Source organism: Eleutherodactylus coqui, chromosome 13 (assembly GCF_035609145.1).
Source record: "Eleutherodactylus coqui strain aEleCoq1 chromosome 13, aEleCoq1.hap1, whole genome shotgun sequence".
In the NCBI taxonomy this organism is placed as follows: Eukaryota; Metazoa; Chordata; class Amphibia; order Anura; family Eleutherodactylidae; genus Eleutherodactylus; species Eleutherodactylus coqui.
In genome coordinates, this window is record NC_089849.1 from 99,031,057 (window position 1) to 99,175,235 (window position 144,179).

At 44.7% G+C, this 144,179-nt stretch overlaps 3 protein-coding genes across 3 annotated transcripts in view; 1 reads left to right on the plus strand and 2 right to left on the minus strand.

The window, feature by feature from the left end:
* The window catches only part of DHRS7C (dehydrogenase/reductase 7C), a 16,557-nt gene extending 14,387 nt beyond the window's left edge, over nucleotides 1-2,170 (plus strand). The window contains exon 7 of the mRNA XM_066587898.1: nucleotides 1,535-2,170. Within this exon, the coding sequence (XP_066443995.1) occupies nucleotides 1,535-1,740 (206 nt within the window). The 3' untranslated portion in view covers nucleotides 1,741-2,170. The remainder of the gene's footprint in view (nucleotides 1-1,534) is intronic.
* A 21,810-nt stretch (nucleotides 2,171-23,980) lies between these two features.
* Nucleotides 23,981-25,744, minus strand: CRTAP (cartilage associated protein). The gene has a single exon (XM_066586659.1). The coding sequence runs from the start codon at nucleotides 25,379-25,381 to the stop codon at nucleotides 24,104-24,106; it is 1,278 nt and encodes a 425-aa protein (XP_066442756.1). The 5' UTR covers nucleotides 25,382-25,744; the 3' UTR covers nucleotides 23,981-24,103.
* A 5,151-nt stretch (nucleotides 25,745-30,895) lies between these two features.
* Nucleotides 30,896-109,110, minus strand: GSG1L2 (GSG1 like 2). The gene is made up of 5 exons (XM_066585856.1): nucleotides 108,813-109,110; nucleotides 51,164-51,211; nucleotides 48,241-48,393; nucleotides 40,897-41,008; nucleotides 30,896-31,246 (listed from the first exon to the last, which is right to left on the minus strand). The coding sequence occupies exons 1-5, from the start codon at nucleotides 109,108-109,110 to the stop codon at nucleotides 30,961-30,963; spliced, it is 897 nt and encodes a 298-aa protein (XP_066441953.1). The 3' UTR covers nucleotides 30,896-30,960.
* Between the last annotated feature and the right edge of the window lie 35,069 nt (nucleotides 109,111-144,179).

Consider the following 144,179-nt stretch of genomic DNA (forward strand, 5'->3'; position numbering starts at 1 on the left):
TTTTATTGAGTTCTCCATCACCATGTCCTCAGGCAGAGTTCCAAAGTCCCACTGCTCTTACAGTAAAGACCCTCGTTCTATGTTGGTAATGAAACCTTCTTTCCTCTAGACGTAGAGAGCAGCCCCTTGTTACAGTCACAGTCCTGGGTATAAATAGATGATGGGAGAGATCTCTGTACTGACCCCTGATATATTTATACATAGTTATTAGAGCGCCCCCTTGTTACAGTCCTGGGTATAAATAGATGATGGGAGAGATCTCTGTACTGACCCCTGATATATGTATACATAGTTATTAGAGTGCTACCTTGTTACAGTCCTGGGTATAAATAGATGATGGGAGAGATCTCTGTACTGACCCCTGATATATGTATACATAGTTATTAGAGTGCCCCCTTGTTACAGTCCTGGGTATAAATAGATGATGGGAGAGATCTCTGTACTGACCCCTGATATATGTATACATGGTTATTAGAGCGCCCCCTTGTTACAGTCCTGGGTATAAATAGATGATGGGAGAGATCTCTGTACTGACCCCTGATATATGTATACATAGTTATTAGAGCGCTCCCTTGTTACAGTCCTGGGTATAAATAGATGATCGGAGAGATCTCTGTACTGACCCCTGATATATTTATACATAGTTATTAGAGCGCCCCCTTGTTACAGTCCTGGGTATAAATAGATGGTGGGAGATATCTGTACTGACCACTGATATATTTCTACATAGTTATTAGAGCACCCCCTTGTTACAGTCCTGGGTATAAATAGATGATGGGAGAGATCTCTGTACTGACCCCTGATATATGTATACATAGTTATTAGAGCTCCCCCTTGTTACAGTCCTGGGTATAAATAGATGATGGGAGAGATCTCTGTTGATCCCTGATATATTTATACATAGTTATTAGAGCACCCCCTTGTTACAGTCCTGGGTATAAATAGATGGTGGGAGATATCTGTACTGACCACTGATATATTTATACATAGTTATTAGAGCACCCCCTTGTTACAGTCCTGGGTATAAATAGATGATGGGAGAGATCTCTGTACTGACCCTTGATATATGTATACATAGTTATTAGAGCGCCCCCTTGTTACAGTCCTGGGTATAAATAGATGATGGGAAAGATCTCTGTATTGTCCCCTGATATATTTATACATAGTTATTAGAGCGCCCCCTTGTCACAGTCCTGGGTATAAATAGATGATGGGAGAGATCTCTGTTGATCCCTGATATATTTATACATCGTTATTAGATCGCCCCTCAGCCGGCTTTTTTTTTAACTAAATAACCCCAACTTTGATAGCCTCTCTGGGTATTGTAGTCCGCCCATTCCGTTTATCACTTTAGTTGCCGCCTTTGTACCCGCTGATGCCAGTAACTATGGGATCTTTTATTACTTTTCAATATTGCTTACAGATTACGAAAGAAAATGTAACTTGTACAACCCCTTTAAAATAGAGTCGGGTGGTCCCCAATGACAGACTGAGTCGGATGAATTAGGATATTATTAATGATGTTATTTTATAGTCTTTTTCAGGAAACTAGCGTACGGCGTTCACCCGGTGGAGGTGGCTGAAGAGGTTCTGCGCACAGTCAGCAGGAGGAAACAGGAAGTTTTCATGGCGAACCCGGTCCCCAAAGCTGCACTTTACGTCAGAGCCTTCCTCCCTGAACTATTCTTCGCTGTCGTGGCCACAGGAGTGAAGGAAAAACATTTTGTGGAAGAGGAATAATAAATGTCTCCCGAGGTTATGTTTACACCACTGAATCGCAGCTACATTTTCCCGAGTGAATTCTGCCTTAAAAAAACACTTCAAGTTCCGCATCTTTCTGCCGCGCTTTTTGGTGCGAATCCGTGCACAGATTTAGCCCTGGCAATCGGCAAAATCCACGTGTGGAATTCCGAAATACGTTCTGTGAATTTCCATTTCAAAAAGTGACAGATCCCTTCTTAACGTGGGAATCCGCATGCGAATTACTCCATTGGCAGGACAGAATCTGTGTGCAGATCGTGCAAAAAACGCGGATTAGAAGCTAAATGCACTGCGGAGAATTCCACCGTGTCATCATACCCTTATAATGGGGAACTGCTCCTCAATTCTCATCTTCACTAGTGGTGGCCAAATCTGATGATTCAAACCTATAAACCTTTGTGGCAATCTGCCTTGGAGCGCGTCTCGTCTTCCCTCGACCACAATTTATTTTCCTGTAGTAGTAGAAATGGGCATCATTTCTATGTCAAAAACCGTGTCAAAATCCACAACCAGGGTTTTATGGTGCGGATGTGTAGCTGATTTCACCTGAATCCGCACCAAACTGTGCCAAAATCTGCACCAATAGTGTGGATTGTGACAAGGTTTTTTTAAGATGAAATTACATGGATTTTGGTGCAAATTTTCAATAGCCAAACATCCACACCCTTCCCGCTACGTGTGACTGTACCCTGAATAGGTCCATGAGTCTGAGCTGATTAAGGCCTTGTTCACATCTGCATTCTTCTATCTGTTTTTTAGCTCTGCTTTTACACGAAAAGTGGGTTTTAACTGATCTGGAAGGGCCCTTTCACATGGGATGGAATTACACCTCAGGACGCAGCCAAATCTGCAGCTGCGGAATGCCACACCAAAGTCCGCAGGTCTAACTGCAGATGTTGATGCAGAATTACAGGTGGATTTTAAGCCATTTTCTATTCCACATCAAGATTCGCGCTTAGCCTGCAGATTTTGGTGCAAATCTTACTGCCGCCTGCAGTGCGCTGTGCGGCCTGTTATGTCTTGTGTGAAAGTTGTCTGAAACGGACGCCCAAACTGAATAGTTTCCAATTGACTCTGCAACTTCAGAGAATGTGAAAAACCCCAGGAAGCTCTATTCTGTCTGGTTTCCATTTTTTGGGATGGAAGAAAGTCCTGCATGGAAACCAGAAGGAATGAAGCAAAATGAAACAAATTGAGTCCCACAAATAGGAATCTTACTGCATCTGCTATTTTTTCAATTCTTCTGCTCTTAAGACGGAATGGAAAAGGTAGCCCTGACATGACCTGAGCCTGATAAGGGTCAGAGCTCAGCTTTCTGGCACAGAGCTCTAAATCACCTGCATAGACATGGAGTAAAAGTCTGACTACCTGCAGCTGCTGTTAGTACATTGCACTCAATAAGAAATCTGTATGCAGTAAGCTACCCCTAGTGGCTGCTACAGGTAATGCTCTCACTGAAGGGGTTTTGAAGCTCTGTGGTTGTCTACCCAGGTGACGGCTGCAGCCAGTAAGTGGCGGGAGGGACTGGGATGTCAGTGACATCCCATAAACCTGCCTTGGTGCTTCTACATTAGAAGCTCACGTGCAGGTTTACGGGACGTCACCTGTCAGATACCATTGGAGCGTCAGTCCGGTGCCATGGTGAGCATATTGATTTTAAATAGTTTTGGGTACATGGGGTGGAGGCAAGACTATGTAATAGAAATAACTCCTTTAAACTACACTTATTTTACTGGATACCATTGGCTGGATGGCATACTTCTTATTTTAGCAATACACTTACCTATACTGACCATATAGAAACCAAAAGGACACTCTTTCGGCCTCTGTCTATTAATGGAGCCCTATAGATGTGTTTAGCTTGTATATTGGGGGCTTTTCTGGTGTAAATGCTAAACTTATGGGAATGGGGCTTTACTTAGCTCATAAATGGCACAAGGGTCTAAAATGCCCCTCTTTTCTGATGAGTGAGCCCTGTGTGGAGCAAAGTGCTAAGGTCTCGCTCACGACCTGAAGGTTGCGGGTTCAGGTATCCGGGCTCAAGGTTGACTCAGCCTTCCATCCTTCCGAGGTCAGTAAAATGAGTACCTAACTACACCCTGCAAAAACAGTCTGCCAAAAAAATGTCACAATGTGACGTCAGCCGAGGAGTCGGTCATGACTCGGGGAATATATTCTGGTGAATACAATTAAGCATAGGGCATGTTTGGACCCAGAAAGTGAAACACATGGCAATGTGCTTCCAGTATGTCTGGATTTGATGGATGATTTGTAAATTCCTGGGTTAGACATTTCCTACATTGCGCTATATGGTCAATGGCTGCCAGCTGTTGGCGATGCTCTAGTATTGCCATATTAGTGGTGGTCTTAAGCGAAACGTGTTGCAATCTTTGTAGATGGCAGCTGTCAAGAATTGGCAGGTAGACACCTGATGTAGCTACGGGTCAGTTTACCTGTATACTTTAATAAAAGTTTTTGGATGTGAGACTAAAATCTACCTCAGAAGAATATTTAGGGGGAGGACCAGCCCAATCCATCCAGTAACCCCCAATATCAGCAGCTGCTTCAGACTATGATTTTTTTTTTTTACCTTAGCCAACCCATTCCCATATGTCTTATTGAGAGATGTGAAGCTGATAAAGGTTGGGGGTTGCAATTTGAACTCTTTGTCGCAAATTCTGGCCCAGGATTTGTCCAAGCCTGCCTCTCAGAGCATCGAACTGCTCTTGTTTCTGCACTTCTCCCCCTTGCCTTCATTATTTTATTAATGCTTGCACAATCTTCTCATATGTTCTGTTGCCTGAGTGAGGGGGAGCTAAAGCAAGTCTGTGCAGCGTTGGGAGGCAGTCAATTGTATAGCAGATGAGACAGTAATAATATAATAATAATCTTTATTTGTATAGCGCCAACTTATTCCGCAGCGCTTTCAGGCATGGATAAATGCAAAACAATACAACAATTACAATATAAGGTACATTGGGTTAGACACAAATGGGTTGAGGGTGGTACAGGAGGTGCAGGGGGTGGGGAACACAGGCAATAGGAAATTTTATGTACAGTTCATTTATCAGAAGGCAAACAGGGTGGAGCACCATAGGGAGGGGCGAGGGACTAGGTCAGGAGATTTGGTATGCTTCCCTGAAGAGGTGCGTTTTTAAGGCACGTCTGAAATTTTGTGCATCGGGAATTGTCCGGATGCCTTGGGGTAGAGCGTTCCAGAGGATGGGTGCTGCTCTAGTGAAGTCCTGTAGGCGAGCATGAGAGGTTCGTATTACAGGGGTGTTTAGTCTGAGTGTGTTAGCCGATCGGAGTGAGCGGGCTGGGTGGTGTACTGACAGGAGGGAGGCGATGTATGGTGGCGCAGCGCCATGCAGAGCTTTGTGAGTGAGGTAGAGGAGTTTAAATTTAGTTCTGCAGTGGATGGGCAGCCAATGCAGCGACTGGCATAATGCAGAGGCGTCTGAATAACGACTGGATAGACAAATGAGTCTAGCTGCTGCATTTAGTATGGATTGGAGCGGAGCGAGTCTAGTGCGGGTGAGGCCAATGAGTAGCGAGTTGCAGTAGTCGAGCCGGGAGTGGATGAGCGCAACCACGAGCGTCTTTAGCGTGTCCGTGGTTAGGAACGGACGTATTTTAGCAAATATTTCTGAGGTGCATGTGGCATGTTTGGGCCAGAGATTGGATATGGGGGGTAAAGGAGAGGTCAGAGTCCAGTGTGACCCCAAGGCATCGGGCATGCCGTCGGGGGGTTATGATGGTGCCAAACACTGGAATGGAGATGTTGAGGGGAGGTCGGTTAGAAGGTGGAAAGACAAGGAGGTCAATTTTAGAGAGCTTTAGTTTGAGAAAAAGGGAGGACATAGTATTAGAGACAGCGGACAGACAGTCAGTGATATTTTGGAGGAATGGTCCAGAGATCTCACGAGAGGAGGTGTATAGTTGGGTGTCGTCAGCATAGAGATGGTATTGGAGGCCGAATCTGTGGATTGTTTGTCCAATTGGGGCAGTATAGATAGAGAAAAGAAGGGGACCAAGGACCGAGTCCTGGGGTACCCCGACAGCGAGAGGAAGTGGAGCAGAGATAGAACCAGCAAAGGAAACACTGAAAGAGCGGTCAGAGAGGTAGGAAGAGAACCAGGAGAGAGCAGTATCCTTTAGACCAATAGAGTGGAGCATAGTGAGAAGGAGATTATGGTCGACAGTGTCAAATGCAGCAGACAGGTCAAGGAGGATTAGTAGAGAGTAATCACCTCTCGACTTTGCAGTCATCAGGTCATTTGTTACTTTTGTAAGGGCAGTTTCGGTCGAGTGTAGAGAGCGGAAACCAGACTGGAGGGGGTCGAGGAGCGAGTTGTCAGAGAGAAAGCGAGTAAGCCGGGAGTAGACCAGGCGTTCCAGTAATTTGGAGATAAAGGGGAGGTTTGAGACGGGTCGGTAGTTAGCAGCATTAGTCGGGTCGAGGGTTGGTTTTTTAAGCAGAGGGGATATAATGGAGTGTTTGAATGAGGAGGGAAAAGTGCCAGAGGTTAGGGAGAGGTTGCAGATTGTGGTAAGGTGAGTAATGAGAGCTGGGGAAAGGGAGCGGAGGAGGTGAGAGGGGAGAGGGTCGCTGGCGCAGGTGGTAGGGCGGGCAGCGGAAAGGAGCCTGGAGACTTCTTCCTCTGTCGTTGGTTCTAGCGTAGATAGTGAGTAGGTGCTGGGTGCAGTGCTGATGAAGCTGGGATCGCAGCAGTCTAGTGGACTGAAATACTGGTCATCCAAAAAGTACATGGCTGCTATGTAAACTAAGGAACCACTAATTGTTCTCTTAAAGGGAATGTGTCATCAGAAAATAATCTATTATATAAATCACATTTTTGTGTTAAATATATATTTTTAAGAACCTTTGGTGATTTTTAAAAAAAATTTCAGTCACAATCTATTTTTAAAAAAAACCCTAAAATTCTGCATTTTTCACAGAGCTTTATACTAGTCTGTCCCTTCCTGATCTGTACAGAAGGCTTTGCAGCAGTCATCTCACTGACCTCACAGGCAGGATTACACTGAGGGGTGACACCTATATGGAGAGAATAGGCTGTGACTATCTACTCCCCTCCGCAGATCACAGAGCATGTCTAGAACAGTCTCCATACAAGTCAATGGGCCTCTACTGTCCATTGTGTGACAGGCCCATGAAGCTGCTGTAAAGCATCTCTCTAAATGCTGTTAAATGCAGCTCAGGAAAAATGGCCGCCCCCATAGTCATGTACAAAGAACAGAATAAAAACAATTACAATCAGAGAATAAAAACAGATTAGAAAAATGGAAAATGTTTATCTGGCTTTAATTAATATAAAAACCTTTTGGTAATCTATTCCCTTTCAATCAGTAGTAACATACACTCTGCGAGAGATGTGGCATAGTAACATTATACAGAACCCGTCATGCCCTATGAGCAGCACAAACTACTGTAAGCTTATGGGCTCATGGGACAATGGCCAGACAACCTGGTGTGTGCCTCATATGTACTCGGCTCCCCATTCCATTGAGCAGACTCATCTCTGCATTGTTCTCTGTGTTCATGTGTACACTGGACCTAGCAGCGGCTTCCAGGGCAGCCAGCAAAGGACCTGTGGGCCAGGGAAGTATAAAAGGTAACCCCAAACTCTGTGGCCATTGTCCTGTGAGCCTATAAACTTTCTAGTGCTCAAAGGACATGAGAAGTTAACTTTATAGGAGTTTTACCAACAAACCCTTTTTTTCCCTATACACAGGATGCAGGAAAAATATCTGACTGTTGGGACCCCCAATGATCCCAAGAACTGCTCCCTGAATGCCCCCGTGAATGGATTGGTGATGAAAATGCATGACTACCGCTCCATTCACTTCTGTGGGAAGGATTCAGCTTGTCAAGTGCATCGATCTTCGCCTGTCCTACAGAAATGAATGGAATATTGGTCGAGCATCACTCTATTCACAGGGGCATTCGAGGGTGCAGTTCTTGGGATCGCTGGGGGTACCGGTGGTTGGACCCTCAGCGACCAGTTATTTCCTGTCCTGTTGATAGGAGATGAATGTCTTTGGTGATAAAACCCCTTTACCTCCAATTTCCTACCTCTAGCTCCTCTCATATCAGATATCATCACACATTGTGTCATACTTGGACAGTATTATGTTTTCTTCTGAGAAATTAAATATTTGCAAACCTCAGGATTGGCCAATTGTCTGGTTTTATTGAATGGGGAGAAGGAAATAATCCCCTCCCCCGAAACCCCTCTGGTGGGGGGTTTTCTCCCATGGTGCCAAAGAATTGGGCATGTTGAAATGTTTTGCTTACACTGAGGGCTTCTTCACATGGCGTGATTTCGTCCCGTTACTTGTGTTCGCCGCCTAATGGGACAAAACAAAACCCCTGATTTCAATGGTTTGATTTTCATTTGCGGTATTCGTGCCCATTAATACTACATGCGGTAATGATAGGGCAGGGTTTGAATAGACTGGTTTCTATTTTCTGAGTGTTGCATGCATACATTTTTTGTGCGCAAATGCACTCATGTTAATTTTGGCCTTCAAAGAGGCCCTGCCATAAGTTGAATCAGTATTGCTGGCTGCAGCCATGATACTCGGCCCAATATCGCGCTCGTGAACGTATGGGTTTTCTCGCGGATGTGAAGCATTTTTCAGGCAAAAATGCCTCACGTCGCATCTATAAAGTTCCGATCCTCTTGCGTGAGTTTCACGCACGATGGAGGATTGGAAGTGTTTCCCGTAGATTTCAATGGGAAACCTCGCATCATATTCGCATGCACATGGCTCAGCATGCCAGAGCCATGCGATGCATTAAAGGTCCCATTGAACTCAATGGCCGATGTGTTCTAAGGAACGCGAAGAGATAGGACATGCCACTCATGTATATGACTCCATTAAAAAGATGGGGTTCATGTCTGTGTGAGGTTTGTGCGTCTCACAATGCACAATTCTCAAACGAGTTTCCCGGCCGTGTTACAACAGCCTTAAAGGTGTTGTGCCAAGAAAGTTATGCGCTATTCACAGGATAGAGGATAACTTCGCGATCGGTGGGGGTCCAACTGCTAGGACCTCCACCGTTGCTGAAAACATTGGGTCCGGAAGGTCCTAGTGTGATGCGAGTTGTGGTCTCATTAATTTGATTGGTAACGCTGGAAATTGTCAAGCGCTTGAACTTGGCAATCTCCAGCGCTCCAATTGAAATTAATAAGAGCTGCAGCTTGCATACATGACCGCCACTCCATTCTGCGGGGACCTTCGGGATCCCTGTTCTTGAGATTGGTGGATGTCCCAGTGATTTGGTCCTCACTGTTCCAACAGTTAACCCCTATCCTGTGGATAAGGGATAACTTTTTTACCTTGGCAGAACACTTCAGGGTTGATGTAGGGTAGCTGTGTAGCTAGGGGAGGGTGGCATGGCATATCTGCCGAGTGCCCAAATAACCCATTCTGTTTACTCTAGTATTTAGGTACAAGGCTAGGATAGGAAATTTCACCAGATGAAGAAGAAAAAGCTTAGCTATGACTCGGATGAACAATCTCTTCTTCCTTGCAATTAGCAGTATAAATACTGGAAAATTACATGTAATCTATCACCGAGCCCCCTTCTTATGTTAGATTCTGTAATGATGATTTACCACAACTTTGTCATATTAGGAGGGGTATGAATCATGGACTATATCCAAAGTCCCTTAGAACCGAGAATCACCTGAGGGTTAAGAATACCAGATATCCACAATACATATTCTATACTTTGTGTTGTCTTATCACCCACCTGCAGGGTGTTGGGTGTGTATGTATGTATGTATGCGTGTATATATATGTATGTATGTATGTGTATGTGTGTGTGTATATGTGTGTATATATATATATATATATATATATATATATATATGTGTGTATATATGTGTATATGTAGCATGTGTTATGGCAGTTAGTGGTTGTGGTCCGATGTAATACTTTAGTTAGCAGTAATATGGTGGAGGAGAATAACTGTTCTGTGCACCTTGTTGCTGTTGGATATGTAAGTATAGTTAATTTGGGGGTAAAGACGGTGTAGGAGTTCCTGTGACACTACGTGGAGGCTTGTATATGGGAGGGGTTCTCGGAGTATGTATTGCATTAAGATCCCTTTCTTGCCAGTTACATAGTATGTAAGGCTAAAAAAAAGACATATGTCCATCTAGTTCAGACTATTACCCCCCAATGTTGATCCAGAGGAAGGCAAACACCCCAATGAGTAAGAAGCCAATTCCACATTTAGGGAAGAAAAGTTCCTTCCTGACTTCAATCTGGTAATCAGAATAATCCCCAGATCACCAACCCTTCTGAAATAATCAGTGATATAACATGTAATATTGTATCGCTCATGAAAGGCATCCAGGCCCCTCTTGTACTCTTTGATCAAATTCGCCATCACCACGTCCTCGGTCAGAGAGTTCCACAGTCTCACTGCTCTTACAGTAAATAACCTCCTTCTATGTTGTGTATAAACCTTCTTTTGTCTAGACGTAGAGGACGCCCCCTTGCTACAGTCACAGTCCTGTGTGTAAATAGATGATGGGAGAGATATCTGTATTGTCCCCTGATATATGTATACATAGTTATCGTGTCGGCCCTCGGCCGTCTTTGTGAATAACCCCAATATTTTTTTTAATCATTTATATTTTATTGGAGATTTGTCAAACATCTACATCACATTGTAGTAATCAAGTATGTGAACATCACGGATATTACAGAGTATCAAACATATATACAGTCTTGATATTATTACGTTATAAGCTCTATTATTAAATCAGAGATCTCTTCATAGTCTCTTCCAAAATTTTTTGATTTTATGGGCTTACACAACATCAGTTACACCATTTAACACAAACGACTTGGCGTCTTGTTTCTTTCTTGAATTGCATTTTTCATTGTAAGTCAACCACCTTCCCCAAGTAGTGGCCCAGTACCCTCCCAGCTCCCCATGTATGTCAAGTGTCTGGGGTCTCACTATGGGATGCTGCACCCACACGTCTAAATACTTCTGATATGAATTGGTATGAATGGCTAGCCATTTTTTTATATAGGCAATGCTCCCCCATATGGTTCTCGAACTCTTCTATTGTCGGGAAGGGGAGGGGAAGACCATCTTTTTGCTATGATTGTTTTTGCCATCATGAAAACATGTCCTATGAGATATCTAATATGTTTAGGAAAGCTATCTGTGTTTAGTAACTGGAGAGCCATATTTGGTGATTTTGGGATATAAACTTTTTGAATCTTAAGAGTGCAAATATTCCATCTCTGGGTATTGTAGTCCGCCCATTCCATTAATTACTTTAGTTGTCTGCCTTTGTCAAGCTCTGATATGTCCTTCTTGAGTACCGGTGCCCAAAACTGTCCACAGTATTCCATGTGTAGTCTGACCAGTGACTTGTAAAGAGGAAGAACAATGTTCTCATCATGCACCCCCATACTACTTTTGATGCCCACTATGATCCTATTTGCCTTGGCAGCAGCTGCCTGGCACTGGTTGCTCCAGTTAAGCTTACAGTTAACCTTTTCCTTTTCCATGTCAGTGTTCCCAGTGGTTTCTTATTTAGTATATAATGGTGACATGTATTTCCTGCCCGCGTGCAGAACCTTACATTTATCAGTGTTACACATCATTTGCCACTTTTCTGCCCCAACTTATTCAGATCCTCTTGCAATCTCCTTGTGTCCTCCCGTGTTAATGACTTTACATCGTTTTGTGTCATCTTAAAAATATTGCTATTTTACTGCACAATTCTTCTACCAGGTCAGTAATAAAAATAATAAAGAGAATAGAGCCTGATACTGCCCTCTGTGGTACCCCACTAGTAACGGTGACCCCTCCATTACTGCCCACTGTGGTACCCCTTTAGTACCGGTGACCCCTTCAATACTACCCCCTCTGCTACTCCACTAGTAACGGTGACCCAATCAGAGTATGTACCATTTAAACCCCCCCTCTGCTTTCTATCACTGGCCAGTTACTTACCCACTTACACACATTCTCGCCCAGGCCAAGCATTCTCATTATATATACACCAACCTTTTATGCGGCACAGTATCAAACGCTTTGGAAAAGTCCAAATAAACAAAATCCAGTGACTCTCCCCGATCCAGTCTAGAACTTACCTCCTTGTAGAAGCTGATCAGGTTGGTGTGATCAGAGCGATCTCTCATAAACCAATGCTGATAAGGAGTTATACAGCTATTTTCTTTGAAGTCCTCCTGGGTAGCCGTTGGAGCGGTTGGTGACAGTGGTGTATGTGGGTGGCCATGAACAACTGTCGGCCACAGTAGTTGCAAGAGGAGGTCTGTTCACTGGGAGTGTTCTGGTGAGTCGGCATTTGTTATTGCATGGTTGATTGTGGCTACTGTCCAGCCAGTAAGCTTTTCCCAAACTGAGCCCTCAGATGAGATCCTGAAAAGATGGGATGAGAGGAGCCAGAAAGAGCGCTTAGGAAAGACTCCAGACTAAGCAGAACTTCAAACAAGACAATGACTGCCTCCACTGAGTGCAATTCTTTACAATTCTGTCCTTGAAGACGTTAAAAATCACCTAGAAGATCTGAAGTCCTCCATGAGATTTAGGCCTCATTTACACGGCTATTTAACCACGTAAATACGTAGGCCAAAAATCGCGACCATGTGAAGCACTGGCTTCCAATGCATTAATTCACTTGAGCGATTTTCGGGCACGTGCTAAAAAATCGGGCCATCAAAAAGAGAACATCAGCGACAGTGTTCGGTTGCCAATTTTTCATGCTCCGTTACCAATTTTTTTACGGTCTTGACCTATCTTTTGACGAAAAACGCTGAAAACTCCCATAGACACAGAGTAACATAGTATGTTAGGCTGAATGAAGACAATGTCCATCTAGTTCAGCCTGTTTCAAACACCCCCTTGTTGGTCCAGAGGAAGGGCTTATTCACACAAGCTTATGTTGGCCGCCATTTTCACGGCCGGCCGATATATGCTACGATCTGATGCATTGGATTCCAATGCATCAGATCACACAGGCATATTCCCACTGCGTAAGAGCGCCCAGCCGGCCAATATAGCACCAGGCGCTTTTACGCTGGGCAGCAAAGATAGTCCTGGAACTATCTTTGTGCCCAGAATACATCGGCCGCTGCATAGACTCCTATGGGAACCAATGACAGCGGCTGGAGAAGGGAGGTCAGAGGGAGTTAAGCAGCGTGACTGCTAAACTCCCTCCCCCCTCTCTCCTCCTCTCTCTTCCCCACCGGCTGTTTGCAATGGTAGGGGGCAGAGCTAAGCTCTACCCCCTCCCATTGCCCCGTCCCGCCTACTCCCATTGCAAACAGCCAGGGGGAAGGAGAGAGAAGGTGAGGCGGTGAGTGGGAAGGAAGGAAGGGGAGGAACACTGCCTTGGCGTATATGTGCCGGGCCCATGCCGTCTGAATAGGCGCACAAACGTTAGATTTGTGTGCCCATTCACGCATTTTTATGGCATCGGTGGGCACACGTAAAACTGCCTATGCCGTGGGCAAGTGCCCGAAGGTAAAAAAAAAAACAACACGACGAGTTCATTTGGAGCAATAAAATTCCTTCCTGACTCCATAATGGCAGCCGGAGTAATCCCTGGATCAACATTTGAGATAATCAACCCCGCTGGTCACCTAATGTCTATATCCTGTAATATCATAGCGCTCCAGAAAGACATCAAGTCCCATTTTAAACCCCTCTATGGATTTTGCCATCACTACGTCCTCAGACAGAGAGTTCCACAGTCTCACTGCTCTTACAGTAAAGAATCCCCTTTCTATGTTTGGGATGAAACCTGCTTTCCTCTAGACGTAGCGGATGCCCTCTTGTTACCGTCGCAGTTATGGATATAAACAGATCATGGGAGAGATCCTTGTATTGTCCCCTCATGTATTTATACATAGTTATTTGATCGCCCCTTAGCCGTCTTTTTTCTAGAGTAAATAGTCCCAATTTTGATGCCTCTCTGGGTATTCCAGTCCCGTCTTTCCATGTATTAGTTTAGTTGCCCTTCTTTGAACCCCCTCCAGCACTGTAACATCTTTCCTGAGCATCGGTGACCAGAACTGTGCGCAGTATTCCATGTGGGGCCTGACAAGTGCCTTATATAGTGGGATGATAATGTTCTCGTCCCTCGCACCTATACATCTTTTAATGCACCCCAAGACTTTATTAGCTTTTGCAGCAGCTGACTGGCATTGGTTGCTCCAGTTTAATCTACAATCCACTAGTACCCCCAGGTCTTTCTCCATATCACTTTTCCCCAGCAGTACCTCATTTAGTGTATATTGGTGACATCCGTTTCTCCTGCCCATGTGCATAACCTTACATTTATCAACATTGAACTTCATTTGCCATTTTTGTACCCAAGCCCCCTCCTATGGGAGTTAAAAAAAAGGGGTGGGGGTGGAAGGAGTTTACCTGCATCCGGCGCTTGGAAAAGAAGACAGCTACCGCATTTAAGCTATTAGAAGTCAGTGTCAGGATTTCTGCTGACTGACAAGATTGTGCATGGGCGAGAAAATGCCAATTAAGCTCGGGACTGAATGAGGCCTTAAGGCCCATTTACACGGCATGAATGTCCGGCAAACGATGCTGCTGTACAGGAGCGAGTACCACTGGCTCACAGCGGGGCGACTGGAGATTTCTCTCCTCGCTCTCCCCCGCTGCTCGTCATCATCAGCTCATTCACACTCGTGCAGCCTGGTTAGACAGGCAGATCATTGTTGGGAATCATGAACTTCTCGTTTTCATCCATAGAAAAATATAACAGTTACAGGACTTCAATGATGTAAAAAAAAAGGGGGGGTTTTATTATGCAAAACTGGAAAAATGAAAAAAAAAATTTTGGTATTGCTGAACGACAGAAAAAATTGTGATGTCATTTATGCTGTATGATTTAGGGCTCTCTCACGAGCGTAGGCGTTTATTGGCATGAATTGACGTATTTCCGTGCTCACTGGCAGTGTTTCGCGTTTTCTCACCCATTCACACAACCGTGAGCATAGTTTTTAAGCGGAAAAAATACGTTGCACCCCAGAAAAACCTCACTCTGCAAAAATCCTCAGGATGCCTTCAATGCCTATATAGAGGTAATTTAGGGACAGCGCTCCGATTATTTATGTAAAGATATATATATATGTATTACCGTATATACAAAAAATGTGCTGAAAAAGCCCCCTCGGCTTATACTCGAGTGAGGTGTTTAAAAAAAAAAAATGCAGGCCATATATGTTTTCAGTACTGGAACACTGGAAATTTCCAGCTGAATTCCTCACATGGCTACGTATTTTATATTCTTCCCCCAAAGCCTTTGTTCGTTACAAGGGCTTTTGCTCAGATAACATCTCGATCCGGCGAGGCACAAGGCAGGGCTGCCCACTGTCCCCGCTCCTTTTTATTTTAGCCATTAGCGATTAAAATTCGAAACAACCCTGACATCAGGGGAATTGAAATGGCCTCTATTCACCATAAAATTAGCATGTTTGCTGACGATATATTGGCTATATTATCTTCTCCTAATACCACTATCCCTAACCTAATGGCGGAATTGTCCAGGTTTGGGTCTCTGTCTGGCCTTATCATCAACAGCGCAAAGTCCTCACATTTCAACCTCACATTACCCCCAGTTTTGGTCTCCCTACTCCAAATCAACTTCCCCTTTAAATGGATGACGGGGACATTGGGGTACCTGGGCATTAATTTAACAAGCTCCTACTCCTCGCTATATGCACAAAATTACAAGGCACTTCTCCATAAACTCAGACTACTTCTGGGAATCTGGGGCCGATACCACATCTCATAGATTGGAAGAGTAAATTCCTTAAAAATGACATTTTTGCCTAAACTACTTTACTTTTTCAGAGCTCTTCCGTTACATGTACCTGGGCACATCCTGAAGTTACTTCAGCAGATGACACTCCGCTTTATTTGGAATAACTCTATTCCTAGGGTGTCGCGTTCTACTTTGTACAGACATAGACTGCAGGGAGGATTGGAAGCCCCAAATATATTAAAATACTACCAAGCTGCTCAGGTGGCCCAACCAGCCCTCCTTCATTCCACAACCAACGCTCCTCTTTGGCTTGCTCTAGAGGCCATGGAGGTGTACTCTCTCACAGTGGATTCGATTTTGTGGACTCCTCCAACTCATAGACCCCCTATCTCTAACCCCATTATAAAACATTCCCTCAAAGTCTGGGATTCCATAAAGTGCTCTGGGAAACTAATCTCCCTCACTTACCCCTTCTACCATTTTTGCACAACTCCTTATTCCCACCAGGTCTTGACTCCCCACTGTCATTTGAGAATTGGACAAGCAAAGGCATATCTAAAATACACCACTTACTTTCGTTAAATGGTATAATTACATTCCCTGCCCTTATGGAGAAGTTTGGCCTACCATCTTCTGAAATATTCCGTTATTTACTGCTCAAGAATTTCATATCCTCTCTTCTCAAAAACACAAACACCCCCTTAAAAACAACCCCCTTCGAAACATTCTGTCTTAAATACCCACAAGCAAAAGGCCTTATCTCACAAATATATTCGGGCCTTGTACATACCTCGTACTGTTTGCAACTACCATATGTAGCAAAATGGGAGCGAGATATAGGCAACATTCTAGATGACGACGAATGGTCCCGGATTTGGAGATCAACCAATTGTGGTGCCCGCAATACACTGATGTTAGAAACCTCATATAAAATCCTATTACGCTGGTACTTAGTCCCTACAAGAATTGCTCACGCGGTTCCAGGTCTCTCTAAAGACTGTTTCCGGGGATGCTCCTCCCCAGGAGATATGTTCCACATATGGTGGTCCTGTCCTCGAGTCAAAAGACTCTGGATTAGGGTATACTTCTTATCTATACAGTAACTAATCATAACCTGCGTAAAAACCCATGGGAAGCCCTACTGAACAAACGGATTACAAATATATCTCCAAACTCTAGAAAGCTGATTTCGTTCCTTTTCCTAGCCACAAAACAAACTATCGCTCGATCTTGGCAAAAAACCTCACTGGACTTCTCTGAGGTTAAACGCCGAATGAATTGGTACCTGATTAATGAGAAATTAACATCAATATCAGAGGATAGGTATGACAGATTTCTAAATATTTGGACCCCAGGGATAGATTACGCCCTCCCTACAGTGGAGGCTGGCACCTCAACTGCACTATAAATACAAAGCCTGAAAGCTAACCTTGGGGATCCCTTCCCCTTTGGGTTGCTGCCCCATGAGAAAAGAACTCCCCACCCCACCCCAATACCTGCCTACCTCCCTCCTTTTCCCCTTCTGCAAGTTGGCCCTGGCCAGGCCACTGAGGTTTTTGAATCATTTCTATGACAAAAAGAACAATAAAAGGCGGAGAAGAATCTGGCTAGAACGGATTAGAATTATACTACTACCACTAACCCAGCCAGCCTTGTACGCCTACATACATCATCTCAATGTTATATTCCTTTGTAAAATGGAAAATTTTCAATAAAAATTATTGTTAAAAAAAAAACAAAAAACCCCCCCAAAACGCAATACTCACCTGTCAGCTGGCGTCGCTCTCCGCGAAGCGATGCTCTCCCCGGCGGTGCGGCAAGTGACTTCATTCTTCTCCCCGCTGTCATCTCCCTAGCTTGTTTGATTTCCCCGCCGTCAGCGCTGTGATTGGATCCATCGCCGGCCAATCACAGCTGGCGCTCGATAAACCAATCACAGCCATTCAGTGACATCACTGAATTACTGTGATTGGTTTATTGAGCGCCGGCTGTAATTGGCCGGCACTCGATCCAGTCACAGCGCTGGCTCCTTCTCCTGCGGCACAACCGCAGAGTAGTGGGTGGTCTTCTCCTCCTTCTGCTGCCGGGAGTCCCCATCCCCCGGTGAGCGCTGCTGCCGGTCCTCCTCTCCCCCCCGCCGGACAGTCTGCCGGGCCCGAGAAGATAATGGTGAGTGGCTCTGCATCCCCGGAGCTCCTACTGCGCCCGAAGGAGGGAAGATTCATCCTGCTGTATGTAAGTAGTCTGTCCATATGGGGGGAATATGGCTGTATATATGTCTGTATACTATGTATGTGTGTATTAATGTCTGTGTTTATGTGTATATATGTCTGTATACTACACTGTACAGTCTGTGTGTATATGGTATGTATCTGTATATGTGTGTGTATATATTATATATATATATATATATATATATATATATATATATATATATATATATATATATATACACACACATATATATATATAAATAATTATACACACACCGTATATAGTCGAGTATAGCTAGGCTTATACTCGAGTCAATAAGTTTTACCAGTTTTTTGCAGTAAAACTTATTGACTCAGCTTATACTCGAGTATATACAGTATATAGTTGGTATTATCCGGTACTGAAACGTGATTATTACCCAGATCCACCACCAGGGGGAGCGCACACACCTGATAAGAGGAACACCAGAAGGCATAGGAATAGGCAATCTGGAAAAGTGATTGGGTGCTCACAGGGTAAAAGTGCAAGTTGGTGTTAGGTAGAAAAGCACTTATTCTTATAGGAGGTCCGGCTCCTGGAGACCTCCCAAAGAAACAATTCTCCAGAAATGTTTGTTTTGGTTATTCAATACATTTTTTTTAAATAATCCACATAACAGGTACAGAAGTAGCAGGAGAAGAAGATGGGATCCGAAAGGTACGGTTTGCAACGCATTTCAGAGCTTCGGCCGCTGCTTTATCAAGCAAAAGCTGTTAGAATTCAAGCAGAAATGGATTATGATAAAAGGAAAAAAAAGAAAAAATAAGAAAAAATACATAAATACCTATATAGGTGAGCTAAAATCTCAGTGTTTTGATTGCATAAAATGAGTGACAATATATGTTAGGTGAACCGCACATATTTACAAATATAGTACATTCATAGTCTATATGGCGGCTGATCTGGGTACAAATACTTTAAGAGATTATATTTAATAGTTTTTAAATTTAGTTATAATTCTTTTTTGTATTTTGTATTTTTTAGATCACCAGCTGTTGAGAAACTACAACTCCCAGCATGCACTGCTGGGAACTGCGGTCTGCAACAGCTGGAGAGCTCTTCACACGGCTCACTTTCTATCGTACAGTATACTGTTTTTTGGCGCACACTATATTTAATTCTAAAAGGAGTTTCCAATGCACTGGTTTGCCTCAAGGGGGCAGTCATGGCACAGCTTTATAAACAAGATCCCAAACTAACCAAGTGAAATTATAGAATTCGATAACTTGAATGGTCCGCGCTATCACAATGTAATGTGGAATATTACAATAACTTCACACTGATCAATATCCATCCAACCATAAAGAATATCTGATAATCCAGCAACCATCAGGTGTCACATTGACGGATTAAAGGAATTTTACCTAAAAATGTAATTGCGTTTTGAAATGAGGAAATACTTTGTATATTTTATTACTAGAGTCCTTAAAGGGAGGCCCCCTTCTAAGGGAATGGTCGAATGTGGGTATAGTGAACAATACTGGCTCCACTGTGAACCTTCCCGCCAGTGTCCTGTCTACATATCAAGGGGGGATGAGGGGGTCTTCAGATCATTACGGAATCTACAGAACTCTGAAAAAAAATATTATTTCTGGAACTCATTAGGTTAAATACCCATTTAAATTTGGGGCGTGTTAATCTGTGCTGCAGGCTCAAAAAGTATAGTAAAGTATGACGCTACACGCAAAAACAAGCCTTGTACATAGCAAAGATACGTTGTGCTAAGGTGTGCGCAAAAACGCATACACCTGTGTGAACGAGCCCTTAGTCTGCTCTCACACATCTGTTTTTTTAAAACACTCCTATTGATTTCAGTGGGGGGTCACAGACATTGATTGCGGCGCTGGACGGTGCTTTCCAGCTACATTTTTTTTTGAGCGCTCTCTGCTCTATTTTCCCATGTTTAGCGCACCTTATCACGCATCAGAATGATGGGGTGCGCTAAAATCTGCTGCGGCCGAAAACAATAGTAAACTCGTGCAAGGCTCCTCGATCGAAATCGCAGCGTTTTGCCAATGGTATGTGTGAGAGTTGTTAGAGGCATCATGTTATGGAGCAGGAGGGGCAGAGCGGACTGATATATAGTTTTATGGGGAAAGATTTAGTAGAACTTGTATTTTATACATTTATATCTCTGCACATTCTGAGCTGAACAGTCCAGTGGGCGGAGCTATTAGTGACTGACAGCTGCCCCCCATGTACAGTCATACACAGCTGTCAGTCACTGATAGCTCCGCCCACTGGACTGTTCAGCTCAGAATGTGCAGAGATATAAATGAATAAAATACAAGTTAGGGCTCCCACACACTTGCATTTGCGTTTCTTGTTAACGCGATTGTCAATGGGATGTTAAAAACGCAACGCACTTGCGTTTTTGGTGCATTGCGTGGCGTTTTTAACATTAGAAAGTCCCATTGACAATCGTGTTAACAAAAAACGCAAACGCAAGTGTGTGGCAGCCCTTATACTGAATCTTTCCCCATAAAACTATATATCAGTCTGTTCGGCTCCTCCTATATTATAGCATGTTGCCCACAGAATGGACAGGGGGCTTGAGCTGACAGGATCCCTTTGAACACCAGAGCTGAAAGTATTGCTGGGTTGACATGCTGGGAGTGATAGTTTGGCAGCCCCTGTTGTGTGTATGAGATCCACAGATGGGTTGTGACAAGTCCAGGAAAATGCCATGAGTGCACATAAAGCTCCATGTAGAGTCAATAAACAAGCTGCTGCGTGATGATGAGCTCTACGCTGCTGTAGGGAGTTCAATTCCAGAAACAAATATAGCATTGATTGGAGTCTATGAGCCTGAACCTCTGTGGTCGAAGCTCTGACAAAAAGTTCCCTATGTACCGCCCCCGTTGTCACCACTTCATAGGACCTACAATTAAAGTTCCTCGGCGGTTGTCACCTGATCATTGGGTTGGGCCCTGAAAGCTAATGGTTGCTTGCCTGTGCAAAGAAGGGAACACTCCAATGACAAATGGGTACCGCAAAAGTTTACTTACAACCTCAATTATATCTGTTTTAGAAAAGTTGGGTAACAGTCAATATGGCCATCACTACAGCTCCAAATGAGATTATCACTCGGCTTTCCCAGACTTTTGAATAACAAATCTGCTTAATATAGGGCAGTCCTATGGCTCCTACCCACTGGCGATAGACTTTCCGGTGATGCAAGGGTGAATGAAAACGCATGATAATGAACCAATGATTTTCAATGGTTTCATTCCCATTTGCGATGCCTTCACTCCAGCCTCGCAACGCTAAGAAAAATCTGTGCTATCACCCATTGTCGTCAATGGGGCTGGCGGCAGCAGCGTTGGCCCCATTAAAAACATAAGGGAGTACATCACGCTCCCCTGACACAGCTGTGATACCTATGGCAGGGAAATCCTTAATTCCCGCAGGGACCACAGGGGTGAAGGAACCCTTTGCCACAGCCGTCACAGCTGTGTCAGTGGTCTGCGATGCTATCCCATTGCTTTCAATGGGGCCAGCGCTGCTGCCTCCCCATTGAAAGCAATGGGATGAATGCATTCCCTGCAGCGATGCTTTTTGGGGAGGGAGGGGAGCTTAAAATATAAGCCCTACCCCGAAAATCATCCCTAGCGGTTAAAAAAAAATAAATTACCTAACCTAGAAGATCAGTCCGGCTCTTCTCTCCATCCCCGTCAATCTTCATCTGTCTTCTGGTGGCCGGTGATTGAAAAATCCCTGCCTCCAGAAAGCGCTGCTTCTGATTGGTTGAGCGCTGTGACCAATCAGAAGCAGCGCTCAGCCGTCATTGAATGACAGCTGAGCACTGCCTGTGATTGGTCACAGCACTCAGCCAATCAGAGGAAGCGCTTTCTAAAGGCCGGGGATTTTTCAATCCCTGGCCTCCAGAAGACAGATGAAGACTGACTGGGACAGAGAGAAGAGCCGGATAGCTCTTCTAGATTATTATTATTTTTTTTACAGCTAGGAATGAATTTCAGGGTAGGGCTTATATTTCAAGCGCTCCCCTGAAAATCATTGCTGTAGGGTCCCCTTCCTCCTACTGTGATCAATGGCAGCATCAGCCCCATCGAAAGCAATGGGATAGCATCTCGGACCTCTGCCACAGCTGTGGCAGGGGATTTCCTCATCCCTGCGGTCCCCGCAGGGATAAAGGAATCCCCTGCTATAGCTATCACAGCTGTGGCAGGGGAGTGCAATATACTCCCTATGTTTTCAATGGGGCTGCCGCCGGACCCTTTGAAAACAATGGACGATATCGCAGATTTTTCTTAATGCCTCGAGGCTGGAGTGAAAACATCGCAAGTGAGAATTAAACCATTGAAAATCATTGGTTTCATTATCATGCGTTTTCACTCAGTATTGTATTGCAGGAAAGTCTATCGTCAGTGGGTAAGAGCACTTAAGGTGAGGACTTTATTGTTACATAATGAGTCTAGGAAAGCTGAACAGCCAAGACTGCTGCCAAATATCCTAGTTTACAATACAGAATAAATGCATCATTATTGTGGAAAATCTGGTGATAAACCCACAATTAACTGTAATAGCAGTCATATTGTTGTCTCCCGGCTTTCCCGGACTCCTTAATATGAAATGTGCCCAATCTAATAACCCTACTAGATTGTATTAGGACATTGCTTATATATAGCAATTCTACTATATATAGTGGAATCTACAAGGGATCCCCTATGATCAGATCCCACATGTGGAGTGGGTCCTCCAGTAACATTATATTAGGTAGTTATTATAGGAGCACTTTTGGGCTCCTCAACCCTGGCCTAACATTACTTGGCTTGTCTTCTATATCTCAGGATAAAGGCTTCATCACATGGATGTATGCGCAACTGCACTTGCCACTATGGAGCGCATTTGCACATAAACAAGGTACATTTGTTTTTACCTTTCAAACTCTGTGCTAGTTCGAAGAGAAAAAAAAAAGCAAAAAGATAGATTCTGCCCCATCTTCTCTCACATGCTATTAACGGGCGAGAAGCCTACTGAAAATGGTGAAACCAGCTAGTGAAAATGATAATATTGAAATCAGTGGTTTTGTTTCGTCCTATTATGCAGTTGTGATTATCACGGCCATATAACGGGACATGTAAATCCCACCCATCTGTTTACGCCCGCAGACTATCTGCTTTACCTGAAATGAAACATGAAGCAATTTACCAAATGTTCTTAATTTAAATTTTCTGTCTACAGTTCCCATGCAGATCTATGTGTCTCTATGGTAACAGACTGCAAACAAACCTGAGTAGTCGGATTCTGAAGTCATACTCCCTTCTATTCGTCCCCTACTTCTTACCAATATACATTTGTAAAATAATAAGTGACAATATGACCGCAGGATTAGACTACACAGGGTTTCTTTGTAGTCTGTTAAGGGCAAAAACACATGGGCGGGCTTTTCTCCCCTTATGCGGTTGTGATAGAAAAGATAGGACTTGCCCAGTAGTGAATACATTGTGCGGCACGGAGTTTGAATGACCGGTGAAGGGGAAAAAATTTCTCTCGTACATGCGCAACTACGCTCCGTAGCGGCAAGCGTAGTTGCGCGCACAGACGTTTTTTGGCCGAGACATATAGGTCTGCATAGAAGCTGTAGACACAAAATGGTAGGAGATATTTCAATCTAGGAAGACTATACTATTGATGCTTGGATTTCTGAAAGAAATATTTGAAATTGGGATGGACTGAGATGTCAGCCCCTGGCCAGGACTAGTGACGTCACTATACCTGGAGATGGTCAACCAAATGCCCAGCTAAGTAACAGTGGAGCAGAGAGTATTCTGCTCTGCTTGCAGCTTCAGTCAGGGACCTTTCACACGCGACGGAATATTCTGCAACAGCATTGTGGAATATACTGCCCCTGAATCCCGCACCAAATTCTGCACTGCACATTATGGATTTTGATGTGGAATTCCCATCAGGGTTCTTCTATTTTCAATTCCACAAGTTAGCAGTGCAAATTCTGGGCTGAATATTCTGCAACACTGATACAGAATATTTTGTCTTGTGTGAAAGGTCCCTTAGAACTTAACTGCGGCATGCTGCTGTCTGAATAGGGTAAAAAGGAAGGTTTCGGTGCCCTTGAGAACAAACCAACTTTGCTTGTAAGACCTACTCAGACACAATCAAACGTCTTCGCAGTGTACTACATTTTATGGACCTTTATTACCACAAAACACCATAAAAGCACCTGTAGGATGTTGTGAAGAAGTCCCCCAAATTGTTCAAACTTTTAAAAACCATTTTGATTTAGAAGAAAAAAAGTGCCCTCAAAAATGTTCCTGCAAAAGTTCATCCAAATATTCCACCACATCGCCTTCATCATCATCTGCGATATTCTGCAGGCCAAACTCATACAGTTCCTTTTGCTTTGTAGTGATGTTGAAGTAGAGAGCAGCCTCCGGCCTGGGTTTGAAGTTGTCTTCTGATAGTCCCCACTTCTCCATGTGGTATTGGTAATAGACCATGTTTTGCTTCATAACTTGGTCACCTGGGTCAAAGAGCAGGTAGCTGGCCACGCAAGGGGCAGCGTTCCGTACATCATTGAGTTTATAGTAAGCAAATTGCAGGTAGTGGTACATTGTGGCTACGAATTTGTCCACCACATAGCCTCCAATGATCGGAGTAAGCGTGCTTTCACAGTTAATTTTGCATTTGAGGACCATAATGTAGTGGTCAGCCACCGATTGATAAAAGTCTTTGAAATCATTGATCTCTCGAGAGCCTTCACAGGCTGCAATGCATTCTTGGAATGTCTTGAAGAAGTCAGGTAATGCCATCTCCATATCTGAGATGGAGGTCCTCCAGTTTTCTCCATTGTAGGCCCTCACGGCTCTAATGAACAAGTTCTCATAGGTCTTGGTCTCCAGATCCTGGATGTGCACGTCTGACTCCGGCAAACTCTTGTAGTATGCCATATTCCTCTTCATCATCTCGTCATCGGGATGGAGCAGGAGAAATGTGTGGGCTGCAGCAATGGCTTTCGGCAAATTGTTAGTCTTAAAATAGGCATACTGTAAAAACTTATATGGTTCACGGGTGTGAAACTCCTCCATGGTCTCACGGCTTGGCTGTGACTGTCGAAATGCAGGGAGACCTTGCTTACATCGTTTGAGGCACTGAGCCCTTATCAGAATATCTCCAAACACCTTCAATTCAGGAAAGTTATTAAAACGACCAGGTTGTTCTGTCTTGTTCTTGGCAGTCCCATCTTCCATCAGAGGTCTATTGTCGATTTGTGCTGTGCTGCAGTTAAGATTACAGAAAGCCTCGCTGTCCCTCAAGAGCCTGTACAACCTGAGACTTATCTCCAGGTAGTTGACTGTCTCGGGCCAGTTCTCATTGCTGTACTGGTCTAGTGCATACTTGTAGGCACTCTCTAGAGGCATCAGCTCGTCTCGGGGGTAACTCCTGAAGCTATAACGCTCATACTGAGCGTTTATAGAGACAATGAAGACAAGGAGCAGCGTGTAGCCAAGACTCTGGATCATGATGAAGACAACCCAAAACCCAATGAGTGTTGAAAACCACGTCTTAACTTTTTGCATGCAGAGAGTTGGTGAAGAGTCTTAGGATTTTCAAGATCCTTCAGTCATACCTGATTAGTCAGGATACGGAATTCACAATTGATCCTGAGAGTCCGGTTTGTTCTATAAGGTTCCTAAGTCATTCCTGGTCCTCCAAGAGTCCTGAACATTCGGATGCATGGAATACACAGCATATATTAGCTTCTTTCAAATGTAGCTGATGTTCTCCAGACCGAAGCTGATCCCCCCTTTGACAGTACTTCCTATGAGCACAGTACCACGTAGCACAGGGAGGAGGGGGCTGTAGGAAGTTTCTGAAAGTTTCTCCGGTTGCAGCAGGCGGAGATCTTGGGAAGGAATGTGAAGCATCACAGAGTAACACTCCCATTGGCAGGAAAATAATCCCCCTCCCTTTTCTAAAAAAAATATAGCCCTTTCGCAACTTGCAGGGGAAATAGATTTCACACATGTTGGAGGTTGTTCAGGGCTCTCCCGGCTGTGAGGCCTGAGGCTATGTCTATTCACTGTCCTCACAGTGACACATGGGATTCTACAACCCCCTCTGCTGGGTGGGAGGTGCAGTCACGGCAAGGCTGCCACATAGACAGAAGCTGCTGTTACATGCGGAGAGGGATTTGGTGAAGGACTTTCCTCTATATTTAGTATATCATGTATGGAACAGAAAATCATCATGTGCCATACTATCTCCTGTATGCAAGCCTCCCATGTGTGATACTGTTTGCGGAGTTTCTGTATCTTAGGCTGCCGTCATATCTGCGCTGGAATCTCCGTTCGGATCCGGCGCAAAATACTGGAAGAAAAATCGCTGTATATAGTTCAGTAAAATGACGGACAGCTGAAAGCAGACCAAACCGACCCCATTAAAGTTAATGGGGTCCGTTCAGCGCGATTCGGTTTTGTCATAAGACGGATCCGTTTGGCCAGGGGGTTCTCCTTTCTTCCTCTAGATCGGAGCAGGAAAAAGGAACCCAGGTGTGAAAGCAGCCTAAAGGCTTTTTTACACGAGAATATGCACAAAAACGCTCGCTGTAGCGCAACTTATTTGTGCATGAGCAAGGTTTTTTTTAGGTACATTTGCGCACGTGTCTGCGCATTGTACTGTACTTTTCGCGCACACAGCCAGTTCACACGCGCGCAACATTCCCCTTCTGTGGATTAAAAAGCTAATTAGCCTAATGGGGTCCAGATGTGTTCTTTTCCCCTTATTTTGCGCAGTGTTGCATGCTTCCTTTTGGGCATTTGCGCACCTGCCATAGACTTCTATGGGAAGCCTTTGCAGCGTAAAACACAGGAAGATAGAGCAGGGCCTACTTTTTTTTCAAGCGCGGATTCTTTTTTCTGTGTTTAGCATGTGTATATTTTATGCGCACAATAACATGCGCAAATATGGTTGTCTGAATAAGTCAATTGTTATACTGTCTGTTGAGCTGTGAATCTAAATCTATCATATATGATACTACTGGTATCTGCTGAACTGTGTATCTAAGCCTATGATGTGTAATACTGTGCACTTGTAATTGGCCATGTTGGGGTAGGACCACATCCATGCAGAAACGTCAAAAAGTAACCTGCCATCAGTAGATATGAGCGAGCATACTCACTAAGGAAAATTAGTCGAGCGAGCATTGCCCTTAGCAAGTACCTGCCCGCTCAGAAGAAAAGATTCGGCTGCCGGAGCGGGGGAGCGGTGAGTTGCGGGAGTGAGCAGGAGGGAGAGAGATATCTCCCCTCCATTCCTCCCTGCTCTCCCCCGCCGCTCCCCGCTGGCACCCGATTCTTTTCTTCCGAGCGAGCAGGTACTCGCTAAGGGCAATGCTCGCTCGAGTAATTGTCCTTAGCGAGTATGCTCGCTCATCTCTAGTCATCAGGTTTGTCCTATGTAATCCAAGCTATGCACGCAATAGTGCTGATAAAGAGATTGCCATATTGCTGTATACTGCTGTTATACGTGCCCTGGTACCTTTATAATCCTTTAACATTTTCCCTAGCTGAATTAAAATTAGGCAAAAAGTCAGATTTTCTTCACGTAGCCACGCTAGGCAAGCTTCCCGGTTTGGATAGTCAGGCATATTCATTTTCTATCCCCTGATGAAATCCTGCGCAGCCGCTGTGTCAAATGATACCCAAGCTTGTGTACTAATGTCCACCTTTACTTGCTCTCACTTCATTTGCTGAATGCTTATGCAATTTGAGGGTGTTCTTCCCCACACTTGGAACATGCATATTCACACCTTCTGGGTGGCCTTATAAGTCTCCGTACACCTAGGTGCTCTCTACAAGGAGAAACAATATGTAGTGGCTCAGTACATGCTTTCCTGGCCCCCTCCATAATGTCATACATGTATGTCTAATGTAGATGCTCTCAGAATGACAAGACAGTTTTTCGGTGTGTATTGCACAGCTGCAGCATGTGATGGGTTAATGTCTGCAAAGTGTGAGCTGACTGTCTGTAAATGTAACAATTTCTGTCCTGTCTCACTGAGAACAATCACACTTTGGTCTACTGGCTAACACGGTACCAAACCTTTTTTTCAATTTCTGTCCTGTCACGTGGTATGAGAGAAGGTATAAATGTGAGTGCTTGAGAGCGGAAAAAGGGGTTCCATCAGCTTCCATCTCGAGTTCCACCAGAGAGAAAGCACAGAGGCACATGGGGGCACCTTCAGCCCTCATGTGTTGAAGATGGAAGAGACGGAGCGATTTCCCAGAGTGCCTGCTTCTATGATCAGTAAGTGAGCCCACAGAGAGCATGAGCCAGTCCTAAGTTTTACCTACGCAAGGCCCAGTGCGGAGGTACTCTTCTTCTCAATTGTTCACGCCCAAGAGTCCTGAAGTTTGGGACCGCTGGGTGATGGTACGCATCTACAAATGTCACTCACAGGCGTCCTGAAGTCTGGGATTGCTGTGTAGAGGTACTCATCTTTTAGATAGTCTTCCAAGTGCAGGTAGAATTAGGAGTAGATACAGTCTATTTTGCCTTGTATCTGTGAAATTGTTACAAAGTAAAGTTATTCCAGACCCTGACCATTACCAAGGACCTGAGGTGCTATAATATTGTCTGTGGCTCAATTATTTCCCCGCAGAGGTTAATGCCGGTGGGTGCCGGAACGGTGGCGTCACCCATGACAACCCCTTCACCTGTCCTAAGGTTTATTGGGCATCCCCATGCCAGGGATGTCCGGAAGAGGCCCAGCGCTACCCTGGCCTTGGCTGCGTGCACCCCTCCAGGAGGGAGCGAGGCGATTGCCGCAATGACAAGCCAGCATCTTGCCCTCCCAGTTCCTCAGCGTATGCCATGTGTCCAGGGTCACCCTACGGGATGCTGCAAATACACTTCCTGACCCACTTCTATAGGCCTCTCACTAGCCAAGCCAGAAACCTACTGCACACTGATAACGGGCAATCACCCCAAAACACTGTCTGTGTATGGTTATTCTTGCTTTGGCTCACAATTCTCAGTAATTGTTATAAGGCTTCTTTAAAAAGTCTGACATTGACTTGCAAGAATGCGGTCTTCCAATAGGTTTTGCTGCAGAAGTATTGTTCCATCTTCCCCATTTCTCCTTTGCTGCCAATGCCTTCCTTGGTAATCCATAACTAATCAATGTGCTTTCACACCTGGGTCCTCTTCAACATCTTCTGCAGCAAATTTGCATATCAGCTTTTCTTTTCCCCTTCACGGTCTTCAAACATTTTCTCTATACTTGAAACATTTCCCCCTCCTTCCTTTTGTCCTCCCTATCTACATAGAATATTCTTTCCCATAAATCGGAATTAGACTCACTTGAGACTTTCTCCTTAATTGCTTTTGCCCTCCATCACTGTCCACTCTTCCTCCATTGCCTATAGTCATCTGCTACTGCTCTGTTCACTGCAGTGACACACTATACAAGTATCTGTCTCTTAGTACAGTGCTATCAGAAGCCAATGGCCCTGTGTTCTTCCTGCAGTTGGAGTGACCCCAACATACTTTCTCAAATTCCATGCTGGACTGTCCAACCAACTATTGTCCCTCTAGAACTGGTTGTTGGACTTTAGCCTGGAAAAAAATTCACCCTACCTCCCAGTGGGTATCCTAGACTATTAACATGATGTGGGAAGTATGAATGGTTTCCCTGAGATGGAGAGGAGCCCCAACGAAGGCCTGGAGTGGCAAGACACTGGGCTCCATGATCTGTACCCCAGCGGTTAGAGGCTGGACTACTAACTTCCAGTCTAGTTGGAAAGAATTGTTGGGCAGCAGGCCACTAAACTGCTGCCATGCTGCTTCCCCAGACACTGGTGGCCAGGCCACTTTCTTCCAATCCAGCAGGAGCAAAATTTAACTGCCAGCTGCCTCTTAGTTACTCATTTTACTAAAAAAATATTCCATCAGCTGTAATGTGAGCACCCTAATTTAGTCAGAAGTGGGGTAAACTGGGACTTCTGGTCACGTAGTCTCATTGCTATGGAAAAGCATGGGCCCTTCGAATTATTTCTGTGCTGCTGTCCCACTTGGGGAAAGAAAGGTAGATGACCATACAACTGCCACATGCCTCACCACTAAACTTCAAGTCCACCTACTATTTTGGAACATACTTGGGGCCCTGATGGTGTTCTGGAACAGTTTGGGATCAACTGCTTCCTTTTCGGATTCCTTGCTGATGGTGGTGCCGCTCCTTGGTGGACTATAGCAGTAATCTTTACCATCTTTCCTGGTTCGGATCCAAGAACTAATGTGTCTTAACTTTTTCTCAGGCAATGTGTGCCTTGAGTTACCTGAGCTGTCCTTAAAAGCCTGATCCTCACTCCACCCCTTATTGTTCCTAAGCCTACAACTCCCCTATGTATTCTCACAATTCTGCCCCTTTTCTAATTACACCTTCCCCAGGTAGAGAGAGCTCACCTTTATGTCTCCATTCGACCAGCGCAATTTTCTCTCACCAGCGATGACTACTACAACTAACGTAGCCTTTGGGCTAGGGATGCCATGGCCCCTCATGCTTCCATGGGCTTAGTCACCCCTTGTCACTAATTGTACATAGGGAAGATAAGCCACCACCAGAATTATCTGACACTGGCTGACTCACCTCCCCATTCTCATTCTGAACACAAGCACTCTTAGTTGATACAAGTTTGTATATGTATAGGAAAGTCAGGAGAAATGGATGTTGGTTGAACAAGCATTCGGCTGACCGCTATCTAATGTGTATACCTAGCATTACTCCTAGTGGGTCCACCTCCAGGGTTTAACTTAATGGATATAATAGAACCCACTACTTCAACTTACTTATATCTCTCTGGTAAAGCTGGGCACCAACTAGTATGGCCACTATTACATTGTGCACATGGGTTATCACCCAGCTTGCGCTGAATCCTCAATGTCCTAAAGTTGTTGAGCAGAAGGTCCATTGTATAATTCGGCAAACTGCCCATTCAAAAGCCTGGAAAAAAGTTTAGTGATGACCCCTTTAAATTTTAAAAACGATCCCCAAGGCTTGCTAATGGATTGCAGATAAAATATAATAAAAAGAATGTCCATTGAATGGTTTTATTAAAAAAAAGTATATAATTACCAGAGATACTAAATGTAGTAAAAACTAGCAATACTCGTCACATTGTGAATAGGGAAAATGATCCAAATTTCCATAGTTTGAGGCATTCTGCGCCGGTACTGATGCATCCACAAAGCCCTCTCTGTTACCCTGTAACGTGTTTATATATATGTCCCACACCGGCTGGGAACCATCCTGTGTTTTCTGCTTGTTCTGTAAATTTCTTTCCAGGTTCCGTCTCCTCTGCTTGAACTCTAGGATGGTCTTTGTGTATCTGTTGATGGTTGTTACAGATGCCGCCATGCAACAAGTGAAAGAACCCCACGCCAAACTGTCGGAGAAAACACGATATGCATTATTTTATATCCCCTCACTGATAAAATTATATACCTGGTATAACAAAAGTATGTAACACAGAAACTCCGAAGCAGCATCTTAATCAGGCATACTCGTATCTCACACAGCCGAGAGACCCAAAGTCCTGGTCAGAATCACTGAGAAAGAAGTTTCAGCCTGGACAAGAAGAGATAATGTATCATGGTGGCGTGTTCTAATACAAGAAGTTGTGTAGCTGTGAATGAGGGAGTGTTGTGAGTTAAGGAATAACCCAGCCACCAACCATCATCTGCAGTATTTGGGTAGTAGTACAAAAGGGTGCATCAGAGGAGGAGTGCTGACTACTTACTGTACTAGATAGGTGATACAGAAGAGGAGATAGCTACAAATTGGAGGAGTAACTCAAGAGATGGGCTAGCCTAAGGCCTCCTTCCCACGAGCGTGACGGGCTCCGCGCGTAATATTACGCAGTGAAGCCCGTCACGGCGCCCCCCAGAGCCCCTATACTTACCTGCGGGAGATAGCGTGAAGCCGCTTCCCCGCCCACCGCCGTCGCGTCGTGTGACACGCCCACCGCGTCACGTGACGCGCCGGCCGCGTCAAATGACGCTGCGGCGGTAGGTGGGGAAGCGTTTTTTTCACGCTATCTCCCGCTGGTTACAGCGGGAGATAGCGTGAACGGACGGCTTCCATTGACTGCAATGGAAGCCGTCAGCGCATACAGCCCGTCCTCACCCGCAGCAAATAGAGCATGCTGCGGGTGAGGACGGGAGAAATCGCGGTGCTTAATTCCGCGGTGGAATTACGCATCGTGAGCATTGTGCTATTAGGTTCAATAGAACCTAATAGCAGGGGGCCACGCAGCGGATTTTTGCCGCGAATTTTCGCGGCGTAAATCCGTTCGTGGGAAGGAGGCCTTTATACTGGAGGTTTCAGAAGGGATAAAAGTCAGTGTAAGAGCACCTGGTGCAAGAAGTAACTGAAATCCAGAGACTGATATTGCTGTTGATTGGCCAAGCTGAATCCCCTTCAGTATTCCAGGAGTAGTATAGAAGTTTACTCGCGCAGCCTGTTTATACAGACAGATAAATCATTTGCTTGTAGATCATTCAGTCGTTCACATTCACAGTACCAGTGAATATGAACGACTAAATGATTGCTGTTTACATGCAACGATGTGTAAACGAGCGAACGATTATTTTTATGCCTACATAAAATGGGTGATGAATGAGAAGTGAGCAAATGCTTATTATTCAATCATTGGCCATGTCCACACCAACAATAAGCATTCAAATGCGAATGATCCAGCCATTTGTTTTTCTTTTAATGATAATCATTCCATGTAAAAGCAACCTAAGTTGGTCGAGTTCTAGTTGCCCGGCAAGCTGAACTGGTGTCAGAAATAGATAAATGCGTGGAGGCCACAATGGTGTCTATGGAAGGGGCTTCCTATATGTTCTGACACCAGTGCAGCAAGCTGGGTTGATCTCAGCAGAAGATCAAGCCACAATGGCATTTCTAAAACACATTATGAAAGAGCAACATGTTCCATTTTAAAAAAGTTGGACTTGTTGGAAGAATGCCCGGTGGTGGCCAGGTTTAATGAAATAGAGCTGTCATGCACAGGGAACACCAAACTCCAAGTGACAACCATGGCAAGCCAATGTTTTTAAACCAGTTTTTCCTGTCTTATGTGAAGGCAGCATAATCTGGGAGTACCTCAAGGTGACCATCACACTACCCATCCTTGTGGTAGGAGTAATCTAGGCATCTGCCAGATGGACCGATGTCCACAGTGGGCCTCTCCAGTGGTCATTCAGCCCCCATTGCCCCCTATCTGCTGTTAATCTTTTACTTATGATTTTCAGTCCTTCCTTCCAACTTCTGCATGCCCTGTGGCACTGTGTGGGTACTGTTGAACCTTGTCACCACTGGAAGCTAGAAGTTTGACAGTGCTTGCATGGAGGAACACCCCTGTCATACCCCTAGCTCCCGATTGTCTGAATTCCTGAAGGTCCTAGCAGCATCTGTAGTGATTTTTGGCTGGGCTGGAGGGTTAGGGTTAGTTTTGCTGTTAGTCTTACATTATTAGCTCTACATGCTTCCATGTGACAGGTGTTACAGGAAAGCATGTACAGCGAATAATGTAAGCCTAACATGAAAACAAACCCTAACTCTCTAGGGCAGCCAAAAATCACTACAGTCTAATTGCCTTGCCTGTCTTGCTGCCCTGTTGGCTCTGAAGTACTGTGCACACAGAGATCGGTGCCCCACCGCTGGCAACACTGTCATCCTTCCCCCTGCCCATGCCGTAGCGGCGTTCAGCACAGTGGATGAGGCCCTGCCAATGCTCTCCGCACTTTCAGGGGATGTGGCCGCTCCCCTGCCTCCTCTCCCTTCAGCAGCTGTCTTTGGCGCTGCTGCCGAGAGGTGGATGGGGAGTGGAGTAGCCCTCAGCGGCCGCATCTCGCCGCTACAGCAGGGGGGAGGACAGAGTGGCCACCGGCCTGATCTTGCAGCTACAGCAGGGGGTGCCCGGCAGCGGGGTGGCCACGGGGGAGGACAGAGGAGAGAATTCAGCCAGTCAGAAGCTAGGGGCGTGACAGGGGCGTTCCTCCATGCAAGCCCTGTCAAACCCCTAGCTTTCAGTAGTGACAAGGTACAATAGTACCCTCTGTGTGATTATATACTGTAAAATGTGATTGTTCTCAGCAAGAGAAACGACGTAGTCTTGTAGATATGATACCTTTTAATGGCTAACAAAAATACATGATGTAATAATAGCGAGCTTTCGTACCAACGCAGGGTACTTCAAGTGCGAACCAATCACATCCATATCTGTGCCTTGTCATAAGTATGTATGTTATAAGTGTGTATAAATATGCATGCCTCTTCAGATCCAATCCATTTAAGCCGGAAGAAGTACCCTGCGTTGGTACGAAAGCTCGCTATTATTACATCATGTATTTTTGTTAGCCATTAAAAGGTATCATATCTACAAGATTACGTCGTTTCTCTTGCTGAGAACAATCACATTTTGCTCTACTGGCTAACACGGTACCAGATCTTTGTTTTCATTATTATATACTGTGTCACATCTACTGGAATCACATCTCCACTGCTCACTACTTGTCTAGTGTTCTTAAATTATGTTATTTTTGTGCAAGTGTGTTACAGACAGGATGTCTACCGGAGACCTGAGCGAAGTAGCTGCACTACCGGAAGCCTACTCTGATGATTTCTCACATGGTAAAATGGACTTTGAATATTTGTATTCTAGAACGTGGATCAACTCAACTTGTAGATGCAAAACCTATCAGAGTAACACAGTTCCTTCTCATTTGCACTCTACAAAAAAGCCAAGGTGTTGCTAAAACACTTGGTGGACAGTCATATCAGATAGAGCAAGAGCCATGGGCATCTCCCATCATGTTGGTGATTAAAAAGAATGGGATCCTATTCAATGGGTGTGAAGCTGTGCTAGTTCAAGTTCAAGGTGATGGTGAAAGGGTGGTCATCTATGCCAATAGGACATTGAACGACACAGAAAAATCCTGAAAATTACAATTCTTTCAAGCTGGAACTGTTGGCAGCAGTATGGGCTGTTACTGAAAAGTCTTGTTGACCTCTTAGTTCACACTGTGGACTGACAACAATCTCCTAGTGCACATGGACACTCCCAAGCTGGATCGGCATTAGATGGTCAGACTCAGCAAGTTTAAGTACAAAGTGCAACCAAGTGGAGACTTTTAGAAGATCAGTCATTTAGGAACATCAGCCTAGCTGTAGAGGGAGAATATTACTAATCAGTGAAGCCGCAGCTTCAGCAGCAAGATCAGTTGGCTCTCGGCACACAGGTGCTATACCGACAACTGAAGCTACCAAGTGAGATAGCCTCACTTGGTAAATTGTGCTTCCAGGCAATGAGGTAAGTGGTGGTGTTGAGTAGATGGCACAAAAAGAAAGGGCATTTTATGTCTGCAAAAACATTTCCCTGTCTACAGCGGTTCCATTACCATTCGTATCTACAGAGAGCGGCCTTCGAGGTTTTTAGAAGAACAGCAAGCCCCATTAGGAAATATCCAGACCTACTGTCCTTGGCAGTTGGTGTTGAGAGATCACAGATGTAACAATGTTTAACTTGACTTAATACATTAAGATAACTTCCTTTGCCCTTCCCATTACTTTTCAATGATTTGTGGTAAAATAACTGAGGCCCTGCGTGAAAAGTACACATAAATGTGTACAGTCTCAACATGTTTCTGAGATGGCACCAGAAGCAGCCATAGTTAGCCATAGTTAGCTTTCCTGCAGCAGAAGCAACACCTTTGGATGAACAGTAGTGGGCGCCAGTGCCGGACGGGCCAAAAATATTAGAAAGGAGGGAAGAGTCTCTTGCACCAAATGGAGGGGTGGAGGAACAAGATCCCGAGGAGCAGGACTACTCTCAATGGCCTAATTTTTAATAAATGGGTCTTCAGATTTCAGAATTATGCCTCTAACGGCAAGATTTCCGGGCCAGCAACCGATAAACTGGTGGGAGAAGGTTCAACATACAGAGATACAGCTACACCTACATCAAGCATACCCCAAGCATACCCACAGCAAAGGATACCAGAGTCCCGTTTAAGAGAAGAAATGTTCGCCTGAGCAGGAAGGGTTGTGTTTTTTTCAGGACTACCAGGGAAGTAGTAGTTTCTGGAGCAGGAACAGAAAGTGATATTGCTGTATGACAACAGCTTATGTTTTTTGTGAAGAGTCCTGCAGCAGGAAAGCTGAAGTGTGCCAAGTGCTGTGGATGCGTCTGACCACCAGTCATCACATGCGGTCTTCTGGACTGTGCGGGAAGAGAGACAGCCTGCCACTAATAGGTGTAAATGTACGGGGGTCTAGACAGTCGGAGTACAGAGCTGTGTATTTACCCAAGTCAGTGTGAGCTTAACAAATTAAGGGTACCTGGTGTAACTAGCTAAACAGAGAATAGAGACCCCACCCCCACCCCCCAACAGTGCTGCTGAATGGTCAGATCTTGCTAAAGATTTGGTCATGTCCACAAGCTGCAAACAGTCAGAGACTGCTAGACTTTATCCGCACAAATAAATCATCCTGGTATAATCTGAAAATCTCCTGTATATAATTATATATGTACAGCTGGTATAAGTTACATATCCTGTATATAGTGATATGGAGCATGCTGGTATAACCTGGGCACCTCCTGTATATAATTATATATGTACAGCTGGTATAAGTTATATATCCCCTGAATATAGTGATATGGACCATGCTGGTATAACCTGGGTATCTCCTGTCTATAATTATATATGTACAGCTGGTATAAGTTATATATCCCCTGAATATAGTGATATGGACCATGCTGGTATAACCTGGGTATCTCCTGTATATAATTATATATGTACAGCTGGTATAAGTTATATATCCCCTGAATATAGTGATATGGACCATGCTGGTATAATCTGAAAATCTCCTGTATATAATTATATATGTACAGCTGGTATAAGTTATATATCCCCTGTATATAGTGATACGGACCATTCTGGTATAACCTGGGTATCTTCTGTATATAATTATATATGTACAGCTGGTATAAGTTATATATCCCCTGTATATAGTGATATGGAGCATGCTGGTATAACCTGGGTATCTACTGTATATAATTATATATGTACAGCTGGTATAAGTTATATATCCCCTGAATATAGTGATATGGACCATTCTGGTATAACCTGGGTATCTTCTGTATATAATTATATATGTACAGCTGGTATAAGTTATACATCATCCTGTATATAGTGATATGGAGCATGCTGGTATAACCTGGGTATCTACTGTATATGATATGTACAGCTGGTATAAGTTATACATCCTGTTTATAGTGATACAGACCATGCTGGTATAACCTGTGCATCTCCTGTATATAATTATATATGTACAGCCGGTATAAGTTATATATCCTATTTTTGGAAATATTCACTGAACGTATTCCTAAAACGTAACTTTTATTAAATAATATTTAAAACAACTCGGGGTGCCTCACTGACACGACGTGACATAGACAAACATACATATACAAAAACAGCTCTATATTGAGCTAATGATAAAAAATGTTAGGAGAGAAACCCCATATGAGTGAATAGCTCATATAACAGGAGGAAGGCACCCACACGTAAATATAGTATATGCTGGTGCCAACCAACAATAGTATGGGGCTACTGACCGGAACTGCGATGGAGCAATTCCTAGATATAACAAGTCCCAAAAGAGAAAATCTTGGACCCGTGCCAAAACTAAACTGGATAAGTTGATTCACGAATATAATTTAATTCGTATTTGGTTCTCGGTTCAACACGTTTCTGTCAGAGAACTGACTTCATTAGGAACCTATCATCGTGGACAAGTTACACTAAGAATGGGTACAATAACCCTAACTGATATGAAAGAACGAAGCTGCCGTGACTTGGTGTCAGGCGGGTGAAACGATACCACAAGGCCTGATGATGGAACATAGCGGACCGTGCACCCCGCTCTCACACTCCTAGAGAGTGGACAGTTACCACCAAGACCAGTCGCCTGAAAGCACAGACAGTGCAGACAGACGGTGACCCAGAATAAGTGGTACGCAGCTAATGTAAAAGAACAAAGCTGCCGTAATTTGGCGTGAAAACCATGCAACGATACCACAAGGCCTGATGATAGTGCTATACGGGCCCTTGGATCGTGCACCCCTCATAAAAAGTAGAGGGTGAGCGATCACCACCGTTAATGCTCGCCTTAAAGCGCCAAAAGTGCAAACAGATGGTCGCCCAAAAATAGTGGTTTGCCAGAGAGCCTTAAATAAAGCCGAGAAGTAGATACTTAAAACCAATCTATTCTGGATTAGCAAGATTCTATGCTGTTAATAGTAGGGCAACAAAATAGAGTAGGAGCGAGAGAGCAATGCAGCAGCACCTCCAGTCTGGATGGTAGACTTGTTATATCTAGGAATTGCTCCATCGCAGTTCCGGTCAGTAGCCCCATACTATTGTTGGTTGGCACCAGCATATACTATATTTACGTGTGGGTGCCTTCCTCCTGTTATATGAGCTATTCACTCATATGGGGTTTCTCTCCTAACATCTTTTATCATTAGCTCAATATAGAGCTGTTTTTGTATATGTATGTTTGTCTATGTCACGTCGTGTCAGTGAGGCACCCCGAGTTGTTTTAAATATTATTTAATAAAAGTTACGTTTTAGGAATACTTCAGTGAATATTTCCAAAAAAAGACTTGTCTTTCCCGGTATTCCTCTGCCTCTGTGAGTCCCAAGTTATATATCCTGTATACAGTGATATGGAGCATGTTGGTATAACTTGGGTATCTACTGTATATGATATGTACAGCTGGTATAAGTTATACATCCTGTTTATAGTGATATGGAGCATGCTGGTATAACCTGTGTATCTCCTGTATATAATTATATATGTACAGCTGGTATAAGTTATACATCCTGTACATAGTGATATGGAGCACGCTGGTATAACCTGGATGATTCATGTATATAATAATATATGTACAGTGGGTATAAGTTACACATCCTGTATATAGTGATATGGACCATGCTGGTATAACCTGGGTATCTCCTGTATATAATTATATATATACAGCTGGTATAAGTTATACATCATCCTGTATATAGTGATTTGGACCATGCTGGTATAACCTGGATGATTCATGTATATAATTATATATGTACAGCTGGTATAAGTTATACATCCTGTATATAGAGATATGGAGCATGCTGATATAAGCTGGGTATCTCCTGTATATAATTATATATGTACAGTGGGTATACGTTATATAATTATATACAGCAGATACCCAGGTTATACCAGCATGGTCCATATCACTATATACAGGATGTATATGTATAGCTGGTATAAGTTATACATCCTGTATATAAAGATATGGAGCATGCTGATATAAGCTGGGTATCTCCGGTATATAATTATATATGTACAGTGGGTATAAGTTATACATCCTGTATATAGTGATATGGACCATGCTGGTATAGCTCTGACATCTATACTGATATATACAGCTGGTATAAGTTATACATCTCCTGTATATAGTGATATGGACCATGTGGGTATAACCTGGGTATCTCCTGTATATAATTATATATGTACAGTTAGTATAAGTTACACATCCTGTATATAGTGATATGGAGCATGCTGGTATATCCTGGGTTTCTCATGTATATAATTATATATGTACAGTTAGTATACGTTACACATTCTGTATATAGTGATATGGACCATGATGGTATAACCTGGGTATCTCCGGTATATAATCATATATGTACAGTGGGTATAAGTTATACATCCTGTATATAGTGATATGGATCATGCTGGTATAGCTCTGACATCTATAATGATATATACAGCTGGTATAAGTTATACATCTCCTGTATATAGTGATATGGAGCATGCTGGTATAACCTGGGTATCTCCTGTATATAATTATATATGTACAGCTGGTATAAGTTACACATCCTGTATATAGTGATATGGACCATGCTGGTATAACCTGGGTATCTGCTGTATATAATTATATATGTACAGCTGGTATAAGTTATACATCCTGTATATAGTGATATGGACCATGCTGGTATAGCTCTGGCATCTATACTAATATATACAGCCGTTATAGGTATTTTATGCAAGGAGTTGTACAACACGTAAAGTCTGATTTTTGCTGTGCTCTGTAGATGTTAATGTCTTCTCTCTGCAGACTCTTTGCTGATTTTATATCTTTTCCCCTTTTATAGACATTTCTAATTTCAACATTGAAGCCACTTCAAAAAGATGTCGATAAAATGTGTAATGAGTTTTTCATCCTCAAGCAAATTCTTCCTCAACCTGAATCTGCTGAATAATGAAATCTGCAGAGAACTTTTTGCTGTGAACTATCCCGGAAGCTTCTGATCTGCGTGCAGAGGGGGACTGCGCTGGATAATTCATTACAGACAAGTAATTTCTCAGACGTGATATCTTGTCCATCTTGTCTACTTGGAGAGAGCAGGAAACTGCTTGGGGACAAACTGATACGATGCTCTGCTTCCAGCTGTAAGCCATGTAGACTGTTTAATCCTTGAGTTTTGCCGGGACACTTCCAGTACCAGATGATATCAGGAGTAAACTCCATAATAATTCTGCTCTTTACGAGATAGTCCATTAACTCTGGGCTACTATTAGTACTCATCTGGTAGAGTGTCAACAGGTGAGTGGAAAGGCCTAAGTCCCATTACCCATTTCCTTTTCCACAACATAGCCTTCAATTCCATCTTTTCCATTTCTTTCGTGGAACCAACAGGGCTACATTTTGTCACTGCCCACATAGCCCCGATTTTATCGCCATAGAGTGAGAAGATTACTACCAGTCTGGGTTCAACTTTTGAAAAAAAAGTTGGAAGAGCAAGGAGAGGATGAATCTTCTATTTGTGTCTACGGTTGTGTTGTTAACATCCGTGGATAGTTATCAAGGGCCTGTCCATATGACTAGGTGTCGTAATTTATTGTCATTTGTTACATGGGATGTTGGAGCTACAGTTAGAATTTTTGAAAAAGTTGATGGAGTATAAGTCTTACCAATAGGACCAGCCATAGTCCCAGTTCTGCGGTCTCCAATCCTCCGGGCCAAGATTGACTGTCATCTGGAACACTGTTGTGTACATCATGTGTGCAACCATTCCGAGCAACCCTGCAAAAAGATAGCATTATTATTAACCACACACTCTAAGAAGTGAAAATATATCAATGCCTTATTGTACAAAGGAACACAACTGATGTTGCCGGGTGATAAAATCAGGCCAAATTTTGCTAAAGTGGATTGAATCATCTAGATCCAATTTTTAGCAAAATTGCCAAAATATTGGCTCTATGCCTTGAGCAGAAAGAACAGGTGTGTTGGCTTAACACTGCTGCCTTACAGTGGACAAGTTCTTGGTGTGAATCTGACCTTGATGGGGATTTGAGCCTGGGACCCCATAACTACAAGGCAGCAGTGCTGACCACTGGACCGCTGCTGCCACCACGACCTCCTCCACTGTTGTTCAAGGAGGCCAAATTAGAGAACCTGACTTTTAATCCTATTGATTTTAATGGAAGTTGGAATCAGGAGTCCCAATTCACAATTATTTTTTTTAAATCGGATCGGTCACTCCCAACCCGATTATTTCAGTAATTGCTCTACACTAAAACATAACTAAAGACAACTAAAAGAAGTCAAAAACCATACAAGGATCACTAACTCCACAGCAGCATCACCTACGATCTGACTAATTCTTTATAGTAAAGTGTGTCATTCGCCTTCCAGTACTATAGACTGAAAAGACTGAATCAAATTATAATGTGCAGGGCAGTGCAAGTGCAATATACATAAATCCAAGGGCTTCTCACAGGGTACAATACATACTATAGATCCTATTATCTCCCCCCCCCCAACCCACTTATGTGTTTCCAAAAAGAATCCTAAATGTTGATAACCCGCTTGTGCTCTGGTCATGACTTATCACTAGATAGCAGCGGTGCACTCGGAGGAGCTTTTTCTGCAGGCAGTGAAAGGTGTTGTAGATGTTCCTATGAACGCTGCCTGAAACTGTCAATTTTACACCATTTTGGCTGATTTTTAAAAACAAACATATAAGCAGCATCGGATAAAACAATTGGAAGAATTTCCCACAGGGAGACGGAGTTCAATCATTGCAGATTTTTTTTTATCTGCACCTTTAACAACCAAAAATTTGGCAGCTGCTTCCGTTGTGCCCAGTATCTTGGTATGTTTTTATGATCTATTGGTCATAAGTGTTAGGCACTACAGATGTAGCAAATGGTAACTTGACATATAGTGTTATGATAACAACTACAATGGAAAGGGGAAGGGACTTGTTATTTGTATAGCGCCAACTTATTCCACAGTGCTTGGAAGGCTGAGTCAACCTTCAGGCTACCAGAACAATGCGGAGGTTAAACCTGCAACCTTCAGGTCATGAGCGAGAGCTTAGGACTGCATACTGCTGCCTTAACACTCTGTACTACAATGTAGTAAATCGAGTTATCATGATGTCAGTCATGTTAATGAATGCTTAATCTGTAGGTTGTGGTCTGAGATGGAACAAAATCCCTGGTTAGAGTGGAGAACAATATTACACATCTCTTAATGGAAACAATGAATATCCATATAATGTTTGGATGGAAATGGTCACCCTCAGTTTTGGTATGTACCAATCAGGGGTAAACCATCTCTGTTATTTTCATACATCCTAAAAAACGGGAATTTTTCTTACCGATAATTCCCTTTCTTGAAGGCATCATGACAGCATACACCTGGAGGTTGCTCACCTGCTGACCTGATGGGACAGGAAGAGGCAGAACATAAAAAGCACCTCCCCTCCACCAAACACCAGTGCGTTCCAAATAACCACAGTGACAGTATACTTAATCAGAAGGTGTGTTTTATTGGCACCACACACCTTAGACAAAGAAATCATAAGTATACACATTACCTCATGTGTTTAAACCAACAAGGGTAACCGTGTCGGTAGGGGGGGGGGAAAGCCTGTATGCTGTCATGAAGCCTTCAAGAAAGGGAATTATCGGTAAGAAAAATTCCCGTTTTCCCTCAGACATCATGACAGCATACACCTGGAGGAATACCAAATAACTGGCATGGGCTTTTTTAGGGAGGGATTACTGCTTGAAGCACCTTCCTCACGAAGGTTGCATCCCCACTAGATTTTAATGTCCAGCCTATAAGGTTTAATAACCGTATGACTAGAAGTCCACGTGGCTGCGTTACAAATCTGTTCGATTGAGGCGTGCGCTCTTTCTGCCTAGGAAAATGCCACCGCCCGAGTGAAGTGGGCTTTCAAACCTTCTGGCGGAGGAATGCCCTTGGCCTTGTAAGCCTCCTGGATGGCTCTTCTGAGCCACCTGGCTATTGAATCTCAAGAAGTGGCCTTCCTTTTGGCCTGCCCCTGAAACTGAACGAAAGTTAGTCAGTCTTTCTGCAACTTTCCGTTGCCTCAAGGTACGCTAACGCAGCTCTTTTAACGTCAAGATTATGGAGCCTCTGCTCCATTTCGTTTTTAAAATTTAGACAAAGGCTGGAATGACTATTGGCTGGCCTCCGTGGAATTCTGACAAGACTTTGGGTTGGAGGGAAGGGTCTAAGGAGAATACGATCTCATCAGGGTGCATAGTCATATATGGGGCCCTTTGCGAAAGGGCCTGAATTTCACCCACGCACATAGCCGACATAACTGCCACAAGGTGGGCTACCTTGTACGTCAGCAAGGCGATGGATAGGTCTCTAATAGGTTCAAACGGGGGAAAATCGCAGAAGGCCTGAAGGACTATAGTCAGATCCCAGGGGGGAAAGCACCATCAGCTTTATGAATGGATGCAGTCTACTCGCCCTTCTAGGAAATTTCCTGATCCCCTTGTGCTCAGCAAGCGTGAGATCAAAGAATGCCCTCAAAGCCACTACTTGGGCTTTGAGGGGATCTGGACTCAACCCTTTATCCGGGCCTGCCTGGACGAAATGTGAAATTTTACAAATGTCTGATTGGATGTCCTGACCCATCCATTCTGAGAATTTTTCCCGACTTTGGAATAAATCTTTTCTGTCGAGGGCATAAGGCTCTCGTACATAGTGGAAACCCCGTTATATGATGGACCTTTTCCTAAGAATTTTACCCGTTCAAGATCCAGACTGTAAGCCTGAACTTGTGAACCTCCGGGTAGAGGAGAGGACCCTGCAGCAATAGGTCCAGTCTTGACGGAAGATGGAGAGGCTCTCCCACTGACAGATCTCAGGAGAGGAAACCAAGGTCTTTTGGGCCAATAAGGCGCTACTAACGTTACTGACAGCCTTGGCCGCAGTAATTTCTTAGGAGTAGCGGAATCAGGGGTAAAGGGGAAAAAGCGCAAGCTAAGTCCCAAACCCAGGGGTGAGAGGGGGCGCCCGTGCCTAATGCTTGTTTCTCCGAGTCTCGGGAAAAGAGAAGATGGCAATTGGTATTTGCGCTTCACGCAAACAAAACTATTTTGGGTGCCCCCTATTTGTCCCGAGTAGGCTAGACACTTCGGGATGGACTCCCCACTCTCCTGCGTCTACTTTCTTCCTGCTTAGAAAGCCCGCGACTGAATTCTCGGCTCCTTTTATACGGAAGGCCGACAGTTACTTAGTTGTGAGTTCCGCCCGTTGAAGGAAGCTTCCCGCCAAATGCTGAAGTAGAGGATTCCTGGTGGTACCCTGGTGGGGAATGAGTGGCACTGCCATCATGTTATCGGAAAAAATCCTCACATGCTTCATCCCTAACCGGTTTGCAGGCTACGTCGGGTTTCCCAAACCTCATTACGTTCTCTAACGTTAGATAACCTGGATCTCTCATGAGGGTCCCAAGTACCCTGTATATGGCCACCTTCAAAGGTGACCCCTCACCCTTTTGCGCTGGCATCAGTTATCGCAGGATCCCCATTAAAAGGTTGTCTGAGGACAACCGCCAGCGGAGTGAGGATCTAGCCCTAATGGAAATAGGGATTGTCCTGTCAAGTGAGGACTGACTTGTCCCCATTCTGGAGGATAAGTGTCTGGAGATCACAGCTGTGGAACTGGGCCCAGGGAACCACTCCAATGCATGAAGTCATTAGCCCCAGGATCCGCATCGCCTCTTATTGAAACTGTAGATTTTTTATAGAGAGCAGAACATTCTCTAGAATGAGCTGTTTCCTTAGAGGAGGAAGGGATGAACATTGGAGACGAAAATCCAAAATGACTCCTAGGAATTTTTTCCTGGTGTCCGGATCCATATTGGATTTCAAATCATTAATGATCCAGCTCAGACCCTTAGATAGCCGAAGCGTGGACCCCCAGTGTGACCTCAGAATAGTGAGGGGATCTGCCACCAGCAGGAACCCATCTGCTGAGCTATGCCCCCTTTCAGATGGGGGATGATGATAATCCCACGATTGTGCAGAAAGGCTACCATTTCAATCACCCCTTTGGAAAAGATCCGTGAAGCAGAGGAGATTCCAAAGGGAAGGCGCCATTCTCAGCGCAAATTTAGGAACTTTTTGCGAGTTGACATAATTGGGGATGAGATAATACTCATCCTTTATGTCAATCGTAGCCATAACGTTATCCCTAACAATCAGGGGGGTTGCGGTTCTGATCGTCTCCATCGGTGGGAGCCATCTGGTTCAGAAAGAGAGGGGAGTAAAACCCTTTCCCCCATTCCGTGTTAGGGATGGGGATAACTGCACCGATATCCAGCACGATCTGTTCACCCTTAAGTAGAGCCTGCTCTAGGGTTGGTGCCGGGATGACGGTCACGGTGGAACCGGAGCCCGTACTTGGACCCAGGCCCACACAGTCCGAGGTTAAAATGAATCTATTTGGAGGGCGGGGTTCTAGCTCAAATCTTGTACCCCTCCGTCACCAGGCCTGCGCTTGTGGGATCGATTCCTGTCATTAGGATCGTTTCCCAGCATGTGGTAGGCGCCGTCAGTAGCTATGTTTCTCCAACTAGTGCAGAAGTGAACTAATCTTCTGCGGACATGAAGATGCAGGTTGAGGGACAACAGTAAGAGCCTTACCGCTTCCTCCGGTCTTTCCATTCCCCACTTATGTTATAGACGAGGGACATGGAGTTAAGGCGCTTTTTGCGGAGTCTGATGACTAACCGCTCCGAAAGGGTAGGGTACACCCTATTTTTGGAGGTCATGTCTCTTGACCACTACTTTACCCCTGAATGACTGCCGCAGTGGTGCCGGAAAGCCCGTCCTTGGACCCAGGCCCACGCAGTCTCCGGTTAGCTCCCAGATGAGGTACTTCCCACTGGGGCAACCGGGGCTGGCAGAAGAGATGCTCGTGTTGGATAGGGCTGCCACGCGGGATCCGAAGCAGACCGTAGAAGCTGACCTAGTCAAACCGCCATAGAGCGAGCCACCAAGGTGGCCGCAGTATTAGCTTTATAATGAAGCTGGACGTGGACCAAGCCTTACGCATGGTCATGTCTACTTTGTTGCCTTTGAGCGGGACGTATCCTCAGATGGAGTCTCCTCAAGGATAGCCACTTCATTGTCTGCAAATAAAGGACACTCCTAAAATTCTTTTAGAAATTAACGGAGCTTGATCCATACAATTCCAATCATTAAGGATCAATGGTTTAAGTGTGCGTTTACAGGGAATGTAGATTTACGTTGTGGAAGCAGACTCGCAACATGACGTCCTGCACAGTGCAAGGTTTCTCTGTTAGCGTTTTTTTCAAAAACGAGATATTTTTTCTCTCCCTGCGACACTTCCAAGATCTACAAGATCGAAATCTTCTGCCATGTCAGAGTCGGACTCTAACACTGCCGGAGCAGACCCTCTTGTGGCCCCTAAGGGCCCTGGTTGGAGGTCCGAGAGGTAGGACTGTTTCTTCCCGGACAACTGACTGGATTTCAGACATGGGGGAAGATTTTTCTTCCTGCAGAATTTTCGCTGAGCAGTAAGCGCATAATGTTTTAGAATAGGAGTCATCAAGTTTTGTAAGCATACAGGACGCTTTTTACTTCTCCTCCTAGCCTCCCTAGGTTTTTGAGTATCCCTGTCGTATATGACAAGGGAGAGCTCTATTAGTAAGGGAAGTGTAGTGCAGGTGTCTGTAGGTTGGCCCACAGGACCACTTACAGTTTGGAGATTCTCTGGGTCCTCTCTTGGCCGACATCCTGCGCTTGTGGGATCCATTCCTGTCCTTAGAATCGATTCCTAGCGTGAAAAAACAAAACACCAGCCGACTCCCCCTGGTGCAGGGGCTTTAAATTTGGAATCTGGCGCCAAGCCGCGCCAGGCCACGCCCCCTTTGTGCGCTCCATCGAGGCCACGCCCTCTTGCGGAGCGTCTGGCGTCACACTCCTTGTGTTCCGCCCGCTACAGCCGGGACCCAGAGATGGCGGTCACCGCCTGGTTGACGACCGCGGTGGTGCTGGAAAGTCCGTCCTTGGACCCAGGCCCATGCAGTCCCCGGTTAGCTCCCAGATGAGGTACTTCCCACTGGGGCAACCGGGGCTGCCAGAAGATGATTAGAGATGGCGGCCGCCGCCTGAATGACGGCCGCAGTGGTGCCGGAAAGCCCGTCCTTGGACCCAGGCCCACGCAGTCCCCGGTTAGCTCCCAGATGAGGTACTTCCCACTGGGGCAACCGGGGCTGCCAGAAGAGATGCCGCCGCTCGCCGGTAAGTCCTGGAACCTCCGGCATGGGACAGCATCGCTGGAGCTCTGCCGCTGCTGTCCTGGAGGGACAGGAAAAGCACTGGTGTTTGGTGGAGGGGAGGTGCTTTTTATGTTCTGCCTCTTCCTGTCCCATCAGGTCAGCAGGTGAGCAACCTCCAGGTGTATGCTGTCATGATGTCGGAGGGAAAGAGTGTTTGTTGTGAAGACTTATTCAGAGAGATCAACCAACATCGAAGACGACTATGGAGATGGTTGTGTTGTGTGTTGGTACCACCTGAAAAATGTGCTGCACAGGGCCCCTTATATCATATGTCCCTCTGTCATCCCATGACTTTGTAGATGTAGATCCCACAGTCACACGGCTGTTGTCAGCTATTGTTCACTGTGTAGACTATAGCTCTTATATGTTCCAAAAAGAAAGCCAAACTTTGTTGAAACACTTTGCACCCAGTACGCATAAAACAACTGGTTCCTCTTTTGGTGACCTGCTGATGTTTTTGGAAATTTTACTTTTCCTGGAGTCCCATTTCATAAATTACCCCCGTCTTCCCACTGGTATATCCACTCAAAGTGGAAAAGAGCACATTGTCCTGGATATATGTTATCTACATTGGAGGCCCGGATGACGGCATCTCACTAAACGTCATCCAAACACCAATGAAAAGCATCTGAACATCAAAGTGTGAAGAAGCTGTGATCTCAGGGCGTCTCACCTGATAAGACAGTAAAAATGGCTGCAAAGGCATTGAGCTTGAGGCCATCAATAACGGAGGTGTAATAACAAACTTCCACCGACATGAGGCTGACTCCGGTGAGAAGCAATGTGATATACAGAACCTCGGCCACGATGGAGAGCCACAAGACACCTGCACAAAGACCAAGGAACATGATTACCACGGTGGAGAGAATGTACGAAGTTACATGTATTATGGCGGACTACCGGCCGTTACACAACATCTCGGAGGTCATGTCTGCTCCACTGCTCTTAGGACTGCAGATTACATACAATGACAGGGTAATCTAACCTGATCTTTCTTCACCGGTACGATCAAACCTCGCAGAGTCATTTTGCCGGTGGCTTTTGTTCCAGTGCTCATTTTTCTGCAGATTTACTCACCGAGAGGGAAAATGTTCTATTTGGCGACAAATCAAGTAAACTGTTTATTTGAAAGTCCGCAGCATGCTTATCTTCAACTGCAAAGTTTTTTCCGACTGTAATGGCGGCTTCCCATGAGCATATCCGAAGAAGCGCAATGTCTCTGTGCCGTAAAGGAGCCTTATTTTGCTTATTGTGCGTCTTTTACTGCACTTTTCGTGCCGACTGGGAGCTTGCACACGGGCGCGAGACTTGAAAAGGCTGTGCAGCCTAATTAGTTCCAATTGTGCTCGTTTCTCTGTGCAATTGCGCAGCATGATGCGCTATTACACAGGTATCAGATGTTAAAAAGCCATTACTTAGGACGGCTTCCCACGGACTTATTTGCGTGCGTATTTGCGCACACAATATGCAGAAAATAGAAACAATTGATTTTTTTCATGTGCGCATTCCGCTTGCGTTAAAAAAAAACAAACAAACAAAAAAACACAACATGCTCTATTTTTGTGTGCATTTGCGCACAAAAGCCCCAGAGCAGTCTAAGGGGAATGCACAATTATTATCCGTGCAATTTTGAGGGAAAGAGAGCACATCAAGAACTAATTAGTCTAAATTGCTATTTAATTTGGGCCCAAGTAAAAATGTCCCAGTCAGCACAAAGTACAGTAATATGCAGAACATGCTCAAAAGCGCAATCTTCATAGTGCAAATGCATTGCGCTTATGTGAGCGTTCTTGTGCATGTACTCATGGGAGGCCGGTCTTACATTCTACTGTGCTCTTGTGCAGAAGTTTGGCTTGTATTCCACAGCTCAGATTCACGGGCTATAATAATTATATATATATAGTTTTTTTTATGTATACATACACTATAATCTATCTATCTATCTATATCTATCCACACACACACACACACACAAGTTGTGCGCAAGTTGCAACCGACAGGGATGGACATATATCCCTATCTTGTCCAATATCTCAGCGTAGAGGCCCAGTAGAGGAAGCATACGACAGTTATAAACTATATAAGGGCTCGTTCGCACCAGCGTTCAGCCTGTGTTCAGGCTTACCACCTTTGGAGCAGACAGACAGAATGACACAGCAATTAAACAGTTACGTTTTTTCTCCATTGATTTTAATGAGATTTTTTAAAAATGGTAAGTGAGCCGAAGGTGTTCAGTTTACTTCCCTTCTGTTATTTCTGCAGACTGCGCTATTTGTTCTGCTAAAAAACGTAAGCCTAACGGGATAGAAGCAAACTGAAAACACCATTGAAAGCGACGGGGTAAAAATGGAACCGTTTAATCCTGACTCTGCTCCAAAAACGGAAAGCCTAAACGCAGGCGGCACGCTGGGATGAGCGACCCCTGACTTTGTTTTTTGCTAAGATGCCCTTTATTTTCACATAAGAGCACAGTGGTAAAGCAGGAGGGACATAAGCGGAGGCTTACAGGGACACTTCACAGGTTACAGCCGCATAGACTAATTAACAAGGTCTAATAGCCTCCCGTCATGTAATAACCTGCAGTGATAATCCTGGGAGATCGTTACTCTACACCAGGCTGCTGTATACAGTCCAGTTTAATCATTGCATGTCCCAGGGCAGGTTGTGGATGGGCCTCCAACCAGCAGGGGGATTGAAGGTCTCGATGCAACTGCGGCTGGGTCTGGCGAATACGAGAAATGGATTTTGTTCAGCTACAGGGCATTCAGTTCCCTCAGACTGATTACTGCGCCTTTCACAATGTAAATGGCAATTCTGATGTTACATCGAAGCAGATTGTTTCCAGTGCCATAAACACCACTCACCGGGGGGACGGGGGACGGCTGGTGCCGCGGTTGAAGAAAAATAAACATTTTTTATTCCAGTTAATGGAAGTTTCTGGTCAAAAAAGAGGAGCTGAATGGATGTAATTAGTTTCCTGTCCGCATAGTCAGCAAGTAGGGAAGCCAGAGCTGCCCTGTACTGGAAGAGGAGTGCAACTATGCAGTGGGTGTGCCTACTGTACAGCACAAGAATACAATCCAGAACAGGGAATATGGAAAGCAGTACTGTGCTAAATCCACATCATTCAGATCTGTCAAGATGGGGAAATACTATGCAGCCGTTTTCAGGTATAATGTTATCTGGTGAAACTGGCGAGCAGTCAAATAGCAATTATTATATCTGACAGTCACCACTCATCTTTCCCAGAATCCTGAATGACAAATCTGCCCATTAATGATGTAACCAATATTGAAAATCAGAGGTGCAGTAAATAGGGTCCTATTGAATATATCATTCCATAGGCACAAATGGTACCTGATTGAAGGAACCTCCTTCCTTACCCATTTAGTACTGATTGGGTATTGCATACTGAGGAATGCCACTAGGTGGCAGTAAATGACATGTAAATAAAGTCTGTATGACTGAAACACATAGTATACAGCAGATGTCTGATCAGTTGTGTCCCGGCTACTAAACTACTCATTCTTCAATTGCAAGACTTTACTGTTTTTAGAAGAACAAATACTGTAAGAAACACAATAAAAAAAGCTCACCTCGATCTGCAGGGGGCGTGAGGGTAATGAAACTGCGACATTTCTCACCTGGAAAGCATAAAACAGGAAAAGATTAACAGAAATATAGAAAAACTCTGAGCCAGATAGATATGGTATAAATATACAGATGAGATTATAAGAGGGCGGATACTAAGTGCCTGCGCCCATCCGCCCAGCACTGGATGCTTCAACTGTTGCATAAAGTTAAAAGTAACTAAAAGCACGGAGTACTGGGAAAAGTTACAAACCACTAATATAATTAAGGACAGATAGAACCACGCGTATCGTTGCTGATGAAGCTCCGCCAGTAGCGATACACGCGGGGTCTCCATCCACAGCAATATACCCTATGGCTCCCTGACGGCACTTGACTCTTTTGGGTAACACTGATTCCCCAGCCTATTGCTCGTTGAGGTCTCGCTGCGCGGTCCCCTTGCAGATCTCCTGGCTTGTACTGTATTCAGCTCTGGTTGCATTATATGATTTATGCACGTTATTGTATTTAGTCCTACAGGACGCTTCTGATGTATTTATATTATAAGGTTACTTTATCTTGTGGGAGCTCCCTGGGATTTTGGATACTTTGCCTTCTTATGAACATAAGTTGTATCTGGAACCGTGGTTGTATCTGTCTTTTATATTGTTGGTTCTAACCTTTTCCAAGTATTTCATGCTTTTTAATTGCTTTTAAGTAGTTTGTCCTTTTTTGCCAATAAAATCACATCACTTTTCATGGGTGTACAATCTCTTGTGCCGTAACATGATTCTTGTAGCACCCTGTGCGATTATATAGTCAGGGTTTATATGGTAGTTCTGCTTTTCCTCCGCTCTGTACTGTAGTGGGTTCTTAGCGGATTTGCCTCAGTGTTGTATTTATGGCTTACGCATTTTACTTTTATTTACATAATTGTACACTGTAATATTGATGAAAAGGTTACTACACTTTACCTTTAAGCCAGGGGTGTCAAACTCATTTTCACCGAGAGCCGCATCAGGCTTATGGTGACCTTCAAAGGGCCGATTGTAAGGCCGCCTGCAGACGGCCGGGTCGGATCCCGCTGCGAGAATTCTCGCAGTGGGACCCGACCCGCGCCCCTGCAGGAACCAGCGCGGTACTTACCTGCTCCCGCGGCTCCAGTTCTGTGATGTGCCGGCTGCAGGGCAGCCGGCGATGCGCAGAGCGGAGCCAGCGGCCGGAGAGTGACATTTCTGTGCGGGGCTCTGCGAGACCCACACAGAAATAGAGCATCCCGTGGTTTGTTTTCTGCGCCAGATTTTGTGTGGACAAATCGCGGCCGTCTACATAGGATTGCGCTTTCTAATGCAATCCTATGGCAGCTTCCACAGGAGGAAATTCTGCGGGAAATCCCGCTGCAGAATTTCCGCCCGTGTGCATGGGCCGTGCAAATACGTGGTGAATGCGCAGGAAACCTATGTATTCACTGCATATTTGCGCACCATTTCAATGGGCCCACGTGCGTTCGTTTTTAGCAAATGCAAATATACATGCCTAAGCGATTTTTGATAGCGCAAATACGCAGCGTATTTGCGCAACCGAAATACAATTACACCCGTGTGAATGAGCCTTAATAGTGACCCTGATAGCGGCCCCAGTAAAAATAAATGACCCCCACAGTGGCCCAATTAGTAATATTAACCCCCTCAGTAGTAATACCCCCATAGCATCATTAACCCCCCCCTCAGTAATAATAAGCCCCCCTCAGTAATAAGACCCCCTTAGTAATAATAAGCCCCCCTCAGTCATGAGCCCCTTCCTCAGTCATGAGCCCCCCCCTCAGTAATGAGCCCCCCTCAGTAATAAGCCCCCCCCAGCAACGAGAAGCCCCCCCAGCAACAATAAGAAGCCCTCCAGCAACAATAAGAAGCCCCCCAGCAACAATAAGACGCCCCCCAGCAACAATAAGACGCCCCCCAGCAACAATAAGACGCCCCCCAGCAACAATAAGACGCCCCCCAGCAACAATAAGACGCCCCCCAGCAACAATAAGACGCCCCCCAGCAACAATAAGACGCCCCCTCCCAGTAAAAAGCCCCCTCAGTAACAATAACCCCCCAGTAATAAGCCCCCTCAGTAACAATAATAAGCCCCCTCAGTAACAATAATAAGCCCCCCCAGTAATGACCCCCCAGTAATAAGCCCCCTCAGTAACAATAACCACCCCCCCCAGTAATAAGCCCTTTCATTAACAATACTAAGCACCCCCTCCCCCAACCCAACCCATCTACTTACCTCCTCCCTGCTGTCAGCGCCGTTCTTCCTCTTTGCGCGCTGATTCCCGGATGCACACTGACGTCAGTGTGTAGCCCGGAACGCTTCCTCCCCGAGTCCTCTCCTGCGGAACTGAAGAGCAGGGGACTCGGGGAGGAAGATCCTTGCTGCACACTGATGTCAGTGTGCTCTGGGTTCAGCGCTGCCGGCGTGATTACCAGCGGGGAGCTGTGGCACCCCAGCTGGTAATTGCTGCAGTGGTCAGCAGGCCACATAACACAAGGCAGCGGGCCGGATTCGGCCCGCGGGCCTTGTGTTTGACACATGTGCTTTAAGCCATTGGGTGTGGGTCTTGACTTCACCTGCAGACATACTTAGATTGCATTGCATGGTCCCTTGGCCGGGGGCATGTTACAAATGCAAATTGGACAAATTAGAAATCTGAGTCAAAATCTGTGGGAGAAATGTCAACAACCTCCCATATGCAGATGACACCACCCTGCTGGCGAAAAGTGAGAGGGACCTGGAATGCCTTACCCAATGAGTGCAGAAGGAAAGCAAACGCATGGGACGCAACAACAAGAAAACGAAAGCCATGATCGCAGTAGGAAACGGTACAGGGAACATAACTATCAACGAAGAAGTCGAGTCGGTCCAAGATTTCATCTTCCTTGGATAGAAAATCGCTTGCAATGGGCAATCTGGACCAGAGATCAAGAGACGGATTAAACTTGGTAGGAATGCAATGCAAGGACTGGAAAAGCAAGGATATTAGCATTGCAACAAAAACCAGACTGGTCCATGCAATCGTCTTTCCCATAACGGCGTATGGTTACGAAAGTTGGACGCTCGGGAAAACAGATAGAAGGAAAATTGATGAGTGTGAGCTATGGTGCTGGAGGAGAATGCTGCGGATACCTTGGACCGCCATGACACAAACAAGGTAGTGTTAGATCGCGGCAAACCAAAAATATCACTAGAGGGCAAAATCCTCAAACAGCGGCTCTCTTTTTTTGGCCATGTAATGTGCGCTAACTTACTGGAAACAGTACTGATGCTCGGCAAGGTCAGTGGAAAGAGAAGATCAGGACGACAAAGAACAAGATGGCAAGATACAATCGAGGCCACCACCATGTCAAACAGTGAACTGAAAGAAGCCGTGAAAGACAAACGCATGGAGAACATTGATCCATGGAGTGACCGAAGATCGGATGCAATTGAATGGAACATCATAAGGGGCGTAACTATAGAGGATGCAGGGGATGCGGTTGCACCTGGGCCCAGGAGCCTTAGGGGGCCCATAAGGCCTCTCTTCTCTATATAGGGAGCCCAGTACTATGACTAAAGCATTATAGTTGGGGGCCCCATTCCAGATTTTGCATTGGGGCCCAGGAGCTTCAAGTTACGCCTCTGATCATCACTGTAGATAGTCTATAGTGAGCTGCAAGAAAACTGTAAGGCTGGGGAAGCAGAGCACTCTGTACTGCTGGAGGAGCAGCTCTAACATTGTCACTGGTGAGAGACCAAACCCTAAAGAGGTTGTCTGAGTTGTTCCATCTCAGTACAACCACTTCCCCATTGAACAACATAACAAATTGTCCTATACGAACCTCTCCCCGATCCCGCAGTGTCCTATGGCAATACCCAGTCCCCGCTCTGGTCTCTGTTTACAGCTGCAGTCCCGTCTGGTTTACTGGATGCCACAGGGGCAGCAGCCAATAACAGAGCTCAGCGCTAAACAACTCAGGTGCCTTTGAGGCTAACTTTACATGGTTGACTGCGATATTGCCGCGAGAAAATCACTGCTAAATCGTGTCAGCGCTGCTTTTTCTTGCAAAAAATTGTTGCCTCTTGCGATTTTGACACGATTTTTTAACGCAAAGGTCAATAGGACTTTCTAATGTTAAAGAAACATTTCAAGAAAATTGCAAGTTCGTGCTATGCAATAAAAAAAAAAAAGCCGGATTAACACTGGCGAGAGTGATACCAGGCAGTGATTCATGACCCAATATTGCCCTTGCAATCCATGTGAAACCTTGAAAACTGCCTTGCATAACTGTGGGGCAGAAGGAATCCCCCGCACAGCTGTCATAGCCGCAGCAGGAGATCGCGCTGTTCTCCTGTTTTCTATGGAGGCGGCGCTGCTGCTGGTCCGTCGAAGACAATGGGCGATAATGCAGAAAGATAGGAAATGCTGCAATTTATTTTCACACACAGCATCGGAGGAGAGAACACATCGCAAATGAGAGTGAAACCCTTGAAAATCATTGGTTTTGATCCTGCGTTATCACTCTCGCATCGTGAGAAAATCATGCAATTTTCCTGCCAGTGTGAAGCTGGCCTAAGGCTTCGTTCACGCGGGTGCAATGATTTTCGGTTGGCCATGTCACTGCCAAAAATCACATGAACACGAGGCAGCTGTGACCAAGTCACAGTTGCAACTCCCGTTTCACACCTGTTCAGACGGCCGAGGCAGCGGCTTATATACTCCGCAACCCCGGAATACTGTAGGCCTGGGATGGGAATCTAGCTATGCTAAACTCCCACCCCCTTGCCGGCTTACGACAAGGGGAGGGGACGGGAATTTAGCAGAACTAGTCCCTCTCTGCTCCAGCCTATGGGAGCTGCCGACAAGGGGGCGGGGAGGATGAGCGAAGGGGATGGAAGTTTAGCAGTCACGCTGCTCAACTCCCTCCCACTTCCCTTCTCTGGCCGCTATCATTGGCTCCCATAGGAATCTATAGCAGCGACCATTGTATTCCGTCTAAAGATAGTTTCAGAACTATCTTTTCTCGCTGGCATAAAAACGTCCATCCGTAATGTGCATCGTATGCGCTATCATTGCGAGCCAGACGTTTTTACACATTGGAAATACGCCCATCTGAACTGATGCATTACAAACCAATGCATCAGATGGGTCGATATACGCTGGTGTGAAAGAGCCCCAAGCGTGAGAAAAAGTGCAAGTGAGCTACACCCAGAAGGAAACCTGTGAGTGGTGGCGGCTACCCTCCATAGAATCCTTAGGTGAGCTGGAGGATCAACCCCTTTAAGACGTATTATCGTGTGTGTGTGTGTGTGTGGGGGAGGAGGGGTAGCAACAATGATGTCACAGAAGGTCCTGCTCCTCCTAGTTAGACTCTAGACTGCTGCTACCCTTCCCTCAAGACGGCTTCTATGGTGTGCTACACCATGTCCATCAGGCCTGAGCACTGCTACAGGCACCGAACCAAACTAAGGCTGCTCTCACGCCGGCGTTAGGGTCAGTTCAGGGTTTCCATCTCTCTGCTCCACTTTTGAAGGAGAGAAAATTACATAAAACAAAACAGATGCAGTTTTTTCCCCATTGATTTTAACGGGGTTTAAAAATAAAAGAGGAAAATAAATGGTTAAGGCTTCAGTTTGCTTCCGTCCTGTGAGCGTTCTGTTTTTTTGGATGGGAAATTAGCGCAGTCTGCAGCGTTATTTGACCATCCAATAAAATGGATATCTGACTGAAGAGGTAAACTGAAGCCTTTCCATTTGCTTTCCGTTCTTTTGAATTTCCATTGAAGTCAATGAGGAAAAAAACAGATCTGTTTTCCCCCCCTTTTATTTGTTTCTCTCCTCCAAAAATGGAGCAGAAAGACGGAAACCTTGAACTGACCTTAACACCGGTGTGAAAGCAACCCAACTCCTCCGTCTCCTGAGAATGCACTAAGGCTATCCAACATCAGTAGGAAGGTCTAATGCCGACTAGCTCAGTGCGTTATGTTCTGGGGGCCCCGGGAGCCCTGATTTTGGGGGACCTGAAGCAGCCACCATGGCTCCTACAACCGTAGTTCCGTCTCTGCTGGACTGCGAGCGTCATACTGCGCAATAGAAACTTGTTGCTGTTACTTGCTGGTTTAGGAAAGTGCTCAGAGACTGTTTCTGCAAGATGCTAAAGTTTTGTGCCTCCATATACCCCCTATCTTAAAAAGAGAACGATCACACCACGGATTCCTGAAATTTGGATGCACAAAAAAAATAAAAATAAAAAAATTTTGTTTTTTATTTCAATCCACAATAACATTTTCCACATATGATCAGAAGGACATTTCTCAAGATATTAGCAGAAGTGTAGCGACGTTTCAGTCAGCCAACTAGAGAACAAAACATAAAAACATGTCAGCGACCCCCATATACAATGTGCTCATTAAAATAAAAACTAAGAAGCCATCAATGGAACACAACAGAGACTAAGCCATATAGGAAAAAGGCCTTTCATGTCTCTTTGGCGTATACTTTGTCGAAGTTCCATGTGATGCGACGTGTTATACGGGAATGAGAGCGCACATATAAAAGTAACATCAAACCAGTACGAGAACTACTAGGACCGGAAATAATGATCTTACCATGATCCACACTGAGATATGTGCGACACTCCATTTACCATCAGGGGTCAGCAGGTCAGGGATAGAAGGAAAAACCGCAGAGCGCACAAAATGTTGAGCCAATCAACAAATAGTGACAGAATCAAGATGGATAAAAAATAAATAGAAAAAGAGGAAAACACAGAAATGGGAAGGAACACAGAGCGCCATCTAGTGGACAACGCAAGAAAAATTAATAAAATACTCACCAATTGGAAGATAGAACTGCAAAATAGGGAATAATATTCTATCTATTCATTTCACCCTTGCATCTAGTAAGACGAATATCCTTAATGTGGATCATGTTATTATTTACGGTCCTAGTAGTTCTCGTACTGGCTTGAGGTTACTTTTATATGTGCGCTCTCATTCCCGTATAACTCGTCGCATCACATGGAACTTCGACAGAGTATACGCCAAAGAGACATATAAGAACCTATGACCTGAAGATTGTGGGTTCAATCCCTGCATGGGTCAGGTAGCCTTCCATACTTCAGAGGTCGATAAAATGAGTACCCAGCTTGCTGGGGGGTGGGAGTAATAAAAAAAAACTAAATTACCTGAAAGTGCTGCGGAATACGTTGGCGCTATACAAATAACATGTCCATTCCCCCCTATATAACTATTCAAGAACCCCATCAATGGAACACAGAATAAGTTTTTATTTTAATTAGCACATTGTATATGTGGTTCACTGACACATTTTTTTTGTTCCGTAGCTTGATAAAGGACTTGTTGCCTGAAACGTCGCTACACTTCTGCTGACATCTGAATATATATGGAACCTTTTATTGTGGATTGAAATAAAAAGACAAGATTTTTTTTGTGTGCCTCCAAATTTCAGAAGTCCGTGGTGCAATTGTTCTCTTTCTTAAGATAGGAGGTAAATACGTGAGAGCTCAAGGCAGGAGGGGTCCAACATCGCAAAAAGCATGCAGTTTTGTCACTATGGACTAGTGCTACCTTCACCAGCTATGCCTCTATATAGACATGTAAGCGTTAAATTGACAAAATATTGATGGCCTGTGCTGCAACAGTAATAGTGAAAAGCAATAATGTGCAAGCGATCATCGAATTTCCCAATATCCAAACTGGTAAAAGAAATCATATCATGGAAATTGCCTGTTTCTGACTCCGACCCATAACAGCCTCAATCAGATTGAGCTCATACGTAACAGCCTAGTTTATTAAAAGATCAAATTATTAATCCCCCATGATTAAAAAAAAGTAAAAGGCCATAAAAAAAAATCTTATGTTCCCCAAAATGGTACGGTTACAAACTAGAGGCCAACCCACAAAAACAATCTACACAGCCCTATCGACGGAGAAATAGAAAAAAAAATATGGGGGGTAGATGATGGTGGCAGAAAGCAATACTTCCTCTTTTTTATTAAGGGTATCTATCTATATACATACATACAGTAAAAGGGCATTACACAGAATGGCCTGCAGGGGGCTGCAGACGGGCATTCTTGAATCAGAAATGAGAGGACACCTGTGGGTGTGGCAGGAAGGGAGGAAAGCCTATTAGTTCCTGCCACAATAGAGGGGAAGGGGAATTGGCTATAAGCCAGAGACAGAGGCTGCATTAGGAACTGGGTCTGGCGCAGACCAGACTAGGGCCCATCACAAGGTCAGACAGAGGAGGATGCCCTCCAGACACCCTGAGTGGGGGATAGTGACAGGAACCCTGCAGGTTGTGAACCCTGCAATTGTATTATGTTCCAGTATGTGTTGGCTGTGTATGAAATAAAACTGGTGGAAGCCAGAATTCGAAGTAATTTGGTGGTCCTGAGCCTTTATGTATATGGTGCCAACCATCCTGAATGGAGAAGATGGCAATCTCCGAGAGTGAGTAATGCTCAGGTTCCCACAATACATATAGATAACCTATATACATTTGGTGAAGCTGTACCCATACTGACCCACAGAATAAAGAAATGACATAAAAATACCCCCCCCCCCCCCCCCCCGAAAAAAAATGGTGCAATTGTTTTTTTCCCCAACTTAGACATTTTGTAAGTCTTCCACTACATTATATGGTAGATTAAATGAAAAATACAACTCATCCTGTAAAAAACACGCTTATATGTAGACAGGTTACCTGAAAAATAAAAAAGCTATAATTTTTTTTGAACATGGGAATACTAGAATTGCAGACTGACCTGGATGCAGGCGCATCAATGACCCTGGGACATGAAAGGGGTAAACTAACCCCAATTTGATAACCTCTCTGGGTATTGTAGTCCATCCATTTATTAATTCAGTTGCCCCCCTTTGTACCCGCTCAAGCTCTGATATGTCCTTCTTGAGTACCAATGCCCGAAACTGTCCACAATATTCCATGTGTGGTCTGACCAGTGACTTGTAAAGAGGAAGAATAATGTTCTCGTCATGCGCCCCTAGACCTCTTCTGTTGCATCCCATGATCCTATTTACCTTGGCAGCAGCTGCCTGACACTGGTTGCTCCACTTAAGCTTACAGATAACTAAAAAACCCCAAGTCCTTTTCCATGTCGGTGTCCCCAGTGGTTTCCCATTTGTGTCTTTCCCAATGTGTCTTCCCGGTCCAGTCTGGATCATACCTCTTCATAGAAGCTGATCAGATTAGTTTGCCCCCTGATATGGAGCTATATGGTTATATACTCCAGGATATTGTCTCATTGGCTGTATTCACAATCCCATTAGCGCTTAGGAACCAAATTAAAACAGAAGTAAACATTTGGGTTTTTTTTCCCATTGATTTCAACGGGTTTTAATAAAACGGAAAGCGCCATTTGTTCAGCTAAAAAAATGGAAACCTAACAGCAGAAGCAAACTGAAAGCTTTCTGTCTGGTTTCAGTGTTTTTTTAAACCCACTGAGATCAATGGGGAAAAAAAAAAACATTTCCATTTTAATTCCGCTTCTCAGCTCCAAAAGCGAAACAGAGACGGAATTATAACTCACAGCCCCAATGGAAGTGTGAATGCAGCTTTCGATGCTAGATATGTAAGAGGATAGGGATTGAAGATGGTCAGTTCTTATGTGTGGCCCTTGACTCAGTTTTGAACCCCAACTCAAGGAGGGTGCAGTGACTGAGCTTAATGGTTATAGTTTTTCGAGGTACAGAGTTTGGTAGTTACACGTACAAATATGGCGCATAGTTTAGAGGCTGCAGTCCAATTAGTGCACTGGGTTTGCCAGGTGGACTGAGCGATGTCAGTAGAAAGCACAAGGCAAGGCCCTTTTTCACTATAACCACTTATGTAAATTCACTAAATGCTACTAAATAAATGCCTATGACAACAATTAACCTTTAAGTAGATGGGGGGGGGGGGGGGTGTTAACCACAGCGTTATATAAACAATACGGCAGAAAATAAGAGGTCTTGCCAGGTAATCAAATATATTAAAGGGGTCGTCTGGTTACTTTTTGAAAACAGAATGTCAGGTTCAGATGGACTAAAATAACTCCAGCAGTACTTGCCCGTCCTCAGCCCTGGTGATTTGGCGCTGCAGCCCCGCTATTCACCCGGTCTCTGTTGATAGCACATGTCAGGTGACCACTGTCTGCCTGTCAGAGGCTGCGGCATCACCGTTTTGAACTCTTGGCACCATGCTAACCAAGATGGAAGTGCTGATGCCAGAAGAACAGGCTGTGCCCTTTGATTGGCAAGCAGCAATCACCTGACTTCTGCTGTCAACAAAGACTGGGTGATCAGCATGCCTGCAGCACTGGATTGGGGTGGTGGTGGTGGTGGTGGGGGGGGGGGGGGTTAGGATGGGTAAGTATTGCTTGACTTGTTAATTTAGGCCACCTGACATTACATTTTCAAAAAGCAATCAAATCAGACAACCCTCTTTAATTACCTCTAAAAGTCCATTGAGTTCCACATCATTTTAATTGCCAGCCAAGCTTTCCTTGGTGGGCATGTCCTTGATGTTCAACTGATGACCTGCTGTCCAGGCAAGGCCCTTCCTTCTGCCAAGGTGGAAAACTGAACCCTGTCCTTTAAGATCTCCACCCCTTCTCCACGAGAGCCAAGGCACTTTCAATTCCATCCTGTATCCCCGAAAGGAAGTTACCTAACCCTATATTGTCAAGTTCTCTGTCTTTAAGAAGCTTTAGTCGCCAACCTAAGTACCTGATTATATCTGTAACCACTAAAAAGGGGTGTGCCAATTTATAAAGTTATCTCCTACCTACAGGCTAGGGGATATTTTATGATGGTAGGGGTTAGATCACTATGACCCCCACCGATCTGCTAATCCATTCATTTCTGTTACACCACCAGGGATTACAGAGTTTAAACATTTCCAGCAGTCACTGGAGTGAATGGAGCATCAGCAAGCCTGCGCAACCTCTGCTCCATTCACCCAGGAACCAACCGGACCCATGTTCTTGGGATTAGTGGGGATCCTAGAGATTGGACCCATCCTGTGGATAACTTTAGAACTTGGCACAACCCTTTTAAGCCTTGCACCTTCCTTGGAGTGAAGTTATTTCAACTTTATTACTGCATGTCTGGCTCTTCACCTTGTAAGGGGGTCCATGCGAGGCATTGGAGAATTTGCTAGCAGCCATCTTGGCTTTATAAGGTTTTTGTGTGCGCCATCAGAGCGTGGGAGAGTCAAATCACCGATGGAGCAGAATTGTGTGCTGCTCATCCTCAGTCACAGTGAACAATGACCAGGCAAGGACTGTAGTTTACGTGGTGGCAACCGGAGCTGCTGGGATATGGACTAAAAAGGGTCCCACTGGTCTAGAGGTTCAAGTGGTAGTCAGCCATGGAAATTAGGAGAATGATCAGGTCATGCAACAAGAGAGGCCAATTGTTGCCAAAGTGATCAATAGCAGCTGTGTAAGTGCACTGGTGTCCTCAGGAATGCTGGCTAGGGTGAGATGTTATGGACCTTTGGGACTAGAATCCATGACGCCAGCGTTTCGAGAGTTAATGCTGCATAGTGCAAAGTCTTGTAGTTATGTGAGGATGTGGTATGTTGTGATTTGTAATCGTTATATAGGAAACAGTAAACTGGTATTGTAAGAGTGCAACAAGCCACCTGAGTATGGAGTGCAACACCTTCTGCTGAAGAGGGGTAATGCGAGAAAGCAGATGTAACGTACTGAGTAGACCGTGAGGTCAATTGTGGTGTCTAAGGGACCTGGTGTTTTGGGTGTGAAAAAGTTACCTCTTACGGGGTGTAAAAGGTCGGTTTCATGCAAAGCAATGTCAATAGAGGCCTATGCCCTAATATCCTACAGATGACTTGCTACCGCTAGAGATAAAGTGCTATGTACCATGTGCCATCTGTCTGCATATTATTGGTGGTACCTGAGCGCGGTGTTATAGAGAGATGCTAAGAAACGTTAAGGTAGCCATGTTTTGTTTTAAGTGCCACCTTTCGCCCTTCGTGAGCCTGAGCCCGGTCATCTTTGCCTGCAGTGATATATCGGGTCTTATACAATTAAGGACCTCTGTTTGTTACTCTCCGTCCGGGGTATACGCAGCAGCTTTCACCAGCACCGCAGCTCAAACGCATCAATCCTTCTATCAGCTTTTTTCACAGTCCAGCTTTCACATCCATACATGGCTATGGGGAAAATAATGGTTTAGTTGCCGATATCCTTAGTTTTCCAGATTTTGTCTATGTTTAGCATCGTGCTTCACCCCCAATGCTATTCTACATTTTATCTCTGGCACAGATTCTCCAGCCTGGTCAATTTTTGAACCAAGAAGATGAAGTGTCACACGCATTCTATGGCCTTGTTGATTTTGATTTGAATTTGGCCATTTTTGGCAGTTGTCATAATTTTAGTCTTTCTTAAATTCAGGTAGATTCCTATTATTTCACTTTGTTTTAATCATACATATCAGCTGCTTCAGACCTACTCGGTTTCTGCTAGCAGAGTTGTGTCATCTGCATAACAGATGGTTGATGTTTCTTCCACCTATTTTCCCCCCGATTTTCAATTTGTCTAGATTCATTTTTCTGCATGATCACTTCCACATCTGGGTTAAACAATCCGTGTCCCCATACGGTGTTCTCACAGTGGCTTCTTGATTGGTATAAAGTGATTAGATCAGCATGAGTGATGCGCCGATACACCCAGCTCTTGTAGGACCTTGTAGGATAGCTTGTCATGGTCTACGCTGTCGAAGGCCTTGATATAGTCGAAGCCCATATAGATATTCTTTTGCTTTTCTCTAGCCTTTTCCATGGTCCATTGCAATATGGTTGCGGGTGCTGCGTCCTTGGCAGAATCTTGTCTGCACATCAGGGAGCGCTGCATCAACTACGGATCTCAGTTTTTCCTGTATAATTTTGAAAAGGGTCTTGCTTGCATGTGGAGTGAGGGTTATTGTTCGGTAGTTGGAGCAATTCTGGGAGTTGCCTTTCTTTGGTAGAGGGATAAAGACAGATCTTTTCCAGTCCTGTGGCGATTGTGTGAATCCCCATACTGCCTGGCACAGCGCTGTGATGGTTTTCACTGGTACTGGCAGCAATAGCGCTGCCGTTGTTACTATGCCTGGTGCTTTATTTTTGGCTAGTTGTTTCATTGCCATAATCACTTCTGACTCCATAATGGAGGTCTCCCGGTCCACAGGCTCCACCTCATGCAATGGTCCAGGTATGTGGTTGCAGGCATATAGTTCCTGTGAGTATTTCCTCCACCTATCCTTGATACTCTGTTGGTCATTCAGTCAGGGCCTTTCATGGCTTCTGCTTCGAATTGTTTGCAATGCTCATTCCAGTCCATTTCCTTAGCTTTCCTTGCCCCTCGCTGAAAATCGGCATTTAGTTGCCTAACTTTGTCTTTGCTGACAGACATCTTTGCGGTTCTTTTATCAGCTATTCTGAGGGTTTGCTTGGACAACCAGTAGCATCGTTTTTCCTGCTTCTTATAGAAGAGATGCTTACTGGCTATGCAACACCCCAGAAGGGTGACTCTGGGCACCTGGCTAATGTGAAGAGCTGAGGGGGTTAAGTGCTGACGTGTCACGGTGGCAGTTACCATGCTTTGGTTCTGGAGGGATGACACGCTGTCAAGGCCAGTGTAGATTGCCGGCCAAGCTTCGACACTCCTTTGGCTGGGAGTGCCAATAAAGGGTATGAGGGGGGGTTGTAGTAGATATCACTCGTGACGCCACCGTTTCTACACCCCGTTATTCTATGCGGCGGAGTAATAAACACAGAGACTTGTGTATAGTACCTTGGGTCCTTAGGAACGGTTAAGGCCCGGTATAACTTACTTGAAATGAACTTGAACAGCAGGTAATAAAAGGTACAATTCTCTTTACGTACTGACAGGCTATGGCTCAGAGGTAGGGAGGATACACAGGATCAATATGGCCCTATAGTCCACGTTATTTATAGGTCACCAGTCCTGGATTGGGAGCACTCCAAAAAGGAGGAATTATTCAGGAGGCTTAGCAAATATACACCGCGCTCAGCGAATGCGTCGGTGTCTCACTAGAGTACCTCTGTGCGGTGATCCTAATGATGGACAGCCACACAGGAAAAGCCTGTGATGTGAACGGGTACCTGTTTTCAGAAAGCTGGGAGTTGCTCTCTCTGTTGCTGGGACTCACTCCTTCACATCCACACGCCAAGCACTACGGGATGTCGCTCCTCTTCTATCATCTTCACCTACATGGAAGCTAAAGGTGCTTCTATGCGGCTCTGTGTTCGCACTCTTGGGTCCCTGAACAAGACAACACTCACAGGTTGAAGACAGAACTCCCTTCCCGCTCTCAGACACTCACATTTATATCCTCACTTTTACCACATGACACTGTAGAATAGATACATTCAGCAGCAGAGCTGACAGGCAATGATTTTATCAGTTAACCCTTCAGATGCTGCAGCTGTGCAACACATACAAAAAAAGACAAGACAACTTTGCACAGTGCATCCACATGAGACAATACATGGATGACATTTATGGAGGGGACCAGGATGGTGTTCTGGGCCACGACATATGTTTCCATAACTGTGGACTGTATATTGTGCTTTTCTGATGTGTCAAGCAGTTTGAATTGGTTTGCTACCTCAAAAGTGTATGATTGAGATAGAATTATTTTATTCTATAGAACACAGAAAAATAATGTTCTAACAGTGGAAATACAGAAGTTAACACTTGAGCTGCTATACAATATGCACCTGGTGAGTATATGTATATATAGGTAGTTGAGAGGGTTGGTGGTTAATATACAATGTCAGTTGAAACTAACACACCAGGATGGGGGCAGACCTTGTCTGATGAGCATTAGCATAAAAGTGGTTTGCAGATAACGCTTATTCTCCGCTCCTGATTCATCTTGGAGACTACTAGTGACACTTCCATTCCAGAAGAGATCTCTTATATTACATCCATCCATTGACCCCCTGACCCTATTGGTGATTGAACATGGGACCTGCAGTCACCGTTCCTTCACTCATAATTCACAGAGAGCTAAATTATTGATGCAAATTTTTGTACATTTTTTAATGCAGTATGCAATCCAAACAACTCCCAGCATGCACTGGTCATAACCAGAGTATGGAAAAGCTACAAGATATCTTCATCAAAAAAATAAGATACCAAGATATTTTCTATGGCCCCTTGTGGAAGTGAACAATAAGCAATCTAGAAGTGGTAGAAGAAAAGTACTGGCACTCTTGGTCAAGACAGATAGATCCTTCTGTCAGACCTCCTTTCTGGAGAAGCAGACTAGGGCTTCATCCTATGATGGGCATTATAAGAAAGTTCACCTCCATGTAGAAGACAAGTAGACATTTGAGAACGACCCAGGTGGACTCTCTGAAAAAGCATGTCATATCAGCAATCTTCTACATGAGGAGGACAAGCACCATAGAGTACATATTGTGCTCCTCTATTCCTCCTGGCACTTGAAGGCCTATATTTAAGAACCCTATCCCAATGACATGAGGGAAAGGAAAAGGAAAGGAAAGAATGAGATAATCCACCAACACAAACAAGAGAACAACTAAAACCCCATACACTCATTGTGCTCCTGTATTCTTACTGGCCTTGATGTTGCTGTAATTGCCTTCACTTGGTCATGAAATTTCCAGAAGTATTAACCATAAAGGCCCTATCCTGATGACAAGAGGAAACCACTAAGAAACATTGTTGGGAAAAGTAATAAAAATCTGTAATATTAAATATCTAAATCCCACAGAGGGAGAGGATGGAACTGGCGGTGGCCTTCCCGTTTCTCTGGGAGTATAAAGCAATCAAATATCTAGGAGTCCAGATCCTGGCAGATCCAACTCAGATATATGAGCTAAACTACAAACCGCTTCTGTCGTCCCTTGGAAAGGATCTGGAGGGCTGGGCGGGTGTCCCTATGTCGTGGTTTGGTAGGATTAGTGCCATTAAAATGGACATACTCCCGAAGCTGCTCTATATTTTCCAGACTGCACCGTGCTGCCCACCCGGGTTCTTTTTTGATTAGTTTCGAGGCCGGTTACTCAAATTCATTTGGAAAGGGGGTTCTAAAAGACTACGTTATAAGACTTTGACCAAGCAGAAAGAACGGGGAAAGTGGGTCTTCTGAATGTACCACAGAGCTGTGATAGGAACCTGCATATTAGACTTGTTTCACAATGGGTCAGACAAATTATAGGTATCCTTAAAAAGGGGCGGCAAACCCCTTTGAGACACGCGGGACCTTCTGGATTCTGGGGAGAATCAATTGGGAAAGGATGGGGGCTTCGACCATGATGGTCACCTTACTCAGAGCATGGAGAGGGGGGGGGATGTGGGATCTCGGTTCCGGGGCCTCTTACCCCCTTGATTGGGAATCCATAGTTCATGTCCACACTCAGTCTACGCAGCTTGGGGTTCATGCAGAAGGAGACAGAGGCAAGAGTGGGGGAGCTGATAGGAGCGGAAGACTTGTGACCCCTGACAGACCTGTGTGGAACATGGAGGATACCCCTGCGCTCTTGAATGCAATACTTACAAATACGTAGTCATATGGGGAATATAAGACCGCAATGTTGCTGGAACCTGAAGCTTACCCCCTTTGAACAGCTGTGTTGCACTACGGAGGTGCCTAGGCACACAGTCTCGTTGCTCTACAACCAGCTGCGAGAGAAGCGCCTGGACAGTCCCCTCCCGAGGTGGATAGGGGCATGGGAGGAGGCACTGAGTAGGTCCTTCCCCAAGGAGCTCTGGGGCATAGCCTTCCAGTTGACACACACACAAAAAAAAAACATATCTAGCAAACTCCAGGAGGTAAATTTCAAAATGATCTCGCAATGGTACATGACTGTGGAGAACTGCACAGGTTTTTCCCGCCCGACGACCTCGGAGGCTTGCAGGAAGTGCCGGGCAGAGGTGGGATCAATGCTTCATATCTGGTGAGTGTGTCCGATGGTGACACCATTGTGGCAGGCTGTAATGCGCCTATATGGAAAGTGAACAGAGAGCAAATAGCCCTAACACTGGAGCTGGCAGTGTTGTCCATCTCTCCCGGGCCCACCACATTGCTCAAATTGGGCTTATTGAAGACAGATAATACCCAGATTTTGGAAGCTTAGTAAAGCGGTACCCAGTAGTACATGGGTGAGGTGATAGAGATTAATCATATGGAGTAGATTAGACTCATGGACTCAGAGGGCTATGAGGGTTTCTATCGCACATAGGCTGTCTGGACAGACATTCTGAATACCCCCACACTGACCACGTGGCTGCAGGACGGTACCTGTGAGTAAAACGTTTAAGACGTCTTAACACTAAAAGGAGGCAATTACCTGGAGGTAATGCCTGGAATCCCCTCCCCACCCCCTTTGCTCCCTTCTTTTCCTTGACCCTTTTGTCTTTTCGTGGTTGTGATTTGGGTGAATTTGTTGTTATGGCAATGAAACAAGTATTTGCAACATGGGCATATATCTCTTTTCTGCAAGTTCTAGCTAGCAAGCTCTTTTTACAAATTCGTTACCATAAAAATCTATAAGACTGCATCCTATAGGATCGGCATGTCAAATTTCACAGATTGCCCAGCTATGGTGAATTCTTGGCCCTATGATAATCACACTTGGCTGCTCACTATCTGCTATTCTCCATATATTACTTCTCATATCCAAAGTCAAGCCTAAAAGTCTAGTTTCTTGTCCAGCAAAGAGCAGCCATTCGTGTGGTTGGACTATTACCTTCCTTTGAAGGTAGACCAGATATTAGACGAAAGAATGGAGAGTTCTAGTCTTCATGCCAACAGACAGCTATGATGTTCTTATATCCACCCAGAAGAGGATGTGGATAATCTGAGCTCCACAACATTCCCAGTAATAATGCCTTCAGGATTTCGAGGCTAGCTACTCTGCTCATATTAGTCATCTATAATGCATGCTGTGATGAGATATGAGCTGGATATCTGAGGGTTATGGGGATTAGGACTCACAGAAGACAATTATTCCAGCTGCTTTAATATGCGCATAGGGAAAATGAAAATACAAAACCTACTGTTATAATAGCTCAGCCCATTATAGCCTGTGAACTCAATAACTTCAGATATTAAAATCCTGGAGCATTAATGGACTAGTCTCAGGGTAAGGCCTGGCTTATATATCCGGCTGTAGTAAGGGGAGAAGAGACCAATGGAGGTTATGGAACAGGGAGCCCCAGAGCAAAGATGAAAATTATAGAAATATGGCAATAAAATGAGAGCAAGTTGTTTACTTGTTGACTATTTCGATGCAACTATATCTGAAGTTTATGTAACCCCTTTATTTCTGTAACCTCCTTGGGTAGTGGAGCGATCTATGAACAAATGCTGGACTGTTGGGGCTTTCTTTGAAATGTGTTCAGATTGATACAAACATTCTCTAGAAATTGTCATATCAATGTTACAATCACTCAGAATCAAATGTAACTTTCTCTAAGTAAGTGCTTACAATATCAAAGCAAACTGCTCATTTACTGTGGAAAACTGACCCCTTGAGGGGAGACTCTAGTACCCTGTTATACCGCCTGTAGCTTGTATACAAGATGTGATACGGACGGACATGGAGGCTCCAGTACTCTGTTGTACCGCCTCTAGCTTGGATACAAGATGTGATACAGGCGGGCATGGAGGCTTTAGTACGCTGTTGTACCGCCTCTAGCTTGGATACAAGATGTGATACAGGCAGGCATGGAGGCTCTAGTACTCTGTTGTACCGCCTCTAGCTTGGATAGAAGATGTGATACGGGCAGGCATGGAGGTTCCAGTACCCTGTTGTACTGCCTCTAGCTTACATGCAACAGGATATTAGAGCCTCCATGTTTTCTGTATCACATTTGATATCCAAGCTAAAGCAGTAAAACAGTGTACTAGAGCCTCTATGCCCCCATATCACATATTGTATCCAAGCTACAGGTGGTACAACAGGGTACTAGAGCCTCCATATCACATCTTGCATCCACGCTAGAGGCTGTACAACAGGGTACTAGAGCCTCCATGCCCGCATATTACATCTTGTATCCAAGCTAGAGGTGGTAGAACAGGGTACTAGAGCCTCCATGCCCACCTGTATCACATCTTGTATCCAAGCTATAGGGTGGTACAACAGGGTACTAAAACCTCCATACCTGCCCATATCACATCTTGTATCCAAGCTAGAGGCGGTACAACAGGGTACTAGAGCCTGCATGCCCGTCCGTATCACATCTTGTATCCAAGCTAGAGGCAGTACAACAGGGTACTAGAGCCTGCATGCCTGCCCGTACACATCTTGTATCCAAGCTAGAAGTGGTACAACTGGGTACTAGAGCCTCCATGCCCGCATATTACATCTTGTATCCAAGCTAGAGGTGGTACAACAGGGTACTAGAGCCTCCATGCCCACCTGTATCACATCTTGTATCCAAGCTATAGGGTGGTACAACAGGGTACTAAAACCTCCATACCTGCCCATATCACATCTTGTATCCAAGTTACAGGCAGTACAACAGGGTACTAAAGCCTCCATGCCCACCCGCATCACATCTTGTATCCAAGCTAGAGGCCGTACAACAGGGTACTAGAGCCTCCATGCCTGCCCGTATCATATCTTGTATCCAAGCTAGAGGTGGTACAACAGGGTACTAAAGTCTCCATGCCCACACATCACATCTTGTATCCAAGCTAGAGGCCGTACAACAGGGTACTAGAGCCTCCATGCCTGCCCGTACACATCTTGCTTCCAAGCTAGAGGTGGTACAACAGGGTACTAAAGTCTCCATGCCCACACATCACATCTTGTATCCAAGCTAGAGGCCGTACAACAGGGTACTAGAGCCTCCATGCCTGCCCGTACACATCTTGCATCCAAGCTACAGGTGGTACAACAGGGTACTAAAGTCTCCATGCCCACACATCACATCTTGTATCCAAGCTAGAGGCGGTACAACAGGGTACTAGAACCTGCATGCCCACCCGTATCACATCTTGTATCCAAGCTAGAGGTGGTACAACAGGGTACTAGAGCCTCCATGCCTGCCTGTATCACATCTTGTATCCAAGCTAGAGGTGGTACAACAGGGTACTAGAGCCTGCATGCCCGCCCGTATCACATCTTGTATCCAAGCTAGAGGCAGTACAACAGGGTACTAGAGCCTGCATGCCTGCCCGTACACATCTTGTATCCAAGCTAGAGGTGGTACAACTGGGTACTAGAGCCTCCATGCCCGCATATTACATCTTGTATCCAAGCTAGAGGTGGTACAACAGGGTACTAGAGCCTCCATGCCCACCTGTATCACATCTTGTATCCAAGCTATAGGGTGGTACAACAGGATACTAAAACCTCCATACCTGCCCATATCACATCTTGTATCCAAGTTACAGGCAGTACAACAGGGTACTAGAGCCTCCATGCCCACCCGCATCACATCTTGTATCCAAGCTAGAGGCCGTACAACAGGGTACTAGAGCCTCCATGCCTGCCCGTACACATCTTGCATCCAAGCTAGAGGTGGTACAACAGGGTACTAAAGTCTCCATGCCCACACATCACATCTTGTATCCAAGCTAGAGGCGGTACAACAGGGTACTAGAACCTGCGTGCTCACACATCACATCTTGTATCCAAGCTAGAAGCAGTACAACAGGGTACTAGAGCCTGCATGCCCACCCGTATCACATCTTGTATCCAAGCTAGAGGTGGTACAACAGGGTACTAGAACCTCCATGCCTGCCCGTATCACATCTTGTATCCAAGCTAGAGCCAGTACAACAGGGTACTAGAGCCCCCATGCCTGCCCGCATCACATCTTGTATCCAACCTAGAGGTGGTACAAAAGGGTACTAGAACCTCCATGCTCAAACATCACATCTTGTATCCAAGCTAGAAGCGGTACAACAGGGTACTAGAGCCTGCATGCCCGCCCGTATCACATCTTGTATCCAAGCTAGATGCAGTACAACAGGGTACTAGAGCCTGCATGCCCGCCCGTATCACATCTTGTATCCAAGCTAGAGGTGGTACAACTGGGTACTAAAGTCTCCATGCCCACACATCACATCTTGTATCCAAGCTAGAAACAGTACAACAGGGCATCCATGCCCGCCCATATCACATCTTGTATCCAAGCTAGAGGTGGTACAACAAGGTACTAGAGCCTCCATGCCTGTCCATACCACATCTTGTATCCAAGCTAGAGATGGTAGAACACGGTAGCAGAGCCTCCCTACAAGGGGTCAGTTCTCCATAATAAATGATCCTTTTCCTCTGATATTATAATCACTTACTTATATTAACATTACAATCACACAAAGTTTCATTCTGACAACTCCTAAGTGAGGGATTTAAAAAAAAAAAAAAAAGAGACTCGTCTGAAGTGGCAGAGTAATAGTGCCCCAAGTAGAGGCCCTAATAGTAAGTATCCCCCTTAATGGCCCCAATAGTAATAGTGACCCCCTTAACCGTTTACCTGTAAAATCTAAAGCAAGGCAGCAACTGTGTGAATCACTGTACCAATTTTGGAACATTGGCAGATAAATGGTGAATGGCCACAGTGGTAATAGTGACCCTGTTAGTGGTCCCAATAGTAATAATGACCCCCCCTCAATAATGGCTCCAGTAGTAATATCATCCCCCTTTGTGGTCCCAGTTTTAAGTGACCACCATAATAGCTCCAGTAGTAATAGTAACTCCTACAGTGGCCTCAGTAGTAAGAGTGCCCTTGTTAGAGACCCCCAATAAAAGTGATGTCCATGGTTTCCCAAGTAGTAGTAGTGACCCCCTTAGTGACCCCAATATTAATAGTGTTCTCCTTAGTGGACCTCAGGCCAGGCAGCAACCTGATAGCACCAAGCCTTTAACTCACTCCATGTGTAGCTCCTGGCCAATGGCCGGGCCCTGCTGCTGTAGTCAGGGTGTCCTCTCCACCCACTATATCTGCACGGTGTACAGGCCTGCTTGCAGGAAAGTAGATGCTGGGAGAGGGGAGAGGTCACAGGCTGTCATCCGGGAGCTAGAGAGAGCAAGTTAAATGCTTGAAGGTGTTTAGGGTGCTGCCCGGCAGGCTGGCAGCTGACAATTATTTTTCACCAGCCAGCCATTTATATAGCCGGCAAAAAATAAATACCAGCCTAAATGACCTGCTAGGCCAGTGACACTCCGGCTGGATGGCAACCTTAGCTCTTACCCCCTGAGGTGCCAGACTGCTGCCTGAGGCCACAGGTTCAAGTTGCCTCATGTTAGAGGTGCCTCTGTATCCGTGGCATACTTTCCACTAATGTTTGATACACTTCGGTTGGTATTTCCCTCCATTCATCCTGTAAACATCTGGCAAGTTCTCTCATATTTCCTAACCTGAGCTTCCAGTGCGTCCTAAAGATGTTCAAGGCGGGACTCTTTCCAATTGTGGAACATCCGTATCCTCAAACCAACAGAAAACAGCGTTGTATTTATGATGAGGCATGATGTTTTGTTAGAAGTATGGCCGACCATTGCCAGAGAATTGCCACATTGTCAGCAGCACATTGTCTAGAGTGTTGGGGTTCACCTCCGTGTTCAGGGTGCACTACAACTAACAGACTAAGGCCTCATGTCCACAGGCACGCACAGATTCTGCATGGGGAATCCCTGTGCCCGCAGATGGCGACCCTGTGTACCTGTCCGTGTCTTGAAGTTCTGTACTGCTGATGTGTGTGGAAGTGCTGGCCAGTCCCCTGCTTTTCCCCACAAAATTTGTGGCTCGTCCGCAATGTCAATTGTGGATGAGCCGCGGATCAGTCAGCTTCCATTGACCTCAATGGAAGCCATCTGTACGGGAACCACAGTAAAATGGTGCATGCTGTGATTTTTCATGTACATGAGAAATCCTCCTTCCATAGCCTGCTATGGAGGGTTATTGCTGCGGAATCCAAAAGCGCAATGCCCACTCAAGATTCCACACCAAAAATCCGCCTGTGGCACAACACACTCCTGCAAACCGCGTTCCCCAAGCATCGTCCACACCCAGGTACTCCATCTGATTTGAAGATGGAGTAGCACTATTGGTCACTATTAAACATTCTTCCATTGTACAAGTGTCCAATGACAACACTCCTTGCACCACTGTGGACTGACCAATGCCTCGTTTGAGAGAACTCACCTTACGTTTGTAGGATGAATGGAGGGAAATACCAACTGAAGTCTATCAGACATTAGTAGAAAGTATTGTATGCTACGGAGTGTATCTGATGTCATTAGGGCCGAAGGAGCCCCACTAAGCATTAACATATATAAAGAACAACTACTTTAGAATTTTTGTTCGGTTATCCAATTTTTTTTTGTAGGATGGTGTATATTCGTCATTTCTATGCTGCCACCTAGTGGTCACACTGCATTATTTGCTCTAGTACCGTATGTGCATGGGAACTTTGCTGACATTCTGAGTTGTGTAGCTCGTGGAGCAGGCATCGGGCACTGCTACTTAGTACTGTTATCTTCATATTGCAAACTCCTTGCTGTTGAGGCTTTAGTGGCCAGAATGGATTTCTGCTTCCTCACATGCCCTACAATGGCAGTGGGGAAGTATGACCCATCCAAGTACCCTAATGGGTGGGGAATGAGACATGTTGGTAGATGGAATGAATATACCAAGATGATCTTGAGAGCAGGTAGGCATAGGGACACCATGGTGTTCATGCTGGATGGAGTAATTAGTCTTGATGAGATGTCCTGGACGGAGGAGGTTCTAGTGGCATAGGATGTTTGAAAATCCTCGGAATGTATTGTAGCAACATAGTGAATGAGATTTTACTACATTTCATCTGCATGCTGTGAAAAAAAATCTGCAGTACAAATTGACTCATGTTGCCGATTTTATATACATTAGCGTTAATTTATTCACGAGGTTGACAAAAGTATGAAATTCAATTACTGTATCCTCGATGCCTACAGAAACCCTCCTAGGCATTCTTTCCACCAAATTCAGATAGATGTGTGGAGAGATTTTCCTCCATTCTTTGAGAACTTCAGATAGTGATGCGGGGGATGATGGGCGTGCACGGATACGGTGTTCTGATTGGTTCCAATGATGCTCGATGGGGTTGAGATCCGGACTTTGGGTTGACCAATGAAGTTTCCAGACATTCTGTTTCTCAAACGAAGCCTCAACACTGCGTGCTATATGACATGGTGCTTGGTCATGCTGGTAGAGGTATGAAGCCATACCAAAGTATTGCCACAGGGTAGATAATGCCACATGGTCCAGAATGTCTCTATACCTATTGGTGTTGAGGATGGACTTCACTATAATCAAGGGTCTAAGTCCTTCTCAGCTGAAACATCCCAAACACCATATCAGACCCTCCTCCAAACTTCACTGTTGGGACAATGCAGTTTTGTAGCAATCGTTCTCCAGGACCGAAGTGGTGAAAAAGTGCCATCTACTGAGTATAAAGTTCTACATAGTGTCCTCCATACAGTAATACTATCCCCCACTAAGTAAAAGAGCCCACTTAGTGCCCTTTACTGTACTTAGTGAAAGTGTATCCTTGCTGCCTTCCACATTGTAGAAGTGCACTTAGTGCCCTCACAGTAACCGGACTGCTAAACAAGCTTCAATACATTAAAAATACAAATGTAGCACCCTCATAGTAATGCTGCCCCCTAAGTGTTTAAGGGATGCTGAAGGCTCTCCTTAAAGAAAGATTGTAGAACTGGGTAGTTCACAGAAGTTTTATTTTCTTCAGGAGAAACCATAGACACATAAATACTATGTTACTATGTATGTTACTAAGGCCAAAAAAAGACATATGTCCTTCCAGTTCAGCCTATTTCCCCCCAATGTTGATGCAGAAGGAGGCAAAAACAATGAGGTAGGAGCCAATTTTCCCAATTTAGGGGGAAAAAAATTCCTTCCCGACTCCCATCTGGCAACATGACATTTGCAGACAAAGGGTGACACTATACACTTAAAGGGGCTGTTCAACGAATAAACATTCATCACTCATCAACAGTTTAGGACCTAAGTACCAGACTGGTGGGAGCCCAATTGCAAAGACCCCCATCGATCATGAGAATGGAGATCCTGACTGTCCCTAAATGAACTGAACAAGTGTCATGCATGCACATTACTGCTCCATTCTTTCAATGGGACTGACAGGGTCCTATTGAAAGGAGTGTAACAGTAGAGCACATATTACTCAATTCATTCAGGGACACTCCGAACCCCCACCAATCAAATAATTATCCCCAATCCTGTGGATAGGGTATATGTTTTATTTCACGGGACAACCCCTTTAGTAGTTACAGGAATACACTTGGTCGAAGTGAACACTTGAATATTGCTGATTAATTCTTTAGTTCACTTTTGATTAGTCCTATACCATGGCGCAGAGTTCATATGATAAGACGTGCCGCTTATAATATTGGTGTCTTATGTGATGGGGGGGCCTTTGGGCTCCCTAAGGCTCCAGGGCCCAGTAGCAACTGCTACCCCTGCATCCTCTATAGCTACACCCCTGGTCACTACCGTTCATAGAACTGTTCCCAACCACCCTCGGTCATATTAACAGTACATATTGCTCAGCTCTGTGCAAAACACAAGTTCAGTCCCAGATCACCAAGTGGCCACAGAGTCCCAATTCTTGTTGTTCAAGGGTACTGCTGCAGCGTCTGAGGAGCAGGCCCACAGCTGAGCAGATAGGGGGGTAGATTGTGGCCTTGTCACGGGGCCCCACCATCTCTGCACCTTGAACTACCTCAGACTAGACTACTTAGCAGCAGAGGCGTAACTTGAAGCTCCTGGGCCCCAATGCAAAACCTGGAATGGGGCCCCCAACTATAATGCTTTATTCATAGTACTGGGCTCCCTATATGGAGAAGAGAGGCCTTATGGGCCCCCTAAGGCTCCTGGGCCCGGGTGCAACCGCATCCCCTGCATCCTCTATAGTTACGCCCCTGCTTAGCAGACAACCTTGCAAACACATTTAAAATAAGGTCAAATGACACACAAGATACATTTTTCATACAGTTAACCTATTCAAGACAAATGCAATCACACTTATGGAGGGGCCACTACACTGGCCCCCAAAGAAAGCTTAGCATCAACTTGCAGTAGTATTCCATTTTTAAGTATACTTTACACTGTTCTTACTTAACCACACATAGGTCAATCTTAACAGACCAACTTCAAGTTGTCACAAGTTAACCTCACCATGTAACACAACCTACCAGTTGTACAATAAATGTAACCAGGAGGAGCTTCCAATGCAAATATGAACAGCCTAAATGTCTGACGGTATTATTTGACCCTTACATAGTGGTAATATCGGTGTTTGTGCGGTTTATTAACAGTAACTATTCTAATCCCCAAGATTAGACTAAATTCCAAGCAGCACAGAAGCATTTTAGAGTATCTTGACGTGGGGCGGATTGGCTGCAGAAATGTTGCACCATATTGGTGTAGAACGTGTGTACTTACCTTCTCCATCTTCTCCATTCTGCAGCAAAAGTTGATATGCTGCTAATTTTTAAAAGTGTGACGCATGTCAAATTCCGCTGCAGAATTTTTATACAGGTGTGGATGAGATTTCTGTAAATTCTACTTTACTGCTCACACTGTATATTTCCTGCATGCAGAAAATATATAGCAGCGCCATCCCACCCCGTAAGAATGTGCCACTCCCCCCCCCCCCCCCCCCATTTTCGTTTTTGCCTTCTACCTTTTACAAAATCATAACTCTTTTTCATCCATCGACAGATGTCGGAGTTGTTTGTTGCCGGATGAGATGTACTATTACCATATGCACTGCATTAATGTACTGCAACAAAAATGACACGATAACTATTCTCTGGGTCAGTACGACGATAGAAAGGAATTTCAAAACATTAAATGTAAATTTGGTGCCACTCACCGTCTTATGACAGCTAGAACTTTTATTTTTCCTTCCACAGTACTGCGAGGGCTCATTTTTTGTGGGACGTCCTGTAGTTTCCGTTTGTACCCTTTTGGAATACATAGAACTTTTTGATCACTTATGAATTTTTTTTCTTGGAGACGGGTTGACTAAAAAAAAAGCGTAATTCTTGCATTTTTACATTTTTTTTTCTGACGACTTCATCGTGCGGGGTAAATAATGCATTACTTTAATAGATCGGACTTTTACGGACACAGCGATACCAAATATGTATTTTTGATATTAGATTTTATTATGAATATGGCAAAAGGTTTTTTTTTAAATTTTTTACTTTATTTTTTTTAGCAAACTTTAAAAACTTTTTTTTTTCAGCTCCCAGAGGGGACAACAACTTTCGCTGCTTTTAATCGCTCCTGCAGCATAATGTAATGCCGCAGCATTACGTTATACTGCGATCTGACTGGCATTCCATGGAGCCACCCCACAGCCATGGCTTGATGGGCAATTTGCAATGATAGCTATGGGGCCTTTCAGGAGGCCCCGATTGCTATGACAACCACAAGGCAACCCCCGATCAGCTGGGGTATTTAAATGCCGCTGTCAGAATTTATGACGGTATTTAATGGGTTAACCGCTCCGATGAGCGGCGCGGCTTATTGGAGCTGTTAAGGGCAGGTGCCGGCTATAAGAAACATCCTGCACCTGCGTTTTATGGAGTGGGATCACACCACGATCTCCCTTCATACATACCCCAGAGCTGCAGGATGTAACTGTACACCCTGCAGCATTAAGAGGTTAAAAGAACCATTGCAACCCTTGGTTGCATTGCTAAAGGGAACTGGGTCGAGACTCCCTATGACTGGGGACACTGTTGGGTTTGGAGGCTGTGGTCCAGTCTGTCCATCACCAATAGTGCTGGCCCTGGCTCTAACATTGCTTTGGGGGGCAGAAACAGACAGAATTAGGGCAGTTTGTGTAGGTCGGTAAAAAGGTAGGGAAGGTGCTGGAAAAGTGAGGAGCCAAAAGTGTCTGGACAGAAAGTGGGAAAAGTGAACAACTACCATCAGAGATGACGTCGCCTGTGATCACTGCATATAACTGTACTGTGATCACATACAGCCGGGAGAGCGCCTGCATAGAACTGGTATTTACCTCTATGGTCACTGTATAAAGGTAATGTCTGGGTAGTGATTTTTATCCAGTAACCGTTTACATCTTTATCCATTTAGTCGGGGCAACTCTCTGACACTTTACGGATTGGCCTTCCCCACACGGTTCTGTTATGTACAGCTTCTTTCAGTTTGATCATTTGCATGTTGGTGTCGGCTCTGATACCGTGTTTCCCCGAAAATAAGACAGTGTCTTATATAAATTTTTGTTCAAAAAGGTTAACTTTTTTACATGTATAGCTGCCTGGGCACAATTTAAATTTACTTTTTTAATTAACTGTTAGCAGGGCTTAATTTTGGAGTATGGCTTATATTTCAAGCATCCTCAAAAAGCCTGAAAAATCATTTTGCATCCCTTAAAAATTCTGGAAAATCATGTTATGTCTTATTTTCAGGGGATGTCTTATTTTCAGGGAAACAGGGTAGTATCCAGTCAGCCTGTTCTTTGGTGGCCAGGTCTTCTTTTGACCACTCCAAGCATTATCAATGTTTAATGAATTAGCTTGCTGAAGTGGCTGAAGTATGAGAGTCTCTTGATGCGATCTCGGACTATTTTGCTCGTGATCTTCTCAGTCCAAGGAATTCGTAGGAGTTTCCTCTAGCACCAAAGTTTCAATGCATCAATCTTTCTCCGGTCCGTTTTCTTCAGTATCCAACTCTCGCAGCTGTAAATTGTGATTGGGAAGATGATTGCATTGGCTATCATTGCAATGCTTAAGACTGTTTGCACATTTAATCTATACTTAATATTGCGTGCGATCTAGCGCAATTCATCTTTAATTTTGGGTCTTAATCTTTCCTCGGGTTGAAAATCAACCGCAGTGGAGAATCAAGTTTGGAACTGCTTTGATTTCTTCGTTGTTGACTTTTCCTGTACGGTTACCGTCTGTTGTCATAATCTTAGTTTTCTCAATATTGAAGTATAGGCAGGCTTCTTCACTTCAACTTTTAGTATCAGTTGTTCAACATCTTCCCGAGTTTCTGCCAGCAAGGTTCTTGATATTTCTTCCTCCGATCTTGACTTTGATGTTGGATTCATCTAAATTGCATTGCCTTAAGATCGCCTCTGCATACAGGTTGACCAATGCAGGGGATAAGATGAAGCCTCGGCGGATGCCTATGCCGATTTTGAACCATTCTGTGTTACCATTGGAAGTCCTAACTGTAGCCTCTTGATTTGCATAGGACTTTCTGAGTTGCCCTAAATGTCCCAGGCACGGCCAGAGCTTGTCATGTTCAATGCAATCGAGGGCTTTGCTGTAATCGATAAAGCATATGTACATCATGGAGTTCACGTTCCACTATCGCTGTCATGCGTTTGTGTAAATCTTCAGTAGGATTTTGCTTGCATGCGATATTAGGGCTAACCTGCGGTAGTTTGCGTATTCTCATTGGTCTTTTTGGAAAGGGGCACAAAAACGGACCAGTTTTTGGGTCACGATTTGGGTTTCCTAAATCTTGCAAGAGTGCAGTTAGCGTCTGGACTGACTGTTGCATACCTGACGAGCTGCTCAAGCTCCTGATTCCAGGGGCTTTCCGATTTGGTAGCTGATTCAGTGCCCACTCAACTTCATCCACAAGGATATCCGGTTCTAACGTGTTAGTTCTTCTGTTGGCGGTTGATGGTTTCTGCGATCGTTTGTGTAGAGTTCTTCTGTATATTCCCACCATCTAGGCTTGATTTGTTCAGGATCATGTAATTCCTTTCCAATCAGAACAAAAATTAAGGTTGTATTGCGCGATGCAAAAGGAGCACAAGGCCTTTGGACATCAGTGAAGCTCTCTGGTGGGTCCTTTTTTGTTTGCTTCCAATTCCAGGCATGTGCACTTCAAAACCATTAATTGTCTTTTCTCACTTTCTGCTGAAAATGGGAATTTATCCACTGGAAATCATCCGTTTCAAGTAGCTTTTGCTTCTCGTCGCATGTCGACGATTTGGATGGTGTCTGCTGATGGCCCGGTTGTTGCATAGTATATTTTCGTTTGCTGTTTCAATAGTAATGCTTTTAATTTCCTTCCAGAGTTGGTCTGGCTCTTTTTCAAAAGGTATTCAAAACGATTGTTACTTGTGCTGCGTGAGCGAGAGGCGCTGAATCAGCGTTGAACTTCAATGCTGCTGTTTTTCTGTGATTGCAGAATGTAGTTTGATTTTGGCAACAAGCAGTCGGTAATCAGAACGGCAAGCTGCGTCTGGGAAAGTTTTTGCTGCTAGTTAATCGTTTTTCTTGGCAAAATTGGAAAAGTCGATCACTGGCATCATTTCTTTCTCCTAAGCCAACTTTTCCTACTATTGGTGTTTCTTCACCACTTTTTGAATTGAAAATCGCCAATTACGTAAACAATGTCCTTTCTTGAGATTTGCTGCAAGGTTTTTTGGACGTCACCATAATATTTTTCTATTTGTTCACCCGTGGCATCAGTGGTAGGGGCATACATTTGGGTTACGGATAAGGCGGGAGGTTTTCCCTTGATGCGGATGGTCAGGATTCTGGTCGCGTATAGCATGGAAACTATGGGCAGCTTTACTAATCCTTTTGTATGCGATACCATTCCTTACAATGTTTTCATTTGCTGAGTAGTAGACTGTGGAATCGCTGCTGGTGAAGTATCCGTTCCCTGTCCAGTGAAGTTCACCGATCCCCAGAAGGTCGATGTTTAGACATTATGAAGAATGAATCTCAACGATTAATTTGCCATGTTCATTCCATGTTCCAATTTTATACATTTTAGTAAAGCGCGGGCGATCTTTCACCACATCAGTAGGCTGACACTCGGATGGGTTTTACCCCGTGTCACAAATTCCTGAGATACTTGAAACTAGTCGTTGCTCTTCCCCAGTAATCCTGTGGGTACTTTCCAGCCTGGAGGGGCCACTGTCCAGCAGATCTTCAAACGTGATTTTAAGCAAATCCACAAAGTATTTTGGTGGTGTGTAGTGCAGCAGGTCACCACATCTTTCTGCACCAGTCCCCATTTTTCCAGGCTTGGGACTGATACATGGCTGTGCTACGAATATTGTGTTTAGTTGATCCCACGACCGTGTGGTAATAACATTGTGGTGGTATTATCCAGTCACTATGTAGATAGTATTGCGTTATTATTGGTAGCAGAGGCGTAACTTGAAGCTCCTGGGCCCCAATACAAAACCTGTAACAGGGCCCCCAACTATAATGCTTTATTCATAGTACATGGCTACCTATATGGAGATGAGAGGCCTTATGGGCCCCCTAAGGGTCCTGGGTCCGGGTGCAACCGCATCCCCTATAGTTACGCCCCTGATTAGTAGTGTACAGTGTTTTTCCGTGGTAATATTATTCAGTTACTATGTAGTGGTAAGGGTCATGGTATTATTTGGGCCTTGTACAGCATAGTGGTAATACTGGACAATGTATAAAATAAAAAATAAAAAACATGTTTGGGTGTTCTCTGCCGCTCCACTTGACACTTGAACTTGTGATGCTTTGATCGCTGCTGCAGTACAATGTAATACCATAGTATTACTTTATACTGCGATCTAACAGGCAGCTCTGGGGGCTTTCAGAAGGCCCTTGACTGCTATGGCAAGCAAACAGATCTCATTGTGGGGGGCATTTAGAATTCCCTGAACTCCGATCGGGGCATTTAAATGCCACAATCAGAATTAATGGTGACACTTAAACGGTTAACAGCTGTGACCGGTGTTGAAGCTGATCATGGCTGTTGCCGGCGGATGTCATCCCCCACCATACAAACCCTGAACCTCCATGATGCAACTGTACATCCCGGAGCGGTAAGGAGTTAAACACGGTTTGATGGTAATCGTTGCTCCGAGTATAGCAGAAGCCTTGATAACGAGACATGTATGTAGTAAAAGCATAGAGTATTTCAGCAGAGAAAGTGTTGATCGGGCTGGGAGGTACTTAGTCGAAAGAGCAGGTTCCCCAGCAGCAGAGTATTGCAGGAGAGGAGGATGGCGGTGATGATGATGATGATGGTGGTGGTGGTGATGGTGATGGTGATGGTGATGGAGTTACACAGTAGAAGTAGCAGGGAGTAGTCAGCATAGTTTAGTACACGTTGATAAGGACTGAGATCCAGAGAATGATGTAAACAGGAGATCAGGATGGAGCGTCTGCCAGAGATGCGCGGTGCCAGCTGTTCGTACATGCAGATCTTGGATGTCTCTCATCTCAGCTGCCGCTCCGTCCACCTCGTAGGGAGAGCTGCGCATCTACACAACCAAGATGACTTGGCACGAGATTCAGCTACCTCATCCAAAACTTGCTCACAATGTTTTGTCAGGATACTTCCTGGAGACCCTGCTCGATAAATCTAATTATCTGGTTTTGGTTCCCTTTCTTAAAGGGCTAGTACTCTTAAAATCAATGAGGCAGGACTTCCCTAAGTTAACCAATTCATCCTATGTGACATACATCTACATCCCAGAGGTGCAGGTTGGGTATGAAGCGGGCTTAGGACTTTAGCCTGCAGCATGGCTCTTGTTTGAAACAGCTGACACCCACTGCAAATAACCGTGATCAAAGTTAGCTGACTGGCACGCAAGTCGTCAACCGGAGAGAAGTGCCCCTTGGACTCCCCATCAGCACCTTTGATGTGCTTGCTGTTTTCCATTGCACCTCTGGGCCTCGTAAAAGATATCAGGGCTGCCATGTGTTTAACAATATTAAGCCATGATTGTGGCATGGCTTAATAGGTGAAAAGTACAATAGGTATTGCAGTTTATTATAGAAGCTATCAAATGATCACAAGTTTAAGTATTCTAAGAGGACAAAAAAAAAAAGTAAAATGAAGTTAAAAATTTCTACAATGAGTATATACGGTAATTTGTAATTGTGTTCTTGAGTATAAGCCGACTTTTTTCAGCACATTTTTTTATGCTGAAAAAGTTCCCTTCGACTTATACTCAAGTGAGGGACTTGCTAAAAAAAACAAACAAAAAAAAACACCACACACACACTATTCACCACCCAGCCAGTGTCTGTCCCTGACGCGATTGTCTCCCCAGCGGTGCAGCAAGCTGCTATGTAATTCTCCCCATCGTCCTTGAATTCCGCCGTCAGCAAGTAAGCGCTGTGATTGGATTGAGCGTAGGCTAATCACAGCCGCACTCGATCATTTAAAGCCATTCAGTGAATGACATCGCTAAATGGCTGTGATTGGTTTATCGAGCGCCGGCTGTGATTGGCTGGCGCTCGATCCAATCACAGTGCATACTTGCTGACAGCGGGGGAATTCAAAGCCGAGCAGAGAGATGACAGAGGGAAGAATTACATAGCAGCTTGCTGCACCGATGGGGAGACCATCACGCCGGGGACACAGATCCTGGCTGGGAGGGGAGTATTGCGTTTTTTTTTTAACCTAGTCTAGCTAGGCTTATACTCGAGGCACCTAGTTTTCCCAGTTTGTGGTAAAATTAGGTGCCTCGGCTTATACCCGAATATGTACGGTATTTAAAAGAAAAAAAAAAATTCCCTATAAAACAAGCTACATTAAAAAAAACGACAATCGCATTGCCATGTTCAAAAAATCCCATACTAGCCCTGACTATATAAGCATTGACTCCTATGAAACAGGAAATCCTGTTTCTAAACAGTCATGGCTAGGGCTTATTTCTCAGCGCTTCTTAATGGTGACTTTGGTGGACCATTGAGTGAGTAAATGCGTTTGACATTATTGGTGGGACTGTAGTTGTCTTCATATAAGATTCAGAGTCACACAACCACCGATATAACAAACCCAACAATAAATGTCCAAGACAGGACCGCAGAGATCATTAAATAATATTTGTAATTCTCAATAAACTATAATAAAAGGAACATGAAGGAAATGCAGCATCATAAATAGGGCAATACATCAGTTTTAATGATCGTCTCTGCAGTCCGGTCTTGGACATTTATTGTTGGGTTTGTTATATGGATAAATGCATTGCGGTCCCCCAAATAATTACAGATCCAGCCCCCTAAATAGAAACAGACTTTTTAAAAATACAGATACTTACAAGCTGATACTCTCTCTCCCTCTTTCAAGGTTAGCAGCTCCACTCACTGGCTTGAAGGCTATCACAGATATGGAAACATGATTTCTCCTTCTATAGTAACAGGACCTGCAGAGATATGATCATATGACTAGATCTGTGCAGCTCCTTCAACACTAAAAGCTCCTACACACATCTGAAGTCTTTACACATTGAAGTCTCATTGTACGGTTTCTGAGATTTGCCGCAAAAGCGCAACAAGAACGCAACTTGCAATAAGTGTTTGTCCCCATCGCTAAATCTTTGTTGTAATGCGATTCCCTAGGCAGGTGTATGCCTTCACTTACCTATTTGTCTACATATATGGCTTCTGTCGCCAATGAAGACAGCCAAGGGAATCTAGAGTGTTGATGCAAGTATTCAGCCACTCACAATAATTAATAGTTTTCCAGTAGCTCGTAGCAATAGGTTTTCTTGGTATTATATGGGTGCTGATATGGGATTGATACGATAATGTGGAAACGGTTGCAGGCACTTCTGGATCCATAAGGCTTTATGACTAAAATAGTCGTATTACGCATTTACAATTGCAGTCAAAATGATTCAACTTCTGTTGCAAATTAGGTTTATTCGCCAAGTTTACAAACTTTCAGCTGTTTGCAAATAATTAAACCAAAACAACTTAAATATCCCAACACAATTAATATAACAAGTGGTTTCTTCACGTTTAACACTAAATGCCACTTTTCGTGCTGCAGTTTCAGAATTATTCAATCGCCTGAACAGAATAAGAGAGTACACATTTACAAATCTGCTGTTGTCTAAAGCACACCTGATGCAACTAATCAAGAGCTTCATCAGTCGCATCAGCTGTGGGAGATAAAACACATCAAGTACCTGGATGGGCTAGGGTTTGTTGACTGACGTTTGGCCAAGTCAAGAGAACAGTCCAGAAAGTTATAAGAGATCATTGCCATGCATAAACAAGGAAAAAGACACAAAAAGATGGCAAAGGCGCTGGATGCTCCTCGAGATACAGTTGGAGGCATAATTTGCAGATTCAAAGATAAAGCAACACTGGCTACACTACCTGGACATGGCAGAAAGAGGGAGCAATTACCGGCTGCCATTGAGGAAGTTCCAGGTCAAAAAGTCTTGAGTGACTGGAAAAGACCTGCAGCGAGATGTGATGGTATCACATATCACCACATAGAGATTAATATGAACATACCAACACCAACTAAAGACCCGTACAAAGATAAATATGACCAATACTAACACAATATATGGGCCAAGTAATACTTCCACACCATGATCACATATTACCACCATAATTCTGAACAACAATATACATAGACCAGTATTACCCCCAAACTGTGACCATGTATCGATATACGATCTGCAGAATGCATGTGTAGAGCTGGCATATAAGTGATTACAATACAGTTATGTGCAGTGATCACAGGTGACTCTCTGACTGGAGTCATTCAATTTTTCTTTTCTTCTCCATTAGGCTCAGATGCCATGATGTCTTCTCCTGGTCACAATTTGACCCACAGACATCTTTGATTTCTCAATTTTCCAGCCACCTGGCTTTGTTTGCTAAGCCTCTACATAATCTTCCCATCCATAGTGCCCCACTAAATAATAATGGCCGTCATGGCCTCCATTAATTAAAACTGACCCCCACTGCCTAAATGAACTTAGAATGCTCCCCATTACTCAAATTTAGGCTATTACATGACCGTTACCGGTAACCACTGGCGCTTACATTTTCCCAACAATTGCCGGGCTGCACCGGCAGCCTAACGAATAATTGCCTTTTAGGCTCAAATTAACTAATAATTCTCTTCATGCAGTTAACTAGTAATGTTCTTTACAGATTAAAACAGAAAACTGATCTACTCACCTCATCTGTGTCTTAGCTCCTGCTCCGGGCCTCTGCAGTCCGCACCACCTGCACCGCTCACCTGAGTACCTCCTGGTAGAGCGATCAGGTAATCACTACAGTCAGTTCCTGACCTCAGCAATGCTGAGGCTGAGTATTGGCTGCAGCAATCACGTATACAGGTCATGTGATCGCTCTACTAGTAGGTCCATGGGTGAGCATTGCAGGCGGCACTGACTGCAGAGGCCCGGAGTAGAAGGGGCGACACAAGTAAGGCGAGTATATGTTTGTTTTATTTCAGGACACTTCTCCAATTCAATAAAAAAAAAAAAAAAGTCGGCCCCAGGACCTGACCGATCCGTTGGGATTTTTTCCAGTGGGTTTAATGGCCAATCTATCCCTCATATCACTGGTACGTTATTCAATGGGCACTAGTTTATAGCTTCTACTAGAATTAATATGTGAATGTCACCTTAAATTAGCATAAAAATGACAAACAAAGATGGCTATACGACTTCTCTGACTACCTGGTGCAGACTGTGTATAATATGCATCAGTCTAAGACACTACACCTGGTTTGATTGGTCAGTGTTGTCCACATGAGCAGTTCTGACCAGTCAGAGACGCATGAAGTGTCTTGTACACTGTGCATAGTATGCATCCGTAGTCTATCAGGTAGTTAGAGTAGCGATACGGCCATCTTTGTTTCTCCAGACACGGAGGGTCACTTTAACCTTAATGTAGCTGCAATTATAGTTACCTCTACTGTGTGGAAAAATGTTGATTAGGCAGGAGTATATATTCTGGGAGGAGACCAATGCTGAAAACCAAATGGGTTATATGTGTCTTGAATCATACCTACCAACTGTTGAGTAATAAGAGGGGCATGTTTTAGGAAAGACCACACCCCCTTTTACACTAAGCCACATCCCCTGTATCCTGTAAAAGTGCCCTTCAGTGACCCCCTCACAGTAATAGTGACCAAATCTGGGATGGCTGAAACACGTGCATAAATATTGCAGTGTAGGAAACTAGCAATGGAATGATCACATCTTTAAGTCTACTCAAGGGGCAAGAAAGAAAGAAAGTTTAGATTAAAAAACAAGAACATTCCCTACAAACTCCTTTCTGAAAATAAACAAAATATATACACATTACTTATCACTGCGTTCATAAAGAGCTGCACTATAAGAAAATTGTGCATCTGTGATACAGCCCAGCGAATGACGTAATAAAAAGTGCCAGAATTGCCATTAATCCGAATCTCAAAAATATGCAATAAAAGTGATGAAAAACTGACATGTAGCCTCAAATGGTACTTAGGTCTTTTTGTGGGACAAGTTGTAGTTTTCACAACATGTTATGGGTCGTTGAATGTGATGATGCAATGATGCCTTGAATTCAATGAATGGCTAAGCGCTGCCTGTAATTGGCTGAGCGCTGCCTGTGATTGGTCACAGCGCTTAGCCAATTAGAGGCAGCGCTTTCTAGGGGTGTGGATTCTTCAATCCCTGGCCTCCAGCAGACGACTGCCGAGGCCGGAGAAAAGTGCTTTTCTAGGTGAGTAAATTTTTTTCCCCCCTTACAGCTAGGGGTGATCTTCAGGGAAGGGCTTAAATTTCAAGCCCTTCCCCAAAAATCACAGCGGTGGTGGCCTTCATTCCATTGCTTTCAGTGGGGCTGCAGCACCACCGGCCCCATTGAAAGCAATGGGCTAGCATTGCGGTCCTTTGCCACAGCTGTGACAGGGCATTCCTTCATCCTCGCGGTCACTGCAGGGATGAAGGAATCCCCTGCCATAGCTGTCACAGCTGTGTCAGGTAAGCGCAATGTACTCCATTTTTTTAAATAGGGCTGGCGCTGCTGTCGCCAGCATTGAAAACAATGGGTGACAGCGCAGATTTTTCTTAGCACTGTGAGGCTGGAGTGAAGACAATGCAAATGGGAATTAAACCTTTGAAAATCATTGGTTTCATTATCATGCGTTTTCACACTCTCACATCACAAAGAAGTCTATCGCCAGTGGGTAGGAGCCCTTAAGGTAATCAAATGATCACATTGTGACGTTCCTTGTGGGACTAAATATATAACGGAATAAATGTTAATAAAGTTTATTAAAAATACACACCGTAAAAAATTTTATTTTGCATCTATGAATAAAAACACGCAGCATCTCTGCAATCATGACACATATTACAACTACCTCCATACTGTGACTGTACAAAGCCGCCAAATCAGGACCACATAATGATGATTATCGCCATACAGTCACTAAACAAAGACCACTACAAAGATCAATATCACCAATAATAAACACTAAGAGGCCCAAATTATACCAGCATTCCACGATCATGTACTACCACAACATAGTGACGGAATACTACTGCCATACGGTTACTGAATAAAAAACACTATTACCAATAACACTATAAGAGGCAAATAATACCCACAGAGACTGACCAAATAATTCCATCGTTTTACTGAAAAAAAAAAAGTTCATACAAACACCAAGACTACCCCCATAAAGTGACCAGACAGCTGTAGATGCCAGCTCATAGTATCAATAGATAGACGCTCTGCAGACTGTATAAGTGATTACAGCACAATTATCTCAAGTGATCACCAATAACATCCCCTCTGACTAAGGTAATTCAATTTCCCTTTTCTCCTCCATCCAGCCCAGATCACAATCTTTCTCTGCAGAATTTGACCCAGACATCTGTGACGCCTCAATTTTCCAGCCACATGCCATTGTCTTCCCCACCTGTACATAATACTCCCATCCATAATGCTCCAGATAGTAATAATGCATAATAGTATTCCCTTTTTGTGTTCCCTGTAGGTCCCAGACAGTATGTACCACGTTTAGTGCCCCATACACAGTAAGCGTGTGCCATTTTATGCCCCTACTCAGTCGTCGTCATCCTTCATCTCCCCTATTTAGTAATAATGATAATGCCCCTTCTAGCTTGCATTCAGTAAAAATGCCCCTCAGGACCCCCTTTAAGTAATAATGACCCTTATAGTCTCCGATTAGTAATAAACGTTTCCCATCATGGCCATCTTGGTGCAATAACTGGACGTAGTGATCATGTAATCGTGCAACGCAGAAGTCCTTTCCTGGGGGGTTTAACCCTTTCCAATCCACTGTCTGACGTCTGAAGACATTCTGATTGCAGGCTGTTCAGCTGCGATGTCAGAAGACGTCCAGCAGGGTATTCTTACTGTATAATACTGTTGTCGGGCGCCTTTCCAGCATGACCCATACCGCAGTAGTGGCTTTAGCCAGCCAATGGCGCCATTGTATAATGGCAGAAAGAGAAAGCCCCCTAGGAAACCCTGAATCCAAAATTGGATTGCAAAGGGTTAATGTGCAGTGTTGCCCCTGCTTACGGCAGCTATTACATAAAAATAATCTTTAGCGTTCTGCTTTTGAACCCGGACATACAGAATATCTTTGTGAGAAATGGCTGTAATTACTAAACAGATAATACAATCATTTTGCTCTTGAACTGAAGCAGAGACGACCCGCCAATCACATTCTGATTCCTGCATCAGATCTACTGTGGGGCTATACAAAGACTTAACGATGGAAGTTACATCCCCGTCCAAATACTTGTGGTGGGGTATTCTGTACAGGTGGGTCCACACTGGCGATTCAGCCCACTAGTGCAGAGGATGTGGCTCCAACCCTCTAGGGGCCCGATGACCTCTCCACTATGCAAGAGAACAGCAGGACTTTAAGGCCTCATGACTGCGGCAAAATATTGCAGCAGAATCAGACCCAGAGCCCCCCTGCGAGTGTCTAGTCCGGTGAACCAGCATGCGCAGTGCAAGATGTGCTGGGCGCTGACACAGATTCCGCTCACGGCGGAATATCACGGGACAAACGACTTCCATTGACTGTCCGTGTGTTCTTCTGCATAGAATAGAACATGCTGCGATTATCCCCCAGGGGCAGACGAGAATCATTAAACACAGCATGTCTATGGATGGACATAACTGCGGAATTCGTGGCGGGTGCCTGGCCGCGATTTCCGCAGCGATAATCCGTCAGTGGGCATTAGCCCTAAATGGCCGCTGACCTTTACGAGAGCCCTGGTGCAGATTCACACATTAGGGTCTTGGGACTTCTAGCTTCGACACTCTGATTTTGAAGGATGGGTTGTGCACTAAGGGTGGGGGTCACACGGCCATGTTTGCATAGGTAGTAGTGCAGACGCTAAACAGAGAATACGACCCAGTGATTTCAATGGGTTCATCTCATGTGTGTGTTTAGCATGGCATTTAGTGCAAGTGCAAAAAAGTAGGTCCTGCTCTATTTTCCTGCTCTTCGCACAGCAAAAGTGCCATAGAAGTCTATGGGAGGTGAGAAAATACAGAAAAAAGTAGTAACTCCCTCGCCCTTATTTTGAGCTGTCATGTTAGTCTTTGGGAGCTTGCTGTGTATAATGGACAAAGATAGAGCAGCACCCATCTTTTCTCGGACCAAGCGTTTGCACGGCAAAAACACGTTTTCTTGAACAAATCTATTAAAATCAAAGGCATCACTTTATTGCGCTATACGGGTGGGATTTTCACGTACGGAAATGCTTCCACAAATACATTCGTCTGAAACCCCCCTCAGGGCTCACTCCCGTGGGTGTATGGGGGCTGCAGATTACGCACCCCTAAAAGCCCGTTGATTTAGGTCCATTAAGATATGCATTTATTCCTGTGCGTTCTGCACACGTAAAAAAAGCGCATCATATCCTATTTTGGCGTGTTACATGCATGTGATAACCTCATTACAGGTTATGGATGTTTAAAATGTGCGGCAGCTGCACGTGTTACATGTTGATGTAAGGCTAACTCCACACGGGTGATCGCGATTTTGCCGCGATAAAAATCACAGCAAGCTCGCATATTTACTCACTGTGATTTGTGAGGTCAGCGATGCTTTTTTATGGAGAATCTCCCATCGCATCGCTGCCGCCAAAGATAAAACCGCACCATAAATTTGCGCAATTTTTTTGAGTGAAAAAGTCAATGGGACTTTGTAAAGGTTTTGTAGTGTCATTGGAGCTTTGTAACGCAAAAGCATGTTGCGATGCGATAAGAAACCTCCATAAGCACACGAGTGGGATGGGGGGGGGGCGGGGGGAGGAAAATCACACATTGAAGATAATGCATGCTGGGATTTTTGGTTCTCTCAACATCACATCCGTGAAAACATCGCAGATGAGAAGGAAACTATTGTAAATCCTTGGTTTCACAACATACTTTTTTACGGACTCTTGCATCAGACGAAAATCACACGAAAATTGCCCGATTTTCTTCCGTGTGAAACCACCCACCCGGTGTACTGCATATAATGCGCGTGACAGAATTTGAACGTGCAAATACGGCGGTGTGAATCCAGCTTTAGAGGCTCTGGGCTTATTTGTAATTGGAATCTAATACACTGAGGAATAATGTATTAATGTGCAGTAACACTATGAGGATTTGTATCCTCTGCAGCCGAGCAGCGAGGGATGAAGACTTTACATAATCAACTCGGGGTTCAGATATAAAAAACACTTGGTAAAGCCTTAAAATCCCTGGAAATAGGACTCAGATGACTTCTAGGACCGGCAGTTTGGACTGGCTCACCCTCACTCATGAATTCATCTCATCATTCACTGCTGTATAGAAAAGATCAAAGGATTTGTCAAGAGGACCAAACCCCAGTCCATCACAATTACTGCTGTTGCTGCACCATTATTTCCCCAGTTATCCTTTCAGGACTATAGAACCAATTATCAGAGACCAATTACCAGCTCCAGGGAGGAAGGGGTTAAAACTGCTATGGTTGTTAGAGAGAGACCGGAAATGGATTCTAAATGAATGCATATAACTATAGTATGTACCTCAGAGACGTAACTCTACTAATACAGACTGTACATATATAATTATATGCAGGGTTATATCAGCATTGCTCATATCAGTATATACAAGAAGCCATTTATACCAGCAGTTCGTATATCATACAGATGTAGCAAAGTTCAATATGTTAAATAAACTATGGCACATACCCGTTTCCGCTCCTACGGACAATATACTATCATACTACCCCCCTATGTACAAGAATATAACTACTATCATACTACCCTCCTATGTACAAGAATATAACTACTATCATACTACCCCCCTATGTACAAGAATATAACTACTATCATACTACCCCCCTATGTACAAGAATATAACTACTATAATACTGCCCCCCTATGTACAAGAATATAACTACTATAATACTGCCTCCTATGTACAAGAATAGAACTACTATAATACTGCTCCCTATGTACAAGAATATAACTACTATAATACTGCCCCCTATGTACCAGAATATAACTACTATCATACTACCCCCCTATGTACAAGAATATAACTACTATAATACTGTCCCCCTATGCACAAGAATATAACTACTATAATACTGCCCCTATGTACAAGAATATAACTACTATAATACTGCCCCCTATGTACAAGAATATAACTACTATAATACTGCCCTCTATGTACAAGAATATAACTACTATAATACTGCCCCCCTTTGTACAAGAATATAACTACCATCATACTGTCCCCTATGTACAAGAATATAACTACTATCATACTGTCCCCTATGTACAAGAATATACTGACCATAATACTGCTCTTATGTACAAGAATATACCTACTATAATACTGCCTCCTATATACAAGAATATAACTACTATAATAGTGCCCCCTATGTACAAGAATATAACTACTATAATACTGTCCCCTATGTACAAGAATATAATTACTATAATACTGCCTCCTATGTACAAGAATATAACTGCTATAATACTGCCCCCCTATGTGCAAGAATATAACTACTATAATACTGCCCCCTATGTACAAGAATATAACTGCTATAATACTGCCCCCCTATGTACAAGAATATAACTACTATAATACTGCTCCCTATGTACAGGAATATAACTGCTATAATACTGCCCCCCTATGTGCAAGAAATTCTTGCACATAGGGGGGCAGTATTATAGCAGTTATATTCTTGCACATAGGGGGGCAGTATTATAGTAGTTATATTCTTGCCAAGAATATAACTACTATAATACTGCCCCCCTATGTGCAAGAATATAACTGCTATAATACTGCCCCTATGTACAAGAATATAACTACTATAATACTACCTCCTATGTACAAGAATATAACTACTATAATACTGCCCCCCTATGTACAAGAATATAACTACTATAATACTGCCCCTTATGTACAAGAATAGAACTACTATAATACTGCCCCCCTGTGTACAAGAATATAACTACTATAATACTGCCCCCTATGTACAAGAATATAACTACTATAATACTGCCCCCTATGTACAAGAATATAACTACTATAATACTGCTCCCTATGTACTAGAATATAACTACTATAATACTGCTCCCTATGTACTAGAATATAACTACTATAATACTGCCTCCTATGTACAAGAATATAACTACTATAAATACTGCCCCTTATGTACAAGAATAGAACTACTATAATACTGCCCCCTATGTACAAGAATATAACTACTATAATACTGCCTCCTATGTACAAGAATATAACTACTATAATACTGCCCCTTATGTACAAGAATAGAACTACTATAATACTGCCCCCTATGTACAAGAATATAACTACTATAATACAGCTCCCTATGTACAGGAATATAACTGCTATAATACTGCCCCCCTATGTGCAAGAATATAACTACTATAATACTGCCCCCCTATGTGCAAGAATATAACTGCTATAATACTGCCCCTATGTACAAGAATATAACTACTATAATACTACCTCCTATGTACAAGAATATAACTACTATAATACTGCCCCCCTATGTACAAGAATATAACTACTATAATACTGCCCCTTATGTACAAGAATAGAACTACTATAATACTGGCCCCTATGTACAAGAATATAACTACTATAATACTACCTCCTATGTACAAGAATATAACTACTATAATACTGCCCCCCTGTGTACAAGAATATAACTACTATAATACTGCCCCCTATGTACAAGAATATAACTACTATAATACTGCCCCCTATGTACAAGAATATAACTACTATAATACTGCTCCCTATGTACTAGAATATAACTACTATAATACTGCTCCCTATGTACAAGAATATAACTACTATAATACTGCCCCTTATGTACAAGAATAGAACTACTATAATACTGCCCCATATGTACAAGAATATAACTACTATAATACTGCCTCCTATGTACAAGAATATAACTACTATAATACTGCCCCTTATGTACAAGAATAGAACTACTATAATACTGCCCCCTATGTACAAGAATATAACTACTATAATACTGCTCCCTATGTACAGGAATATAACGGCTATAATACTGCCCCCCTATGTGCAAGAATATAACTACTATAATACTGCCCCCCTATGTGCAAGAATATAACTGCTATAATACTGCCCCTATGTACAAGAATATAACTACTATAATACTACCTCCTATGTACAAGAATATAACTACTATAATACTGCCCCCCTATGTACAAGAATATAACTACTATAATACTGCCCCTTATGTACAAGAATAGAACTACTATAATACTGGCCCCTATGTACAAGAATATAACTACTATAATACTACCTCCTATGTACAAGAATATAACTACTATAATACTGCCCCCCTGTGTACAAGAATATAACTACTATAATACTGCCCCCTATGTACAAGAATATAACTACTATAATACTGCCCCCTATGTACAAGAATATAACTACTATAATACTGCTCCCTATGTACTAGAATATAACTACTATAATACTGCTCCCTATGTACAAGAATATAACTACTATAATACTGCCCCTTATGTACAAGAATAGAACTACTATAATACTGCCCCATATGTACAAGAATATAACTACTATAATACTGCCCCTATGTACAAGAATATAACTACTATAATACTGCCTCCTATGTACAAGAATATAACTACTATAATACTGCCCCTTATGTACAAGAATAGAACTACTATAATACTGCCCCCTATGTACAAGAATATAACTACTATAATACTGCCTCCTATGTACAAGAATATAACTACTATAATACTGCCCCTTATGTACAAGAATAGAACTACTATAATACTGCCCCCTATGTACAAGAATATAACTACTATAATACTGCTCCCTATGTACAGGAATATAACTGCTATAATACTGCCCCCCTATGTGCAAGAATATAACTACTATAATACTGCCCCCCTATGTGCAAGAATATAACTGCTATAATACTGCCCCTATGTACAAGAATATAACTACTATAATACTACCTCCTATGTACAAGAATATAACTACTATAATACTGCCCCCCTATGTACAAGAATATAACTACTATAATACTGCCCCTTATGTACAAGAATAGAACTACTATAATACTGGCCCCTATGTACAAGAATATAACTACTATAATACTACCTCCTATGTACAAGAATATAACTACTATAATACTGCCCCCCTGTGTACAAGAATATAACTACTATAATACTGCCCCCTATGTACAAGAATATAACTACTATAATACTGCCCCCTATGTACAAGAATATAACTACTATAATACTGCTCCCTATGTACTAGAATATAACTACTATAATACTGCTCCCTATGTACAAGAATATAACTACTATAATACTGCCCCTTATGTACAAGAATAGAACTACTATAATACTGCCCCATATGTACAAGAATATAACTACTATAATACTGCCCCTATGTACAAGAATATAACTACTATAATACTGCCCCCTATGTACAAGAATATAACTACTATAATACTGCCTCCTATGTACAAGAATATAACTACTATAATACTGCCTCCTATGTACAAGAATATAACTACTATAATACTGCCCCTTATGTACAAGAATAGAACTACTATAATACTGCCCCCTATGTACAAGAATATAACTACTATAATACTGCCTCCTATGTACAAGAATATAACTACTATAATACTGCCCCTTATGTACAAGAATAGAACTACTATAATACTGCCCCCTATGTACAAGAATATAACTACTATAATACTGCCCCCCTATGTACAGAAGAGAGGACTTATAAAATCAGTTGCCAATGTCCTATCATTCCCTGCACTACATTTTACACAAACTAAAAATTGCTCATCTCAATTAATACATTGGGTACCGATCCTTCAGAAGGTCGCGCTACTTTATCACGTCCAAATTAGCTGCGTAAAAATGCCCGTGTGCATAAGGCCTTAAAGGGAAGTGGTCAGCAGCTTTTTGCAATGCAATCCATGATAAATCTCTAAGAGCGCTGCCAATGACATTTCCTTACCGCTACTTCTAGTCCGTGTCGGTACCGATATACAATCTGCTTTTGAGGTTTTCCGGCGCTATATTCTAACTGATAACATTTTACATTAAAGTCCGTTTTTTCACTCAACGCCTGATCGCCCGTTCTCGATTAGCATGCATACAGAGGTCTCCTTTCCGTTGTAATCCTGCACTGGCGCCTTAGCAAACCCTGCCGCGCTGGCACATCTCAGCTGTCTATAGCTGTAACTTCAGTGGCGAACCGCGCATGCGCCTGGAGGATTGTTACTCCCAAGGTCAGATGACTATAGGAGTAAGGATTCTCAAGGTGCATGCGCAGTACGCCGCTAAAGTCTCAGCAAGTAAGGGAGAGCGGAGGTGCGCAGGCGCGGGCAGGGCGTGGTACGGCGCTACGCGGGATTGGAAGAGAAATCAGCATGCATGCCAATCGAGAGCAGGGCGAGCCTGGCGCTGACTTGCTTCAACTTTTAATACAGGAAAACTTCAAAAGCAGAAGGTAAAGGACTCGGGGCACGGGAATCTCATTAGCCACGCTGCAGGGGCCCCTTTAGACGGAATGATTACGGTTCAAAAAAAATAAAAAAATCATTCAAACGAGCAAAAGTGAACGATGATCATTCAGTATAAGCGCAGCCAACGACCGAACGGCGAATGATAATTGTTCGCTTTTTGTTGATCGTTCTTTTTTTGTAGCCATAAGAGCCATCGTTGGCTCGTTCACTAGTCGTCTGGGTTTATCAGCGCTCATTCAAGTCCTTCTCAGTCACTAAGGGCTTATTCACACGGGCATCGGCGGTTTTACAGTCACCCACTGGCGGCGTGAATGGGCGCACAAATCTAACGTTTGTGCGCCCGTTCAGATGGGCTGAGCCCGGGGTATATACACCAAGACCGCAATGGGACGGTGGGAGAGCTAGTGTGCTAAACTCCTGCCCCCCTCTCTGCAGCCAATGTGAGGGGGCGGGGCGGGGCGGGAGTTTAAACTAGCTCCGCCCCTCCTATTGCAACAGTTGGCAAGGGGCAGAGGGGAGGAAAGAAGGGGGAGGAAGTAAAAGCTCCCAGCAAAAATGCGCTATCGTGGCTGGCCAGGCGCTTTTACGCGGCAGGGGGGAAAATCGCCCGTCTGATCTGATGCTTTGGAATCCAATACATCAGATGGTAGCGTATATCGGCCGACTGTGAAAACGTTACAACACCTGGGAGTTTTGTATGTGAAGCCCATGCTTTCCTATGGGTTAATTCACAACTGCCATGTTTTGTAGCATGAGAAATCCTGAAAAATCCTACTGTCAAAGCCCTGAACTAAGCCCCAGCTGCAGGAAAAAAAACCCACCACATACATCACCTTAGAAGCAATGTCCGGCTCCGCTGCAGCTTCTCCCGGGGTCCCCAGCACTATTTTTCTTCATCTCTTCTGGTAAAAGATTTAAAAAATACCCGCCTCCTGGGAGCGCTGCCTCTGATTGGCTGAGGCTTAGCCAATCACACCCAGTGCTCGATGAACCAATCACAGCCATTCATTGAGCGCCGGCTCTGATTGGGTAAACATCAGCCAATCACAGTCTGCGCTTTAAGGAGACAGGGATTTTTCAATCCCCGGCCAGAAGAGATGAAGACGACCAGTGCCGGAGAACGGAGAGAAGCTGCAGCGGAGCCCCGAACAGCGCTTCTAGGTGAAGTATACTGTATTTATTTTTTCTGCAGCAACAAGGGTTGCCATTTTCAGGGTAGGGCTTATATTTCAAACCCCACCCCCTAAAAAAATCCTCGCATATAGCGCTACAAAATCGTGGTATTGCGAGAAACCGCAGCAATATGCCACGGCCCAGCTATGCGATATCGATGCGATTTGCTCGTGGGGATAACGTGTTGCCCGTGTGAATGAGGCCTAAGCATAATATATATATATATATATAAATATATTATAGCGTATTTTTTGCTCGCACATGCCATGCGCATTTGTGCACACAAGCATACTTCCATTGATTTCAATGGACAACTAGGTTTACTAGTTTGATATGTACTATGTTCGGGCGCAACAGGACATGCGTTATTTTTGTCTGAAATGCGTGCGCAAAAAGTGCATGTGACTGAACCCAGTGAAATCAGTGGGCTCTATTCAGTGTATTGCGCACACTAATTTTGCACATGTAATACGCAGTGCGAATGCGTTCATGTGAATAAGCCCTCAGGAACCTTTCACACAGGACAGGATTAGTCCGTGCGGACGGTCACAATATCGAAATTACGGACGTCTTGCGGAATTGTTATTGCAGATTGCGAACATACAGATGTAATTAAAGTCTACGGGAAAAAAGCCTAGAAATTCTGCAAGCATTCTGCAGTTAACACAACTAAATCTGCATGAAGGGCTCTTTCCCACGGGCGCTGCGATCTTTGGCTCGAAAATTCCATGAGCTAGAGAAGGCCGCGACCAACTCGCAGCTAAAATCACTCGTTTTCCCACCCAGTCACACGGCCGGGCGTGGCGTATATACGCCGCAGCCCGTAATTCCTTGCTAAGCGCTACTAAGGTCTCTCCTCCGCCCCTTGCCGGCTGATTGCGGTAATAGAAGATCCCATAGAAGCAATGGGAGGGACTTCAGCAGCGCCTGCCACCCTAAATTCCCTCTCCCTTCCTCCCCAGCCTATGGGAGTTGCCAGCAAGGGGAAGGGAAGAGACTTCAGCCGCGGCTCGCGTTTCTAAACACCCTCCCCCTTCACTGACGGCTCTATAATACTACCTCCTATGTACCTACGGTACGGCCTGCGTATTCCGGCCAAAAGACGTCCGTCATCGGCACCGTATACGCCATCTTTTCTGGACGGACGATTTCACACACCAGAAAATTGCGCATCTGAACGGATGCATTGGAATCCGGCGCTTCAGACGGTTGCGTTTTTTGGCCATTTGTGTGAATAAGGCCTAAATGACGGAATCCGTATCCGCGCTGCGTCCTGCTGACAACTCCGTCCCGTGTGAAAGGTCCCTCAAAGGTTCATCAGAGGCTGCATTGTTAAAAATTGATGACAGCTTCCCTTTAAAGTAGCAGACAGAACAGGATATTACACTCCCGGCTCAGCTTCATATAACCCCCCCAACCGGGAGGGAGCGGCAGAAACGTTATATTAACCCCTTCATGTCAGAGCTGGGTGCACGAAATGGAACAGAACTCAGTCTGGCAGATGATGCGGCTCTGAATCTCTAGAGAGCTGCATCTATATATATAAAATTGAATGTATGTCTGTCTGTGTGTTTGTCCTTTATGCGCTACTACACCATTCATCCGATCGCCATGAAACTTTGGGAAGTTGTTGAGTACACTCCTGGGAAGATTATAGGCATAGTACAACTATCCTATGATAAATGGCGCGCGTGCGAGCGTCGACAGTTATGCCCCCCCCACGTAGATCGTTTGATTTCCATCATTGCCACTAATTCTCTCACTTCCTGATGTCGTAGAAACATGAAATTTTGCACGGGCATTGATTATGTCATAAATAGGAAAAGCTAATGGGTCCCAACTCGATTATTCAATTCTAAGCGCAAAAGAACTAGTGTCCAAATTTTATGTACAGAATCTAATTCTCTCACTTCCCAATGTCATAGAAACCTGAAATTCGGCACGAACATTTATTATGTCATAAATAGAAAAAGTTAATGGGTCCCAACTCGATTATTCAATTCTAAGCGCCAAAGAATTAGCGTCCAAATTTTACGTACGGAATCTAATTCTCTCACTTCCTGATGTCATCTATATATATAAAAAGGAATGTATGTCTGTCCTTTATGCATTACTACATCATTCATCTAATTGCCATGAGACTTTGGGAAGTTGCTGAGTACACTCCTTTGAAGTTTACCGGCATAGTACAACTATCCTACGATAGGTGGCGCTCGTGCGAGCATCGTCGACAGTTATGCCCCCCAGACAAAGATCGTTTGATTTCCATCTCAAGCACAAAAGCAAAAGGCATTACGAGCGACGGGATGAGTGTTCAACTACAAAATGATGCATCCGCCGAACGTTTCGCAAGACAATTGCTGGATATTGAGAATCCTGAGGTAAAATGAAAGCTGTGCTGTGATTGGTTGCTATATATTATACCGCTGAGGTAACATGAAAGCTGCGCTGTGATTGGTTGCTATTATACTGCTGAGGTAACATGAAAGCTGCTGTGCTGTGATTGGTTGTTATATATTATACCGCTGAGGTAACTTAAAAGCTGCGCTGTGATTGGTTGTTATCTAGATATATAAAAACGAATGTATGTATGTATGTCTGTCTTTGCAGCAATGCACGACGGGTAAGCTAGTCTGTCATAAAGCACAGCTGCGTTTTCTACATGCTGCATAGCAGAGCTGTGTTTGTTAGATGTAGCAGAGTTGAATCTATCCCCAATTTCAGATGTGAGCTTATCAGATGCTGTAGAGCTAAACATGTCAGATACACCATAGGTGAGTTCATCGCGTGTCGTACTTGTCAGACACAGCAGCGCTACAGATCCTTAGGCTAGATTCGCACAGACGTATTTGAGCGCAATGCGCAGGGAACAGAGCCCGTTGAATTAAATGGTTTAGTCACATCTCCGTATTTTCCGCTGCAATATGCAAGGAGATGCAATAATTGTGCTGGAAGGCGAACACATCTGGAGCTCATTAGACTAATTAGCCATTTCAATCGGCGCGTCTTTGTTTGCCGTGAGCAAATAAATATGTCTCACGGGCGCAAGAAGTACAGTAAAACACGCCAACGCAAGCGCAAAAAAAACTTGTTCATTTCGCAAAACACACTATACCTATGCACAATCGTACTGTGCAGAACTAAACTGGAATAACTGGCGCTATACAAATAACGAGATTTATTTATATGAGGTGCTACAGAAATTACGGCAGATGCAGCAGAGCCGACCATATCCAATGCAGCAGAGCCGACTATATCTGACGGAGCAGTGTATCAGATCTGGCCAAGTTCACTGTTCTAGATGTAGCAGTGCTGTCACACCAGCGGGGATGTATGCGAGTTTCCATCTTCCTGCTTTGTTACAGGAGCAGGAGAATGGAATCCTTACCCAAACCAATCCACCCCATGACAGAAGCGCAGGGCCCCTGCTGACTACACTGGGGTCCGGCCGGCCTCTGTCAGGGTGAAAGCGGTTTGTGCAATTCGCATATTTTGTGTATAAATGTGCAAAAAATAGGTGCAGCTCTATTTTCCTGCGCACCAAAGGCCCCACAGAAGTCTATGAGAAGTGCGCAAATACAGACTCCCTACATGCAAATGCGCAATACGCTGCACAATCCTACGGGAAGAACGCCACACTTGGACCTCATTAGGCGTTTAAACCACAGGAAGGGTGCGTCACGTGAACTGGCCCTGCGTGCGCAAGAATTACAGTACTGTACACCGATCACCAGACAAACCAACCACGTTCAATGCGCAAATACGTTGTGTGAGGCAAGTGTATTTGCTCATAGGCTCATGTGAAGCCGCCCTTAAAGTCAATGGGCTTCGTATATGTGATGTAGGAGAGATGAGTATGTCAGATGTAGTGGTGCTGAGTATCATATATAGCAGTGTTGAGTGTGTCAGATATAGCACTGCTGAGTTGATGTGCTGCAGCAGAACTGAGTATTGTAGATCTGAATCTACCGTGTTTCCCCGAAAATAAGACAGTGTCATTAATTTTTGCTCAAAAAGGTTTAACTTTTTTTACATGTATAGCTGCCTGGACACTATTCAAATTACCTTTTTTAATTAACTGTAAGCAGCACTTAATTTTGGAGTAGGGCTTATATTTCAAGCATCCTCAAAAATCCTTAAAAATCATTTTGCATCCGGAAAAATCCTGGAAAATTATGCTAGGTCTTATTTTCAGGCTGTATTTACATGTTCGAGTTCCTCGGACCAATATCACACTTGTTAACCTGTGCTTGCCAAGCATTGCATCGCTGCACTTGGGATTTTCTGTTTTTACTATTAGAACAGCGTGTAACTGACAATCCCATCACATGAATATCTCGTAGGAGCGGCCCGTCAGATGTCATACTACTGAATGTATGTGACGTGGCAGATTACAGGTGCAGCAGTGCTGACTATGAAATGTAGTAGAGCTGAATGTGTGTCCTCTCAGATGTAGTAGTAATGAATCTATCCGATGTAGCAGGTTTTCATAGGTCAGAAGCAGCAGAGCTGAGTGCGTCTTGTCTGATTTAGCAGTGATATAGCATTGCTGAATATGTCAGATACAGTGGAGTTGAGTCTATTAGGTGTAGCAGAGCTGAGTGTCTTATCAGATTCTGCAGTGATATAGCATTGTTGAATATGTCCGATACAGTGGAGTTGGGTCTGAGGTAGCAGAGCTGAGTGTGTCTCTTATCAGATTCTGCAGGGTCATAGCATTGTTGAACATGTCAGATACAGTGCAGTAGGGTCTGATTGAACATAGTATACCATTGTTGAACATGTCAGATACAGTGCAGTTGGGTCTGACGTAGCAGAGCAGAGTGTCTTTTCAGATGCTGTAGTGATATGGCATTATTGAACATGTCAGATACAGTGCAGTAGGGTCTGATGTAGCAAAGCTGAAAGTGTCTTGTTAGATTGACCAGGGATATAGCATTATTGAACATGTCAGATACAGTGCAGTAGGGTCTGATGTAGCAGAGCTGAATGGGTCTTGTCTGATTGAGCATAGTATACTGTTGTTGAACAGGTCAGATGCAGTGGAGTTGGGTCTGATGTAGCAGAGCTGTATGGGTCTTGTCCGATTGAGCATAGTATACTGTTGTTGAACAGGTCAGATGCAGTGGAGTTGGGTCTGATGTAGCAGAGCTGAATGGGTCTTGTCCGATTGAGCATAGTATACTGTTGTTGAACATGTCGGATGCAGTGGAGTTGGGTCTGATGTAGCAGAGCTGAATGTGTCTTGTTCAGTAATAGTATACTATGCTCAATCAGACAAGACACATTCAGCTCTGCTACATCAGACCCAACTCCACTGCATCTGACATGTTCAGCAATAGTATACTATGCTCAAATCAGACAAGACACATTCAGCTCTGCTACATCAGACCCAGACCTAACTCCACTGCATCTAACATGTTCAGTAATAGTATACTATGCTCAATCAGACATGTCAGATGCAGTGGAGTTAGGTCTGGGTCTGATGTAGTAGAGCTGAATGTGTCTTGTCTGATTGAGCATAGTATACTATTGCTAAACATGTCAGATGCAGTGGAGTTGGGTCTGATGTAGTAGAGCTGAATGTGTCTTGTCTGATTGAGCATAGTATACTATTGCTAAACATGTCAGATGCAGTGGAGTTGGGTCTGATGTAGCAGAGCTGAATGTGTCTTGTCTGATTGAGCATAGTATACTATTACTGAACATGTCAGATGCAGTGGAGTTGGGTCTGATGTAGCAGAGCTGAATGTGTCTGTCCGATTGAGCATAGTATACTATTGTTGAACAGGTCAGATGCAGTGGAGTTGGGTCTGATGTAGCAGAGCTGAATGTGTCTTGTCTGATTGAGCATAGTATACTATTGCTGAACATGTCAGATGCAGTGGAGTTGGGTCTGATGTAGCAGAGCTGAATGTGTCTTGTCTGATTGAGCATAGTATACTATTGCTGAACAGGTCAGTTGCAGTGGAGTTGGGTCTGATGTAGCAGAGCTGAATGTGTCTTGTCTGATTGAGCATAGTATACTATTGCTGAACATGTCGGATGCAGTGGAGTTGGGTCTGATGTAGTAGAGCTGAATGTGTCTTGTCTGATTGAGCATAGTATACTATTACTGAACATGTCAGATGCAGTGGAGTTGGGTCTGATGTAGTAGAGCTGAATGTGTCTTGTCTGATTGAGCATAGTATACTATTACTGAACATGTCAGATGCAGTGGAGTTGGGTCTGATGTAGTAGAGCTGAATGTGTCTTGTCTGATTGAGCATAGTATACTATTGTTGAACAGGTCAGATGCAGTGGAGTTGGGTCTGATGTAGCAGAGCTGAATGTGTCTTGTCTGATTGAGCATAGTATACTATTGTTGAACAGGTCAGTTGCAGTGGAGTTGGGTCTGATGTAGCAGAGCTGAATGTGTCTTGTCTGATTGAGCATAGTATACTATTACTGAACATGTCAGATGCAGTGGAGTTGGGTCTGATGTAGCAGAGCTGAATGTGTCTTGTCTGATTGAGCATAGTATACTATTGCTAAACATTAGATGCAGTGGAGTTGGGTCTGGGTCTGATGTAGCAGAGCTGAATGTGTCTTGTCCGATTGAGCATAGTATACTATTGCTAAACATTAGATGCAGTGGAGTTGGGTCTGGGTCTGATGTAGCAGAGCTGAATGTGTCTTGTCTGATTGAGCATAGTATACTATTGTTGAACAGGTCAGATGCAGTGGAGTTGGGTCTGATGTAGCAGAGCTGAATGTGTCTTGTCTGATTGAGCATAGTATACTATTGTTGAACAGGTCAGTTGCAGTGAAGTTGGGTCTGATGTAGCAGAGCTGAATGTGTCTTGTCTGATTGAGCATAGTATACTATTACTGAACATGTCAGATGCAGTGGAGTTGGGTCTGATGTAGCAGAGCTGAATGTGTCTTGTCTGATTGAGCATAGTATACTATTGCTAAACATTAGATGCAGTGGAGTTGGGTCTGGGTCTGATGTAGCAGAGCTGAATGTGTCTTGTCCGATTGAGCATAGTATACTATTGCTAAACATGTTGGATGCAGTGGAGTTGGGTCTGATGTAGCAGAGCTGAATGTGTCTTGTCTGATTGAGCATAGTATACTATTGCTGAACATGTCAGATGCAGTGGAGTTGGGTCTGATGTAGCAGAGCTGAATGTGTCTTGTCTGATTGAGCATAGTATACTATTGCTGAACATGTCAGATGCAGTGGAGTTGGGTCTGATGTAGCAGAGCTGAATGTGTCTTGTCTGATTGAGCATAGTATACTATTGCTAAACATTAGATGCAGTGGAGTTGGGTCTGGGTCTGATGTAGCAGAGCTGAATGTGTCTTGTCCGATTGAGCATAGTATACTATTGCTAAACATTAGATGCAGTGGAGTTGGGTCTGGGTCTGATGTAGGAGAGCTGAATGTGTCTTGTCCGATTGAGCATAGTATACTATTGTTGAATAGGTCAGTTGCAGTGGAGTTGGGTCTGATGTAGCAGAGCTGAATGTGTCTTGTCTGATTGAGCATAGTATACTATTGCTAAACATGTCAGATGCAGTGGAGTTGGGTCTGATGTAGCAGAGCTGAATGTGTCTTGTCCGATTGAGCATAGTATACTGTTGTTGAATAGGTCAGTTGCAGTGGAGTTGGGTCTGATGTAGCAGAGCTGAATGTGTCTTGTCTGATTGAGCATAGTATACTATTGCTAAACATGTCAGATGCAGTGGAGTTGGGTCTGATGTAGCAGAGCTGAATGTGTCTGTCCGATTGAGCATAGTATACTATTGCTAAACATGTTAGATGCAGTGGAGTTGGGTCTGATGTAGCAGAGCTGAATGTGTCTTGTCTGATTGAGCATAGTATACTATTGCTGAACATGTCAGATGCAGTGGAGTTGGGTCTGATGTAGCAGAGCTGAATGTGCCTTGTCTGATTGAGCATAGTATACTATTGCTGAACATATCGGATGCAGTGGAATTGGGTCTGATGTAGCAGAGCTGAATGTGTCTTGTCAGATTGAGCATAGTATACTATTGCTGAACATGTCAGATGCAGTGGAGTTGGGTCTGATGTAGCAGAGCTGAATGTGTCTTGTCCGATTGAGCATAGTATACTATTGCTGAACTTATCGGATGTAGTGGAGTTGGGTCTAATGTAGCAGAGCTGAATGTGCCTTGTCTGATTGAGCATAGTATACTATTGCTGAACATGTCAGATGCAGTGGAGTTGTGTCTGATGTAGTAGAGCTGAATGTGTCTTGTCTGATTGAGCATAGTATACTATTGCTAAACATGTCAGATGCAGTGGAGTTGGGTCTGATGTAGCAGAGCTGAATGTGTCTGTCCGATTGAGCATAGTATACTATTGTTGAACAGGTCAGATGCAGTGGAGTTGGGTCTGATGTAGCAAAGCTGAATGTGTCTTGTCTGATTGAGCATAGTATACTATTACTAAACATGTCAGATGCAGTGGAGTTGGGTTTGATGTAGCAGAGCTGAATGTGTCTTGTCCGATTGAGCATAGTATACTATTGCTGAACATGTCGGATGCAGTGGAGTTGGGTTTGATGTAGCAGAGCTGAGTGTGTCTTGTCTGATTGAGCATAGTATACTATTGTTGAACAGGTCAGATGCAGTGGAGTTGGGTCTGATGTAGCAGAGCTGAATGTGTCTTGTCCGATTGAGCATAGTATACTATTGTTGAACAGGTCAGTTGCAGTGGAGTTGGGTCTGATGTAGCAGAGCTGAATGTGTCTTGTCTGATTGAGCATAGTATACTATTACTAAACATGTCAGATGCAGTGGAGTTGGGTTTGATGTAGCAGAGCTGAATGTGTCTTGTCCGATTGAGCATAGTATACTATTGCTGAACATGTCGGATGCAGTGGAGTTGGGTTTGATGTAGCAGAGCTGAGTGTGTCTTGTCTGATTGAGCATAGTATACTATTGTTGAACAGGTCAGATGCAGTGGAGTTGGGTCTGATGTAGCAGAGCTGAATGTGTCTTGTCCGATTGAGCATAGTATACTATTGTTGAACAGGTCAGTTGCAGTGGAGTTGGGTCTGATGTAGCAGAGCTGAATGTGTCTTGTCTGATTGAGCATAGTATACTATTACTAAACATGTCAGATGCAGTGGAGTTGGGTTTGATGTAGCAGAGCTGAATGTGTCTTGTCCGATTGAGCATAGTATACTATTGCTGAACATGTCGGATGCAGTGGAGTTGGGTTTGATGTAGCAGAGCTGAGTGTGTCTTGTCTGATTGAGCATAGTATACTATTGTTGAACAGGTCAGATGCAGTGGAGTTGGGTCTGATGTAGCAGAGCTGAATGTGTCTTGTCCGATTGAGCATAGTATACTATTGTTGAACAGGTCAGTTGCAGTGGAGTTGGGTCTGATGTAGCAGAGCTGAATGTGTCTTGTCTGATTGAGCATAGTATACTATTACTGAACATGTCAGATGCAGTGGAGTTGGGTCTGATGTAGCAGAGCTGAATGTGTCTTGTCTGATTAAGCATAGTATACTATTGCTAAACATGTTAGATGCAGTAGAGTTGGGTCTGATGTAGCAGATCTGAGTGTGCGGTACACTGTGCCCGCTCACCTACCGTCCCCGCTGACGTTCTCCTCGCACGAGTACCAGATCCCGGCATGGAAGTGGCGCTCGATGAACTTGTCGTCGCCGGTCTCCCACGAGTACTGCACCGCGCTGCTGCTGCCGTTGGACTCGGAGTTGTTGTAGCGGATGCAGAGGGCAGTCTTCTCCCAGGCTCGCCCCGTGCAGAAGGGTTTGGGCACCTTGCGGACCCCCTGGCACCAGTAGCTGCTGCAGAAGGCAGTGACGGAGAACAGAAGGGACAGGAAGTTGAGGGTGAGGGCGATGCTGGCTCTCCGCCGCCGGTCCATCCCGGCACTGCAGCCAGCCTGACTGAGGAGCGGGGGATGTGGGAGCTGCTGCCGCCTCCTCTCCTCCTCCCGATGACAGTGTGGACCAGGAGCCCCAGTCATGTGTGACCAACCTGCTGACTGTCACCGCAAGGGAGACTACTGATCCGGGGAGAGCCACCTGAGTGTCCACCGGGAGAGAAGACGGATACATTGTTCATTGTTCTCTATGTGATAGATTGATACATTATCTGACACGGTGTATCTGTGAGAGATATGTGATACATTGTTATCTGATAGATATGTGATACATTGTTATCTGATAGATATGTGATACATTGTTATCTGATAGATATGTGATACATTGTTATCTGATAGATATGTGATACATTATCTGATACATTGTTATCTGATAGATATGTGATACATTGTTATCTGATAGATATGTGATATCTATCACATATATACTGTGAGATAACAATATATCACATATCTATCGGATAACAATGTATCACATATCTATCACATATATACTGTGAGATAATATATGTGATCCATTGTTATCTGACACAATGTACATGTGATACATTTTTATCTCACAGTATATATCCGATAGATATGTGATATATTTGTTACCCATCTGCTACATACATTATCTTATGCAATATCTATGGGATGGCATTTGTTTTACCAGATTCATCATTTAACTCTTTAAATGACACCGCCTTTTTGGGTTTTTTTTTTCTCCCCCACTTTGAAAAATACAAGGCGTCCTGCAAAGACAGACAGCTATGTGGATGAATAAAAAGGAGTTTTTACACATATTGGTGAAGTCCCTTTATTCTGTGGGACAGCACACTTACGGCGATACCAAGTTTAGAGAGTTTTTTGCTGTACTTTCAAAAAATAAAAGCTCTTGGAAAAAATACAATTTCCTAAAGGACGTGGTAACCATGTTCCCACTGACCGCTGGGCGAGGTTCGTTTTTTGGGGTACGCCCTGTTGCTTCTAATGGTACCATTTCAGAGTTTTTAGGACTCACTTTTTTCTTGGCGACTGGATGACCAAAAAAAGTGCAATGCTGACATTTTCTTTTCGGACGACGTTCACCATACACGTTAAATGTTATTTTGATCAAGTTTTACAGACGCAGCGATACAAAATAAGGTTGTGGTTTTTATTTTATTCTTATAAATATGGAAAAATATTTTTTTAACTTTGGTTTAATTTTTACAAAAAATAAAAGTAACTTTTGTTTTATCATTTTTACATTGTTTTTAGTCTCCATATGGGACTTGAACTTGCAATCATTTGATCGCTCATAAAGTATAATCCAATACCCTAGTATTGCCTTGTACTGCAGACTATCAGGACGTCCCACAGGCATTTCCTGATAGGCAGTCAGTCATGGCAGCACTTGGGGGCCTTCAGAATGCTTTACACTGCCATGGCAACTGCATGGCACTTCCAGATCTCATCGTGGGGGGGGGGGGCGTACCGGACCCTTGAACACTGAACAGGCCATTTAAAGGGTTAATGTCTGCACGATCAGCATGAAAGCCGATTGAGGCTGTTGTGATTGAGTGTCAGCTGTCAAAGACGGCCAGCACTCGCTGTATATGGAGAGGGTTCGCCTCCCGATACCGCTCCATACCAATCCCACGCACCCAGGATGTATATGTATGCCCTGCAGTGAGGAAAGGTTTACATTTTCGCATTTTTGGTTGCGCCAAAAAAGCCCCTCAGCAAGCTTTCCTTTTCTGCACATTTGCACATCACAGGTCCCATAGAAATCAATGGGGGGTGCACAAATGCGTGCGCAACACATCAGGAGGTGCGAGAAGTGCTGCGTAAGTACGCTGGAAAAAGCCTCTGGAACGCATTAAGACTAAGTAGCCATTTCAATCGCTGCATCTTTATGTGCTGCATGCAAATGAACATGCCATGCGGGCAAAGTACAGTAAAATATGCCAATACGCACGCAAAAAAGCCTTGTTCACTGCGGATAAAAGCTGCACTGAGGCGCATGCAAATGCAGAAACGCTCATACAATGTCAGCCTGAGACTGGATTCAAACGGGATTATGTGTTTATACGTGCACCCACCGACACCGTAAAAATGCATGAATGGGCGCACAAATTTACTGTTTGTGCGTCTGTTCAGATGGCACAGGCCCAGCACATATACCCGAGGACGCAATACCGTTGGGTGCAGGGAGACAGTTTAGCTCTGATGAGCGGTTGTTCTCCCCTTCCCTCCCCGACTCACCTCCACTCACCTCCTCTCCCCTCCCCTATGGCTGTTTGCAATGGGAGAGGGCGGAGCAAAGCTCCCAGCTCCTCCCCGCTCCTTGTCCGGAGCCAGCAATGTGAGGGGGTGGAGTGGCACAGAGCTTAGCTCCACCCCCACTCTGCTCCCTTCCATTGCAAACATATCTGAGATGGCAGCCATGATTTCTTCCACACAGGGCAAAGCTTGTTCACTGCCCTGTTTCTACGTACCCTGGCTCATTGAACACCCCTCACCCACCTCGCCTGCCCACAATGGTGACGACAAATATGGCTGCTGTAACAGCCAGAGGAGAAGACCACGTTCTGTAGTACTGGGTGAAGGTTTTCTTTCTACTAAAGGATAAAATCCATTTAAGATGCGATGGCGTTTTTGTGATGTTGCGAGGCTGCGGGTTTTTTGTGACCTTGAAATGCATTGATTCTAATGTAGCTGCGTTCATTTGCGATGAATTGCATTTCTTTCTCGCTATGGTCCTGTTTCTTTGCGAGGTGCTATTTTCTTCTCGCCCATGTAAGTCAATGAAGTGCTGTAAAATCGCATCGCACAGCGCATAACGCGCGCCAGAATGCGATGGGGCTATATTTTCTGTGTGGAACAGTGACTAATGGGAAGCGCGGGCTTTTACAAGGAAACGGCAGTACGGAGGAAGTTTGGACAAAAGCAAGACCACAAAATACACGAAAGGCATTAAATACTCCTACCATGCGATGCCAGTTTTCAAGGAACAAAAACAGATCGCAATCGCACAAAAAACACAAGTTCGCACCTGCGATATCGCTGCATTTTTTTGTTTTTTTTCCTCGCAAAAACGCTGTCGCTTTATCGCAAAATAGGTGCGTCAAAAAAAAAAAAAATCGCGTTTATTAGAACTATTGGGTTCCTTCAGACGAACAATGTTTTTGACGCGCCTAAAAACCGCATTGCATAAGGTCGAACATAAGTGTATTATTTCAACGCCCTACTTTCTTTTGCATCCCAATGGTAGGTCTTGCCCTATCTTTGGACCACACAACACAGGAGACTCCATAGACTCCTAAAGGAGTCTATGGAAGCCGACTGAAAAAGTTAGGCGGCGGGAGTTTAGCAGTGGCCAGCGCTGCCAAACAATGACCGGCGCCTCTAGTGAGGCATATAAAGTGATTACAGTAGTTCTGCTGTGACGCCAGTGCCCTGCAAGACGCCGCAGCCAGCCGGGAAGTCGGAAAGAATAGCCGAGTATTCTTCATGCTATTTTATGCTAAAATTAGTTGTGAGTTTTAGCGCGGCTGTCTGAGCGGCAGGATGACACTCGTGAAAGACCGAAGGGAGTATTCATACGGGAAAGTGTGATATTGGTCCAAGAACAGCGGGCCAATATCGCACTCTTAAACTTCCGATTCTGGGCGCATTTTTGCTTAAAAAAAACCACATTGCACCTGAGTACTAGCCATTTTCACGCGAGTGAGAAACTCGTAAGAGCTTTTAACTGTTGCAATGGTAAAAATCACATTCACTCGCATGCAAAACGTACGGCGCATGGAAAATAAGCAGCCAAAAAATATGGCATGCAGCAATTTTCCATCTTACAGCATCACTTAGGTGAACAAACATGCTGATCAGTGTTATTTTCACAGGCGAGTTCCATCCATATCGCTATCAAACGGAAGTGAAGCGTGAAACTCGCCCGTCTGAACACGCCCTAAAAGGAAAGCAGACCAAACCTAATGCTGTAACGTTCTAAAAGGCATATCCACCCTAGATGATATGTGCATGATTATATGGAGATACTTGGGATTATACTCCAAAAAGACATGATCATTCGTCCACGTCCGGTTTTCATATCTCACTACCATGGAGGTGCGGAACATGCATGTGTCCACCATTTTTACAAACGATGTCTTAGGGCTTATTCACATGAGTGCATATCGGGCAGCGTTTTCTCAGCCGTCCGATATACGCTACTATGTGATGCACAGGCTCAGCGAATATGCTGATCGGCGGGGGGGGGGACTACTCCGCTAAGCTGTCTCACCACCGGCTGTTTGCAATGGGAGGAGGGGGGGGGGGGACGGAGCTAAGTTACCACCCCATACCCACCCCTTGTCCGCAGCCAGCAGTAGTAGGGGTGAGACAGGGCAGAGCTAAGCTAAGCTCTGCCCCCTCCCATTGCTAACAGCCGTTTCAGAAGAGAAGGGGGAGGGACTTTAGCAAGTCAGGCTGCTAAATTCCCTCCCACCTCCCTTCGGCAGCTGTCATTGGCTCCTATAGGAGTCTATGGCAGTGGCTGTAGTCTGGCCAGGAAGATAGTTGCAGGGCTATCCTTCCTGCCCTGCGCTATATTGGCTGGCTGGGCGCTCTTACGCCACGGGAATAAGCTTGTTTTATCTGATGCATTGGAATCCAATGCATCACATGGTAGCGTATATTTAGCAGCGTGACTTGCTAAAGTCCCTCCCCCTTCTCTTCTCAAGTAGGAGTATTTAATGCCTTTCGTGTATTTTGTGGTCTTGCTTTTGTCCAAACTTCCTCCGTACTGCCGTTTCCTTGTAAAAGCCCGCGCTTCCCATTAGTCACTGTTCCACACAGAAAATATAGCCCCATCGCATTCTGGCACGCGTTATGCGCTTTGCGATGCGATTTTACAGCACTTCATTGACTTACATGGGCGAGAAGAAAATAGCACCTCGCAAGGAAACAGGACCATAGCGAGAAAGAAATGCAATTCATCGCAAATGAACGCAGCTACATTAGAATCAATGCATTTCAAGGTCACAAAAAACCCGCAGCCTCGCAACATCACAAAAACGCCATCGCATCTTAAATGGATTTTATCCTTTAGTAGAAAGAAAACCTTCACCCAGTACTACAGAACGCGGTCTTCTCCTCTGGCTGTTACAGCAGCCATATTTGTTGTCACCATTGTGGGCAGGCGAGGTGGGTGAGGGGTGTTCAATGAGCCAGGGTACGTAGAAACAGGGCAGTGAACAAGCTTTGCCCTATGTGGAAGAAATCATGGCTGCCATCTCAGAAACAGCGGTGAGAGGACATAGCCCCTCCGGTACCGCGCCTGTTGGGGGTGTCAGACAACTTTGTAAACGCGCAGGGGTGGATATATTTGTGGAGTTTGAGCAAGAATCACTATTTACCATTCATCTATTTCATGTTTATCTACATTGCCTCCCTCATCTCAATCCACCACCAATCCTGCACCCTCCGCTTCGCTAATGAAATCATATTGAGCGACCCTTTAATTTGAAGCCCTCTTTCCCGTCTCCAAGACTTCTCCAGAGCAGCACCAGTTTTCTGGAACGCGCTACCCCAAGCTATCCGAACAATCCACGACACAAAAAATGTCAGGCGTGCTCTAAAACCGCACCTCTTCAGGGAGGCATACCATATCCCCTAAACCAATCCCCTCAGTACTCCGCCTGATAACATGCTCCCCGACCTACTGACTGCAGTCCCTGTTAGCCGTAATCAACCACCATACGGCTTATGTCTGACTATCGTTTATGTGTATGGCACCCCTCAATATCCACCCCGCCATACCGGGCACATCTCCAGCTCCTTTACCTTATGTATAACCCCATTACTTGTAGTATGTAAGCTCCTTGGAGCCCCTCACCCCTATTTTCTCCAGAAAAGGATTACTACATGTAACTGGGGTTTTTGTATCTTCTTTTTGTTTCTGCTCCCTGTTTTGTAAGCGCTGCGTAATAGGTTGGCGCTATATAAAGATTCCATCTTTTCATTTATTCCTACTCCTATCCTTCCCATCCATCATGTTCTCTCTGCCCCGGCGGTCACACTCATCGCCTCACCTGCTCCTCACCTCTCTAGTGCCTATGACTCCAGCCCTTCCCTCCGTGGACACTCCGGCCCTTGTAATCAGTGACTAATGATGTGCGGGCGCCCTGTGCAGCAGTAAGACCATGTAATCCTGCGACTTTCCGCGGAGCTGGGATTGATTCTGAGCAAATCCTCAGTTTATCATCAGCAGAGAGAATGTGCCTGAAAGCAGAAATACACCACGGAGACAGACCCTGTGTGTTTGCTGCGGACGGAGGGAGATTCGTGGGTCGTGTGAACCTGCGCAGAGGCAAATGATAACCGAGCTGATGCTAAAGCTGGCCACAGAGCCGATGTTAGAGGGAGCAAACTGGCCGGTTGCCTGTTCCGTTACAAGACGGACCCATTTGGCCTGGGGATTCCCCTCTTTCCTGCTCCATCAATGGAGGAGGAAAACAGAACCCCCGCTGCAGATGTGAAGACAGCTCGAGGCTTCTTTCACACAGCTGTATATTGGCCCCGTTTTTATGCCCGACCGATATACGCTTCCCATCTGAATGCATTACTTTCTAAGGCATAAATTCAGATGGGCGTATTCCGATGTATAAAAACGTCCATCTGGCAAAGATAGCGCATACGGTAAGCATTCCGACTGGACATTTTTACACTGGCCGGGAAAGATACTTGTGGAACTATCTTTTCCCGCCAGAATACAGCTGCTGCCATAGACTCCTATGGGAGTCTATGACAGCTGCCAGAGAAGGGGGGTGGGAGGGAGTTTAGCAGCGAGACTGCTAAACTCCTACCCCCTTCCCTACTCTTATCTGCCCCTCGCCAGCTGTCTGGCAGGAACTAGTTGCTGGCAGCCGATAAGGGCGGGGGGGGGGGAGGGGAGGGGAAGGAGTTCAGCAAGCTAGCTCCTGACCCCTCTTTCCGACAGACTGCGGTCATTGTTAAGAAACGTCACAGAAAATATAAGTGTACTGCGCATGACCGCCTACATGAGCATATGCAATACAATTATGCAGCTGTATGCAGGGTAATGGCCGGGCTCACATAGGGGATTGCCATGAATTTTGGTGTTGGTCGCTGCAGATTTCATCCCCTCATTTGAAGAGGTGAAATCTGCAGTGAAAAGCCACGGCATAAATTGATAGGATACGGATTCAGAATCCACATTGCAGATTTCTCCGCAGTACATGGATGAGATTTCTTGAAGTCTTATCTGGATTTCTTGAACTGCTGTACGCTGCATTTTTCTGCAATATATATGCTGTGTGTGGCAAGCCAGAGTCACTCGCCTGTGGATAACCAGCCTCTCCATTAGGAAATGGGCACCACGTGTCAAAAACCCTACAGACACTTGGATTTTATTTTTTTTTTTTAAATCTGGAACCTGCCAGTTTTATTCCACATGATCACAGCAAAGTATGTGCACAGCATACAACACAAAGTTCACATTCTGCACCCCAACTAGGTGAGAGTCGAGGATTGGCGTCCCTGTGCGACTCAAGGCCTCTACTGGCTACACTGGATCTCAGGTTTGCAGCCCTTCCGGCTCCGACGAGCTATAATTTCCTCCTGAGTGTGGCAGGAACGGACACTTTTCTTTAGCTTCTGCCACATCCGCAGGTGTTAATCCTCTCTCAGGTTCCAGGATACCTGTCTATAGCCATCCTGTATACTGCACTCCTACAGTGGACATACCCTAAGGGCATGCCAATATGGGGCGAATACACTGGGGATGATTTACAGTGGAATTGGTTGTAAAAAAAAAATGTGTAGCATCTTACAGTACAGGCACTTTGGATGATATTTCAAGAAATCTTATCCACACACCGTGGAATAGATCTGCCGCAGAAATTCAATGGAAGACAAACACTGCTATACGTAGCATCCTTCCGGTAAAGAAACAAGCACTGACTACGGAAACCGATCTTTTAAATTGGATAATAAAATCGGCAACTAGATGCGTTTCGAGGCAATGAGCCCCTTCCTCAGAAGTGCAGCGGGGAACACCAGTGTGAGCAAGAAACCAATAACATGAGTAGATGTATTTTTGGTATATGAGTAACATTTATCAGAAATGTCCTTTTGTAATCACAATATTTAAACACCGTAACCTTAGGAGTTATTTATTAAACAATGATTGTATATCTTCATAACACCATTAAACTTGATTTCTCCATTCTGTGACTCCACTTGATTCACTATGTATATGGAGGTCAAGCCCATTTAAGCTTGTGCTTTAATTCAATTTAATCTGTTTTTCCCCCATTTATATTTTTACAAACCTTTAGGTTTTTCACAATTTTAAAAAAAAAATATCCCCTTCATGTTTGTCTTTCTTGTATCTTCCCCTCGCCTAATATTTCTTTCCCTGACATTTTGTATCCGCTTCCCCTTTTCACTTGTATTCTCTGATGCATCCACTTCTGTTATTGGCTTCTTGTACCCGCTAGCGTAACTCCAGTATTACTGAGGGGCTCGTTGCCCTGAAACACCTCTAATTGCTGGTTTATTATCCAGTAAAAGAGAAGCCAGATTGGCAGCGCTGCCACCAACGTTCCCATCCGCCCGCCCTCACGGCTGGCACATCCTACTGCAGAGGGAGCTCCGCCCTAAACTTGTCTTTTGCACAATGTCTGCAGCAGATATTGACATTGACCACCAGTGCAGATCTGACATCCAGCGAGTCAATGTCTACTGCAGGTTGGTTGCAAATCTGTTGTGGGCTTTACTTATTGGATTCAAAATCCGCAACAAGTCTAAATTGTTGATCCGCCACAAAATCCGTAGATAGAGACACAAAAAGGAGACACAATTGTACATATATGCTATATGCTGGTTTAATGGATCTGTTTGGAAACTTTTTTGTTGTTTTTTTTACACATGTAATGGATCTAGTGTTTTTCTGACATAGTTAAATGTAAGCAAGCGTGGCTCTGGTGCCGCGCCTACATAGCAAGCGTGGCTCTGGTGCCGCGCCTACATAGCAAGCGTGGCTCTGGTGCCGCGCCTACATAGCAAGCGTGGCTCTGGTGCCGCGCCTACATAGCAAGCGTGGCTCTGGTGCCGCGCCTACATAGCAAGCGTGGCTCTGGTGCCGCGCCTACATAGCAAGCGTGGCTCTGGTGCCGCACCTACATAGCAAGCGTGGCTCTGGTGCCGCACCTACATAGCAAGCGTGGCTCTGGTGCCGCACCTACATAGCAAGCGTGGCTCTGGTGCCGCACCTACATAGCAAGCGTGGCTCTGGTGCCCCGCCTACATAGCAAGCGTGGCTCTGGTGCCGCGCCTACATAGCAAGCGTGGCTCTGGTGCCGCGCCTACATAGCAAGCGTGGCTCTGGTGCCGCGCCTACATGGCAAGCGTGGCTCTGGTGCCGCGCCTACATGGCAAGCGTGGCTCTGGTGCCGCGCCTACATGGCAAGCGTGGCTCTGGTGCCGCGCCTACATGGCAAGCGTGGCTCTGGTGCCGCGCCTACATGGCAAGCGTGGCTCTGGTGCCGCGCCTACATAGCAAGCGTGGCTCTGGTGCCGCGCCTACATAGCAAGCGTGGCTCTGGTGCCGCGCCTACATAGCAAGCGTGACTCTGGTGCCGCGACTACATAGCAAGCGTGGCTCTGGTGCCGCGCCTACATAGCAAGCGTGGCTCTGGTGCCGCGCCTACATAGCAAGCGTGGCTCTGGTGCCGCACCTACATAGCAAGCGTGGCTCTGGTGCCGCGCCTACATAGCAAGCGTGACTCTGGTGCCGCGACTACATAGCAAGCGTGCCTCTGTAACAGTCTATGTATAAGCTTTGTTATCGTATCTACATGGTAAGCTTGGTTGTAAGCTGTATGTAGCATGCTTGGTTCTGGTACCGTTTCTATACAGTACGCTCAGTACTGTTACCACATCTATACAATATGTTTGGTTTTGCTACAGTGTCTATGTAGTAAAGCTCTTTATCATATAAATGCAGTAAGCTTCTGTTTACTGAGTTGACTGAATGGGACTAGGGCCGGGCTCACACGACCGGGTAAGTCGGCATGCGGAGGCCTGCAGTGGAATCCGGCTGTAAGTTCGTCCGGTGACCCTGCGTATGATGCATAATTGTATTGCATATGACCACGTACGCACATAAGCGGTCATGCGCAGTGGGTTGCCACCCGGCCGGTAATTCACTGGCCTGGCCGGTATTTTGCACGCCAGGCCTGTGCTTTTTTTTTTTTTTTTTTTTACTGGCTATATTACAGGCTGGTATTTTTGAACACCGGCTCCGACCGCCCATCTGACACAGAAGCTTGTATTCTCAGTGATTCCCAACCGGGGTGCCGCAGCTTCCCGCTGGTAATCACACTGGGGGGCTCTAATACTCCCGTACCACCAGCGTTCTGGTGCGCTTGCAAATCCCTCTCACTCCTGCAGGCAGCCGAGATGTCCTCCATGCCAGCAGAGCATTTCTTTCTGGAAGTGGGGCTTGAATTCCCCACCACCAGCAAAGATAATGCTCTGATTAGCTAGTCAGCGCTGGCTGGGTTAACCAATCACAGCCATTCAATGACGTCATTGAAGGGCTGTGATTGGCTAACCCAGCGCCCGCTTCCATTGGCTGACGCCAGCGCTGACTAGCTAATCAGAGCATTATCTTTGCTGGAGGTGGGGAATTCAAGCTCCGCTTCCAGAAAGAAATGCTCTGCCAGCACAGAGGACATTGCGGCAGCCTGCGGTGAGTATTGGCATTGGTTTTTAAGTGTAGTGTATGGTTATTTTTGTTTAATTTTTTTCCAGAATTTTGGGTGGGAAGTAGGGGGGTGCGTCTTACTGTATATGGGTTGGGGGGGGGGGGGATTATTACTACTTAGTAATATTTCTACTGGGGCCACTGTGGTCAAGTGATGCAGCAGCCAGCGAGGCTGCGATCACTAGAGACCACCAGGTGCCCGGAGGTCAAATAATATGCCATAATAAGCCACGCCCCTTTTAAACAATGGCTGGTATTTTTTCGTGACCAAGGCGGCAACCCTATGCACAATACAGCTATTTTTTGCCTGCATTCCCTGCTGTGTCGCTCAGTGGGGAATGAAGTGGGTACCCGCAGCCCATATACATGGAATTGTGTGACTGAGTATATCTGCGACCATAGAGAACAATGGGTCCTATGGTCACGGATTCCACTGTAAAATAGAGCATGCTGCGATTTTCCTCCCACTAGTGGAATACGCAATTCATACCTGCAGGTCTGAAGGAAACTTCGAAAACACATGCCTTTCAATGACTGTATTACCACGGATTGTCCGTGCGGACGACGATTACAGAATCTGCTATTCAAATCTGGTGGTGTGAGACCGCTCTAGGTTGGTCCAATATTTCAGCATTTGGGGTCCCCGCTGTAATATTGCCCAGGGCTACCGTTAGTCTACAGCTGGCCATAAACATGAGAATCGGGTCTGCAGGAATGTTGCCGACTATCAGCATGCCAGACGAAACTGGTAGATTAAGGCTTCATGTCCACGGATCATCCGCAAATCAAGCCACCCACTGGGATACATGGGTGTCCGCTAATGCATTGACAAATGTGAATTTGCCGACCTTTTGGTCCAGAAAACAAAATCGCAGCATGCGCCATGTTAAGTCAATGGAAATCGTGTGATCTGCCGCTCGTATGCAATTCAATTACGGCGGGCCACGGATACTGCAGGAAAGCTGGAATTAAAAAAAATTTTAAAAAAGAAGAAAAGAGGCTTAATTTCTTAATAGGTCATTTGTTTTTCAAAATTGTAGTGTTTTATGCAAATTCATGCACCCTTACTGTATTAACCCCTTCCCGCTATAGGATGCACATTTACGTCCTGTAGCGTCAGGGTATGTATGAAGAGAGGTCGCAGGACAACTTTTCTGCATACAGTGCGGGCGTCAGCTGTTTACTACAGCTGACACCCGCGGGCAATAGCCGTGATCGGCTGATCGTGGCTATTAACCCTTTAAACGCCGCTGTCAATTCTGAGCCGCGGTGAGATCGGGGGGGAGCCGTGCAGGTGTCATGGCTGCCGGGGGCCTTCTGAAAGGCCCCAGGGCTGCCTTGATAGGCTGTCTGTCTGAATGCAGTATGATGTAGTGCTATAGCAGGAGCAATCAAAGTATCGCATATTGTAGTACCCCAGGGGGACTTAAAAGTGTAAAAAAAAAAATCAAGTTTATTTCATTGTAAAAGAAAAAAAAAAAAAAAAAAAGGAATAAAAGTTTAAATCACCCCCCTTTTGCCATGTCTGTAATTAAAAATTCTAAATAAAATAAAAATACATATTTGGTATCGCCGCGTCCGCAGAAGTCCGATCAGAGTAGCACATTTACCCCGCACGGTGAACGTCGTCTGAAAAAATAAAAATAAAGAACGCCAGATGTCTCCAAGAAAAGATGCAATAAAAAGCGATCAAAAAGTCATATGTATTCCAAATTAGTACTAACGGAAACTACAGGACATCCTGCAAAAAAAAAAAAAAATCAGCCCTCGCTGAACTACGTTGACAGAAAAATAAGTTATGGCGCGCACAAGATGACCGCAGAAAATAATTGAAAAAAATTAAATGTCTTTGAAAAAAAAAAAAAGTAAAAAAAACACAAACAAACTATACAAGTTTGGTATCGTAGTAATCATACTGACCCATAGAATAAAGTTATCATGTCGCTTTTGCTGCAGTTTGTTTGCCGTAGAAACAAGACGCACTGAAAGATGGCGGGATGTCATTTTACTCCACTTTTTTCAGTACATTATATGGTTCATTAAATAGCACTCGTCCCGCAAAAAACAACAAGCCCTCATACAGCGACGTCAATGGATAAAGGGGGGGAACGAAAGTGGAATAAAAACGTGCCGCGTGATGAAGGGGTTAATGTCGGTCATTATAATAGTATTATGATGAATGAGTTCCTACAATATTCGGTTATTTCGTAATTTTTATATCTTGCTTAAAGTTACTGAAAGCGCTTTTTCCAGCACATGAACGTAAATAAAGTGGTCGCGGAGGGAAAAAAAATTGCAACATGCTCTATTTTTGAACAGATTCCGCTCTGACGACTTCCACTGAAGTCAATGGATGCCGTCTGACCCGCATGCCCTTCTGTAGTTGAGATTGCGGAAAGGTTGCAGATTACGTGTCATCACTAGATGATGACACAGGAAAGAAAAAGGGTTAAAAAAAATCTGTACTGCGCATGTCTGGCGGCAAACCATGCGAACCATCCGCAGTACAGAAGGCCGCCTGCACACAGAAAAAAACATCACGTACGCGGGTTCACCGGTCGGGCACAGGGTCGTATTCAGGTGCAGCTGGCCTTAACCTATAGGAAATGACAGTGGGGTGTAATTCTAAGCACGGCCACTAGAGAGCGTGTGATGATGGAAAATGGCTTCAGACATTGTTTTTACATTTTCAATTTAAAAGAAAATTAATTCTCTTGGATTTCTAATTACAGCTGGAAGTTTTGTTAATTACATTCCAATAAACCCATTCCTGCATTTACTGCTCATTCATTCTTCCCTTCCCAGGACTCACATTGTTCCAGCCTAAGGCCTCATTCACACCTGCGGTTTAACAAGGCTATTTAGCTGCGATAAAACGTTGGCTGAACATCGCGACAATGTGAGGCGGTGGATTCCAATACATTCATTCACATCAGCCATTTTCGGTGGCATCGAATCGGTGACCATTTTTGGTTGCAGATTTTTCTCGCTGTCTGAAGACGCGTTTTTCGGCAAAAGGTAGTTCAAAACCTAAGAAGCTTGAATAGACTCATACGGGAGCTGGAAATAAAAGACTGCTGTTACCATTTCAGCTATTAGAAGTCATTCCGAGGATTTCTGCAAAAAAGGAGAATTTCTGCGCTGCTGCATATTTTCCCCGCTATATACCCGTGCGAATGTACAGGAAAACGCTAATTACGCTCAGGGCTTGATCACGGCTAATCTTCATTGATGTGATTTTTGCACACCCTCTTATGAATGAGGCCTAATACTCAGGGTGGAGTTATAGCAGCTCAATAAGAGACCCATCAGCTAATTTAGTCTCTCCGGTAAGTGCGGGGCTCGTTAGTATTTCTAGATCATTCAGGTCTTTCGCACAGGTGACGTGATCAGCGGTCTGTGCAATGTCGCTGCATTTTCTCACTGCAGGATTGTGTCACTACCAAGTTGTGTGACTTTGTAGTGCTCTTTTCCCAGATTTTCGAAATGCATTCCTTAACAGCTGCTGTCCACTCGGCCATGTCTTCTCTGTAGTTCCGAGGCACTTGTATGTAGTGTTGTAGATTGGTTCATCACAGCCAATTAATGGATGGCTGTGATTGGTTCATCGAGCGCTGGCTCCGATTGGCTGATCCATATCATTGAATGGCTGTGATTGGTTAATAGAGGGCAGTGCCAGCCAATGAAAGCCGGCGCTGGATTTACTAATCAGAGCATTAGCTTGCTGGAGGCAAGATATTTAAGCCCCCTGCCAGGAAGAACTACTTTGTCAGCGTGAAGGAGGACACAGCAGTCTGCAGCAGCGCCGCAGGTCATCACAAGGGACCTGAATGCCAGCTGATTATTTTTTTTTTACATGCAGCCTAGCTGGATTTTAAGTCGCCCCCACCCCCCCAAAAACACAGGGTAGGGCTTATTATCGGGGAAACAGTAGTATTTTTGGAGACGTTTAGTGGAAAGTGCCGTACCCCTCAAGCATCAATGACATATCACCCACACATCTGCTATTCCAGGGGTTGCGGGGAGGGGTATAATAAAATGGTTTTCCACTGATCTTCGCGGAGTAGTTGGTGACAGCCCCTCATTCATAAAGTAGTCACAATATAAAATAGCTGCTTTATTGAGAATGTCAGTTTTTGATCAATTATTCAAATGCGATGGAGTGCGAATACGTTTTAGAAAGTGTCAAATTTCCAGCGCACAGCAGCAATGCCCAGCAGGGCACGGATTACACGGCGGCTAATTCAAGTGGCGGCGATGGAGGCATAGAAGCAGTCATTTACGACGTCTCTAGATAAGAGCAGCCGGAGATCAACTCTTAAGTGGGATCAGTAACCGCATTGTGGAAGGAACCCAATTATGGATGAGACATCTGACAAGCGCCATGCACCGGCCGTCATACTCCCAGGGGGATGCTATCTGAAATCAAAGGCGCCTGTGCGATGAAGAGCCCCTGCATGCCGGCTCTTAGCTCAGTCGGCGGACGATGGTCACAAGTGATACTGAAAAGGCAGAGCGTAATTGGTAGGCTTCACGAAAAAACAGCAGAAGTGTGAAACCCCCCTCCTCCGCCCGGTGTGGGAGAACAGGCATAAAAGGGAAAAAGTGCAGATATACTGTATCATTGGTGAAGGCAGGTGATAATATTCCAGTAGCGTCATAAGAGGAGCAGCTGATATCACATCATTCATGATGTAAATGCCTCTGGAGGCTATATCCGTGCTATTATAGGCTAGAGTCACATGGCGGCTTTGGCAGTCACACGGGCCACAGTGATGCAGAACGGCATGGGAGACGAACGGAAATAAATGCGGTTGGGTTGTGATTCGAAAGTTGTCGCGGCCCAGCGATCGCAAGAGTACAGCGAGTTTGGACCTCTGGTAATTGTTGGATCGCGGCAACTTATGAGTCGCAAAGCCACCTCATTCACTTATGTTAGTTTGCAGTGTAAAGCGGCAAAACTGCGATCTTCGGCTGCTTGAGGTCTGTTGCTGCCAAAGTCATAAATGTCTCTGGAGGTTCTCAGAACTGGAACTATGTGACAAGGCAGTGATCCTGGGGAGTAGGTGTGGGGTAGAGTCTGGGGCACCCCTATCAGAAGGCAACTTGAACCTAACTCCTCAGGCAGCAATCTACAGGACCTCAAAAAGGGTGTTGGTTTGCCACCTGGCTGGTAATTATTTTTTACAGGTCAAATAATTGCCAACTGCACCTCCAAGCCAGCCGGGTAGCAACCCAACAAGCATTGAACACACTGGCCCCATTGCCCCCATTCAGCAGCGGCAACTGCCACTATGATCGGAGTGATGACCTCTCTGGGTGTTTTAGTCCATTCATTCCGTTTAACTTGGTTGCCCGCCTTTGTACCCCCTCAAGCTCCGATATGTCCTTCTTGGGTACTGGTGTCCAAAACTGTCCATAATATTCCATGTGTGGTCTGACCAGTGACTTGTAAAGAGGAAGAACAAAGTTCTAGTCATGCACCCCTTGACCTCTTTTGATGCCCCCCATGATCCTATTTACCTTGTTGAATACTATTACTACTGAGGCCACTTACATAGACACTATCACTACTGGGGCTATTAAGGGGGTCACCATTATTAATGGCCCCAGTAGTAAGTGTTCCCATCAGTGGCCTTAGTACTGTCACTTCAGAAGTCTAAGTGGTTCAAATATATGTTGGGTATCTTGTGTAATGATAGGGGGCACCATTTCAAACTTTACCCCTGGCAGGCTGAATGCTCGGGGGACCCCTGGGGGAAGTAATCCTTTAATCCCCTTCTCCTGTACAGCTTCATTGATGAATCTCTCAGCAGTGAGGTGAGAAGATGGGATGAATCATGTTAATTTGTCAGGCTTTTCCTGTACCATGTGCTTAGTCGTGCGTGCCTTCCGCACTAGTTAGAGGGCAGCGGAGTCAGCGGACTATGACAGATTATTTGTATTCGTATCACCCGAGAAACTGCAGTGGAATGAAGTCAAATTGGAAGAAGAGTCAAACAACTTCCGTATGTACATGAGAAACACGAGAAGGAAGTGCAGCAGCCGGAGAACGTGACATTGCCAAAGCAAAAAAAAAAAATCATTAAAATTCCCCGTAAATAGGAAAAAAAACTTGCAGTCATCCACATCTAACAATTCTTTACTGTCTTATCCATATCTGGGGAAGCAGAGTTTAACCCAAAATGGTTGTCATTGAACGCCAAAACGAAAGTGAAGACCAACATACTGTCAGGCAGAGTAGTAGGAAGAGAGGAATATAACAATGCAGATTTAAACGCCATTCAGAAGAGGATTACATGGGGGGGGGGGGGGGTTACTAGGGGGTTACCAAATACTGAATACCGAATTATCTAACATCCAGACTTGGTGGTAGAACCTAATAAATTTGTTCTAGACTAGCAATGATACATTGCATGTGCAGCATCCGAGGAGCGGGCCCAGAGCAGAGGAGACAGCGAGGTAGAGAAAGGCCTTGTCACGGGGCTCTACCATCACCTACCCTGGGGGTAGCTCAGGACCCAACCACGTTACTGCTGGGGGAGATGGTGGGTTAGTGACCGGGGGTTACCTTAAGTCCAACTGTCACTCGTGACGCCACCATTCCATCCTCTGTGGCGGATCTCCAGATGTATTAAAGTAGTCCACACACAGGGTAGCTTTCTGGACAAGAACCAGGAATAGTCGATTCTGTTTGTTTACTGAAAACTCTTGAACTCAGATTCAGATTAACAGTCTTTGTACAAACGATAGTGGTGCAGCAGGGAGGACTCACGGGATATTCAGATCACAGTCCAAGTTATCTGTGAACTTCCATTGCCGTCAAACACTCCCTCTCTACCGGCAAACACCTCACTCTTCTCACTGTCTAGTGGCTGTTCCCTCCTTCAGCGTTCAGAAGTGCCGAAACCTCCTGGGTAGTATGGGCCCAGGCTGAGCACGGCCTCCTCCATGTCCCACACACAGACCAACTCCCTGACTTGCTCCTCTCTGGCTCACCCCAGCCTCCAGACAAACAACTACCACTCCCTCACCTCGCAATCTGCCAAGACATATCTGAATCACGTAACTACAATTGACACAGGAAACAATACATTTTCCAGACAGGACAGAACATACCAGACATTAACCTTCAGTCCTGCAAACATCCAAACCACATAAAACAAATGCATTCCACAAACAAGACACTGACTAAACATTGGCACAAGACCAACAGATTATGGAGGGGCCCTACTAACTCTGGGCCACTACACATTCAGCTGGTTTCTGTTTAAACTATAGGATGTGGAGGTGACGGCTGAGCCTTGTAGTTGCATGCTGATGTGACCCACACATGTCAAGGATGGATCACAAATGCCTCATCTATATATATATAAAATGCGCTACTACACCATTCATCCGATCACCATGAAACTTTCGGAAGTTGTTGAGTACACTCCTGGGAAGATTATAGGCATAGTACATTTATGCTATGATAAATGGCGCGTGTGCGAGCGTCGTCGACAGTTACGCCCCCCCCCCCACGTAGATCGTTCGATTTCCATCATTGCCACTAATTCTCTCACTTCCCGATATTGTAGAAACATGAAATTTGCCACGAGCATTGATTATGTTATAAATAGGAAAAATTAATGGGTCCCAACTCGATTATTCAATTTTAAGCGGCAAAGAATTAGCGTCCAAATTTTACGACTGAATCTAATTTTCTCGCTTCCCAATGTCATTGAAACTTGAAATTTGGCACAAGCATTGATTTATGTCATAAATAGGAAAAATTAATGGGTCCCAACTCGATTATTCAATTCTAAGCGCCAAATAATTTGCGTCCACATTTTACGTACGGAATCTAATTCTCTCACTTCCCAAGGTCATAGAAACTTGAAATTTGGCAGGAGCATTGATTATGTCATAAATAGGAAAAGTTAATGGGTCCCAACTCGATTATTCAATTCTAAGCGCCAAAGAATTAGCGTCCAAATTTTACGTACGGAATCTAATTCTCTCACTTCCTGATGTCATCTATATATATAAAAAGGAATGTATGTCTGTCTGTCCTTTTTGCGCTACTACACCATTCATCTAATCACCATGAAACTTTGGGAAGTTGTTGAGTACACTCCTGGGAAGATTACTGGCATAGTACACCTATCCTGCGAGCATCGTCGACAGTTATTCCCCCCCAGACAAAGATCGTTTGATTTCCATCTCAAGCACAAAAGCAAAAGGCATTACGAGCAACGGGATGAGTGTTCAACTACAAAATGATGCATCCGCCGAACGTTTCGCAAGACAATTGCTGGATATTGAGAATCCTGAGGTAAAATGAAAGCTGTGCTGTGATTGGTTGCAATTTCTTATACTGCTGAGGTAACATGAAAGCTGTGCTGTGATTGGTTGTTATATATTATACTGCTGAGGTAAAGTGAAAGCTGTGCTCTGATTGGTTGCTATTTCTTATACTGCTGAGGTAACATGAAAGCTGCGCTGTGATTGGTTGTTATATATTATACTGCTGAGGTAACATGAAAGCTGCTGAGCTGTGATTGGTTGTTATATATTATACCGCTGAGGTAACTTGAAAGCTGCTATCTAGATATATAAAAACGAATGTATGTATGTCTGTCTGTCTTCGCAGCAACACGCGACGGGTACGCTAGTTCTGTATAAATACTTTTGACTGCTATGTCATACTCCAGGCAGCAGACATAATTTATCTGAATGTAGAGCATTTCTAGGACCGGAAAACCTTGACGAATTTCTGAGATTTCTTATCTGATCAATTCCAAAAAAGTCGGGACACCATGTAAAATGTAAATAAATCTAAAGAAAAAAGAATGCGATGATTTGGAAATCTCATCTAACTATATTGTATTCACAATAGAACATTTCAGAAGGTGAGACATTTTTCCCCCATTTCATTTTTTTTTTAAATAAATGCATTTAGAAATTGATGGCAGCAAAACAGCTCAAAAAAGTTGGGCGGGGCCATGTCCACATCGTATAACACAATGTTGTCCCATTCTTGTCTGATGTAGGACTCTCGCTGCTCAACAGTCTTGGGGCGTGCTTCCTGGATTTTCCGTTTCCTATAATGCACCAAATGTTTTCTATTGGTGAAAGGTCGGGACTACAGGAGGCCGGTTCACCCCCCCCCCCATCCTCTTCCCCCGACTCTTCTTCTGTGCAGCCATGCTGCTGTGATGGATACAGTGCAGGGGTGTAACTATAGAGGATGCAGGGGATGCAGTTGCACCTGGGCCCAGGAGCCTTGGGGGGCCCATAAGGCCTCTCTTCTCCATATAGGGAGCCCAGTACTATGAATGAAGCATTATTGTTGGGGGCCCCGTTCCAGGTTTTGCATTGGGGCCCAGGAGCTTCAAGTTACGCCTCTGATACAGTATGTGGTTTAGTGTAGTCTTGCTGAAATATACAAGGCCTTACCTGAAATAGGCGTCTAGATGGGAGTATATGTTCTGAAACCTCTATCTACAGCTCAGCATTGATAGCGCCATTCAAGATGTGCAAGTTATCCATGCCATAGGCACTAATGCAACCCCATGCCATCAGAGATGCAGGCTTTTGAAGTGTGTGCTAATGAGCTCGATGGTCCCTCCCCTCGAGTCCGTGGTTTTTAAAAAAAATAAAAAAATTTGATTCTTCCAACCGCAGAAAAGTTTTCCATTTTTCCTCAGTTGATTTTAGATCAGCTTTGGCCCAAAGAAGACGCTGATGTTTCTGGATTGGGTTGATTTATATCTTCTTTGCTTGATACGGATTTAACTTGCATTTTTCCTGAGTCTATGCAGAGATTTGCATTGCAGAATAATGCCTGTTTTTAATGCAGTGACCTCTGAGTGCCCGTAGATCTCAAGCATCCAATATTGACCGTTGGCCTCATTCCTTGTGCTCTTAAACGTCTGCATCTTCTCAATCTTCTGAGATTATGTACTGTATTGTGAATGCAATATGATTATAGGAGATTGTCTGGGTCTGCCATGGCCTGCAATCACTATTGTGAGTGAATGTACTGCTATGCATTATCATAGCAATCAGAGCTTTTTATGGTTCAAGTTCCTACAGGGACATAAAAAAAGGCAATGAAAAAAAAAAAAAAAAAAAAAAAAAGCACTTTTTTGCCCATTTTTCAAAATTTAAACCCTCCCCCCACATATTTGGTATTGTATCCCTAACAACCTGTGCAATAAATTGCACACTATCATGTACAGCAAAAACCATAAGAAAAAAAACACAACAAAAAAACCCCTTAAAAATAGGAGCAATCCCAAAAAAAGGAGTAAAAGTGATCCAAAAAGGCGTATGGACCATAAACTACAGCTCGTCGTGCATAAAACAAGGCCTTACAGAGCTCGGTCAGATAAGCGAATTTCATGCATGTATAGGTACAGGAAAAAAACGGCTCTATTAGAACCAATGCTTTCCAGGTAAAGCAGTCACTTGTCCGAATATATGCGCTTACAATTTGCAACTCCAAAAGATAAGACGTGAGGGCAAAAGCACCTGGTCACGCGATTTTTTCACGAATACTGTGATTTTTTTCCTGCGCCTATACATGTGTGAAAAATTAGCTTGTCTGACTGAGCCCTCAAACAAAAATAAAAAAAGTTAAGGAACTGTGAATGTGAAAAGAAAATCCAAGAAAAATGTTAATTGTGCAAAAGTGGAAAAACCTAAAAAAAAATTTTGTTATCATTGTACTGACCCACAGGAAAAATGTATGATGTCATTTATAGTGTATCATAAAGGGCTTATTCACATGGACATATCAGTATAAATCCCTCCCATTGCAACAGTGGTAAGGGGCGGAGAGGGGGTGGAAGGTCAGCACACTAGCTCCCGCCCCATCCCGCCTCCTGCCCTTGCAGAGTGGGGTAGCGTATATCGGCTGGGTGTGAAAACCTGGCGGACATACGTCCATAAGCTTAGCGCTGTAATTTAAAAAACAAACAAAAAAAAAACCATTGCCAGAATAACTGTTTTTCTCTCTGCCCGCCAAAAAAATTAAAAAAAAGTCTTACATTTTTTATTTTGAGTACATTTAATGTTTTGTACTAAAATTAATGTACCAATAAAAACTACAGTTTGCCATGCAAAAAACACAAAAAACAAGCCCTTATGTGGCCATCATTTCTGGAGAGCTGAGACAGTTAAAGGAGACCTTGGTGACATCGACCTCAGCGAGTTCCCTAGTTCTGGCACAGTGAGAGACCTGAACACTAGAGGCTCACATAATTCATGTGGCTATTCCCCCCTCTGGTAGACCCCTCTTGTCTGCTCCTAGCAGTGGCCCCAACATACCCGAGGGCCCTTGTACAACAAATGTTAAACTTTAGGCTGCCTGCAGCTGTCCGGGTTGGATCTTGCTGCGAGAATTCTCGCAGCAGTATGCGGACCTGTGCCGCTGCAGAGACCTGCAGCTCGCCGGCTCCCAACGTCTTTCGTCTCCTGCTATGCACCGGCTGACAGCGCATGCGCAAAGCGGAGCCGGCCTGTCACTACTGACATTTCTGTGCGGGCCTCTGCGAGACCCGCACAGAAATAGGACATGCCGCGATTTGTTTTCCGAGTGTTTTCAGGCGGACAAATCACAGCTGGGTGCATAGGATTGGTTTTACAATGCAATCCCATGCAGGCGGGCACGGGCAGAAAGTCTGCAGAATTTCTGCCCGTGTGCAGGGGGCCTTTTTCTGGTTATATATTAGCTGATAAGAAAGTTCAGGAGAAGGGAGTAAAGGGAACCTAATATTAAAAGTAAAAAACTACATGATGGGAGTTTGTGTGATGCAGTCAGAAGGAGAAGGCTTCACCAGAAGTTAAAGTGGCGGAGGCCAGGTTGGAGGGGCAGCACAGTAGCAATTTTCCCATGCTGCAGAGCAGCTCAGAGAGACCCAGAAACCTGCATAAAGGTTTTAGACTCGGGCCAGCTGACCACTGAGGCCAAAGACCCCACAGCGCGTGGGTAGAAAGGGTCTCCCTCACGGTTTTCTGACACCGAGGCAGCTGTGTTTTAAAGGTCTGCGCAGACAAGGATGGAGGTGCAGTGCTGCGGTATCAATCATGAATGTACACTTTCACCCCGGTTCCGCTATGCACAAAACTCCTGGCCAGGGTGGGGATCTTGGACCTACTGCGACTACCCAAAAAAGGTTAACGCTGTTGAGTTAAATATGGCGCCATAGTTAGTGCAAGGCCTTGCATAGTTATGTGTTAGGATGATGTATTGTTATGGCACAGCGAGGCACTAGTTGTATCATGAAAGTAGAGAGCACCGCTACATACTTTACGTCATACACGGTGCAGTGATAGAGCCGCAGGCAGCAATGTGCCGGCCGAGGGGTCTGCGTATTTACTGAAGGTATTCCAATATGCAGTTCCAAGAAATGGGGGCTGAATTGTTAGGCAGAATTAAGTTGCGTGAAGCGTATATCTGAAGGCAGGCTTCTGTGCATTTATTATGTGCTCTAAGGCTGTTAAGGGTGTGTAGAGCCCCCGTATATTGGGTGCGCCAAGCACGGGTAGCTGATCAGCTTCCACACGTCTTGGGCAGAAGAAAGCTGATGTGGAATTCCGGCAGCCGTCTGTAGTTAAAATTTAAGTTGGAGCCCCATATGCAGATTGCCCAGAATTAGAGAGCGCCGTGTTGCTGAATGCTAGCAAGATCAAGCATGCATGTTGAGGACCCAAGTTAAGGCCTCCTGCACATGGGCGCATTTGCATTGTGGAGGCGGCGGGCATCCACCTCCGGAGAAAATACAGCCCATAGTATTCAATGGCAAAATGCCATTTCATCTCCACAAACAGAAATCCATTACGATTTTCCTCTCAGAGAATAAATCGCAGCAGGCTACGATTTTGTGCGGGTTACGCACAGTCGGCTTCCATTGAAGTCAATGGAAGCTGTCCGAACCGCGTCACTTCCGTAGTGAGCACTGTGGAAGTATCGCAGGTCACGGGTCACCCCCCACTGTCGGTGGCTTCTGCACAAACGCGACGGAGTGCCGTCCAGCACATCTGCAGCATGTGCAGAAGCCGCCCGGACAGATAAGCTGGGGTCACTGACCAGGCACGGGGGTCGAATTCCGCTGCGGTAATCCAGCATGCGGGGTCTGACCCGCCCATGTGCAGGAGGCCTAACATGTGCCTTGCGACTGCCACTTGGAGATCCCCAGAGGAGTTCTGCTGGATGATATAAGCTATATTTAGTTACTGAGTGTTATTGCGTAACGTTAAGGTATACAGAAAGAAACCAAGTCATCTTGTAGATACGATACCTTCTAATGGCTAACAAAAATACATGATGTTACAGCGAGCTTTCAAACCTCTTAGGGTCCTTCCTTGGGCATAATGGAACAGATCTAAAGACCCATTTACTATGGTTATTTGTGATTACATCTATTAGTCCCACACCACTCAGATCTTCTCCACAGCCCAACACACTGGTCAACACCGGTTGTGCCAATGGCATACGGCTAATCTTCTGCTTTCACCCTTCCTGCCAGACAAGTGGTGGCAGTTCTACTGCAGGCTGTACCCCCGAGAATCAAACACTAGGCTGCATCTTCCCGATGTAGTCTGTCTCAGTGCAGGTCTGACTATTTTGCAAGCTTATCTGCGCCAGACTATATACATTTTAGTCCTTCCTGTACTTTGAATAGACATGGGGCAGTGCCCTAACCCTTGGTTTCAAATTCGAGAGGGGAACCACTCTGTTTCATTATAAACAGCCATGTGAGTCACCAATGAAACAATGGCATCCAGGGGTCACAAATAGCATTGAAGGCATATACCGTGTTTCCCCGAAAGTAAGACAGTGTCTTACTTTCTTTTTATCCCCAAAAGCCAGACTATGTCTTACTTTCGGGGTATGTCTTATAATAAAAAAAAATCATTACTCACCTCCCCCGGCGTTCTGTCGCGCTCCGGCAGGATGTCGCTCGCTCCTCATCCACGCCGTCAGCCAGTTACAGCCATTCAATGACAGCATTGAATGGCTGTGATTGGCTGAAGGCGCACGTGGCTTCAGCCAATCACACTATTCAATGACATCATTGAATGGGTGTGATTGGCTGAAGCCACGTGCGCCTTCAGCCAATCACAGCCATTCAATGATGTCATTGAATAGTGTGATTGGCTGAAGCCACGTGCGCCTTCAGCCAATCACAGCCATTCTGTAACTGGCTGACGGCGTGTGTATTAGCTTTCTGGAGGCGGGGATTTCAAGCCCCCGCATTCAGAAAGCAATGCTGCGCTGGGGACGAGGAGCGAGCGACATCCTGCCGGAGCGCGACAGAACGCCGGGGGAGGTGAGTAATGATTTTTTTTTTTCTACGGTATGTCTTACTTTCGGGGTACGGCTTACATTGGCCGACCCCCCTGACACCCCCGATACGTCTTACAATCGGGGGTGTCTTACTATCGGGGAAACACGGTAGAATTACATAACATAGTATTTCTCTCCACAGCTAATCCTTCCAATGGCTTTCTAGTCCTTATGGATCCCACAGAACATATAATAAAGTTATCTTAGTAAAGGCTGATTTAGACAACGAGAATCGCTCAAAACATTCTTTTAAGCTTTTCTCGTTCTGTCTAAATGCAGGGACGTCGGGCAGTTTTCGCGCACGAGTCGTTGATCGCTCAATTCTAGCTTACTAGAATTGAGCGATCAGCTGTTATCAGCAAAGCAGGCTGTTATCATCTGGCTGCACGGATAAGATTCTCTGTGCCCGTGTCCTGCTGTGAATTCACAACGTGGCATGGGCTGTAAGCACAGAGAATAATACAGTTTTCTTATGCAAAACTGCATTGTTCAGCAAGAAATAGCGGCAGTGTCCTGCTGTGCCTGCATAGCTGTATAGTAGCTGATTAGCTACTATAAAGTATGCAAAGATGATCGTTAAAAACTGTCACTCAAGCTGCCATTTCAGCGACTTTTGAGCAATCATCTTGTCAGTGTAAATAGGGTATAAGTTGATATTCAAGTTTCTAACACATTTGATACGATCATATGTAAAATTTCCAACCCCTTTAAACACAAGCATGGTTCCTCACCTCATACAGCTCATCAAGCCTAATTTAGACAAGGATTATCGCTCAAAAGACATGTTTTGAGCGATAATCATTGTGTGCATTGTGGCAAGTTGGGGTTACATACCCGGGATCTCCTGCTTATTCTCCCCTGCCCAGGGGTGGCAGCACTGCAATGATGTCCAGAAACAGGGTAAAGTCCAAATGTTGGTTCCTCCAGCATTTATTTCAGCATATGTATTAAGTTTACAAACAGTCCAGCATATCATGCAACTGCACACTGTTGTCCACCACAGTGCTCACAGCAACGCACACCGCTTCTTCCAGCGGACCTTCCAGGAAGGTAACTTCGCCCCGACAGGCGATGAGCGAGGGACCGACTACCCCCTCTCCGCTCCGTGTTTTCAGGTCCCTCACAGACCAGCAGCAGGTCTACATAGATCTCAGGCCCCACAGGCCTCAATGGACCTAAGCTCCACAGGCTTCAAGGACCCCAAGTTTGTGAGGGAGGGGAAATTTAAACTGTGTAGCTGCACCCTTGCAGGTGCAGGTTAACTAAATCAAATACAATGACTGTGCTCAGAGGCCCTCTACAGGCCACTCTTGCTACTGCACTGTCACAGCATTTACACGGCAAGAGCTTTGCTCAAAATTCGTTCAAACTGCAGCTTGAGAGACAGTTTTAAGCGTTCACTTTGCACACAGCGTGAGCCATCATTTACACACATATGCAAAGACAAGCAGGACTGCCATCTTCTGCATACAGCTGTTGTCTTCTCGGAGCGCCCAGTTGGTATGCAGCTGAGGCCTCCGAACAGGGTATGCAGAAGACAGCTGGACCATTGTAGTCTTCATACTCCGGCTGTGCTCTCCGAGCGGGATACCAGCTGAAATAGTATCAGCGGTATCCCACTGAGAACTCAGCGCACGGCACTGATAAGGCTCATAGTTCTTTCAGCTTGCTGAAAGAGCGATGAACGACTCGTTAACAAAACTACATTATGTCCATACACTTAGACCCAGCGATTTTCACTCAAAAGACGGCTTTGAGCAAGAATCGTTGAGTCTGGGGGAGTGGCCTGAGCATGGAGGAGTAGAGACGCACAGCCCGAAGCTCTGCCACCGCTACCATGCAGAAAACCATCCCAGCAGATAGACAGCGCTTACCAGCCACGAGGAAAGGGGGGAGACGGAAAGGAGACCCGCCGCCTGCCAGCGGCACCTTGATGAGCTACTGTGTGGCACGGGCGCCACTGACACCCCGCACAGCTCCTCCAATATGGCACCGGACCACCATACGAAACAAGCGCCTCCTTACACTGGAGATTTGGGAGGCCCGCTCCAACACCGGGACCGTCAGCGCCAGAGCACATTCAGTGAGGGAGACCCGTCGCATGCCAGCGGCACCCAGTTAAGCAGTTTTTCCATGCTCCCAGACACTACAGGCTCTCTGGGTCATGATCCGTGCCCTGCCCACCAAAACGGATCTCGAAATGCAACTTAGGATGCATGGGGAAAAAAAACATGCGACAGCAATCAACACAATCACTCGGTACAGGACTTGACAGAACGGGTCAGCCTTGGATCAGATATGGACTTTCAACAAATGGTGCTCACAATCGAAAAACAGCAGAAACAATTTAGGGAACTGACTTTTCACTTAGAGGATATTGAAAACAGAGGCCGCCGCAATAATCTCAAACTGAGGGGCCTTCCCGAAGATATCCCGCCAGCGGACCTATATGACCAAGTGACCACCATTTTCAACAAGCTTCTACAGCGCCCTGACAATAGGGCGATCGAACTTGACAGAGTCCATCGTTTGCAAGGCGAAAGAGCCCTGAACCCGAACCTCCCGAGGGATTTAACCCCTTAACGACCGGGCCCCTAGGGCTCTGGACGTGACAGCTCCATGCTGTCGGTGCCCACAGGTAGCCATTAGCCCCCCCCGGCAATGCGATCGACGCTATCCAATCGATAGCGCCAATCGCATACAAGTTTAGAAAAGTGCAAAAAGAGTTAAAGATTCAGCTGTCCTGATGGATCGGATCCATCAGGGCAGCTAAAATTACTCACCCGGGTCCGCCGCACTGCTCCCCGCTCTCCCGATGCTTCGGGCCCCGAAGCCGGGCTTCTGCGCATGCGCGCCAGGCGCCATTACGTCAGCCGCATGCGCAGAAGGCCCTGAGCCGCGGGAGATTTTAAATCTCCTGGCTTCCGGCTCCTGTAGGTAGCTGGGAGGCAGGAGATGTCAGCGGGGACCGCGCTGAGCGGTCCCCGGTACCCGCGATCGCCGTTATCCAATGGATAACGGCGATCGCGAAAAAGTTGAAAAAGTAAAAGAAAATGACAGTTTCACCTCCCCTCATGGATCGGATCCATGAGGGGAGGTGAAAATACTCACCTAAGTCCTCCCCGATGTCCCGGGACCCGAAATCCCCTTCTGCGCATGTGCGCCCGATGATTGACGTCGGGCGCGTGCACAGAGGGGCTCGAGCCCCGGGAAATTCAAAATCCCTCTGCTCCTGGCTGCCACGTGTAGCCAGGAGCAGAGAGATTATACCGGGGACATGATCACTGTTACCCAATGGATAACAGTGATCATGTAAAGTTAACAAAAGTGTAAAAAAGTTTTAAAAAAAGTTTAAAAAGCGTATATATCCGTGAGGGAGGATGAAAGTACGTACATAAGGCCCCAGATTAATCCGCGGACGCATGCGCAAAAGCTGTAGATTGCCAGGATAATTGAAAATTCTCCCTGCTCCTGGCTACAAAACTTAGCCAAGAGCCTGGAGATTTCACAGGGGGCCGCAATGAGCGGTTCCTGGTCACGTGTTCGCCGTTATCCAATAATGGAGATCATGTAAAAGTAAAAAAAAATTGAAGTTTCATCTCCCCTCACCGATGCGATCGTGAGAGGAGAGGAAACGGTTTACCAGAGGCCTCCGTATTTGCACCCCGACGCGACCATTCTTCGTGAACTTTCCCGAATTCTGCACATGCGACCGCCGGCAAAAAGCCGGACACATGCGCAGGAGTCGGGGAGCCAAGGAAACTTAAAATCTCCTTGCTCTCAGCGGCCAACGGCCTCACAGGACCGGATAGGAATTAGATTCCGCATGCGTCTGATCCGCGGTATTACGCGGATCAATCGCATTGGATTACACAATTCCGCTCACATTAGCGGGTCGGAATTCAATAATCCATTCGCAGAAAAGAGAACGCAGCAGGTTCTATTTTACCGCGGATATCCGCAACATAGAGCCCATTGTGCTCCGTGGTCGCGGATATACCCGCAGCCCATACGCAACTACGTTGTTTACGGGCACCCGCGTCATCGCTAAGCGACGGTGCAGGAAATACAAAAAAAAAAAAAGGTGTACTGCGCATGAACGCCCGTGTAAGTACGCAGTTATGCGCAGTACATTACGCGGCCGTACGCAGGGTCACAGCTGGGATCCGCTGCGGTCCTCCGCAAGCAGATTCCACATGCGGCCGTGTGAGTCCGGCGTTATTCAGATCGCTACCTGTAATACGTATTTTACAAGAAGCCCCGGGAACGCTCGCCTTCCTGCAGTTCCAGGAGCAGCTTGTTGAGCGTCTTCTGTGTGAGACCGCCGCACCTCATCAAGCTTATGGAGACTCACGGAACGTTACTTTTTACACCCCATCCCCGCCACTGAGGTCAAGAAATGACCCCCAAAAAACATGAGAGGACGGGGAATACACAGTTTTATTGCCCCATGTGCCCATCCCAACCAGCCTCCGTAATTAGCCCCGTCTTCGGAAATACTACACAGTTCACATTATTACTTTTATCTAAGATTTGGGGAATGCCGAAAAGGGCGCGGAGTGTGTGTGGGGCAGGATGGGGGGGGGGGGGGGAATTTTTATTCTGTACAAATAAGCAATGGGGCCTGGAATTTATTCAGTTGTGCCCTGAAATCCAATGGGTGTTCCCTCCTTTATAGACCTTGCCATGGGTCCTGTAAGTAAATTAGGGCCACAATGGGTATGTTTCTGAACACGGGACAAACGGGGGTATCCATTTGAGGGGGGAAAGTCTTAATTCCTATGTACGCTGTACAAAAAAACCTGTTTTTAAATTTAAAAAATTGCCAAAGAAATTAAAAATCGTAACTTTTTCCTTCTGCTTTGCTTAGATTCATTCAAATACTGTGGGGTCAAAATATGCAGTACACCCCTAGATGAATTTGTTAAGGGGGTCTCGTTTTCAAAATGGGGTCATTGGAGGGGGTTCTTTATCGTTTTCTATAAGTGGGCAATGGGGCCTGGAATTTATTCAGTTGTACCCTGAAATCCAACGGGTATTCCTTTCATTGTAGGCCTAGCCATGTGTCCTGTAAGTCTATTAGGGCCACAATGGGTAGGTTTCTGAACACGGGACAAACAGGGGTATCCATTTTAGGGTGTAAGTCTTCATTTATACATGTGCTGTACAAAAAAACCTGTTTTTAAATTGACGCAATAGCCCAAAAAATGAAAATGGTAATTTTTTCTTACTGCTTTGCTTAGATCTAGTCAAAAATTGTAGGGTTAAAATACACAGTACACCTCTAGATAAATTCGTTAAGTGGTCTAGTTTTCAAAATGCGGTCATTTGTGGGGGTTCTCTATGGTTCTGGGTGCTCAAGAACTCTACAAGTGGGCAATGGGGCCTAAAAGGACTTCAAGCAAAATCTATGTTCTGAAAGCCACTGACTACTCCTTTCATTTTGGGCCCTGTTGTGCATCCAGACATAAGATTAGGGCCACAATGGGTAAGTCTCTGAACACGGGACAAATAGGGGTATCCATTTTTGGGTGCAAGTCTTCATTCATATGTGTGCTGTACAAAAAAAGCTGTTTTTAAAATGACAGAATTGCCAAAAAAACGAAAATCCTAATTTTTTCCTTCTGATTGGCTTGAATTCATTCAAAAACTGTGGGGTCAAAATATGCAGTACACCCCTTGATAAATTCCTTAAGGGGTCTAGTTTTCAAAATGGGGTCATTTGTGGAGGTTTTCTATGGTTTTGGGCGCTCAAGAACTCTACATGTGTGCTATGGGGTCTAAAAGGACTTCAAGCAAAATTTCTGTTTTGAAAGACACCGACTACTCCTTTCATTTTGAGCCCCGTTGTGGACTCAGATATAATATTAGGGCCACAGTGGGTATATTTCTGAACACGGGAGAAACAGGGGGATCCATTTTGGGGTGTAAATCCTCATTTTCATGTAAACTATAGAAAAAACATATGTCTTTAAAATGATAGATTTGCAAAAATATGAAATTTTACTTTTTCTCCTCTAAATTGAATTAATTCCTGAAAAAAACTGTGGGGTCAAAATACTTCTGACCCCCCTCAGTGAATACACTAAGAGGTGTAGTTTTTAAAATGGGGTCATTTGTGGGGGTATCTATTATTCTGACACCTATGAGCCTTTCCAATCTTGGCTTGGTGTAGGAAAACAAGGTGTTCCTCAAAATGCTAAAAAGTAATGTTAAATTTGTAAGTCTCCTAAATGGTTAAAAAAAACACGAAAGTTTTTCCAATGTGCGCCCAAAATAAAGTAAACGGGTGGAAATATAAATCTTAGCAAAAATTTCTATATTATGTTTGCACATATTTAAGATATTGCAGTTGGAAATGTGAAAAAATTTCCCAATTTTGGCGCTTTTAATAAATAAACACAAATTCTATCGGTCTATTTTTTCCGCCTAAATGAAGTACAACATGTGGAGAAAAAACAATGTCAGAATCGCTTGGATATGCAAAACCTTTCTGGTGTTTTTCCATGTTAAAGTGACATGTCAGATTTGCAAAATTTGGCCTGGTCATTAAGGCGCAAACAGGCTTGGTCACTAAGGGGTTAATCTGTACGCAGACAACTACCCAATACTCCTGGGTAAGATTAGGACAGACTTGAACTCCTGGACTAAGGGCTGCTTCTCCTGGTTTGGGAGATGTGCGATATTCAAAATGAATATCCTTCCCAGAGTGCTATACATGCTCCAAGCTGTCCCCATTCATGTACCTAGACAATTTTTCCAACAACTACTCTCCCTCATGTCCAAGTTCGTGCGGGCAGACAAACTAACCTGTATTGCTCGCAATATCCTGACAAGAACCAAAAAAAGAGGGGTGTATGGGCCTCCCAAGCTTTACGCGATACCACCAAGCAGCAAACCTGGTGTGCATAGTAGACTGGCACAGACACGCGGCCCTTAACCCCTTGAGTGGCGGGTTTCCTACCACCCTGTCGTGCCCACCAGGGCAGGTTTTTTAAAATGGTCTAATCATTGAATTTCAACTAGTTTTGCAGTTGCGTCTCAAGAGCCATAACTTTTTCCTTTTTCCATTGACATGGCCATATAAGGGCTTGTTTTTTGCGGGACAAGTTGTGATTTTTTAAACAGGGGGGAGGAAAAAAAGAAATGGGGAAAAAAGAAAAAAAGGGGCCATGTCATTAAGAGGTTACATAATGTATTAACTTCCTTCTCTGGGTCATTACGACGCATGGATACCACATGTGTGATTGTATTTTTGATTTTTTTTTACAAAGTAAAGGGAGACAAGTGTTTTTATTATTTTTTTTTTAAATTTTTAAACTTTTTTTTTAATTTTTTTTTTTTGTCCCTTTAGGGGACTTCCACAGGGACCCATCAGGACCCCTGATCACATTCTGGGGGTCCGATGGTGACAGCCCTTTACATGCTGCAGTGACAGCCCTTTACATGCTGCAGTCATATAGACTGCAGCATGTAAAGGGTTAACACAGCAGAGATCGGAGGTTTTCTCTGATCTCTGCTGTAAGAGCAGCTACCTAGCTGTCCTCTGACAGCCAAACACCAAGCTCTCCCTGCCACAGAGACCATCGGCTTGCTTCTGACAAGCCGATGGTCTCTATGGCAACCTGTAAACAAAGCAGGAGATTGCCGGCATATCGGCAATATCTTCTGCTGGTTTTTCAAAGCCCTTGCTTTGTTCTCTGTGGGTCTGTGCAGGCAGAGCACACTGTCACAGCTTGTGGCATTGTGCTCTGCAGCTCCCATAGTGATACATAGCCCGGAGATCTTCCGGGCTATGTTGCTATGAGCAGTGGAGCTCGTCCCGGAAAATTTCCGGGCGTGCCACTCAAGGGGTTAAACAATGGATCACCATAGAACAAGCAACTATGCCCGTTTCCCAGATGGTCCTCCCCTGGATACAGGAACAGACTCCCATGGAGCTGGTTCAGCACCCCACAATCGGTCCCACCCTTGCGATAGCAGCTAAAGTGCTTGCAAGGCCAGACATTGCTCCAAACGAGGTAGTCAGTTATAAAATTAGTGTTTACAAGAATCTGAAACTGGTTACGAAAATTAGCCTTAATATTATATGGTTTCAAAGCATTGGGTTTAGCCATGCACTTCACCTTCCAGCAACGTGTAATTATTCCTGGACTACTTTTATTGTTAATTTTATTTCAGTTGAAAATGAGAAATAAAGAATTTAAAAAAGAATTGTTGGGTCTAAGTGCGCCTTTTCATAGAAAATCAATATTATAGTAGTTCTATTCTTGTACATAGGGGGCAGTATTATAGTATTTCTATTCTTGTACATAGGGGGCAGTATTATAGTAGTTATATTCTTGTACATAGGGGGCAGGGGGCAGTATTATAGTTATAGTCTTGTACACAGGGGGCAGTATTATAGTAGTTATTAGAGATGAGTGATCACCAAAATGCTCGGGTGCTCGTTGCTCGAGTCGAACTTTTCGCGATGCTCGAGGGTTCGTTTCGAGTAACGAACCCCATTGAAGTCAATGGGCGACTCGAGCATTTTTGTATATCGCCGATGCTCTCTAAGGTTTTTATTGGTGAAAATCTGCAAAACCCAAGAAAGTGATGGAAACTGCACAGAAACGGATAGGGCAGGCGAGGGGCAACATAGTGGGCTGCATTTCAGGTTCCCAGGAAGCCACCGGCGGTACATAAATAAATCCCACTGCAGTGCCCATCACAGCTGAGGTAACGTCAGATTAAATGGAGGTGGGCTTCAGCCCACACTGCATGGCCCAGTCAGACTGGGGTTCTTTAGAAGTAGACACATGCAGTTACAACTCCCTGTAGACCGACAGCATGGGTGGGTGCCAGGAAGCCACCGGCGGTACATAAATATATCCCATTGCATTGCCCATCACAGCTGAGGTAATGTCATGTTTAATGCAGGTGGGCTTCGGCCCACACTGCATGCCCCAGTCAGACTGGGGTTCTTTAGAAATGGACACATGCAGTTACAACTCCGTGTGGACCCACAGCATGGGTGGGTGCCAGGAAGCCACCGGCGGTACATAAATAAATCCCATTGCAGTGCCCAGCACAGCTGAGGTAACGTCAGATTAAATGCAGGTGGGCTTCGGCCCACACTGCATGCCCCAGTTTTTTGCCCTGGAGTTTTTTTTAACACAGAGACACAGGCAGGTACAAATCCCTAATGTGAAGTCCCTGTGGACCCACAGCATGGGTGGCTCCCTGGAACCCTCCAGCGGTACATAAATTATCCCATTGCAGTGCCTTGGACAGCAGAGCTAACGTCAGATTAAATGCAGGTGGGCTTCGGCCAAGAATGTTTTCATTGTTGGAGGAGGAGGACGGGGATGTTTTTGAGGCAGTACGTGTCCTGTCCCCGTGTCCGTGGTTATATGCACCTTACCAGTGACTGCGTCGTTGAAAAGTTGTCGCGCCTGGGGAACCTAGTAGCGCGGCCTCGCCACCATCATGTCTTTGGGAAGCCTCCGTTTCCACTACCCTGTAACATTGCAGTAGCAGCAGTATAGGCAGAGCCGAGAATTAGTAACATTTCAGCGGTAAGAGTATGCACAAACCCCTGTAACATTTCATTGGCAGCAGTGAGGACAGACCCCACTAACATTTCATTTGCAGCAGTATACACAGACCCTAGTAACATTTCAGGAGTATCTGTATAGACAGACCCCAGTAACTGTTCAGTAGTATAATTCTAGACAGACCCCAGTAACATTTCAGTTCCAGCAGTATTGACAGACCCCAGTAACATTTCAGTAGTATCAGTTGGGACATGCCCCAGTCACATTTTAGTTCCAGCAGTGCAGACAGACCCCAGTAACAGTAACGTAGAAGCAGTATTGGCAAAGCAGCAGATAGACATTTCCCTGGCAGCAGTGTAGGGAGACCAAAGTATTTGTAACATTTCCGTAGTAGCAGTATAGTCAGACCCCAGTAACAGTA

Excerpts from the sequence above, each read along its gene's own strand:
- CRTAP (XM_066586659.1), bottom strand. The coding sequence starts at position 25,381 with ATGCAAAAAGTTAAGACGTGGTTTTCAACACTCATTGGGTTTTGGGTT.
- GSG1L2 (XM_066585856.1), bottom strand. The coding sequence starts at position 109,110 with ATGGACCGGCGGCGGAGAGCCAGCATCGCCCTCACCCTCAACTTCCTG. Across the intron at positions 41,009-48,240 it reads CATTTTTACTGTCTTATCAG|GGTTGCTCGGAATGGTTGCA; the intron begins GTGAGACGCCCT and ends ATCTTTTTGCAG. Across the intron at positions 31,247-40,896 it reads GACTATGGCTGGTCCTATTG|TTTGGCGTGGGGTTCTTTCA; the intron begins GTAAGACTTATA and ends TTTCTCCGACAG.